Genomic DNA, 144179 nt, shown 5'->3' on the forward strand with positions numbered 1-144179 from the left:
TCCACAGCATCCAAACCCCTCTCTTTGAAGAATGAATAGCTACAATATAACAAGGGTTGGATTGGGTTTGGGTTGGTTCCACCCTGCTCATAAATAAAATCAGATATATCACATTTTTGCTTATCAGTTGCATTTCCATTAGGTCAGGGCCCAACTACAGTTTAAAAGTACGTTTTGAGTACTGATTTCTATCTCCATGAAAATGGCATAAATTCAAATCAAATATTTCTGAAGCAGGAAACTGCAGTCGCAGTCTTGCAAAGGGTAATTATTTTATACTCAAAACAGTCTTTGTTATGGAAAATGTGGCTTCCAACTTAGTACCTTAGTAATACTGGTGAAGGTTTATTGGATGCCAGGAAAATGTGATATAATTGACAAACAGTATGTCACTGCAAGATTATGTAAAGAATGTCCAGTTAGAATTAGCCATTAAGTAATTTTATAGTATAATATTATATATAAAAAATTGATTGCCCATTGGAAATAATGTCTGGCAGATCTGCATTAGTGTTCACCTGAGGTGCATTATCTCCCACATAAAAATGAATAATCATGTGTACATAATTAATTACTGAGCAGAGCATTTGAGGCAGGTTTCCATTTGAGCTTCTAATGAATGTTAAACCTACTGTGAGAGGAGCTGAGAACCTAAGCAGAGATGGTTTTATGTTTGGTCCCATTGAATTTCATCTTTAATACGTGCACTTTTGGAAGGCCATGTTTGTTATATCATAACCAAAACTTTCTTTGCAATGAGTTTATATAACATGTCATATTCTGTTTATGACCATACTGTTAAAGCATCTTACAAATTAGCTGTTGCCCTTAAAATATGTACACAACAGCACAGAGTGACAGGGCTTGGGGGTGTGCCCAACTACTCATGCCTAGTGTAGTGTAGTGATAGTGTGCTGAGTGCATTATGAGGTCTTCAGAGAGGTACTATGCATTGTATGCATTACATAATGTCTGACACGTATTGTATTATATTGAAGTAGTGAGCCATGCTGTAATTGTCTTAATATTTGAGATGCTTTTGATTGAATGATAAAACATTTTGCGCACGTTTTGGCCAATACAGTCAGAGTCTGCCAGAGACATAAATCAATTAACTGGCTGCTTGGGGCCATGCAGACATTTTTAAAGTGGAATATTATCAACCCAGTGGTCTCTTTGGAGGATTTAAAATCTTCACATTTCATTTGGAGTGTGTGCTTCAACAGTGTTGGTGATTAATGCATTTTGTGTGTGTCATACCTGCAGTTTATTGGGACATATGTCTAAGATAACAGCACCCAGGTCAACACATGATTTACATGCAACCTTCAACTTGTTTTATGTTGTGCTGAATGATGAATTGACCATAAACTGTCACTAGCATCAATCAGAACTTGCATATGACAAAACTAGCAGTTCACAGCCCTCATATTGCTTCGGGAAAATAGTGCATGTCAGCCATCTGGCATACAGTATGTCCTGGATAGATAGTGAACAGAGGTGTGGAATTCTTTTCAAAAAAATCCCAGGTTCACTAAGACTCTGCAATGGCCTCATAATTATAACCTCTATTATTTTTTTAAATTCTTCAAGAAATTATTATTTCAGTACTAAATAGAGTTAAATATATACATTTGAGCCATGCACCAAGTTACAGAAGCGTATTGCTGCCACACCAGAAAAAAAATACAATTACAGGATAGTAGATCAACACAATGGGTTGTTTGTTAGAACAACAATCACACAACAAGGAGGATCCAGTTCCAGTCCATTTTATTACTCAAACTGGTTTGTATCTGGCAATAAGAACAAGGCAGGAAATCATGGGTCAAATGTATGCATAATAATAACTAACAATCAACCAAAGATATCAACCGAAGAGAAAAACCATTACTCAAACTAAAGAGGTAGAAATAATCTTCCATTACATTTATCATAATTACTAAACAGATTCATCATATGGAAAGAAAGGGACTTACATCAAATACACAGCTTAAAGGTTGAATATGTAGAATATTTATTAAAAGCTATATATTTTTTTTAAATAATACAGCCACGGGGCGTTTTGAGGGGTACAGAATGAAAGTATTGCTTTTCCATAAAAAAAACATATTTAGTCTGAATTAATATTTTCACAATTTTTTGACGTTCTGTGTACATTGTACCAGCCAATTAGCGGCCGGAATTGCGGGTTGCCAGGGTTGTCTGTTGTTCCGGTGCAGCTACTGTAGGCTGGCACTGGGTGAAATGGAGTTGTAAACAAACACCACCATGTTGGACTCACTAAAACCAATGTTTTTTGCTCTCAAGTACAACTTTTCATCACAAAACTTCGAAGGTAAGACAGAATATCTGTTAGTCGCTGTAAATAAGTGGTTGTTTACCTTTGTATGCTGCTGGTTCACTGAGTTTTTAGCGCAATAATAGTGGTATTGTTGAACTCGCCAGGGTCTTAGCTTTCATATGAGATGCTATTTGTTTGTGTACCATGAAGTATCAGAGCGGTAGCAATGGAAATGTGTAGAGTGGGTTGACTTTCTGACGCTATTCGGATTTTGATATTTGATCATTAACCTCTTAACGCACGCTGTTCCGTTCACGGGACGGGACGGATGTTAGGAGGTAGCCACACGTTCTTCTGAATGTTTTAAACACCAACCCTTAAACATATATATTCATGCCGTACATTGTTGGAAAGCTTAGATTGTTCTGATTCATTCAAGACCACTCACGACTTATATGGTTGCTCACAGTCGTAATAGTATTAGCGGTTAGCTCGGCTAGCCACTCAGCTAAGTGAGAAAAGCTATAATGCTACATACCTTCAAAGTCTTCTCTTTATCCACAACGATCATCTTATGACTCAGGACTTTCTGTACAGCTCGCCAAGTATCCATTCTTGTGAAATATGAAATCCGTTTCCATAAAACCGGAATACGTTCCTCAATATGTCAACATGTATTTAGTCCAACACGTAATGTAATAACACAAATAACAAACCATATACGGTCCGTTTACGTTTACGTCCATCTCAGAGTACACGTGACTAGATGTTCACGACAGTGAGCCTCTTCTGCTTCTGACGACACCACTCACCAGCCAATCGGTGTTTAGGATTAGGCAGTACATGCAGAGACATTGCTGTTACCATAGGCTGCTACTCCCACTGGCGTTACAATGTAATGTACTCGGTGGTTTCAAGCAAGTCAGTTACAGCGAGGGTATGTTCGCTTCCTGTTTTCAAAATAAAAGCACCAACTCTATCGTTATGGTTTTCTTAATAATAAAAGGCAACGGGTGTTTTATTTTGTGAAAATGACCGGAAGTGCGTTACTCGCTACGGCTAACTTGAGTGGCTCCGAATTCGCAGGAGCAAAACTTTAAGCAGATGTTATTTGGACAAATTAGCGTCACATTGTGGATCTAAAGGGCTACTTTCTCGCCTAAAAAGGTTAGACATGTGGATAAAGTGGTATATTTACAGAGTTAGAGCTAAAATAAAATCCGGCACCGGACCTGGCAACCCGACTGCTGGAATTACTTTTTGGTTGTTGCGACTACGATCTCGAGACATTAGATGGCGTTGTTCTGCTCATTCTACATATTCTACCTTTAAACTATTGTGTAGGTAGGGAGGTAGGTGAGCCAGCTCCTTTGTTCTCCAGAGAGGGAAAACGGCTGACACAGGTGAGCTGGCTGCCTAAATAGTCTCTGGGGGCAGAGCTGGAGTGAAATGTGGTGGAAGGAGGTGGGGAGTTTCTACAGTAACTAAACTACTCTATTAACTATGCAACCTGAAAAAAGAATGTAAAATGAGCTTGATAATAGGAGTGAACTTGGCAACCTTGTGTGTGGTCAGTGGTAGACGTCAGCTCTTCTTCCTTTAGAGACACGCTGAAACAGCAGGACCAGTTGAAGGACGGCATACAACTGGAGGATTTGTTGGTTGCTCATTTGATGAGAACAGACATGGATATGGAGCTATGGGGGATATGTTATATGGTTAATTAACTCTGTTACTTTGTGTTGGCTCGTCAGCTAAAGTCAGTATTCATGTATTGAATACTTAACACTAGCATTGGTGGACCAGTTTAGCCTGCTAGCTGGTTGCTGTGCTACTGTGCTACTTTTTGTGACCAGGTCTTTGGTTGCAGAAGAGAACATTTTGGATATAAGATCCTCCAGAATGTTCTCTTGAAGAAATTGTACCACACCATTTCATTGCACTACATTCAGGTGCTCAGTATTCTCTAAGAAAACCCGAATCAGTGTAATGCCTTACCTGATGACATGAGGAGCTGCACTTCCATCAGCACATTTAAAACCAAATTGCCTGCTAAAAGCTTCTCAGCTCTCTAACCACTGACTCTATATTGTATGTGATGTACTATAGTGTGTAGTTTTGCAGTTTGTGCCCTGTAATTGTTCTGCTTTGTACTGCTTGCTGTTGTGTTTTTTTATGTTTTAATATTGACCTATGGAACTGCAGATGAAAATTAGCTATAAGCCAACTCTGGTACAATAGAAACAATTGTAACATTCATGGTCCCAATGACCAAATGGTCATGTTCCCAATAAACAAATTATTATTACAAATGTTCTCTTCAATGCCTTCTGAGATTTTTTTTAAAAATGCAAACATTCTATTTAAAAAAAATATTTACTGAGACCAAGCATTTTAACGAAAGTTGTTGTGCACATTGTATGTGTTGGAACTACTGTAAGCAATTACCTTTTGCCTCAGTGTTGGCAAACATAATAAAGATGCTGTTGTTTAAAAGCATCTGTTATTTCATGTTTTGTATTTCATTTTGCATTTTTGTATTTTAAATACTCTAAATACTCTAAAGTAAAGTATATTTGGGAATTTCCAGAGAATCATTTCTGTTTTGAAATTGTTATCAAGCTTTTTTTTTAAGTAAATGTTACTCAAATAATGAAAAATGACAAACTTGGTCCAGCCAGTTAAAAGGAGTGTATGTTATAAATTACAAGGTGTTATTGTATGACCTAACCCACCGATGGATGACCGATACTGACAACCCTTCTAAAGCACTAGGACATCAGCAAGTAATGAACTCAATTATTCAGCATGGACATATATATTTTTGGACATTTTCTAGTAATCTCAAGGATGAAAAAAAATTATTATACAAAAACAAACTCCTCATAAATTAAAATCAGACACTTTCTGTACCATTGTATTGTATCTTTTGGTTTGTTTGTTTGTAGTACTTTATTTTGCTGCAGGTCTGTATATGAGCGCTTCTGTAGATCAACTGTTATTAAAAAAAAAGACATGTACTGTGCATGAACTGGTATTCCAGAAAAAAAGAGACCCATTTACCTGCCAACAGGTCTGGTCAGATTGTATCTAGCACACATTCAACAAGTCATATATTATGAGAGCTGACTGTCAATACAACAGCTGCAAGTGTTCAACTGAGTGTGTCAAAAATCAAATGAACAAATGTTTTTCAGTGTGCATGTGATGTTCGCATGTTCATGTTATGGCAGAGAACAATAAATCTTTCCTCTTAGGCAAAAGCAAAACTGACCTCCAATTTTGAGGTTGAATGAAACTGGAAATATATTGTACTGTAGGTTCATTGAAATCACTGAAAACAAACTACAGATTGCAGATCTTCCAGTCGATATTTCATCAATGGCTACTTTGCATATTTAATTTTTTTCTTCAGAGCACAATTGTGGTCAGTTAATTGTGGAAATGGAATGAAAAACGATTATGTTAAATGGGATATCAGTTAAATAAATAAATAAAGCTTCATTCCAAAACATTTCAAGATATTGGAGATCCAACATTTAAACAAAATGACAACCACAGCTCACAATTTGACCACTGCATGAAAGTAAAGTACAGCTGTTTTTTGTCATTTTAATAATCTTTTCCTTCAGTGTATCACTTGAATGAGAATATAGTACAGTTTTATTTGGACACAAACAACAAATACTAGATCATTCACATCAGCCACTGAGCATGTTTGGTGGATTTATTGACTCACTACGCTGGCACACTTAGGCTTTTCTTTGGAGAAAAAAACGTCTTGTATTTGCACTGAAGGATCATAGGGATTTTTTCTCCCTTTGAGACAAACAAGGGATCACTTCAAATAATGTAGACCGACTCCGAACTGCACAACGAGATAGAATTGCCGAAATGTTTTTAAAAGCCATTGCACTCCACAAAGTCAAACCTATAAAGTCAATCCAGGAGAAACAGTGAAAAGACTTAGAAACTTAGAGTGTATCATGCAGTCTGTTCATACTTAACCCAGACAGTTTCTTTCAAAGAGAAACAAGATGGGGGAGGGAGTTAGTGACATTGATAGGATACATACAGTATAGCTTCAGCAAACCAGACATCGAACTGGGCGTAGCGGGGAATAAGGACTGTGGTGCTCTGAGGTCCTTAAACAACTGTGCAGTCGTTCTAAAGGTAAGCTTGATATGATTATATATTTGTGAAGTTGAAGTTTTGATAGTTCCAATTGTTTAAATATGCAGTGAATCAGAGTTTTCAATAAAAGTGTTTTATTACATTTTGTTCCTCTGCAGATGGGGACCTTGACTTTTGGATCATTCATTCATTTAACCTGAGGGCAACTCACCCGACCAACTCAAACGGAGTAAACTTTCAGTAAATTACAACTTTACAATGGATAACAGTCTTGAATCTGGATTCCTGATGTGACAGCTGGCTGCGCCAAAGTGGCGCCTTTGCGCACGATGGAGGACCTTTTACGCGAGCAGGATAGCTGTGCGCAGAATGTGTCATGGGGCAACTCAAGTCGTGGGAATGTGAGCCATTTGGGGAACACCACAGTAAATCCTTTGAAACGGAATGAAGAAGTAGCCAAAGTGGAAGTGACCGTCCTTGTCCTGGTGATGCTGCTTGCTCTGACCGGCAACCTGTGCGTCCTGTGGGCTATCCACACCACCAAGAACAGCCATTCTCGGATGTATTACTTCATGAAGCACCTGAGCATCGCAGATCTCGTCGTTGCAATCTTTCAGGTCTTGCCGCAACTCATTTGGGATATCACGTTTCGCTTCTACGGGCCAGATGTGTTGTGCAGGTTGGTCAAATACGTGCAGGTCGTTGGCATGTTTGCATCTACCTACATGCTCGTCTTGATGTCCATCGACAGGTGCTTGGCGATTTGCCTACCACTTCGATCTGTGCACAAGAGAAAGGACCGTTTCTGTGTGATCGCCTCCTGGGTGCTTAGTCTGATATTCAGCACTCCTCAAATGTACATATTTTCTCTTAAGGAGGTCGGGAACGGTGTGTATGACTGTTGGGGTGACTTTGTGCAGCCATGGGGCGCCAAAGCATACATCACATGGATGAGCCTCAGCATTTACATTTTCCCAGTTGCAATTTTAAGCATCTGCTATGGCCTGATATGTTTTAAAATATGGCAAAACGTCAATTTAAAAACCAGAAGAGAGCACTTTCTGTCTCTCTCTCCACGGGCCTCCAAAGGCGCTCATCCCCTCTCTCGTGTGAGCAGCGTGAGGCTCATTTCAAAAGCAAAAATCCGCACAGTGAAAATGACATTTGTGGTGGTCCTTGCCTACATCGTATGCTGGACTCCCTTTTTCTTTGTCCAGATGTGGTCAGCTTGGGATCCTGCTGCACCAAGAGAAGGTAAAGACACACCTTTCTTTTTAAATGTATAGTTAAAATGTTAAATGTATATATAGTGCAATTTGAGTTACAATCTTGTTATAAATATCTCCTGTATTCACCAAAAGCAGTTATTACATTGTTAAAAAACATTCTTGATTGATGATAATGTTTATTGCTTTATGAGGACATCGCCTAGTGTGCCAAGTGCTCAGAGGTGACGAGAAGAGGATCATCTTTGTGTAAGATTTATACTGGTGAATTTATTGCCCATAAACCTTGTGATGTGAGAAAAAAAAAACAAATTCTACAAGAGTAACGCAATAAATGTCTCACACATACAAAGGTTATATCTCTGGGAATCCATAAGCAATTCACTTCACTTCCAAGGCAACACAATGGTATTTAACTTCAGACTTCCCCAGAGGAACACAGATGAATGGGAGTGTCATTTACAGTGGTTATCAGTTCTGAGAGGGTCCTCTGGGTCACTGGCAGAGTAAATGTACCAGTACATCAAAGAGTTTCTTTCCCTCTCTTTTCCCGGCAGTGATTTATATAATTTCTATTTAACTGCGTATTTGTACTGTTTTGTTTTGTCATATCTTTTGAGTCTGCCCTTTAAAGGAGACAAGGGCAGTGTCAAATTGCGTAACCTTTCAAGTTCTGTTATATTGTAAATTTGCATGAGTGTTCATATAGAGTGTCCCTTTTCCTGCTCCAGTCATCTTCCAGGATTCAGTCTGTAATAAATGAAAAACACACAAATGCATGGTTTGGATTGATGGATTCAAGTATTCTGCAGGTGATTTCTTACTGGCATTTAGCATTACTAAACATTATTTGTGACTATTTCAATATGTATTTGAAAAAGTAATGAAAAAGACACCATTAGCATGTCTTTATTAATGAGGGAATGATTCATAGTAATGTAACAGAACTGAGATAATAAAACTAAACTGTGAAATGCTGTATGAGGGCAAGCTAAATTGTGACTATTCTGTGGAAACCATAGATCTCCAAAATATCAACTTTCCTTGGAAAAAGAAAGACAGCCTTGTTTTCAGCTTGGGGATGCATTTTTCAGATATCCCAGTGGTTTATTTGGCTGAAGAAGTACACTAAATCTCCAGTGTATCAGAAAATGGGAAATCACCAAATTTGGAGATACATGGTCTTCATTGAACAGTGACAGTATGATAAATGATTTACAAGACACTTTTTACAGCTGTGAATGATTACACATAAATCCATAAAATGCCTATGAACCAAGGAAGAAGGAACAGATAAGCTTTGTTATGTATGTGGGAGAAAGAAGAAGAGAGAGTAGACGGAAAGATGCAACACTGTAAAATAGTTCAATACGCTGTTTGGGATGTGGAGCAGTTTCATGAAAGGTGAACTGGTACATTCAATATGTTATTCAGCAATGATGGATGTAATTTGTATTCGTTTCAAAGGAAAACTTCAGTCCATCCCTGAGTGAAAATGAATTCAGATTTTGCTAACTTTATTGCTTTCTCTTTGAAGTAAATATCATTCAAGTTAAGAGTCTATGCAGGTGAGTTTCCTATCGCTCAGTTCAATCACTTTGTGGAACCATGAACACTCTCTTCCAGAGCCTGAACCTTGGTCATATCATCACATTGCACTATCTGCAGAGGATCCAAAGATGAAGATAATCTGACTCTATGTGCTAGTGCCATGTTTGCTTAACTTTTTATCCTCAGAATTGCCTTTGATATAGTGCACGTTCTTAATCGAATAAGTAATGACAGTATCATCAAAGTCCTCCTTTTGATTTCACTATCACCTCCTTTCCACTTTTCCAAGGTCAGTCTCTTCAAAAGGAGATATTACAGAAAAGGAGCCAAGACTAATATTTTTCTTTTCATTTCTCACAACACAAGACAATGGTGAATGTACTGCAAGTCAAAGTGAATTGTACCAGGGTGGAAAAAAAGAGTTTTAAGTTCGTCATTCTGTCATTTTTCCCTTAAAACGGGATTCCTGTGCGACTGAGATCTTAAAGCACCAAATTATCTCTAGACAGGGTGTTTGACTTCTCTGTTATCATAATTTTGACAGGCTGTATGGTTGACACTACGCACAGCACACGTTTTATAATAAAACAAAAGACTATAGGGAATCACAGCACCATGAACAAAAAAGGTCAGCATTTTCACTTGAAGAGAGAAGACGACAATGCTCACTAATTCTCTTTTATTCTGTTGAGGATTTTAAAAAACACTTTGAAGTCTTTCACTTTCCACTGTTCAAATGGTATGTGCTCAGTGCCTCTGATGATTGGAAATGAATCAATTAAATGAATGAGAAAAAAAGATTTCTTGTTTCAACCCAGTTCAGCCTCTTTTGATTGAAAGCATTTATCCCATTTGTTCTATAAATGTGTCAAGCAGCTTAAAATCCTATTTTATGGCATCTATTAACCTCCTATTTTTGTCTTAGCTGTAATCCCCAAGTGTTTCTGTGATTGCAATGGTTCAGCTTCTTATTTAATGTATTTCTCTTGAAATGATGTGTAACAGAAGCACAGCTTGTTTCAGCAGGGACGAAACCATATAACGCAAATAATCAAATGTAGAGTGGTTTTAATGTGAATACGTTTCAAAAACCAAAAGTAAAAGTGCAACTAAGAGAGCAAAAAAGTATGCACAACAGCACACACACAATGAGTTTGGACTACATCCCACAATCAAGTGATTGCATCTTACTGGAATGGAGATAAACTTGCCACTTAAGAGGAGAACCACTTTTCCTGTTCAGGGTAGCAGGGGGATAGAGCCTGTACTGCATGCATAGGCATTAGGTGAGATGCAGGGCTCACCCTGGGCAGGATGCCAGGGTTTTTTAAAGGGTAAAGCAAGCAATATTCTGTATTTTTGTCATTGGCAACGAACCTCATTAAAAATACCAAAACAAACAGATGTGTTAGTTTGTCTAATAATACTTTCTAACTTCCCTGTTTTTACTGAACACTAATTCTTTAAAAAAAAAACAGCTCACATATATAAAGTTTCACTTTTGTTAGCAATAGTTCGTCAAACAGGGGCTAATAGTGTATTTGTTGGTAGATTATGAAGTTGCAGAGTGGTGTACAGGGGATTGAAAATAAACAGTTCCCACGTTCCTTGTAAAGAGAGACATTTTATTGAGTGCAATAGATTTTTAAACAGAGGAGTTTACGGTGCACAGAAATAAGCTATTGTAGGCTCTGGGTTCCTCTATGTAGAATCAAATTATCTTTGGTTTTCTTTTTGACATTGAGTAAAATATATAAAATGACTTGACTTATCCTTCAAGATTCTTCTTCTTTTTTCTTCTATTTTTTTATATGAATAATTTGTTCTTCTCTGTGTCTTTTCTTATAGACATGGCCTTTATCATTGCCATGTTGTTGGCCAGTCTCAACAGCTGCTGCAACCCTTGGATCTACATGTTTTTTGCTGGTCACCTGTTCCGCGACCTGATGCAGTGCTTCTTCTGCTGCTGTAGACAGTACCTGACAGCCTCCTCCTGCAGCTGTGATCAACAGTGCAGGCACAAGAGCAACTCCTCCACGTATGCCATCAATAACACCAGCAGCCAGAGGAGCCTCACACACATATCCAGCACAGGCAGACCTGGCCAATGAAAAGCCAGCTGAAAGCCATCCAGACTTCTTGCAGTCGAGTAATCTGGCAATCACACAATTCCTGCTTTCAAGCTTTTAATTATCTTCAACAGCACTGCAGAGGACATTGCAAACATATTTGTTCTTACATGTTTTAAATTGAGCTTAATAGGCTATGTAAACCTTGTGTCCAGACATTACCCTGTGATAACAGAAAACGGAACAATATGTGAACAAAATGTGATGTATTGTGACGCTTTGTCACTTGATTGTGTGAACTTTTAAAAATCACATATATTATTATTATGGGCTTCAGCGTTTCAAAATTAAGCTTGAAAGCCTTTGTGTTTCAGCAATTGTGAGCATTTTAAAATGTCTTTGTATGCCTCCATCTTTTAACCTTGAATCTTAAAAACGTGTTGCATCAGTTATTTTCCCCATTTAATAGAATTTCTCTATGAGAAAGTAAAGCCAAATACATAACTGCATTTTAAGATATTTGGCAGATTATACAATATTATAAATTCTTGAATTGGAAAAGGTGGTTGCGTTTCAACAATGGGATTCTCAATGGAGTGCTAAACCCCAAATCCAGTGAACACATTCCAAAACAATATGAAAAGGTAGCATATCGGAAATTTACAAGCCAAGGAGGACATTTACCCTGCTGATTTGGCTCACTTCACAATAGAAAAATGGTTTCGGCACAGAGCCTTCTTCGGAGTATTTGAAGCACACAAGTTCAATTCGATAATATACACAAAGGCAGAGTTAATACACAGCTGGAAGTTGGACCCAACAATTTAGAAACCAATCACTGTCCTTATCCCATGGTTCTAGACACAGGGACCAGTCACAACTATATAGTTGTATTTGATACAATATGAAGCCTCACAAAACACTGTTTCATTGATTCATTAAGATCAAACACAAAATGGCAATTAAGTAATTTACAGTATATCCTTTTACGAACAGTTCTAACTTAAAATGCATTTTAAGCTATAGTCATCATTAAGTCCATTTGATGTCATACAATTGTATGTATATCCAAAACATTGATCTTTGGGCTAGTTTCTTCAGAACATCACCACCTCTAGAAGGCATTGTGATTTTCTTAATCTCAATTTTAATGAAGAGGGTGAACCATGATTTGCTTCAGCATAATGTTTTCCAATTGCATAAACCATATTGATAATACAGATTGCAGTTTTGAGCTCCAATATTTGTTGTTTAAGGGGTTGTTTGGTTTGTCCAATGTATACTAGACGTCCTGATGTGAGCCAAATAAACAAGTGAAATATTATTATTTTGTCCTCCTTGATACCTTTTCATATTTTTTGCTTTTCTTACTCTGCGCAAATGTGCGCTAATGCAGACTGTTACATGTGAGGAATATGTAAAGCCATGTAAATAATTTGTACAAACATTCCATATGATATTCACATATTATTCTTTTTCTTATTATAAAAATCTTAATGTGCATTTATTACACTGAGGGTATTATGATCACATCATATCATATCATAACAAAATATCAAAATCCATCAACCAAAACAGAATCCATACGAACACTTTCTAGCTCAAGGAGGCTGGTTTCAGTGTTTTCAGAGATCAAACTGTGCTTCTCTGTGATGATGTAATATAAAATTCACTTTGTAAATTGTTTCCACTGCTCCACATCTCATCTGTGCCTCATGATCATCTTTTTCAACCATATCGCTTCTTTTTAAAGTTGTTGACATTTTATTGCCACTGTGTATTAATATGTGAACTTTGGAGCAAAGTAACTTCCTTTTTATCAATTTGGAATCAACCCCAAATTATGGTTCCCCCTTGTTGCCACATTGATTACTCAACCAAATAACCATTTCTTTTTTTTTATTATTTCTGCTCTGTTTCTTTTGCTGTAGGATTCAAGGCAAAGTGCCAGCTGTTCATACTCAACATATGGAGAAGCTCAGCATCAGGATCAGATAATGTACATTCTAGACGTACTCAATTTGTTTGAAATTTTCTTTTACTTTATGTAACCTGGCAAAATGACAAAGAAAACTTTGTATTTACGGCACCATCCACAGGGAGCAGTTTTAAGGTGAAATAGGGGAACTTACATTCACATGTATTTTCAATAGTGTGTCATTAGACTGTTATATTTGACAAAACCACAAAATTTAATCCATCCTTGCAGTTTTATATCTAGGATGTGGGGGGAAGTAATACTGTTTTATTAGAATTAAACTATTGTTTCTGTATTTACAACATTTTCTGACTCTGCTGTATCATTATGTATAAAAAACAATATAAGATCTATTACTGTAATTTATAGGCAGTAAATCAGCTTTAAGTGGACAAACAAACAACAATGACAACTACTAAGCTTGCACTTTTTGTTGTTTGTGGCCTGATGTCCATCAATGTCATAAAAGTCAGAGAAATGTCCTGGTCTCCATGCTGGAATAAAGTAGCCGTACTGAATTTACACCTCCTTGTGTAGAATCACTCTGACGCCGCTGTATATCTTCCCCAGTGCCTTGAAGAGCAGCTCAAAGAATGTGTGTATGATCAGCAGGTAGATTTGACTCACACATTGGCCTTCAATGAGACAGCTCGTAATGCAGGGCACAACAGCCCAAATGTGGCAGAATGACAAACAAGCAAACAACAGAATGACACTTAAGATGCAGTAACACCAGTATCTTCAAAGTTGACCTGACACATACAAACAAGATCATTTTTAACTGTATTTGATCATGTGAGCTTAAAGTATCAGTTCACACAAATCACAAAATAAAAATATTTTCCCCCAGGCAGTATGTTATGTACTACACATACACAAAACTCACCATGAGAACAATTTCTATTCAAGTACATAATGTGATAATTCTGTTTCTGAAAACAGTCTGAACAGCTGAGTTTTATAAATGTTGTTTTCAATGCTTTTCATGTGACTTATGAAATCCTATTCATCTCCCGACATTAATATAGTGAAAATATGTTGTTTTGTGATTTGGGTGAACTGACCCTTTATGGGTTGACTTAAAGCTTTAAACTGACCCTTTAAGCTTCTCAGATAACAAGATTATCTCATGAATCTAAAATGAATCAACCCATGAAGTGCTCTGAAAGCCAAAGGCAATGGTATGGACCTGGTTTCTTACTGAAGGAGCAGGCTGAAGCTGAGTCTGAGATAATGAAGCAAGAGAAGTGGCTGCAATCAGAGCCATAGAGGGCAGGGAGTGGCAGTGTATAAACAAGGCTCTGCTCAGTGTTATTACAATCCAGAAATGCCAGCAGACAGCTGCCAGCAAACTGTGTTTTGCTGCCTTAAACTGTCACAGAAACAGTGCCTATTACTGACTTACCACATCAAGTGCAGGGACACACACACATGCATACACTGAACTCAAATCTTTAGTACAAATGTGACAACTCACATTGGGACTTTAAGCAATTCTTAAGCAGGGAAGTCGACTCATATTGCATTGTACACTACGTAGGTGCCATACTGTACACTAAGTTACAGTACCTGTTTGAATCCTTTCTCTGCATGTGTATGGGTGCCATACACATATAAATCTACAGTATGTTTGATTTACGTAAAGAATGACATGTCTCAATAAGTTCATGACCTAGGGTGAGATCATGAAGACATTTATATCCACACCCAAAAAGTGACAGAAAATCAAGTGTTTGCATACATTCTCTTTTGTATATAACACTATAGTTATTAAATACTCAACTTAGTCAGTTTATTTTCAATGTATGAATGAATAAATATAGGAAGGCCATTGCATTCTAAAACCTACAAATCAGTATGTGCGGCATATTGGATTTTTATTTTTCTAATGATGACTGGCCCTTCATATTATCATTGTCGTAGGACATATGATAAAGAATGATTCAAATATCTGTTTCGATAACATTAATGAGTCTAAAGTGGGGGAGGAGTGAGTTACTGAGGCTGTATAGTGCTATATAGTTCTTTGGAAGCAGATCTTGTCTTCTAATTTACATACAGTATGTAAATGTGTGTAGAATACTGGCAGAGTGAAAGGTCTAAAGCACACCATATACCTGTTTGAAAATGGCACACATTTTGTGTTATCATTAAAAACCATCGACAGATACTGTCGACCGTGTCTTATCTGTGGTAAACATGTTATTATGAACATTTTATTTGAAAGAAATATCAAATAACCAAATATCAATGCCCACCTGTGCTCAGTCCACTAAAAACACATGTGCACATAATTAACAATCCCAGTGTGACTGTGCTTCTGTGTGAGTCTCATTCTTCGGCCAGATGAACGCTGAAGCCTCCACAGCATTTCCCCGCACTCATGAAGAGGGGACGCCCAATGATGTCCATCACAATGTTCCACAGGCTCTGTAGCCAGCGTGTACCAATAAACATACACCGGACACAGGGACTAACCATCCTGTCATAGAAAGAAACACAAATTAAAATCTAGAACTAAATTTTCATTTAAAAAAAACAAAACAGTTCACGAAGTTCACATAATGTTCCTTTATGATATCAATGTTTTGGTATATATTTTATTCTTATCATGCTGGTTAGCTTTAGTTTAGTTACTGTAGATATGTACAAGTTATTAGATTTCTGTCTTCTAATACAATGTCAAAAGGCAACCAGTGGTTCTTTCACTTCCCTGAAACCACAATGTTATTGTACTTATTTCTTTTACTAACTATAGCTTGGTACGTCCCAATATTTCCTCACCATGTGTCTGCTAGGCCTTGTTGGCCCTTTCCATCCGTTTCATAGTTCCCCTTTTCCACAGCACATAACACATCCACAGTATTCCCTCTAACTGAGTTACATTTCAACATACTACTTAATATAATAGAATCAGTATTTCATTACAGTTAAATCAACATTGCATTTGTTTTAAATCAAGAGGTAATTTTCCAAAATTACTCATTTAGCCTACTCAGCATTTTTCCATTACTATTTTTCTTCAGTATTTGTCCTGTTTATTTCATAATGGCATTTACTTCACAGTGTCTTTTTTCATGACAGTGGGCTCAATAGTGCCCACCCTTTTCAGCCATTCCATGTAGCTACCTTTTGCCTCAAAGCAGCAAGCAATCTCCATTTGGCCACAACAAAGAGAAAGGTTTGTGGGTCTTTCATTGAGAATATCTTCAGAATGCAGCCTGGCTACCTATGTGTAGCCTAAATAAAACGGGAGGTTAGGTACATTTTCACTGTGCAATGAGTTTTTATTTACATCAGCAGCCTCTAAATACCTCAGTCAAAATTACTTGGGCATTGTTGTGGCTCTTGCTAACAAGAGCTAGCTGAATAGATTGGTGAGCTTTAAGAGACACAAGGGCCCATGTGAATGGCTGGCAGGTTTCGGTTGGCGGAAACAACTCCATTCATTTAAAGTGACATTATAGTGTTTTGTTTTTTTTGGGGGGGGGGGGGACAACAAAAAAAATTATACTTTTTAAAAAAGGGTTAGTCAAATGTTAACAAATCAATAGTGAGATCAATTAAAAGAAACATTTCAGTGAGTCAGATCTTCATAATACATCTGTCATAATTTCATATTTTTTGTTTATTCATATACTTTATGATATTCTTTCAAATAATTATTCATTTCACAAGGTCAATTTAGTTCTTCAATATTGCAAGCTCTGGGCCTCAATAACTCACAAACTAAATTCCCTTCATCCCTATTTTATTTGTGTGGAAGCAGAAAATCAGAAATAGCTAAATTAATCCAGACTATCCGTGCAGAAAATTATGAAAATATGTTGTTCCCCTAATATGTGGAGGAAGGCAGAATGATCTAAACCTACCAGATGTGGAAACAGCTGAGGATTGCAAAGAGTAGACCAGAGATGATTGAAATGGGAATAGCCAGAAGCACTGTGACTATCCTGTAGATCCAAACCCTGCACACTTCAAACAAAGCATTGCTCCAAATCCAGATTCTGTCCCCACTGCGCACAGACACTGGCTCAGCAATCACATCCTCAAACGTCACCTGGAGACAAAGACAAAGTGCCGCTGATGCTACCAAGACAAACTATTATGTCAGGTTCCTGCAGGGCTGGATTCACTTTGGACAAATAAATGATATCCACTGGAGGGCAGTGCAGTCATCCAGCTATGTACTATGGTTTTGTACCAGTGGTTTTGTGTGATTTGCATAACTGCTTGCGACAAATGCACAAAATGTCCATAAACAAAGTTGCTACTACCCAAGAATACAATACCTTGAGGCAGTCATTGATACCACGGGGGTCTCTGACATTGAGCAGAGGCTTTGTGTCACTGATTTCCACTAACGTAGACGTGTGAATGTTTTCCTCTTCTTCCAGAGCAGGAGGGGCCCTCCACAGCGTCTGAGGTTCCTCCCCATTATCAAATTCATCATGTTCACTGGAGTCCCCCAGATCGATCTCTACCTCCTCTGAATCTTCCCCTTTCATCATAATGTCGATCCAAACATGTGAAGAAAAAACAATCCAAAGAGCAGAGTGGGTGCCTATCACTTCCCCGAACAGCTCAGACCAAGGCCACTAACCAGACCCCTCAGCTGGCTGTGTGCGTGAGGTTATATTGGGAACGTTACAGTGCCCTGAATGGTATTTGCAGATGGTCTTCCAAGTGAAGATCACTTTCCTGTGCTGTGGGATTGAGGGATATAAATACTGTGAGCAGAGAGATAGGTCTATACACACTGATACACCCTACTGGGAATGCACCACACATACAATATGAGATAGATCTACCAGCAGGATAGAGTAAATAAAGGAACAAATGAGTGCACATCATGTAAATTCATATTAGAATATCAGGTGCCATATTGATGTTATAGTTAATATGATAGTGTTTACTTAAAGCCTGTGATAGAGTATTTTTACTTCTGTAAAAGTACCAGTGACATTGTAAAGTATAAAAGGAGTATATATATTGTGAAATTAAATTGTTAATACTAATGCTCAATTCATAATTTTAGGGTTTTAGCTCTGCTGATTGAAGAGGAGGTGGACCTGCTAACAATTCATAAACACCAGATGCCAAGGAGCCCCAACTACAAACAGAAGGCACAAGGTTCTTTGGCAGGTTGGCTGTTCCTCCATTTTGGAGAACTTGCCACAGTTCGTCTGTGGTTGTCTCAGTTGCTTCTGTCTCTTCGTGCAATCCCAGACTGACTTCATAATGTTGATATCAGGGCTCTGTGTGTGCATTTAGTTACTTTCCATGACTGCTTATGGCTTAGTAGGACAAAATAATTGTTATTTGAGTCATGGTATTTGTTGATCTGAGAGACGATACTGCCTCCCACTGGACAATAATGAAAATTAAATTTCTTTCTGAAATTACCTCTCTCCATATATATAATCTGGTGTGCATGTGTACCCCATTCTTTGGCTTAACATTTAATGAAAATGATTCACACATGCTTGTCTAAACTGTTACAGTATCACAACTAACTTAGGAAATTCTATACTATGAGAGAGGATGCTTTACAACAAGCAACACATTCAGCTGTGAGGGTGCATTACTGCATTAGGCCTCTTTCCAGTTCATCAATAGCTACAATGTGGAAGCGCCAATAAATATATACTACATGCTATTTCAGCCTCCTCAACTAGGCCCAGACAGCATGAGGGCATTCTCAGGTCTCTGCACTCTCTCAGGTGTAAAACATGTTTTGCAACATGCTTTTAAGGAAAAAGCCCTTTCACCTCTTTCAACCTTTGGACCCATTAGCCAGTCATCCTCACAGCTATGAATAGGTCAGCTATGAATCCAGTCAGTTAGACCTTATCAGACTCTTCTACGCTACCTGTCAGACCTTTGTCTCATAGACATGTCATGTTGTTCATCATCATCTTCATCAAATAATGTACCAGTGCAGCATGTGGCGATGTGATCATCTGATAAAATAATGTAAATGTACTATGTACATCTTTCAGAGATGTCATACTTTTTCCTCACGGTTGTTCAGTCCATTTGCAGAACTCAAATATTCTGCAATGTAAAAATGAAGGTGATTGATCAAACATTAAGTGTTGTTGTGTGTGGTCAATGGAGCCAGGCCCAAAAAGAATGCAATTACAATTATTTTAAGAGATATACAGACACATTTTTTGACCCATACACTTTCCCATTTCAAAAAAATGACTGTGCTTAAATAACAAACTACTTTACCAAGTACATAACAAACTGTACAGCTCTTCAGAGTTGAGTTATATGAGTTATATGACCAGTGAACAGTCTCCATGGTAATGATCATTTCTGCCTGCTGGATGAAAACAGAGAGAGAACACAATGTATTGATGACAGAAAGTTTCCTGTGTCGGTGCAGGAGACGACGGTATGCTAATGGGCTGCACACCTCGCCAGATGGGGTTTGTTTGTGTCCATGGCTGCACAGGTAGAGTCAGCAGAGAATGTGAGTGAGTGTGTGAGTAAGAGACAATGTTGTATGTTACAGCTCATTGAACCAAGACATCACATGAATTTGGAGTCTGTTGGGTGAATTTTAAGACAGCTGAATTGTTTTTTCTTTTTCTTTGTTTCTTCTTTTTTTTGAAGGGGGGGGGGGGTCTGCTGAACTGTCCTTTTAAAAATGTCACATTTGTACAAAACAAAAGCTTATGTATTTTCATCTTGCATAATTGTGACTTCTAGCATGATGAAAAATGAACGGACAAGACAAGAAATAATGAACCTTTGTATGTTTTGGACATGGTGTTAAAACTCATATAGCTTTTTTAATTCATCACCAATTTTAGTAGTCACAACTGAACAATCAACATCAAAATTACAGTGAAAAAAAACATCCTCAGGTATAATTTATATTAATTTATATTTAATTTAGCACTCAAAAACTGATCTTATATCTTTCAGCAGGACCGGCTGTCATTTGATGATATTTGATTTAAAGTAGCCTCGTATAGTAGTGTCAAATACAGATCTTCTTAATAGTCTGTTAAACAGTCATCACTTGTTAAGATCTTAATCATATTCATATCTGTAAGTGTAGGAAATATGTGTATTTTATTAACCAGTGCATTCGTTAAGCTTTCTTGCTTGAATCTGGTTGAAAAAGCTGTCATGTTATATGTGTACATGCAGTTCTGAGGAAACACATACTGCTACAAACCGGTTGAGGGAAGGTTTGATGAAATAATGTGGTTCACTCTGTCAGACAGCGCCATCAATCACACCTTTTCCCTTTGATTCTTCAGGAATGGCTTTCTCATTATCGCTGCCTGTGCGACAACAGAGAAGCTCATCAAGTTTACAAGTAAACAGACAGCGGAAGGTACAGCGGAGCATGTAGAAGAAGAGCATTAGGTCTTTTGAATAGATTTACCATTAAGTACAGCCAAATAACAAACCGCACTTGAATGAGCTCAAGGTACGAATTCTCATTTTCTATAGAGAGTGGGCTTGTGTTTGATCTACAATGAATGTGCTTTGCAACAGACGAGGACAGTTGATGTGATTGTTTTGATTTAATAAAGCCGCCACTGAGGTGGGAGGTCCTTCACTTTAATTAGCAACTTATGAAGACTGCTGAGGCTCAAATATTCATCAAACTGAATCATACACTTTGGAGACGGAGTGATGAAACAGTTAGCCAGCTCTTTGAACTGTATTTTCATTATCCCTATTCCCCATTTTTAATGAAATTGTATTTTTTATACAGTATGTCATCTTCAAGCTGTCTGGAACTTGAGGTTCAGTGTTTTGTATATTCAGCCTCCTGGGTGGATATTTGACATTCACCTCAGTTTTCCATAATGGGACCTCAAAGCACAATATTTGCATTACAGTACACAGTGTTCCTACTTTTTCCTATTTTTTTCCCCCTTAAGTAGTTTCATTGTAGATATTTGATATTTGCATTCAGGAAAATATTCATACCTACATCATAATTTTATAGACATTTCCCTAAAATTTGCTCTCCACTAAAGTTCTGTGGGTTTAAATAATCATGTTTGCCTGCACAGCATGAGCTTGTAACGATTGAATACATCTAATGAATACAGTCAATTACAGTATCATTAATTACTTTCTAGACAGCATTTAAGAGTGGACTAAACAGTGAAGCTGTGGCCTTTAACCTGTATGAGAAAATCAGCACATAACAATTTACCTCAAAATATTCCTTTTAAAACAATACAGTTTAGATTATTGTGATGATGATGACGATGCATATCAGTGTATGTATGTGACTATTTGAGTGTGTGGGTGTAATTGTACAGAATCTGTTTGCAGCAAAACTCTAATCAGGTGTTATATCATATTTGTACGCTGAAATAAAAAAGGTACATTTACCCATGTAACAGGAGACAGGGTGTGTCTGTGCATGTTGATATTCGCAATAAATCACTGCTTGTACTTGGCTATATTTTATTATATTGGCTTTGCTGTACATTATGAATGTTGTATTGGCACTTTGCAGCAGTTACATGAATGTGTTTACAGCTTGAGATCCATAAAATGGCACATTGTTATCTTGCTTTTAACAAATCTGACTCAGTGTCTATAAATGAATTGTGCTTTTTCGGAGATCTGTGTGTAGGTGACTTTCACCCTGCCTGTCAGTACACTGTCTTGAACATTTGTCACGCCTCCCAATTGTTATATCTCAGTGACAAGCAGTGTTAATGGTACATGACAGCAAAGCAGGGTTTATTTTTACACCTTTATTTATTTGTTTACTGATTTATGTTTAGCTCAGCATGTGTTTTCCTTGTTTTTCAGTCATAAGCGTATCTATTTGATGTTATCCCTTCAGCCTAATCTGTGTGCCAGAGCTACACGTTCTCAAAATGTTCACCACAGAAATTCCAACATTTTATCATCAAATTCACTTCATTGACTGACAAATGTGGAGTATTATATGATTCACTTGATTTGGTAAGAATACATTGCATAACCCACAATTTATATCTACAGTATTTGACAGGTAGGTCATATTCACAGATAACTGTATACAAATTATTTAACATTTATCTGCCAGTGGTTTAACTGCCAATGTACACGTATTAAGAGGGTATTAGAGACAACCACTTTAGCAGTTATGAAATGGCATTTGTCCTTATATAACCATGTGCTAACTGGGCTCAGTATTAGGCTTTTTAATAAATAGATATGGAGGTCAGTACCCAGAGACTGGGATAAAATGTCAAAAATGGAGGAAAAAGCACAGACAAAAAGTACAAATGCATGTCACAAATTACTGCTGACAGAGATGAAAATTTCACTTTTAATTTTAAAATTACAAAATATGTAGCTGGCACACTTACCCAAAGCAACTTGCAGTGAGCGAGCCCAACCAGGGTGTGTGATGAACTTTTAATGGGGAGTCTGGCTGTTGAGCTCATGGTACATGTAACAGGATAGTCTGATCACCCTTCAGTTTTAGAGGATGTCCCTTTAAAATTAAGTAAAAGTATTGTAAAAAGAGTTGTACATAATTCCCTACTTTTAGAAAATAAGACATTGATGACACTTTAGAATGGCCAATCTGTCATTTTTAACTTCCCTGACCAGAGGATATATTAAATCTATTTAGTATCCATCTATTTAATGGTATTAAGTTTGCGTACATACAGTTTGGCTTGCTTGTGATGAACAGGACAGCAGAACTCAGTGCTTACTAACTACGATTTACATACACGACCAAAAAAGGATCTGTGTTTATTTGCACAATTAAAGCAATAGGAAACAACAAATTCTGGACAAAAAGTGATGTGTCTCTTTTTTGAGTACAATAAATTAAGTCACTGCAACATAAATATGACTTGACAACATTGAATTGTGTGATAATTACTCATACAAAGGCTGTTGTATTAATGCATCATATAAAACAATAGTCTCCAGAACTTACAGATATTGTAAGAATTAAACCTCATTATCACTATCAGTGGATTATAAATTCATTTTCGCTGAGATATTCAGATGTGTTTACCAGCTGTCATGATTTACTATTCAAGTAAAAATCTATTGTATGTTCATTCCTTTTTAATAAAACAGATGTACCATGATGCATTAGTCGCCATGAAGTGTTCTTTTTGAGATTAGTATCTGTATCACAGCTAGTTTTGCCACAAATAAAGTAACAACAATCTAACTCCATTAGTACTCTGTTCAAGTAGATAACTGAGAGTAATCTTTCAACTAAAGGAAAGATGTGTGTCAAGTTTCAAAGACAAAAACTAAGTCTTTATTTCCTGATGCGATTTCTTAGCTTTTACTGTATGCAAATACAGTTTACAGACATATTGCAGACATTAAGTACTGTTAACCCCTGAAGATCACTTATTGCTGCAAAATCCTGCAAGCTATTAATCCAGTGGCACAACAGTGAGGTATATCTAACTGAACTCTTCTGGGATCTGTCCTGGTATCCTGAAACAAGTCTGCCCAGTTTGATCCAGAGTGCTTCTGGGACTAGATGTAGCAAAGCTTGCGCGTGTCTCTACTGTGCAGCTGGTCCTATGGAGGAACTGCAGGAAGTTCTCGTGGCCTGAGCCCTCATGGCTGGAGACAGCTAGCTCCACTGGCCGAGCTGAGTAGCAGCGTCTGAGTTTACAAAGCTCCTCCCTGATCTGCCGATTAAGAAGCCCATAGAAAAATGGGTTCATAGCGAAGGAGGAATATGCCAGCCAGGTGACTGTTTCCTCCAAGTCATCAGGAATGTTGGGTGTGGCATCTACTATCAGATGAAGGTGGAAGGCAAAGTAAGGCAGCCAGCAGATTAGAAACTGGCCAACAATAACCACCAAGGTGAGTGCGGCTTTGCCTCCTCCAAAAGGCCGGTCACGCGCAATCCTGCGTGGGGCATTGCGGGTTGTAATGATAGTAGTCTGGCTGTTTATTGAGTCAGAGCGGTGCTTCAGTTGGCTGTTTGTCCAAGAGGGCAGAGGTCCATGCTGTCGGGCGGCCACACGAGCCACCTTGTACACATTACAGTAGACAGCAAAGATCACAACTGCAGGCAGGCAGAAACAGGTGACACTAAAGAAGATGGAGAAGACTCGTCTGTGGCCACTGTGGCTCCAATGCAGTGAGCAGTGAGCAGCACTGATGGAGCTCAGGCTGCCGTATGATGGCCACCCAAATACAGTGGACAGCCCCAGCACAGAGGAGGCCACCCATACTGTCACCATGACAGTTGCAGTCAGCTTCAGCGTCATTTTCACCTCATAGCGCATAGGGTGGACGATGTAGTAGTAACGCTCCACACTGATGGCTGTGATGGTGAAGATAGAGGCAGCAATGAGAATTACATTGAGAAAGACGTAGACCTGGCACTCCAGCACTGTGAACACCACACCAGCAAAGTATGGGGAGCTGGACACAATCCCGAGAGGCATGAGCAAGATGGCACATAACAGGTCCACCGCACACAGGTGGCACACAAACGCAAATTTCCTGAGATGAGGAGCTTTTATTACAACAACCAGAACGGCAGTGTTGGCTAAAAGTGCCAGAACATTCAGGGTCACCATGAAAAATAACCCCGTCAGGTCCTTGAAACGTGTCTGCGGGTTGGGAAGGTTGCCCAGCTGTCTGCTGGGAGCTGTGGGCATCGGTGCCCAAATGGAGGTGCTGTCATTGTACACAGGGGTCAGAGAAGAACTGTTTTCCTCCATTATTCATAGTCAAGGTTTCAAAGTGAACATCTGTATTCCAAACTCCACAATTGTTCAATAATCAGCAGAAGGATCAGTCAGACATCAGAAAAAAATATTTGTGACTCCTGTGAGGGAGAAGATAAAATAGATTAAACAGTATATGTAACATTGATAACTTAAGTTATAATTAGTAGTCTGATTTCATTTATGTAGTATTGCACTTCTATGAAGTTGAGCAACTGATTAGAGACACATTTTTAAAAATATGCAGCAGAGTCCGAGATATCCTGACTTTTAGTCCCTATATGGGTCAAGCTTCAAGATCCTACATTTCCCATAATGCAACTATACTAATATCATATTTTCCTTCCTTCCTTCCCCTACATCTTTCAAACTTCACTACCCAAGTTTATAAAGCAGTTTCATTGCCCAAAGCTGACCCCACTATATTATGGTTATAGTCTCTTAACAAAGCTCTCCCACAGCCACAGTAGACATTACAAACTGCTGGTCTGATTGTCCAGTCCAGTTTAATGGTTATTACAAAGGCATATAATACTCACTATGTAACAAAACATACATTTGAATTGATTACATGAATACCTAATTCATGCAGGACTCTTGTTATCCTTCATTATTCACTCCACCGATAGTGGCTGATATGAAATGTGTATACGTATAAATATAGAGCTTCATACAGAGTCATAACCTCCAAACATGTACTTTATAGTATTGGAAAGTTAATCAATAACTGCCAACATATGTAGGAATATTTCAGAAGAGATGTTCTCTCTCCATCTTAGTGAGGAAGGTACATGCTCAATATGAATAATTTATGGAGGACACCCTGTCTCTCCTCCATCCGTCCCCATCCTTTTGAAATGAAAGATAATGAGTGTGCTTGTTTTAGCCCAGCTGCAGGGAACTGGCTGCATTGATTAGTATGTGTTTAGTGTCACCCTGCACTGCACCATCAAAGAGGAAACCACTTACCAGGAGAGGTTTGACCCTTGATCGCTGGGTAGTTTTTTACAGACTGGCAAGCACTGACAGAATATATATTTTTGTATATATTTATATATACATTTTTATTAAATAAATAGTGGCAAATATCAGTAGTTGAATGCAAAATTTTTACTTAAAACGTCTTTATTTCAGTGGCTCTCAATACACTATTTCCTCCTCTCTGTGTTGCCTTGAAATGTGCCTCTGCATACATGCATCTACCCATCTCTTGCTCATAATCATAATCAGGTTTAAAATGTATGACTGTGGAGGATGCTGTGCCCTAAATACATGTGCTTGTTCATTGCCAGCGATCCACTGATGCTCTCCCCTGCTGTAATCTTCTCTGGTGGACAGCTATTGGTATGCCACGTTTGCAACGAGATTTATCCCCAGGAAGGACTAGTGCATGTACATTCTGCATAGGTATTATGTAAGGGTGTCCTTAATTTCATCATGTTCCAGTAGCACAGCATATGCTGCATCCTTGAAGTCCACGTTTTACTTCTGAAAAGGGATGGTCATTTTCAGCCAGTAATCATTGTGGTTACTTGAATTCTCTAAAAGCTTAATTTATTGGGAAAACATGCAATGCATTTTTAAATTAGCCTCTGTTGTAGTTCCCATCTGTTGGTATTTTTCAAATGGAAAGAAGTCATGAACAACAAATCATTTTCTACATTATCACAAAGAAAAGGGAATTGTGCCAGTCTTCTAATCCCTCATAAAACTGTGTTACAGTAAATTGTATCTCATACAGGGAAACCTCTTAATCCCATCCTTTGTGGTGACCTCATTTTTTATTGGTAATAACTAAGCTCATGTTGATATACATAGCCTTTCATTTTCTATCAGATGAAAAAAGTAGTCGGCATTAACGATTTGATGCATTTCAGTTGCTAAATATGCAATTGTGATGTAAATGAAACATTGATACAGAAGATAAAATATTTTGCAATGTGAAATGAATTAATTGAGATACTGATTAGCCACAATTAAACTGAATTGTTTAAAAAGGCATACTGGATGAATTGAAGTATATTTCCATTATTTTATACACCAACATTTAAATGACAATATGCTGGCATTGTGCAGGAGTACTGGAGTGGAGTGTGATGATACCAGACCCAATACTGTCCAAGTCCAGCATCAAGTTAGGCTGCAAATATGTCAGATATGTCAAATATGAAATAGAAAGCTTTTTGTCTGGTCCGTTATCCTACCAAACCAGACAAGAAAAATAAAACTCTATAGCCAGATCATGCCAGGACTTCAAACAAACTTTGTAATGGAAAATTGATCTTCCGGGTCACTTCTATGCATTCTTATTACAGGAAGCCTGACTACAATGTTTTTAGAGATTAAATAAATGTATGTTGTTTTTTTTCATTTGCTTCTGTCATTCTGATTGTGTGCACCAGGGTTTATGACTCTGACCTTAAAGTTATTGACTCAAACATCCTGCCTCAGTCCTTCCCACATTCCCAAATCCAGGTACCTCAGTATTTTGTTAATAATTCTCATGCCTCTAATTCATTTACTGTCATTCTTGAAAATAGGTGTGTGTAGATGAACAACATCTATATTCCTTTGTATATGATCTCCACTGACCGCCATCAGAGCTGGATATAGACACAGAAAATCTGCCTTTTTACTGCATAACCACTTATTTAACCCCAGGTATCCAATAATAATTATAAAAAAAAGCTTACCAAGCAACTCTTTTCATTTTGAAAATTGGTTGTGGTTTCTCCAAAAAGGTTCTCTTCTGAGTCTTCTTGGGTATGGTACTTCCAGAGCATGTTGATGACTGAATCCTTGAAAAGCATCAAACTCAGTGCTCAGGTGTTGTTTCCAGATTTAGTAAGATTTCTAGTCCAAGTCTGATGGCTTTGGCAGAAACTATGCTGCCATGCTGCAAACTGTAGATTTCTAAGACACATGGACAAGGCTGGGAAGAGGACCCCAGGGAGGACTGAAACTAACAGAGAGAGGTGATGTGCTGCGAGTCCACTGAGACAGCACAGCTGGCTTGAGGGAGAGGAGGGGGAGGAGCCGGCAATTGCTGATAGTTCAAATAACATCTTTCAAGAGAAAATGACTTTATCAAACTGCCACCCAGTGACATTAACCATGTCACACAAACACATACTCTTTCTTCAGTCAGTATATGGCAGTGACTGTCACACACTGTCCACTATGCCTCTGCCTTTACAAATGCTCCTCTATTCTTTCCTCCAGACACTGATGTATGGGTTGGATTTGCTCAATTCAATCACAATTTCACACAGTTTTTCTTTGATTGGAGTTGCTTTATTTCATGATTTACAAAAACTGTTAGTCAGTCCTTGCAGACAAGCATGAAATAGAGCTCAGTGCTGACATCTGTTGGATATTGGGAAAACAAAACTGTATTCTCATGAGCGCAGATATTGTAATTTATTGTGATGATGTAAGAGAGGGTCCAAGTAAAGAAAACAGAGGGATATCAGTTCCTTAAGTTTATTGACCCTTACGTAGTGAAGCACAACAAAGAAGTGATGTAAGACATGTTGTGAAAGCAGGAAGATTGATTCTCACACATTTTGAGAATGGGGAAAAAAAACAATTCTAGAAGAGACACAGTGTCACCTGATGTAGTACACAGATTGTCATGAACAAAAAATGACATCCCTATATTTCAAACATTTTCAATTGTTCTACTTTCACATATATACATACGTAGAGGCCAGTTGATTGAATGCTTAACAGAGAACAACTTCACAAACCTGTGAGCTTAAACATACTACCCCAAATACAGTAATTCAACTTAACAAAGCATACCTGACTGTTTTTACCATTGCTGATTAAATACGTGACATTTTCTAGTCACCAGGTTAAACCACCTTTCTTATAAATAATACACAATGGGACCGGTAAAAAAAAAAAAAAAAAGTAAAGTCCTAAAAAATATTAAACATCACCTGAATTCAAGCACTAGATTCTAACATTGATCAAACTAAACATGGATTTAAAAAAGGCAACTTGTCATGTAATACTGGTGATCAGATGAAGGCCGAAATGAAAAAAGTCTCAAAAGTCTACACTCTGAGACTGAGAATTTTCTGGAAGGAGTGAAACATCTTGGCACAAGTTTTGATCAAGGATCGATTTGTTTTCAGTTTTAACCAATCCCAGTCTCTTCTTCAATAATTTGTCCTCATTATTTAACTTCGTCCGGATTGCAGTTTTTATTTGACTACCATCTACGCCAAACTTGACAGACACATGATCTGAAGGAAAAAACAGAAGTAAGTTGTTATCTCCATTTTGCATGATAAAATTCTGAAGTCATGAGCTGTAACAAAGAAGGTCTGTGTGCTTAAGAATGTTATAATGTTAACGTTGTTCTCTATATCTTACCAATAATACTTCTCAAGATATCTGGTGGGAGTTGAGGCTTGTGGCAATCTTCTCCGCTAAAACTGTTCTTTCGGCCCTGCAGAGAGTGTGTGGCTAAAGTTTCTCTGTCAAAAAGCATCATCAACAGTGCAGAGGTGTACTTCTTGTAGTCTGAAATTTCTGCGATGCGCTCATAAAGATTTTTTGGTACTCGGAGGTTCTCAGCGAGATACAGGTAGCTGATATCATCCTGTGGGCAAAAAAGAAATATGTTGACACCAGATGTTTTAAGATGCATCAGTGTGTAAATCTGTCTATTATAGTGTCTATCTATATAGAGTGTATCTGAGCCTAAAAACAAGCTTGAAAGAGGAGCACTGACAAAAAACTCCTAGGATAACAAAATGTTATTGTGTGGTTACTAGAAGACACGTAGTATACGAGTCCTGACCTCCGGGATATTATGAACTGCTCTCATCTCTGCATCAGACTCTGACAGGAAAGAGATTGCTTCATCTTGAGAGTTCTGCGGTGCAACCACTGGGTCACCTCCTTGGAGAACGTGATCCAGAGTGACTCGAAGTTCATGTGCTGTGTGCCTCATCTGCATCATGAGAGTGTTCATCTCTGTACAAACAGTCAAGTAACTTTAGAAATGCTGAAGCAGGAGCAGGTTTATTCATTAAATGTTTAAGATGATTAAACAGCATGTTTACAGCCAATAGGCTCAGGGTTGCAGCTAGGATTTCAGAAAAACTGAGCTCATGACTCCAAAAATCCCCCAGCACACCCCTGTCCCTCCATCGTTGCACATTACCCTTATTGTTATTTAATTTTGGTGTTGAACACCAAATCCCTTTTTCTTTAGTTTCGAAACACTTTTTTCCCTGAATCTGTATTTTGCTAATACTTTCCTTTGAGGTTTCCTTTGAAAAAACTAAATAAATGTGCTTAGTTATAGGGAATGTCATTAGAAGAAAAACTACATTAAATATCAGGTAAACATTCATTCATTATTCATTAGGAATGTGAATTTAAATATGCCACTGGAGACAAATGTCACATGTATGCATGATCAGCTGACCTGCTGTGTACTGGGTAAAAGACTAGTCTAGGTTACGTTAGCAATTACTGTAAGTAATATTATTTAACTGGAATTTAACATGGTCTCTTTTTTCCCTACATTAGTACCAATTAACATAGTTCTTTCCAGTAGGCCTCTTGGACATTATTCAGAAAATTACAGACGTGACAGAAACCATTACCTTTATTATCATTTTGTTGTCTAAAATCAGTTAGAGGATATTTTACTCTAAAAAAAATTGTCAACCTTAAAAAACAATTACGTGTAATATTTGTTTAATCCTACAGTGTAACTTCTCTTTAGTTTCATTAACTGCCCACATTAAGTTACAGAAGTACAGAAATGTGTCAGAGGAAGTGACCTCAGTGGTAGCTACAGCCATCAAGGCTCAGCTAAAAATAAGTCATAGCTAACAGACTGAGTGGTCAGGTATTTTCTTGAAGCAGATCAATTAATAAATGAGTCATATTTATTTTCCACCCACCTTTCAGCTCCCTCAGTTCTCTCTCAGCCAATATTCTGCATCTGCGTTCATATTTGAGTTGTGCCTGCAGTTGCTCTATTTTCATGAGGAGACTGATGGTGTCTGTCCTGATGCCTGGACTTGCAACATTTTCTTCATCAAAATCAATAGTATCATGCTGCCAAGTAAGAGGATATCAGGTAAACCATTGGCACGTGGAATTAACGTTTTGTTTTTGTTTTATTGCACACTTAGTAAAATCTCTCACCTCGTTTTTGGGATAAGGTGAGTAACTGGACTCGTCAGCCAACCTGTACTTGTCATCCGATGGATCACCGCCAAACTCCTCCTCTGTGTCTGTGCCGATCTTCATCATCTTCGCTGGAGGCTGGGATGGAGACGCTCCTGTCCCTTTCTTTGGTGGCATATGGGTACACAATACACTAATCTGGGGAGTGCAGATTGGATTGTTAGTCCTCACATCAAGTCTGGCTTTTTCTTCACAGGATGGAAGTTAAACTTTCAGTGAAACTTTTTGTTCAGTCGCTTACTTCATTGTTGATGTGAGCCCAAAATGAAAAGTTGCAGTTCTCCCCCTGCCTCCCCCTCCACCCCTCTTGCCAGCCTCCAGCTGGAGCCCCTGAGTGACACTAACTGTCGTTCAACACATTCAATGACACCATCATGATATTTAATATTTGAAGGGTTAGATGAGCCTCACCTGGACGTTCAGCTCGACTTCAGGGATGAACTGTTACGACTCTCACTGAGGACAAAGACAGCGCAGTAAATGGAAATACTGCGTAGTAGAGGAAGTAGTAGTACTACTGCAGTAGTGCAGTACATGGATCCTGACACAATTACGGCTCACTTTTGTCAGTAGCGCAAGACGTTTGCTGTTAAATACATGTGAAATACAGGTCCCATATTTATCTCTTGCCGTGTATGGTACACACGGGTAAAAGATTATTGTGTGGTTTGATTTACATTTTTTACAATTATATGCGGAACAAAGGTGCGAAAACTCCTTCCCCGAGGGAAGTATTTTGGCCCAGTACAGTTTCCTGCGCATCAAAATCCTTAGTTTGACCAATAGAAATTCAGGGTTTAAACAGAAGGCGGGACTTATTGGTGTAATTGTGAATATCCACCAATCAGTGCCTGGGTTCCCAACCTCGTTCAACTTCCTAGTTCGGTTGCAGAGCACCCATGTGGGTACAGTGTTGACTGAGAAAGTTGAAGCTGAATTTCAAACTACGGTCACCGTTTACTTTGAAACGTGGTGTCGTCGCATTTCACCATGTCGTCTTTTTTCATAAAGTCAAAAGAAAAGGGAAAAAATACAGCTGTGGCAAAACGAAAGGTAAGTGAGCTGGACTGTTAGTTACCACGTTAGCTAGCCAGCAGGTTGGCTAACACGACTCACTGGTGTGTTAACTGGGGTGGTGACAACATCCACTAATATAATAAAGCATTACATTCTGTTAGAGTGCATGCTCAGTATAGTTTATGCTCACTGGGTCCAGTTTGTTTCACATTATGTTGATTAATGGTGTCCCATGTCATGCTGCTGGCCCTGTGAGCACTCAGTCTACACAACATTTAGTCATTAACTCTACTTTTAGTGTGTACTCCATGACAAAACAGTTCAATTGGTTGAATATGGACCACTTTATGACTGAGGATAACGATAAAAAAAATCCCACAATTGATTATAGCTGCACTACCAAGTATTGCAAGTGCATGCTTCTTTCTGAGCCAAGTTTAACTTATGTATAGTGTTGATAATGAACAGATATATCAACTAAAATTGATAAGGCTTTTAGGAGGAAACCTAAAAGCCCACTCGTTAAACCCAACCCCTGCCAGTTTTTTTCTTTTTGAAACTAAAGGAAAATAACTATGTCTTGACTAACCCCTTTCCCCCCTCCTGCTGCAGCATGATGGGGACAAAATGCGAGCTAAGAAACCAAATTCCAAATACAACGAAGAGATTTCCAGTGACTCAGAGACAGAGAGGTAATTTTTTAATATAATGTTGAGTTAAGCATTGACTGCCTGGTGTTATAAGCTCAGAAGTAATCCATTACTGTGACTAAAATGTTTGTGGTTGTTGTTGTTCAGTCCTATACAGGCCAAGAAGAGGCAGTCCAATCAAGATGTTGAATATGAGGAGACTCCACAAGAGAAGAAACTCAGATTAGCAAAACTTTACCTTGAACAGCTAAAAGAAGATGGTAAGTATCTACTACCCACCTGGCATCGAGGTTTAACATTACCCTGCTTGTTTATATTCATTGAACAATCTTTTGTCAATCAGAGGAAAATAAAGCTGAAGAAGAATCCTTTGAAACAGACCTGGTTGCTGGAAGACTCCAAGAAGAAGTGGTAAGTAATTGTTCTCTCCAAAAAAATGAATAAATTAATGAAACAACGCATTTTTTCTATATTTTAGGTGGGCACAATTGCCAGTTTTGGGGTCAGTTTTATGTCAGGTTACATCAAGGCTCTCCTACTCTGCATTTAGTGGAGATAATTTTTTGTATAATTTGACTTTAACTTAAAGACTTAATTGTCTCATATAATGTCTAAGATGAACCTTGCACACTCTACACAGGTCTATGTTATTGATCTTTCTGTATATGTGATTCCCCTTAGCTTGAACAGAAGGGAAAACTTCAGCGACTTATTGCCAAAGATGTAAGTATGAGAATTTTCATCTCTTAAATCTCCACTGTGTGCCAAGTGTCTTTCTAAACAAATTGGCTTTAATTTGATTTTCTTTTATCTGTCTTTTAGATCATTCCGCCAGATCCTTCAGAGATCAGGCTGTTAAGAGGACACAAACTTCCAATTACTTGTCTGGTGATTAGTTCTGATGAGAAGTTCATCTTTTCTGCTGCTAAAGACTGCTCCATCATTAAATGTAAGTATACAATGACGTCCCATAAAGTCACCACATTTATCAAGGTCCGAAAAATACGTCTTAAAATGTACTTGTAGTCAGTTGTCTCCATTCATTTTTTTCTTAAATCTTCAGGGGATGTTGAGAGTGGAAAGAAACTACACACGATACCTGGAGGAAGGAAAGGTACGGAGGATCGCCATGTTGGACATACAGCCCACATCCTGTGTATGGCCATATCATCAGATGGAAAATACTTGGTCAGTATTCCTCGTCCACAAAACCCTCATTGTCTACATTTACATGTGAACCAGACTTGCCTTGCATCAACTTTCTTATCATCTTTTTAGGCCACTGGAGACATGAACAATCTGATCATGATTTGGGAAGCACAAACATGTAAACATCTGTATAAATTCACAGGACACAAAGGGCCTGTGTCGGTACGTTCTCAGTCTCCACATGACACAATAACATCTGTCCTCTTTATCTTAACAGTTGTGTAGAGAGTAGGCTTGATGTCTTCTTGTGAGTAATATCATATATTTTTTCCATCTCAGGGTCTCTCATTCAGGAAGGGAACCCATGATCTTTACAGTGCCTCTCATGATCGCTCAGTGAAGGTGTGGAATGTGGATGAGAATGCATATGTGGAAACTCTGTAAGTTACTTAACCAAACTAAGATGTATCTCACTCCCCAAAACTCGGTTTTTCCTCACGTGTAAATATAAAACAAATCTGCACAGCTTTGGGCATCAGGATGCCATCACAGGACTGGACAGCCTGAGCCGTGAGTGCTGTGTGACTGCAGGAGGACGGGACCGCACTGTAAGGGTGTGGAAGATAGCAGAGGAGTCTCAGCTAGTGTTCCACGGCCACGAGTGAGTCTTTGTCTGATTCTGTGTCTTGTTTGTTGGAGCAGAGAGTTCAGATATGTTGGTTTACTGTCAGGTCAAAATGTTAGCACACTGTTTTTTTCCTTTGTGTTTGAGTTAGAAGTGAAGGTTATAAGAATGATAAACATGTAATGAGGTGATAATGTAAAGAAAAAAAGTGAAAGTCTATTGACTGTAATGTAACCAGGGATTGATATGCTCACTGATTAGTGGTCCAGGTTCAGGTGATCTTTAAATTTCAGAGCTATGCTAATTACTTGAAGGCAAAAATAAAAAAAATACCTTTTCGAAGCATGTACAAAAAATACTAATACAACTCAAAGTACAAAAAATATTTTAGGTGACTTGTACTGTACTCCCTGACAGAAGGAAGTAAAAAGTTGCTGCTGTGGGATTTTTTGCTCCACGTCTAAATGTGGCTACTTTTTAGTTTTTGCATGTCAAAACGCTTTAAACATGATTTCCCCAGGTGGTTGAAGATTTATAATGGAGCATATCATTTTTGGAAGTAAGAGTAGTTTTGAGTAATGAATATTTGTTCTGCTGTGAATGTAGACTCAATTGATATCTGGTCCTAATATTCATATACAATGTATATGTCCTACTGCTCCTGTTAGCTTACAGAAAGAAAAACAATATGTTCTTTACTCGTCATTTTGTTTTCCTCTAGGGGTTCAATTGATTGTATCCAACTCATAAATGAGGAGCACATGATAACAGGAGCTGATGATGGGTGAGGCATCAGTGGCATTTTTTTCAAGTAATATTTTCCATTATCTTGCTGTGCACAGCTTCATTCATGTTTCTCCTTTGTGCCCTCTCTCTCACAATTTTCTGACCAACCTCAGCTCTGTGTCCCTTTGGAGTGTCAACAAGAAGAAGCCTCTCAGTACAGTGAAGCAGGCTCATGGTTGTCATGGCGATGCAGGGCTAGAGCAGCCTCACTGGGTAGCTTCGGTAGCGGCGCTTCAGAACTCCGATGCTGTAGCCTCAGGTGCCTCTGGCTGTGAGAGTCCTCTTAACCAGATTTTTATGAAGACACACACACACTTATTATGTGCAGGATACGTAAATTAAACCTTTTTGGTGTATAAACACAAATGTGTTTCAGTATAATTAACACACTTCTTTATTTCTACAGACACACACACACAGACACACAGTGGATTTATGTTTATCTGTAAATAGGATGTTTTTTGGTGTGTAATTATATAAAGTAATAACTCTGCTCTATAGGTTCCCACAACTCTCAGGTGCAACTGTGGAAGTGTGGGCAGAATTACCGTGGGCTGCAGCCTCTGTTCAGTGTACCAGTGGTAAGCTCTTAGTCATCTTTGGTTTATAATACATCATATTTGATTAGGTCTAATTAGGTAGAATGAGTTAATGGCAGCTAACAGTTGCTTCCTCCACTTTCTTCTTTCTTTTTCTCCACTGCTGTCGCTGCCAGTCCGGGTTTGTCAACAGCCTGAAGTTTTCGAGCTCTGGTCAGTTCTTGGTGGCTGGAGTTGGACAGGAGCACAGGTAACTGAACTAATGGTCACGTTTCCATAGAAACTGTCTGTGGATTTCCTGTTAAGTAAAGTTATCTCCCTTGCATTAAGTGTCCACTAGATGGCAGTGTTAGTCCATCTCAGGTTTAGTGCAGTCTCAGCTTTCACTTTTTTAAGTGATAGTCTTTTGAAATTAGGTGGCCCATGAGTGAGAAAATGAGGAAGCTCAAAAAATTGGGAATGTAATGTGCATTAGGTGTTAGACAATCTTATTTTGTCAGATTTATTCATTTATCGAAATAAAAGAAAAATGACTCATAAAGAGGGATGTTTATTTATTACGTTATGCAGCAGATACTCCAATCTGCTGCATACCAGAAAAATTAATTAAAACTTTGCCACCTGATACACCATGTTTAATTTTTTTTTCACTCTGGTAATTTTTAAAGAAATTAAGTGCAGCAAACAAATCTGAACATAACCTGAGGGCTAAAGTGACTAATATTTCCAGGAGCAGAGAAGGAGTTGCAGTCCTGGCTGGAGTTGCATCCAAATTTGACAGATCGATGTGTTCTGTTTTGGATTTGTGATCGTGCACAATATTTAAAATAGCAGGATGATATTAGTCCCTATTTGATTTCCAGTACTTCACTTTTTGTCAGATGACGGGGAAACAAATGTTTGAGGCACCGCTGTAATTTTGATAACTAGTATGATTTAGTTTTCTGACATTTGTTAACATGTAGTTTGAAAGTTTCAATCAGTTTGAAACATAATTTCAGCCGGAAGCGGCAACAGAGTCGGTTACTTGTCTCTTCTATTTTAGATAATGTTTGAATTCTATGTGTAATGATTATCTGTTTCTATCCATCCTCTGATTCTTTGTTCATGTAGGTTGGGTCGCTGGTGGAGACTAAAAGAGGCCAAGAATGGGATCTACATTATTCCTCTTAAAAGGAAACCACCTACTCCAGAAGAAACCAAAATTACCAAATAGTGAACTGTTAAGTTTCTTTTTGTTTTTTTTGTAAATTTAAAGGTTTAAAAACATCCTGAGTATTATGTTGTTGTTTATCCATCAGCATATTTGTAATAAAAAAATAATTTAAAAAACACACTTGCAGAGTGATTTGATCAGGAATCGGTTTCTGTTTTTTTAGAAGAGGTTGTCTTGTAGAAGTGTCTACATCCTGACCAAGACTGCTCTCTTACACTTATGCTTTTTTTTTTTTTTTTTTTTTTTAATAATTCTGCTGAAAGTGTATGAAGGGAAAAGTTAGTGTCACTTTTGTTTAAATCACCAGAGGCAGTCTAAGAAGCAAAAGTTTGGGTTTAACCCTGGCCTTCGTTGTCATGGTAACTGCTTCTTCGCAGGTCATTGTCAGCCTCTCAGAGCCAAATGTAAAATTAAACTCAACGGGGGAATCATTTATCTCTGTTGGTAGAGAACTTTAATTAATGTTTTTTTTTAAGTCTGAATAGCAACTGTTCTATTCAAGACTTGTACTACTAAACTTATTTAAACACTTCTTTGTGAGGTGAACATGTTTTGAGGAACACATCCACCGTTTTCCAAATCCTTTATTTTGTCATAGAAGAAGTGTTTATACTGTTGCAAGGTTTTTAGAGGCGTAAAGATGCCTTGATCAACTATCAAGAAGTTCACATTACTGTGAGATGACTGTAGGTGTCGGTGGGTGGAATTTACAGAAGCAGTGTGTGCTGAAATCCTTTAATTACCTTGAAAATAGTGATTTGTTAGAATAACCCGAGGAACACAATCTTATTAAAATATAACTGAGGCAACAATTAACTTGCTGTGGAAACGTTTCAGTGATAAGCCTGCTCAGTGTTGCATTTGCACTATCTTCAATTTCCCTGCAGGTGTCCCCTTAGGCTTCAGCGTCAGAAGTGTTACTGTCCTCTTCAGTGCTTCATATTTGTGTTGGAAACTCACTTTTATTTGATAGTTTGTACATAACAAATGCTATTTTCCACTTTCACAGTTAAACATATTGACAATTAAATTTCCATTAAGTGTTCATTTCTGCAAGTTTACTTGATGCACATTTAACCATTAAAACAGACCAGGCAGACATTAGGTAGTTTGTGTATATATATGGGCAATACAATTTAATATCAGGAAACGCCAATCAGTATAAAAAAATCAAAAAGTCCAAGTAGGATGAATATTATTTTAGGCATTGTACATGTATATATTATCACATACTAAACTAGTTATAGCAGTTGTTACAGCTCAGAGATTGGAGCACCAATATCAAGTCTTGGTATTAGAACAGACTCAAAATTAAATAAAACTATACATCATCTACTGTAGTCCCTTTAAAACTGGAAAAATGTCAAGGAGGCAGTCCATTAAATTGATGTAACTAAATTAAACAGAAATTGCTTGAAGTGCTTAAATTGGTTTCTGAAAATAAACGATGAGCTAAAAATCCAATAAAGCAAATCAAAAAGATCATTGTCATTGCCTTTGAATAGCTGCTCTCACTTTGAATAGTGTCAAATATTGCAATTGCGAACCCAAACACAGAGCCATTTAATTTTTTAATATTACAAAAAACATTTTATTTACATAAATTACAGGAAATCACACACTGTTATACCAGTCTACATGAACACATTGTCCTTTATATTGTCTAGCCGCCTAGTTTTTAACACGTTCACTATGATTAGTCACATATTTTGTTTAACAGAAGGGCTAAATTTATTTAATTTTGTCAAAGTCTAAAACATTTGGATATATTCACAGCACTGTAAGGACAAGATAAGAACAGCCTTTTGTATAACACTATTGCTTCACGACCACCCATTTGACAACAAGACTTCTTAGGACAAGGCACGGTGCATTTAATCACATCTATCTGTAAACCAAGGAGATCACAGCATATTAAATCTATACAAAAAAGGCTTTACATTTGATACATACTGCTTGTTGGAACGTCATTTAGCTTTCACAGTTGGAGTTACCCTTGCCACTGTCAGTCAGTCTACCCAGACAGAGTTATCTCTCTGCAGCATGTTGGATGACATGGGGGCACCGTCACACTCTCTCTTTGATGAAGGGATGACTGATAATGGGATGGTCTCTTGTGCTCTTGGGCTCTCTTAGCGGAGCCTTTTTTTCACAAAGAGGACGTTGTAGAGTCCACCACCTCACGGCCGTTACAAACCGCTGGCACATAGTTGGAAGCTGATCCTGAGAGAGCAAAAACAGCAATGTTAACCAGGCAAGGGTCATTCACTGTCAGGACACAAAACTGTAAACAAAAAATAAAGGCTATGAGCACAATTGTGGAAACAGACAGCCATGGGCTCTACCAGTCTGTGTGTGTGCTGCTTCGGGTGAATTTCTTCCACAGTTGCAAAACATTTTAAACTTTTAATATTATTTTAAACTTCTACTTCAGTCCATGTCAAAGGGACAGTAGCCTACAATTTACATACAAACATATAGTATGTTATATATAATATAAAAATGAGCTTCAGCTAAACCAGCTAGTTAAACATTAATGTATCAATCACAGTCACAGGAGTCATTTAGTTTTATATTTTACACTGTTGTATTGTTTCTTTTACTTAAGTAAAAGTCCTTACATCAAACGTTCATTTCAGACAGGTAGAATCTCTTCAGTCCAAGTAAAGACAACAGCTAATAAAAAAAGAAAACCTACACTCTGCTATACTGCAGAGTATTAAGATGAATGTGTATTGAAGTTTGTGATGTGAATTAATAGTTTAGATAAGGCTTGCTCTTATAATCCAACATGAAAAGAAAAGTAATGGTTGGATTTTTATTGCTTGGCCACACTGATGCAGACACAAGGAGAAATAAACTCTCACCAATGTCTAGTTTTCATTCTCGGACGTCTGTACATATACTTTTGCATATTTCATCACATAATGTGTAAAAAACTAAAACACTACTACTTTGTAGATTGCAACATGTTTCAGGTGTCACCTGGTAAACTGCTGCTAGAAATAAGGCTGCAAATAAAATATGCAATTTTTTTAAAATCTCATTAACATAAAGTCAAAATTTATGATTTACCAATCAGAGCATTCATTAAAGTGTATATCATGTCTGTAGTGCATACTGAACAAGGCAACATTTTTACCTTTAGAGTAGCTGGAGCTAGGAGCAGAGGCTGAAGCAGACACTGTCGCACTGAAGCGGTTGGCTGTGACTCTGAGTGTGGCCACATTTTTCTGGGGCTGGAACAGGATGATGTGGACCTTAGGAGCAAAGAGGCAGCCGAGAACCACCGAACCACTCAGACTGACAGAGATACACATGGTGGTAGTCTGCACCTGTGAGGGCAGAGAGAGTGTGTGAGGGTAAACACACACCTGCACTCTCATTTTCTCTTTTTGTGTTCAAAGGACTAAAGAAGTTTTTTGAAAGGCCAGATGGCCATGACACACATGCACATACACACCTGTTACTTCTGTTAAAGCTTTGATCTAATCAGTTAACTCACAATTTTATTCATTTCCTGCTCTGGTTACTCCCAAACCTTTTTATCCAATCAGTGCAATTCTCTCTTGCTGCTTGTCTGGTAATCCCAAAATCATTTAAGAAATCAGTTAATTTCCTTCTGTTTCAGAATTCAAATTAACACAATATACACTGTGTGTTCTTTAACATATCTTTGTCTTTCAGCTCACAGAACATTTCTTCTCATCCTTCCCAACTCGCCTGTCACTGTCACAGATAATCTTCCTGTCCATCTTTCCTATCTCCTCCTAGTCACTCAATTATAAAACATAATACATAAGTGAATAACCAATTTCTCGTTAGTCTCTCCTGGCTTTAATATTGCAGAGATATGTCTAAACTGCAACTTCAGTTTCTTGTTTTTATGTGTATAAAATTCAATCAAAACACATTTCGGACCTTTGAGGACATCAATCAAATATTTTGATGTAGTTCTATAATAAGACAATTACACGTCAGATCATGTATTTTAACTGTATTCAGCCTCTTCTAAAATTCAGATTAATACTTCTGCTGCACTCTTCAGTCACACCAAAGATGAAACCCAGAAATGTCTTATGTCCTTTTATGTGTCATGTAGTTATTATTCCAGCTTTAATGGCCACATTTCCATTTTCAATTATGTGTGTTCAAGTTTTCAATTATGAATGTTAGCAATTCTAATTGTGTATCTGCATGGGTGTGAATATGAGGGCAAGAAGAAAAATGTTGGATAATAAGCACAGCTGGCTGTCCTGGAAAGTCAGGGCCTTGTTAGTCATATTTCAGCTGCTAATGTGAGCTGACTGCTGGGGTCATCTTCCTGAGCACCATCTCTTCCCACCCCACTGGTTACCCCTGCAGTCCAGGAACTTCTATTTGCAGAACCACAGCATGAAGTGAAATCCCTCCTAAACATACTGCACAACAACACTGCAGAAATATGAAGAGTCCTCACACATTCAAACTTGAGACTGCAAAAATAACTGCGGGTGATATCACTGAACTTGTCTTTTGTCTGAAACTGCTTTATCTCTTTCTACCAATTATGTATTTCTGACAGCTATTTACATTAAATAACTTTTTACAAGTATTTTAAAGCACCAACAGGACATGCTACACCACTGTAAACCCCACTGCCAGGAGAATTACATCTCCACTTATGTTTACTTTTATTAATGCTTTTATAGTGCTTTATTTTGTTTAACAAATATCTTGGCAGTGTTATGTGGACTTTTTAACAGGATATATCTGCACATTATCAATTATTTTCACTCTTTGCTGCTTTTTTATCATTCATTATTTCATACTGCAATTTATCTTTGAAGAAATCTACTGCAGAAATTGATCATTACTGTATTTATAATGTTGAGTTTTTACAAAATAAAAGTAAAATGAGACCATATAGGAGAAGTAGGTTTCCAAATATATGATAATATCTGTATCCCTCTGTGAAACCTTGGGCTCATCATGATTCACTGGGCAACAAGGCTAGTCTCTCATTAGAATATTTCTGTGCTATCCAACACTAATTTGAAATGTTGCGACTGAACCCACAGCCATTATTATTGGTGTCACGCAGAACCAAAGCATCAAGGTCTCTGTTGCAGTGCCAGACCTCTTATTCTTTCAATTACTCTGTTTGCTGCCACTCCAGTACGAGGCCTAATATTCTACAACGTTGAGCGGGTCTCACAAATCCCACTGGGGATCAGGAAGGGTAAAGGTTTTCAGTTCACGGCGTGGGTGCCAGGAAGGATGATCACTGCAGACATGAAAAGCCTGGGGTACCTCATGATGATACAAAGCTTGTGTGATCCTAGACCTCCCCCCATCTGTTTTCACAACAAAGTCCTTGTTGCACACCCTGACCAAATGCTGTGGCAGTAGCCTTGAGTCCGCCTAAGGCACCAGTACTCATAACTTACATGGTCTGTCAGATTTATGCCTGCTGTTTTGTCTTATTTGTTTTACTTTACACTGCATGCAAAATAGATTAGTTTGTCCTTGCAGCGATACATTTTATAACTTTGGCAAAATAAAGTGTTTTTTCTAATTTGTTTGGGGCGGCTGCAGCGTTACAAACAAGTCTAGTGATAGTTATGCATATTCAGTCCATTTATTCATTGTCATTTTTGAGATGCAGGTTAAATTTAGCCTTTAGCATTTTTTGTGTAAAGGCTAAAAGCCACAAAACTGTATCCTCATGTGACAACTCTGCAGCAGGGAGACAGTGCCACTAAACAAGCAGGCACTCTGATTACAATTATTTTTAGCACAGGTCATGATACTGTGAGGTGAGTTCACTATAAAAAAGGTCACTTGTGATTCTGTCTCAGCATCTAATAACATAATCTCTGTATTCAATCTCTTGAATGTATTCCTTGCACCTGAAATGTGCCATGAAGCATTTAGTACTGACACGATTTAATGAATCAGTTTGACTGTCATTAATTATTTCTACCTGTGTATTCATGTCTGATCTGTCTCTAGAGTCTTTGTGATAAAATGGAATGTGAAAGTGACACCTTCATCTTTAGGAATGGTAACACATAAAGGATAGTCATTTCTAGACTGTTTACATTATTCTGCAACAGTGAGCATGAGAGGTTTCTAGAAATATAAATTGTAATTGCTCAATTGGCCTTTTAAAAAACACTTTTTCAGATAGTCAGATAGTTACCCTGTAGTCACTAGCAGTGACATAGAAGATAGGCTGGAAGGCAAGCCAGATGATGCAGGTGGTGTACATGGTGAACCCAATGAACTTGGCCTCATTGAAGTTTTCAGGGCACTTTCGGGTCTTGAAGGCGTAGACAGTGCAGAGTATAATGAGGATGCAGTTATAAGTGAGTGATATGAGCATGCTGGAGTCCCTGCTGTTGCACTTGAGGGTGACCACATCTCTCCTCTCTGGGCTTACTTCCTTCCTGACCCCTGGCACCTCCACCACCAGCCAGATAACAGCCACTAGAAGTTGGCAGGAGATAAGAATGCCACAGATTGCAACTTGCGAGGCTGGGCTGATGAAGCGAGGCCGCTGGGCTCCATCCTTCACCCCACTGAAGATACGAGCGATTCTGTTAGTCTTGGTAAGCAGAGCTGAGTAACACACGGCGAATGAAGTGCCCAGGCCTAGTCGACGTAGGGTGCAAACGGCAGTGGAAGGCTTAGCAATGTAAATGAAAGTCATGCTGTAGCACATTAACACACCCAGCAAAAGGATGTAGGAGAGTTCGCGTCCACTCGCTTTAACCACAGGTGTCTCATTGTTCTTGAAGAACACACCCACTACTGACAGAGTACACAGTATACCTAAGCAGGATATGGTAACAGGCCCAATGGCCCAGGCATCTTCCCAGCGAATGTACTCTTCAGGCAGATCATAGCAGCCTGTCAGGTTAGCCAGGGGCCACTCCCCAAAGCTACAATCAGCACATGTGAACTCATCCTGCAGGTACTGGTAGGGCTGACAGGGGATACAGATCCAACAGCATACATCCCCAGGTTGCATACTCTTCACCTCGTTCTTCTTGCAAGGGTCGCTACACTGAGAGGTGGGTGGTACATGGCCACGCCAGTTTACCCCGGTAGTGTTCAGAATCAGGTTCTGGTCCCAGTAGCCAACCTTCTTGTAAACAAACTTCCCTTCTTCTTTGTGGTAATGAAAGATGTTGTAGCGGCTGATGCTGTCGCCAACAGAGTCAAAGCGCACCATGTTCTCTGTGTCTGCAGGTCTGAATGGAGCTGGTAGGAAGCAGAAATACCAAAATGTTGAACAGCCTAAATTATTTATTAATTGTTCTTTGGAATAAATCATAGTCATATCATTATCTATATGAGTTGTATGCATTAGTGTATATACTACTACATACCATATATATATATATATATATATATATATAATTGAATAATTATTCAAAAGTAAATACATAACATAAAATAATAATTATAATAATGATAACAACAATAATAATAATATGCCATTTTCAGTGCTACAGAGGAAATCATTTGAAGTCTAAATTCAGTACCATGCTTGTTTACAACCCTCATTTATGTTTTACACAGTTAACCAACATTCAATAAATGTAATCCCATTCTAAAATATATAGAACTATCTAACAGGAAAAGCCATAACATAAGCATGTAGGCTACATCTGAAACATTTTGTGTCTGTGTTTGCTTTGATTGCTTTGCTGACCTTCAAACTTGGTCTTCAGGATGAACTCCTTGTAGAACCTTTTGCCATTACCTGGTTTCATGGCATCACAGACTTTGGATGTGTTGGAACACACTGCTTGCCTCATGTTGTGTAGAGCGTATGCCATTGCATAGACTGCATTCACTACAAACATGATCTTGGACTCCTGCTCAAAAATTCTATCTCTTAAGCTGTGGTTGCTGCACCCGGCTTCCTCAAGGCTGCAGCCAAACCGGTGCTCCCAGAACTCTTTGAACCATGGGTTCCTTGTGTTGGTGTAAGGGTTCAGCTTGGTGAAGTAGTCTTCAAACTCTCTGATTGGGTAGGAGGCCAACTCAATGGTAAATGCTCCCTCTGCTGCCACCTCACTGCCCCTCACCACACTCTCCTGTGCCCCCCAGCCATCACTGGCCACCCAAATAAAGGTGACGTTCATGCGAGCAGCAGCAACCAGTAGCTCACGGGCATCTTCACTGCGGGTGAACAGGATGACCACTTTGGCATTGGACTTCTGCTGTAGGGAACGGATCACATTGTCATAGCTCTGGCGGTTCATGGAGCGGCTCACCTTGGCTGAAGTGGCAATGCAGATTTGGTGAGTACGGGCCTCCTGCTGGAAAGCGTCAATGCCAGTCTCACCATAGTCGCCCTCTGATGCTACTGTTGACACGTAGGTCCAGTTGAAATAACGCAGGATCTCAGCCATGGCCTTGGCCTGGTAGAAGTCGGCAGGCACGGTGCGAGCGAAGTAGTCATAGCGAGTTTTATCACTGAGCTTTGCGCTGGTGGAGGCATAGCTGATCTGAGGAATCTGGAACAGCCGCAGTAAATTGGCCACCTGGGAAAAGACAGAGAAAATTCTTTATTAGGTTTATTGTGGCATTTTATCTCATGGCCTTTATTGATGTCATTTTTCAAAGATTAGCATAAAGTATGCTAATCTTAGCATAGGAGTATTTTGACTTTATTGAATATGGTTTCACAGTTGAGTGTCCATGACCATGGGAGGAGTATGACATGCTATGCTACCAAGCACTTTGTTGTTATGCATTTTAGACCACAGCTCACCAGAATGCCCCTGGAAAATTGATGAGCTACTGTAAGTGTTCAGATCTTGTTCACTAGCAAATATAGTTACTTTAGTTTAGTCATTGTAGTTGGTTAATTATAACTAAATTATTATTTAAAACTAAATAATTAAGAACATTTTTTGTAAAAGCAAACATATAATAAAATACTTCAATCCCATTGGTTCTTTAAAGGGGCTAAATGCGATTTCAATTTCACCGCTAGACGTCGTAGCTCTGGACTGCATAACCCAAACGAAACTGGCTCAGGGGTACACCCCCCCCCCCTTTCCGCTCCTCCCCCTCTACCTGCCTGTTTTCAGTGAAGCACTTTCCATCCACTGAGGAAACAGCTGACTGAGGATATGTAAATATCTAATTCTGTACCTGTTTTGATGTCAAGTAACGAAGTAAGTAATGCAAGCGAGTAACTTATTTCTAATGTAGTGTAATAGTTGTTACTAGCTTTCCCATGCTAACGTTAGCTAACTGCTAGCCAAGCTAACAACTACACTGATCATTTCTGTTGGATTTTATGAGAACTGCTGGCAAACGGCTGTGACATTTGGGTTTGTGCGCAAATGTAAAAATATTGACAAAACGTGTGTTGCTAGTGTAATGTAGCCAGAGTCTGGTTCATCAACTGTCTGAGTTAGCTAATGCTAAGTTTGTTCCTTATAAAATTATAACGTTATATTATAATTGTTGCTGCTATATATATATATATATATATATATATATATATATATATATATATATGTGTGTGTGTGTGTGTGTGTGTGTGTGTATATGTATAACCCATGTCCAATATTGTTGTTGTCTATAATGTGCATGTTGTGTTATGTGTTTTAACCAACCTGTGAGGCTGAAGGTAAATTTCCACATTTGTTGACAACAACAACAACAACAATAATAATAATAATAATAATAATAATAATAATGATGATAATGTCACTAACTTTACCTGTCTGCCACTTGGTGCTGGGCTGGTAGTGAACAGTGGGTGCACTGCCTGATGTAGCCAAAAACAACAATAGAGCAGTGAAACTAAAAAAGTTTAGGGTTACTGCACAGTCAGTTATCTGCCACTACAAGCGAACCCTGACAGTAATTTCATAGTAACAGCTGCAAATGCTTCTCAATGCGGCATAAAAAAGATGCTCCAATAAACAATATTCTTGTGTTTAAATGGCACCAATGAATTACAGGTATCAATTAAACAGTAGTATTTGATTGTGATAACTGGTCGATTTTGGGGGGACATAAGATCCCTTTTTGCCATAAAAGTCTCAATAGTGACTTTTTTAATCAAAATTTTGCAGTGCTCCCTTTCAAATCTTTCATTTTTTAAAAAATGTCTTTTTGCTTTTGAACTTGTAGATATCTATCTGCTCTCTATGTGAAGTGTAGCTATTCAACTGCAGAGCTGCTGTCTGATGTGCTTCAGCTCTGTGGCAGGGACTGGCGGCAGAAACATCGACAATTCAGTGTTCCTCTATCTCAAACTGTTTACTCTATCAGGCATTCACATCACCAGCTGCTAGTTCCACAGTCCCTTAACAGATTCTGCCAGATAACAATGGCACAATGAATTTTATCAACTTGTTTTTCTGTTTTTTCTAGTTAAAGTCATTCTGTCAAGTTATTTAAGTCTCATGACAGATTCTGCCAGAAGTTATGATGCTTACCTAACCCAGACAATATATTGATTTCCTTGGGGATAGCTAATGGTATCAAGTTGAATCGGGGTGCATGATGATCTTTGACTGAAAACTCAGCGAGGTATCCATGTTGGACTCAAGCCTGCTGAAATGATTGTGTCAGAGATGTAACATGAAATCACTGCAATTATTTTCCCACACAGCATTACAGAGCTAACTGTGACACAGAGCTGGTGAAAACTTGTCATTTTTCAGGATCCTCATGAGACACTGTGGTGATTAGTGAATCCCCAAGAGCTTCAATATGACTACCTCCTCCCTCTGGCATCATTGTATGCCTGGAGGCTTCCCAAACAATGGCATCCCCATGGATATAACTGGAATCTTCCTCTCACAGTAAGGCCTATTAAAAGTATTGTTTTCACTTACAGCTCACTCAGTCCAACCCACAAGAACTTAAACAGAGAACATCCATTCAGAAGGTTGTAAGTCGGAGTTGTTAGCAGTGCAGCAGTGTTTTTTTAAATTGACACAAATTAGACCACAGATCCCTATTTTGAAGATTTTTGCTTTTAGATGTTTTATTACACAGTGTGAATGAAACCTATAATTAGTCATACATTCTGTCACTGTGTTACTTATGGACAGTATTATAGCGACAATTTATTTTTCCCCTTTTTGCTAGGGGCCTCCTAGAGCCCCCTTCAAGGACCCCTGGGGTTCCCCAGAGCCTGCTTTGAGAGCCATTGATATACAATTCTGTATGTTAACTTTCTGCATGTGGTGGATGCCCCAAACATGTTATTCAACAATCTTTTTTTAGCAACGCTAGCAGCACTGTTCTAGGGATGGAAATGTCGGTCTGCTGGTTGGTCCACCACTTAGGTTCAGACTAGAATATCTTTAAAAAGTATTGGATGGATTGTAGTACGTACATGTCAGGTGAATTTTGATCACTTTTGACAATTGGCAATTCCCCAGACTTTTTATCTTGTGTGGTAACTGGTCAAAATCTTTATTTGTCAAGTATCTCGGCCTCAGTTGTACTTGTGTAAGGCTGCATTAATATCAAATACAGCAATATGGCACTATGATGCAGGGGGGCTACAATAGTGTGTGTGTGTGTGTTGTTTGAGATACCGGCAATATTCGGCATTCACGTTACAAAGTAAACTGTTGGCAATGTGCGCTTGCTTATATTTGATTGCTGTGACGTCCAGTTTCAGCAAAAGTTGAGTCTGCTACATCTTCTCGCTGGATGGCTGCTGCATTTCTTTCTGAGATCTATTTGTTGCCCTCTGTTACAGCATAAATGCACTACCCCAATTCAAATGAATGGGAGCACTGCTGTTTATCACACATTATCACGCTAAATTGAATCTTGAAAAGAGCTAAGGTGCACATAACTAACATGCACAACTTTTTTTTTTACCACTCGTATCTTTGGTAAATTGGTAAACATGTAGCAAACAAATACAAGGTTTTTTGGTTATATGATATACACAGCAGAATCTAACAAGACAAATCTAAAGTTATTCAAGCAACTGAATATTATTAATTATAAAGTAATAAATGAATGAAACTTGGTCATTGCTTGCACGCTAAACTAAGATTCTGAAACACATTATATCTGCTGAACATCAGCATGTTAGCATCATCATTATAATACGGTGGCACTGAAGGGCAAATGACAACAACAAAGAGAAAACACAACAACATTAACAAAATCACAACGACAGGTTAGGTACCTGCTATGACAAGGATCATTGCTGATTGGACAAAAGCCGTCTGTCTTTTTAACAGGTGGGAAAGGCTGCTTTACGCCTCATATACGCCCCGCATCAAAATCCCCATTCACGTGTTTCTTTCTTCACAGCAGCATGCCCTTGTTTGGATGTTAACGTGTTAGATGAAGAAGCTCTAATACTGAGAGGAGCTTTCTGTGCAGACTGCTGGGTCCCAAAGTTCAGCACTGAGCAGCGTGGAGCCCTCACCATCCACAGATGATCTGTGTTTCACTGTTTTCAGTGGTTATTATATGGATTACTTACACATTCAGTCAGTCTGTTATTGTCTGTCAGGCTTTTTCTCTCAGTTTAATTACGTTTCTCTTTGAAAATAAAGCTATGTTTCACTTCCTCGTCAGTTTCCATTAGAAGCTGTTGCTCACTTGAAGTGTGCGCTGTGATCGATCGAGTGGTCTGTGTATGAAAGCCGTGAACACACACACTTGACATATTCGCATATCCTCATGCTGGATTGGTGAACATGCAACAGATCATGCCAGGATGCACTGATGAGACTTTCTCGAACCTCGCTTTTTCAGTTAACCTGGATTTTTTAATTCTGCTTTTGTGCAACAGCCCTCAGGTAGAGTGTAAAGCAGCCTTTCCCACCTGTTAAAAAGTTTTGTTTTTTGATTCATCATTGTCTGTTGCACTACTGAAGTTGTCCACTGGCCCAAATTAGCATACAAATATCAATGTATGCTAATTGCACTCTCCAGGAGGGTATTCCAGGTAGAAGGTTCAAGACGTGTGTGTGTGCATGTGCATGTGTGTGTGTGTGTGTGTATGTTTGTGTGGAGGGGGAGAAGGGCGGTGGACTGAGTGTCGGAGGGGAGGGTCTGGAGATATGCGGAAGACTCTCGTATCCCACCGGGACAGCGGGATAATATACGTCACTGTTTTCTTTTGTAGCCTACATCATATAATAATTTGGGTCTGGTGAGATCTATCACTTCTCAGCGTGAGAAATGTCAAATGTGACGTGTGAGCATGAGAGCAGCTTGAAATGCATGAGACTTGAGAGGTCTGAAATGTATTTGGTATCCATGGCAACCATAGACTTCTATGTCAAGATTTGATTTCCATCATATACCTAACAAACTGAAGGTTGTAAATTCAGATATTTTCAGGTTGTATGTATTTACTTATAGTCAGGGCTGTTGAAAAGGCTGTCTAGGGCTAACCATTAACCAGTAGAGGGCGCGCTGTAGCTGTCCTGCTTGGCAACAAAGCCAGTTTTGCTAGCAGCAAAGAAGAGAGCATTAGACATGCCTGAAGAAGCTTTCAGTTGGGTTTTTTGATGTTCCAGATCTAGTTATCCAGTTCAAGAGGATTGTGTGCGTCCATTTGTCCTGTAAGTAGGTTTCAGTTTGATATTGTGAAACATAATTAGTTTGAGTGAATAGAGAGTTAATGTGGTAAACCTTTAAGCTAAAGTAGTAAATAGAGAGTTAATGTGGTAAACCATTTTTTTAACTAATTACCCCTTTTTGTTGTATTATGAGGACATTTTACCTGAGTGTGGTCTTTTCTGTTATATATCATTGTACATTCCAGAAACCACACACCTCCAAGTCTCTGTAAGAACCCCCACCTCTGGCAGAAATGAAGAAGTCTCTTTGCACTCCACAGTCTGGTTATTGAGACCCACCAGAGCCTATACTCTCCACAGTGATTCGTACTCTCCCACCACCCATACCCCAATACTATTTTTCAAGGGTATATTGCGAAAATCTGTGAATAAATTCCTTACCAAGACATTTTTCACCAATGTGTTTGCAAAGGTGTCTAGTAACACATATTAAAAGATTTAAACTCAACTCCTGTGGCAAAATCCGTGACAGCTGCTGAAAGTTGGGGTACCTGAAACCTTATCGGTGAAAAATTGAAAAAACTGAAAATAAATTGAAAATGTTTACCTCTGCCTTAAATAGTTTGTGAGGGGTCAAACTAGGGTTTTTTCAGGACCCTGGGTTTTCCAGGTTCATGGTACCCTAAAATTTCTTGGTAAGGAATTTATTCCCAGATTGGCCACATATATGATAATATTCCCTGACTATTAACAAAGTTTTCAGCTGAAAACATTATCAATATATAACTGCTGCTGCAAAGATTCAAACCCGTGTTTCCTGCACTAATGACAGACATACTACCCATTACGCCGTCGCCACCGCTTCAGTCCTATGTCTTAATGTGACAGCCCAATATGTTTGCTAATACGGAAGATAAATATTGGTGGCAAATAATTTACTAACTTACAAACTGACAAACTGACGCTTGTATGCATTCACTGAGGAAAGATTATGAAAATATAATACAAATGTCTTTAGAACAAACATTAGAGATTAAACCTTTCTAAATTCACCCTTTTCTGCTCGTGTGGAAGATGAATGTCCGCCATGTTTTCACGTTTTTATACATCTAGGGTGCAAGTAGCTCAGCTGTGTGGCCGAGGCTATTTGTACCAGGGGTGCAAATAGACACTCCGTTTCTTTTTATTATGTGTCTGGGTAATACACAATTCACATAAATTCTCTCCTCCTGACATATTCACCTTTTCATTGCAATGACCAGCCAAGTAATACATTGGCAAACATACATCACTGGACTGAAGCCAACAGGAGCGACTACTTGACATTGTAATATAAAATGCAAACACGCTCAGTTTGCCTGACATTAACACTCATTTGCAAGCAGCCACGTGCTTAACCTCCTTTTAGCTAAAACACCCCGAAGACAAGAGCCAACAGAAAACACAGGCGCACTACAAGCTCTTGAGGGGATGAATGGAGTAAATATGATGTATTTAGACAAGCGCAATGCACCCGCGAGTAGTCCTCTCCAATGTTCCTGGTAGAATATAGGGCAGGGCAGGAGTCTCATCAAATTACCCACTGAGATGTGAATTCTTTTGTTAATTTAAGAATGAAGCCTGATTAGATTCCTGCATTTACTATTTCATTTATGTTGCCTCATATACATTATTCTGTACTGTATGCAGCAGGCTAATGTATGACTCAGTCACTCACACTTGCATGGTAATAAGGTAGTTTCTTCTTGCAGGGTTTCCAGACATGCAGTTGGCCTTCATCAATAGATTCTTGGAGAAGCTTGACAGCACACCTTTCAGGACAGCACTGGAGTGTGTGACAGTAACCGTCTGTTCACCCTCATGCAGTATTTCCCTGTCACTCTCTCTCTCCATTGACAAGTCAGATAAGAACTGCCAAAGTACCGGCTCATGTATATCATACTGTGAATGTGCCCACAGTGGATGAGACTTGAAAACTTCACACTTTGCTTAAAATTTGACTTAGTTATTTAAGACTTAACCATAGCAATACATGCAGTGCCAGTCAAAAGTTTGGACACACCATCCCATTCCCTTGAATGAGAAAGTGTGTCCAAAGTTTTGACTGGTATTGTACGTATGATTCTAACCTTTACTCTGACCTGAACCCATCTCTAATGAAAAAGCTCTAGTAATAATGCCCATTTGTTGTGTAGGGACAAGTATATCGGCAATGACTCACAGTATTTGCAAATGATTGTATTAATTAGATTAATTACCTCATTAGCATTGTAGGTTATATCTAATATATCATGCTGATTATGGCAGTACATTAGGCAGTTAAGGTCTTGTTTAGTTGTCATTATTTAGGGGGCTCATTAGTGCAGCATTCATTGTTTTCTGTGATATTTCCTCATAAGGAAGTAGTTTAGCATTCCTCTTTCCCTTCAGTGTTCCTTTAAGCTCAAACGGCCCAGTAGGAGTCTGTTTGCAGTGCAGCAGGCACTAATGGAGAAAATCAGAATCAGGTTTATTGCCAAGTATTGCTGTACATGCTTTATTATAAACACAGTGAAGTGATTGGGTCATTTTTTGCACAGAAATGGATACTACTGCATAGATGCCAGATGTTAAGAAAGTGTTATGCTGATTGCTTGTTTATGACCTAAAGTCCTTAAAACCCCAGATTAAAAACAAAAAACAGCTTCTATTGAAATGTTTACATAATTATGTGCAAAATAAATGTAATGTTATATATGGTATGTTTTATTTTAAAATAACACAAAAAAACTTGAGGTAGTAGTGGTTGTGCCAGTAGTGTCATTAGTGCAAAGGTAAAGGTATGTAATGTGCATAAGAAGACCAAATATTTTAATGTACATTTCACAGATGTGGTGCATCACATCCTTATCTAGGACCAGACCTCATATTCCTCGTTCCAAATATTCAGTTAGGTAGATTTTGACCAATTATTTGTATTTTTTTGTATACAGTACTAATTTAATGTCTGTTTCTAAATAATTAAAAACATGATTTAGTATATATAATGACTGTATATATTTAACCACTGCCTCTGTCTCTGTGTGTGCAGAGAATTTTTTTTCACATTTCAAATATATTTCATACTATATATTGCACCAACAAATAAATATATGAAAGGCTCCTATTTATAGGTCCCTATGCTTACTTCCTCTCTCTTAGCACCAGTTTTATGCTTTCTCTTTATGACACAAGACAAACAAATATATTGCATGACAAACATCCCATGAGCAATACAAAACATCTGTAGGTTCATGTTTACAGCTACTTAAAACTAAAGCACTCTCCTGTGAATCTCTATTGTAATATCTAAAGAATGACTACTATGGCTATTAAAGTAATTTAATATGTCAAAGAAGGCAAATGAAGTGAACACTGATATTTCAAGGACAAAGGTATTGTAATAGATTAAGCAAGGGAATGTGAGAGGATAGTCGTAATGGTGTTTCATTTTCTAGACTTTCACAAGCTCATAATAAACCCAGTTGGTTGGGTTAAGTTTAAACGTGTAAATAGCTGTTCAGTTAATACCATCATAATATAGTCAATCGATGAAAATTGCAGATAAAACCTCCAAACTTCTAAGATAATAACTATATCACTATCTTAAAATCCATAAGCTCAGCTGCGGCCAATAATGCTTGATTTGATGATGCATTGTGGGCAGGAAGACTATGAGATACCAGGCAAGAGTTCATATAAGACAGCAGAAGCACTGAGGAAAGATATGAGACAGCTGGAACATGGGCAGTCTCTTACTCATGTGTTTGTCATGATTTTTTCAACATGGAAAGTCCATCTGTATGTCCCCGAGGTCCCTGTCAAGCTGAGCCCGATACAGTAGATGACATGCAGAGTAAACTTCAGAATGTACAGTACACCAGTTCAACCACTTAACAGAGATCCAGAATTGCATCTTGTGCATAATAGATACAGCTGCTGAGTTTCCCATAATGTATATAAATAATGATAATAAAAAATATGGCAGCTGATTGTCACAATCTTTTATACAAACCTACATGTCCAGTGTGAATCATTTAGGTATTTCCATCATTTCAAGTATATCCAATGCTATACACATATAATGACAGGCAAGTAGGTTACACTGACTAAAGCTGCAGGGTTTCTATGTGTTTATTGATTATGTTAATTCTGTTAAAATCTGATATTAAAATGATATTAAAAACTGTACAAGAACACCAGGGGTTAAATTCTGGTGAAAATATATAGTTTAAAGACAGAATTGTTGCATATACATACTGCTCCCTCTCTTTATATTACTTTCAAAATACCATCTAATTACAAAAAGAAACACAGATCTTGTAGAAACAATAGCCATAATTATTCGTGCCAAACTTGTGTCAGCTCCAATTTGGGAATAATCTAGTTCAGTTTCTGCAGATGAGAAATTATTCTTGCAACAGGGGGATCACACATGAATGTTTACCAAACAATATCATAAAAAAAATCAAAATAATTCAGTCATTGGAATTTATCTAATGGCTAATGTAGCATGATATGAGGCAATGATTGTCAAAGGCAGTGACAGATGTGCATTATGTTAATGTATGCACATTGCACAATCTGAGCTTTGATCTAAACCTCCGCTGAGAGGGAAAAAAGTATTCAGGCTAAACTGTGCTATAGTCGATTATAACGAGAGGGCTGAAACAGCACACAACACAGGTTTGATTATATTGATTGTGTAATAACAAACAGACACACATGCACACACACACACACTAAACATGGTTTGCACTCATGCACTTGGATCTAAATTGGTGTCAAGTATGAGTTTGGTGTCGCTCTCCATCCAAGGTTTATTCTTCCAAATTGAAAGTTGGATCAACAATGTTAGTATGCTGCTCACCTCTGATGCATTTTGCATTTTGCTTGTTTGCATTTGTTTTTGCCAGCTATTCTTTCAGCTCCAAGTTCATCTCAGTATTTTCCTCTTACTGCCAGTGAAGGAAAACCATAGCAGTTGAAGTGTAGATTGTTAATTATCCTGTGCCATTTCAACATATGTCTGCTGGATCTGCTACCCATCTGTCCCACAGCTGATGAGGATGGGCTGCTACTAAAGGTGGTAATTTCATATAAATGATTTGTCTTTGGCTAACTCCAGTGCCAATGACAATCTCATGAGATTGACTACTGCTGTTTAAATCTGCATTGCATTCATATATTTACATGTAAGTATATTGGTATATCCAGTTAGTATTCAATGTACATGTTAATAACAACCACCGGTAGGAGACCCTGGGGAAGACCCAGGACACGCTGGAGAGACTGGACGAAGTGGCTGCGGAGAGGGAAGTCTGGGCTTCCCTGCTTAGGCTGCTGCCACCGCGACCCGACCCCAAATAAGCGCCAGAAGATGAATGGATGGATGGATGTTAATAACAAGAAGAATAGTCCAATATTTTGTGAAATATGCTTATTTTTTTTCTTTTCCTGCAATCAAATGACAGGTTTGGGATCACTCATGTCTGCATGTTAAAGGTTAATTCTGGTTTATTTCAAACAGGTACTGTATGTATCCCATAAATGTGGCCATTGTGGCTTTATCCTAATTTTGGGCTTGTCAGCTCTCTTATAGAGATTCATGGAAACAAGGGCTTGCGCAAAACAATGCATATCAGTTAAATCCCTGCACAAGGGATGCAGATCCCTGGGCAGTTACTACTTTAGACTCAGAGACAATATTGGCTTGCACCAATAAATACAGAGTTTCACTGAATCTTTATGGCAGCGCTGGCATCTCTATCTATCTATCTATCTATCTATCTATCTATCTATCTGTCTATCTATCTGTCTGTCTATCTATCTATCTATCTGTCTGTCTGTCTGTCTGTCTATCATCTATCTATCTATCTCTCTCTGTCTATCTATCTATCTGTCTATCTATCTATGTATCTATCTCTCTATCTCTATCTATCTGTCTATCTCTCTCTCTGTCTATCTATCTCACATGTTTCATCAAAAGTAAACTCAGTGTTCTTTATATTAAAATGCATGTGCAGACACCCACTCATCTATAAAAGTAAAGAACAATCATCCACTCCACAGACCTACACCACAGATACAGACATAGACACACACTTAAACAAACATACATACACATACATACAGTGAAGTCGTTAACAGCTGATACATATGTAAACATGTTTGCTACATTAGACTATGTACCCCAAGTATCTATATATGTTTATGAACCAGACTTAATATTAGTGCTTATACAGCTGGTAGTGTGGTGGCAGAAAAAAGGAACGTGCGTTGATCTGCTTGCATGTGCTATTTCAGGAAGAGGCATTCTTCACATTAATCTCACATCTATTATTTCCTCCCACCACCACAACAATGCTCACCAACACAACAGCGACCTTTCGAGCTGCTCTCAAGTACATGGATACATGTGAGAAAAATGCTGCTCTTTATCATCTGCTTGGCTTCATGCTTTAAACTATCACATCCAGCCTCTAGCATTTATGAAATAAACTTTATATGTCCAGTAATTCTTACTGTTATTGAGACTGGAATGCAGGGCTCCTGCATCATTTTAAACAGCAACCATGGGTTCTGAGAAATGACTGATAATTTATTATTCTGATAATGTGAACAAAGAGAGAAAACAGCAGCTCTAAGACAGACAAGATGAAGGGAGGTGCGTCTGGAAATCGATACACTAGCAATATTATTGAACCTGTCCTGACTCGAATCAACCTTCCAGTGATTACAGTGTTTCCCCTTACTTTGAATTGTGCTAATTAGGGAGCTCCCAATGTGCTAAAATTCTTAGTTGAAAAATAACAGTTTCAAGGAAGGGAGAGGAGAGGAGAGGAGAGGAGAGGAGAGGAGAGGAGAGGAGAGGAGAGGAGAGGAGAGGAGAGGAAGAGGTTGAAGGAAACAGCAGGGGGGCGGGGAGGGGGGGTCAGCTATAATATCACATGATAAACGAGACCCTTTTGAAGTTAACACCAAAGCAGGGTTTTTTTTTATCACCCGATGCACTATGTGAAGGCAGAAACACAATAAAGACAGAGCCCTCTACAGTTGCTCACATCAACAGAATTAATAAACCAACACAAACCAAAAATATTAAACTTCAATACACGGCAGAACAGATATAACCTCTTATAAACTTAATTTGCAAAGGACCAGCAGCTGCAGCAGTGGTAAGAGAGAGTTTGTCTAATGGTCTTAAAGGATTCAGTGGGTGTTTTGGGGGTGCACATGTTAGGATATTAAATTTTAAGGATACTAGATTCTGAGTAATGACTGACTGAAGGGTGAGAGGTTCATATTGCCATATCACATGTTTAATTTACTTGGACTGTCCTACAAGGATTTAATAATTCTGTGATTAATGCCACAAAAAGTACTTGATTTTTCTTCATTGTGTGCAAGTGTGTTCAATTATTTAAGTACGTGCGACATTTTCTGTGTTTTTGGGCTAAAACATATTTGCATAAAATATTGCCTCTCACCAATTTAAGCAAAGAGTAGTGACTTGTGAATTGAATGCAGATGTTTGTGTTTTCTTATATGTTTTTCTTTTTTGTGTGAAAAAAGATTGGAGATACTTCACAATGATCTCATTGTTCTTTTGTAAATGTTTTTTCTATGTGGTTGATGCTAAGTTAAATTTGTATCTGTAAAATGTGTAGGCAGCAGGACTGAATCATCATTCCATACAGCTAAAATCCCAGATGGCAATAAAAACTACTTTGAAAAATTTTACCAGCAAGAAGACATAACAAGGACAACAATATACACCATGATGATTAAGAAGGTGATGAAAGTCTCCTAAATATTGCAGGACTAATTATGAGAGAATCTTTTTGAGGCTGATGAGAAACTGGCTCCTTTCCATCTTTCCCACATCTCAACCTTGGCCTCTGTTGCCGGCAGCGTCGACCTCCTCTCCACACGCAGGTAAACATGTCCCTGCCAGCCAATGGAGATGCACCCCACAGATGGGAAAAGCAGTCCCTCTCAAGTTCCCTGGGATCGTCCCTGGCACTTGCCCTGCTCAGTTTTATAATGCCCCTTCATCCTCACAAAGTGCTGCACTGGGATAAATAGGGACAGAGTAAAGCAGCAACCGCTCAAAAAAATCCCACCATGGGCTTCACGCCACTCTCACGGCTCAATTCAATGTAGCTCTCAGGAAATGGAGGCGCCAACAAAGACACTGTTGAGCATAGTGACAGTAGAGGTATGTATTCCAATTCATACGAAAACACTCAAAAGCAGTGAGTTTTCTTTTTGAGTCTTTGGCGACTGTGTGGTCACTCAAGACTCATTCATAGGAGGACACACAGATAGTCCTTTTCATGGTTATTGAAACATGCTGTTCTTTTCTCAAAGCTATCATCAACATTACAGAGGAGGAAGATCTATATTATCCACTTCTTTCTAAGTGAAGAAGTGTTTAATGGGGGCTTTCCAATATATGCTTGTCATCCTCAGTCCAGTACTTTTTGTCTGTCTATGAATATAGTCCCATTCAGCATTCTGAATATTCATCATTCAGACTCCTGGCAAGAATGTATGTGAGCTTTGCTTTGTTTTAGAAGATATTAACATGGGGAATCACAGTCAACGAGGCTGTTGCTCTCAACTTATTCAAAGAATCAGTTTCTCATACAGTAAATTACTTACTGTGGAGGTACTGGGAATTATAAATGAATGAATCAAAAATAAATAAAATGTATATATTCCCAAACAAGGTTACTCTTTCTCAAATGCAAGGCACTAAGATGTATTATAAAGACATGTACAAACCACATTTAAAGTAAAAACATGTTTCATGTTTCTTTTAATACCTGAGAGGTTTTATACTAGATAGAAGCATATTTTGTGATCAAAAATGTGTGTTTTCACTTTTGTTTTGGTGACCTTATAAAGAAAAAATAAACCCACAGTAAATATGCTGTAAACTACCTGTGATGCAGGGAATGACGGGATAAGGAGTATCTTGATAAGGAGGAATCTTCTTGCTGTGTGTGTACACTCTTTGCAAAATGATTTACGTCATTGCATAATTTGAACAATGTGGCATGGTACCAAACAGCAGCAAAAAATGTATTGTCAAAGTGAAGACATCGAAAAGGACAACAAAAATATCACACAGACTTGGAAGATGACTTTTCACAGCAGTAGTAAATCAATTTCAGGAGTTTGTGTGCAATGATGAGAATGCATCAGCAGTTAAACTCCTCAAACTCTTGAGGTAAAGAAAATTGAAGACCATGTTCCCTAATATGGACATTGCTCTACACCTTTTCCTCATCATTCAAGTCATCAATGCAAGTGGAGAGCTAAACTTTGCTTTTTGTATTAAGTATTATGTATAACTACATGAAATTCTTTGGGCCATGGATTTTTAAGACACTAACAAGGAGTTTGTGGCAAAAAGGCCAGAAGAGAGGGCTTCTGAAGATAAGACAATATGCTCTTTTTATACCAGTTCTTTGCTTGTGATGTTTGCAGGTTTGTAATTGAAAAGACTGATATTCTTACTGTATGTTGCCGCTGTGCACACACACAGGCTTATTTGGCTGTGTAAACTAGCTTTGCCTTGACTTATTGGTGATGTATTGTCTCATTATGGTGAGTTTTATATTCTGTTTTCTGATTATTAGGGCACTCCAATCACTATCCATTGATGCAGGGTGCTGAATTAATGCTTTTGAAGTGGGGGAGGTGTGGGAGATGTTGTGTAAAATAATGTTTAAGTAATGCCCTGGGCCGCAAATACAATTTCAACCTGTGGGAAACACTGAAATCAGTTCATTTACATCATTACATCTTCACTGCCAACCCTGTCAATATAAACCATAATACTGAGAAATCTAACATGCATTCATTGTAGCTATGCTTCTGGTTTACAGTACCATTTACATATGGTAGCATACACACTGATTAGAATGCATAAACTCTGAAGCACATTTATAAACAGTGAATTAGTCATCAGCAGTTTTTTTCAGGTGTAGTATCAAATATTCATGTTATGCATGAGTCATACAGTATGTGTGATTGCTACATGCAGCACCTGTTTATAGCTATACTCTCTTGCAATGCAAAAATGTGTTAAAGTGTGTAACTTAAAGTTACAGGAAACAAGCATAACACCAAGCGTGACTGAAAGTTACAGGAAAGGAGTAGTTAAAGGAGTAGTTAAATTATTTATGTCATATAAATGCTGTTACAGAATGATGACACAAATGAATGGAATATGTCAGGGGGCAGCGCCAATGATATTGCCAACCAATCACAATAAACAAAGTCTCATTAGAGTCGCGTTTGTTTGGAAAGACAACATTTTTTGTAAGAATGAAAAATCTTTTGTGAAGAGGGGGGCTGTCTGTGTATCTGTATTTTTATTTATTTTATTTTATTTATTTATTTTTTTTTTTCTTTCTTTGTATTTTGCATTTCACATTTTATATCTGTTTTTTTCATCTATTATGTTATAAGAAAAGAAAAAAAAAGTGCACCTGTACTCTATGCACACAGATGTGTGTATACTGTAAACGTGTAACTGTATTTCAACGTGCTTAATAAAAAACACTTGAAACTGAAAAACCAGTCTCTCATTTCTTTGAAGTTGCAAATGCTTTGGTACATCCATCCAAATGATTATGTACAATTCTCTGCTCTTTCCTACATTATCAATTGCTTATGTCATGTTGATCAAAATGTATTATAATGGGTCTCTGTTGAATAGTCTCACCCCCCACAACAGTTAGGCATTAGTTCTTTTTCTGAAATAGCTCAAATGTGTAGTATAGTATATATATAGCTGGAGCACAACAAAATGTTACAATGTCTGACAATGGAAGGACAAGGAATTGGACGGGGTCAACAGCGAAAGAGAAGAAGAAGAGGAAGAGGAGTGAGGCTGCATGGTGGAGGAGTTGGGAGGCAAAACAGAGGAAGAGGCAGAAGAGGCCGAGGACATATGTGCGTTCCTGATGAGATAAGAGCCACACTTGTAGACCATGTTCTCAATCATGGGCTTACAATGGCCGAGGCTGGTCAAAGGGTGCAGCCAAATGTTGGGAGAACAACTGTCCTCCTCAATCATTAAGACTTGTCATGATTCTTTCCACGCTGCATCGCAGGAGAAGATATTCGTTGTGATGTGATGTGAATTTGTGGCCCAACAGACATGAACGTCAGGAGGTGTAGGAAGACTGCACTGTAAATCCTACAGCACTGCATGTACAGTTTTCCCTAAGGAGATTGTCCTATGCTCACATATCTACTTTTGTTTTTTTCTTTGTGCTATGCAGTGCTGTCTTTTCTTTTCTGTATCGCAATGACATGGTCTGTCAACAAATTACAGTACAAACAGTAAAAGTGTAAATGTGAATCTTGTCCAGTCTCTTGAAATCAATCTCCCACATACACTAAGGTGTAACTTACAATTTATAATAATTGTCTTCAAAACTTTAGCCATAGTTTACATCAGAACATCCCTCCAGAGTACACTGTTATTGACAACATGACTGTCTTATCCATACACAATGAGACACAGACTTGTCATTCTGATGTCACTGACATGTTCATTGACACAGATATTCACTTTTGAGAGATGAACTGAAGGATTTTGAGCAAGAGACTGGCTTTTGCAGGTAATCCATGGTGTTTTGCTATTTGTAATTGTTTTGAGAAATGCATTTACTGTTTTGCAAAAGTCGAGGATGATTCGAGAAATGTACCGAAGCAACTGAGAAAAACTTTAATAGACTGACTAAGTCAAATTTGTCAGCATGACTGAAACACTTTAAGAATGATAAAAATGACATAGTTTAATCTCTGTGTGTATGTTCATATGTGTATAATAAATGTGTTATTAACAGAGTTAATGGAAAGTGTAACCAAAGTATACATACACACTTTGTCTCGCTAATTCTCAGTGCATCATGGTAATTATGGTGTGTGCGGGCAATCAGAATGAATTAATTATGCTTAGATGCATTGCCTCTGGCAACCTTTCATACGTGTGTGAAAGGTCAGTTTTCTTTGCAAGGCGGAAATTAAGTCGCTGACAAAGTGATGGATGTCTCTGTGAATGCTGATGCTTCAAACGCAATCCTCCCAGGTGGATGCTTATCCAAGCCAAAGCTAAATCTACTTCCATTGAAGGCTCAGTCCTCTGGCTCACTAAGACATTTTTGGTAATATCTAAATTTGTGTGTGAGTGTGTGTATACAGATTCAAGTATACAGATTTATCCATAACAGAAAATGACACCCAAATGATTTCATCTATTACATGTGAGTTTACTGTGAAGTATAAAATAGCCACTATATAAAAAATCCTTAAAATTTAAATCCTTGAAATATTTACAGGAATTACTTCAATTTACCAGATTACTGACAAAACAGCAACATTACTGCTGTAATCAAACCAAGAAATCCCAACCCCCATTTCTTGACAAGAACATCAGTATTAGATGACTCTGCACCTCAGATTATGTCCAATGGCAAAAATTTTCTGCAATATCTACACATGGCAACTATGGTATGGTAGATTAGGAAAGGTCATCGTTACAGCAAATAAAATATGATTGATTTAGGGTTAGGATTAGGCATCTAAAATAATTGTTTAAAGGTGAGAAATTATTAGGGTTAAAGCTAAAGCACTTAAAAGTTAAGGCTATGGAAAGCAAACATTAATGACAAGTCTGTAATGGGATATGAACTCTGGTGTCTTGCATTAAAGTCAGACATGCTACATACCTATCCAGCACCCTGACCTTCACCCTGACTTTCCATCCAACTAAATAAAGAACATACTATTTTCAGAATTGATACTGAGGCATTAGACAAAAATCGTGAGCTGCATCCCATATGGTCATCATGTGCAGAGATACTGGACTGAGAAATAATCCATCAGCATGACTTTCACAAAATCAGAGGTCACAAAGTCTGTGATGGTTGCAAAACTTGTATTCTGAACTCCAAACATAATCAAACTTCCAAAACTTGAGGTGAGAATATGTAAAAATGCTCCCTGCAAGTTAAAAGTCCAGGCTTCAGATTTTTCTCTTAAAGAGACAGGAGCTAAAACAGCCTATTTCAGACTAAGGGGCTACATAAAGGGACAAAATAAGATTATGAGTTGTTTTTCATTCAAATATATACTAGTAAAGCCTCACAATATAAATATAGAATTAGAAATGTGCATGATAGGTTCCCTTTAACTTACTACTTACTTATGTATACAGTGGGGTGTGGGTGAGATTTTTGCATTACATGACTATGGTAATGTTGCAGTGCTGAATGTTTATGTGTATAATAAAAATGATAAATTAAATGGTACATTTACCTGAATGGAAACATCACTGTAGGATCCTCCAATGACCCCTGAGATAGCCAGGGGAACGTCATTTTGGATGGGTCTGGAGCCGTCTGGGCAGATGAAGCCTGGATCATGCACCTTGGTAAGGGAGGCCCTGACAAAATCTAGGGACTGTTCCAGAGCATAGGTGTCCTTCGAGCAGGTGTCCAAGATGTGGGCCCCTAGCGTGAGTCCAGGAAGGATGCGATCACTGGAGTTGATCTCGTCAAGCGCCAGCAGCATGGCCTCCAGTCTCTGGATCCCTCTCTCCGCATTGATCTTACCACAATCCTCCATCCCCTCACCTTTATGGTGCACTGGGAACAGACCTCCAATCACCAAGTCTCCATCCATGATGATCTCACGTTTTGCTGCAGGAGGTAATCTGGAGATGCTGGGCAGGACTCCTGGAATCAGCAGATCCAGCAGGAGCATTTGGAGAAGCCAGTAATGGGCAGAATTGGCCAACAATCTGGGGCATAATGCTGCACTCAGCATGGCAGGATCAGGTAGCAGGGTTCAGCTGGTTGAAGTAGGGAGAAGCAAAGGTTCACAGGGTCGGGAGGCAGATGACTTTCAAGTCCTCTCTCAGTGAGTGCAACATGTTTGATATTTCCTGAGAGAATGAAAACATGATTTAATCTATATATCTGAATCCATGTGCAGAAAATGCTATTTAACTTATGAGGAATGAAACAGAGCAGAGTAATAACTTGACCATATGTCTCCAAAATGTGCATTGATGACCTCAACTGACAACTTACATTTTTGCTACCTTTCTTTCAACTTTTTGCCCACAGTTTTTTTTAAAACACAAAACAGTCAAAGCTACAGTATAAACTGTATAAAGGCAGCCAGCTTATATCAAAACTTTCTCTTGCAAGTGGTTCTCCAGAGATTTCTTATCGCTTCTTAGTTGAACTACATGATTTTTTTCTGAGCTTATTGTGATCAATAGAAATCTATCAGACAAATAATGCTATTATTGGACAGTCAAAATCTGACACTGTTTGTCTGACAGCTGAAAATGAATCTTATGAATCTAGTTACTTTTTGAAATGAAAAAGAAGTAGTATTTAGAAGAGTGATTCCATTGTGAAATACAAGCTGAGACACAAACTCATAGCTAATGCTGCTGAGTGACCATATCAAACATGTACAGATATTCAAGGCAAGACTCTCAAGTGAAGTGTAATTTCCAAGCTTTTGACAAGATATCAGATAGATTGTGGTTCTCCTCAATGACTGGGGTTGCCATGGAAACATGGTGGGTAAAAAAATAAGGGTTGGACTGCAGGGAAGTGGGCAGCGAGACATGTATGCTAATATAGATTCCTATCATGTCGAGGGTACAGGTTTAGATCTCACTAGGAGTTGTAATGATGTCTGATTAGGGAGGTGGGCAGGTTCAATCACAGCACTCTCAGAGAGGGCGAGCCAATCCTGTTTTCTTTCAAACGCAGCGGTTCATCACATTGATAAAATGCACAAACAAGTTCAGCAAACACACTCATTAAGCAGTCTCACATGATGAAAATGGACTTTATTATCTTTAACATGTATCAGCAGCAGCTCTGTAATGTCACAGGGATGCAACAAAGACATATCATATCAACAGGAATTGTCTGTGAGGCAATTTTAGATTTTTCTTTTTACACAAGTGTGATTTCAGAAGAGTCGCGCTGGTAAACCTATAGAGCATGGCTGCATTTTGGACTGCTGCCCTCTCCATTAATGAGCAAAGGAAAGCTTACGACTGACTTTCCCTATTCCATCACAGGATGTTGTTAATGAAAGCGTAATATTACATAACAACGTATCACTTTCAGACACATGTATTATGAGCTCTATGGTTGGCATTTCTCTCAACTGTCATTTTATTCAACCTGAATGTGTCCTGTTCCCAGTGCTCACAGAAGCAGAAACCCCTGACCGCAAACATCAGCTTCTGCAGCAACACTGGGATTAAGTTCAATTGGTGTGAGGGAGCTCTAGAGAATATTCTGTGACATCCCAACAGTGGTGTGAGCAATAAACAACAGAGAAAACAAGGTAGAAAAAGGTGTAATAAATTCAATTTTAATCCTTCTAGATAAATATTACATCAGGTTGTGTGCGGCAAACTGTATGGTGCATTGATGTATCTACGACTCTCTATCCAGTGAAAAGGAATGCATATAAACTGTGAACTCCAAATGTAAAATCTGTCTCGGTTCCACCATGTGTCCTGGACAGTGTTGGTGTTGTTTCACCACATTTGCCGTATTATTAGAATCAAGGTGAGAAAGTAACTTGAAGAGTTCAACATTAAGAGTCTAATTGCTCTTCTGTGCTGCCTGTTGGAGCAGATGGGGCTTTCTGGTTGCGAAGACTAGGTCGCAGTGTGAATTAATGGTGCAATAAGGAACAGCCAATTAGGCAGGCCAATGCAAACTAGGCCAAAGTGAGGTTGGAGGTCCAGGACAGCCCCACCAATCTTTAAGAAGTGCAAATAAATGCTGCAGATTCTGAAGTGGACATGAAATACATCAAAACTGTATTTCCTACCAATTATTTGCAACACTTATTAAATAGGAGCAGTGTTATCATTAAATCTCATCCACTGCTTAGTTCTAAAGTGGCTTCTATCGAGCCTCGATCACATCATTAAAACTATCTTGATGTAAAAATGATCGTCACACTCAGCAGCCAAGAGAGACACTCGCTCCCCAGCTGTGTGCGCACAATATTCCCTCTGAAAGGCAAGTTCAAAAAGAAAAGGTAGTGTGCTTTACTCAGCCTTGAACCATCAGCTAATGCATTACTGCTCCCACCCAGCGCTGCACAGAAAGGATTTCTCCAACATTAACATAAAGATGCTCTGAGAACACCATTCCTTATTGTCTTATCCAAACATAGCGAATGTGTAATGTATGATTTATTGCAGAGTCACTGTTAGTAATAATGGTGGTCAGCATGCACAATCATATTGACATGTATCTGTGAATAAATACTATGATATTCATCTCTGGAAAAATTAGCTGAAGAGATGGTTTTAAAATTGACTGCAGGATAAAGACATTGAGAGGAACCACCTGTTTGTAATTGTTGTCAAGGTCCACCTTGACCGGGTATAATATAAAATAAATCTAGCCTGCTTGAAAGGTTATATTCTATAAAACTGTTACATAAATTGGTGATCATTGCGATAACATCACCTGGAGCATTTAGACTTTTCCATCAGGTTTGTCTGACTCATAGCCTGTGTGCGTGCTCTTTTGTTGAATACTTGAAAATACATGACATGACATTTAATTTAGTGTCTAATCCACTACACATGAATCATTAAGCTGGTTGAGCAATAACAGCCAAAACACAGCACTTGTCCCATGAGATGCATTTAAAATATTAGTTTGACATGTTTACGTGGCACACTGATAAGATGGTAATTTATGGTGGAGATTTTGTTCTCATTATGAAAAAATCCACAAGATGGATGATGGGCAAAGTGTCATCCCCTATCCCCAAGTGAAACCTTTTTTTTAAAAATGTAACATTACACAGGAGAACAATAAATGTTCCTCATTATTCTATTCATTCAGTACACACAAGACAGATTATATTTATAAAGGTCAACCATTAACTTGTCTTAATATATTATGACCTTTGATGATCCTCATCTAAAGTTAACTAGCTGTTCAAGGCAATAGACTATAATTTACAACTAATGAAATACAAAAAACAACATTCATCATAACACCACTAATGATCTCCGTCCTTAAATCATCTCCAATGGGGACACAGTTTATCCCTCCACCTGGACTTGTCAGCTGAAGGAATTAGGATGCCTCTATGGTGGCCAGCAGTCAGCTAATTGTGATTTCTTTTCATAGATCAGAGCATCATTTCATCAAAACAGCATGTGTAGCTCTCCAACACTTCACACCATTTTATTATGCTATTCTCAAAAGAAAACTTAATGTGTCTAAATAACATCTCAATAACGCCTCAATTCATATGTTGCATATACAAAAACACCAGTGAGACTGTAAAAGACAAAAAGGGAAGGTGACACCTCTCAAAAACATGATGGTGGTGTTCCAGTAGCCTATATAATCTATCACTGTCACCCTCTCACGTTTGAGAGGAATCCTGCTTGTTAAATGACAATCTGTCTAATCTGCTGACAACATTATGATGCATGCGCCGATTATTTTCTTCAATACCAAATCTTTTTCTTCTTCTTCTTTTTCATTGCACCTGACCTGTGCAATGATCTTTTGTGTGTGTGTTTTATATTCTTCCCTGAGAAAATACCACGAAAACAGCTCAGTTACTTTAACAGCAGGTCGCTGTTGGGGCGCTGCCTGAAAACAAACGGTCGGTTTTAAAGGAGCAGATGCTAGATACTAGATTATGCAATTTTAAGTTGAGAGACTTGTGATAGTACTGGATATTCTCTCGGGTCATAGGAACAACTTTATACATTTATCCCTAATTGTGCCAGCGTGCAGTCACACTCATGTGTTGGATGGTTTAACGATAAAGTATAGCTACATTTAACTGTTCAAGTTCAGCAGCTGCACATGCTTGGAGACAAATTTACTTGAAATGTACATCGAATAAAGAGAAACGCTAAGAAAGGGTTGCATGAGGTGCTTTTATCAGCTTGTCATTATAATGCATTCAGTGGCAGTTAAGTTGAGGTTGAAACACTTAGAAAATGCAAAGGGACGTTTGACACGAAAATGCACAAAGTGGTGACAGATTTCTTTGGGAAAACATCATTATTTGGTTGCAAGGAAACTTATTAAACCATCATCTCTTACCTTATGGTAGCTGTGGCTCTGTCTCGCTGAATATATCTGTAGGTATCTTTTCCAACAGCCGTGCGACAACAGACGGGCAACGTGAGGAGCTTCATGTGACGAGCGGAGTCCAGATGTTGTTCACTTTGTGCATGTTTGTCAGGCAGCGGCTTGGATCTGTCCTTGGTTCTGAAGTGTAGCTCACATTGGCAAGTCAGACAAACTCCTTGGTGCTCTCCAACTTGTGCCTGCCAGCCACCCTGTGTGTGAGTCTACAGTCCGGAGCAATATAACAACCGACCGCCCAAGTGCTCATATGTCCACAAAATCGGCAGACATGCTGCACGAATGCACTAGACTGAGAAAATAATCTAAATTAAATTATATATATTTATTATATTTAATTTACGCGCCGGAAAGTTCATCACATCAACTTCAAAACAAGATCTGGTGCGAAATCCTCCTGCTGCTGATCAAACACATGCACACATAAACACACACACACGCACACTCACACACACATGCAGCCGCTCTGCAGCCCCGCAGCTATAGTCAGTGCAACGAGTCGACGCTGTGGTCTCGCCTCTTCAGCAACCTGACTGTGCTTCATATGGCGTTTATTTGCGAGGCAGCGAAGTCACAGACCTAAAATGGGGAGTGACTCAAAAATAACGGAACGTAACTCAGAGAACAATAATACGTATGCAGAATTCATCAGAATAAAAACAATGGCAATATGCGCATAACATTAAAAATCCCACATTCCGGTTGCCAACTTCTCACACAGCGTCTCTAGCATCCCCAGTGGAGCTGCCTGTAAGGTGTCAATCTAACTTTTAATGATAAACATGGGGGGACATCTGTCCAAATATATCACACAAGACGCTGCCTCTCTCTGGCTAAATTTAGTAAGATGAGAAAAGAGAAATGAGCATCAACTTTTTTTTTCTTCTATGGCCAGCTCCTCATTCACCTCTCTCTCATTAAAACTGAATCACACTCGAGTTGAGTGGCGTGGCACTTCAAAAGCTCAAGTGGCACGTTGCACAGTTTGTTTTTCACTGAAAAGGCTACGACAACACACACACACACACACACACACACACACACACACACACAAAGCAGAAGAATTCAATTCATTTAATCTGCAGTTCAGACTGAGGGCCCACTTGAGCTCAAGGCTGAATCAAATGCAGAAAATACATAAATCCACCTCATGTGTTCTGTTTCAAAAATAACTGCATCAACACAACATATAAAGATGGTTTTGACATCCTCTGGTCAAAAGAAAGCCATTTAAAGGCCTTAAGGGCTATTTAAAGGCAGTGTAGCTAGCAGTAAAAAAAACTTCGAAGTCTCAGTGATAATTGAGGGTTAACTGACTATAGTCTACTATATGCTGTTCTGTAGCAAAGCATTCTGCAGACATTATGTCCTGCTGCAAACTGCACTATTTTTTTCTCCTCTTCCCCAAACAATATTACATCAACAACATTCCTGCTGCATAATTAGTGAGACTTTGTGTGAGTTCACAAGATGTCTGCTGCCCCCATTTACTTTTTGGTTGCTGCACAATTACAATTAAATCTGGTAATAGTCATGAAGCAGATCATTCTTTGTGAATCTAACCTCATTGCTTTCCCATTTTGGTCACCTCCACCTCTAACCATTACCACCAACCACCCTTCCCTCACCCACACATACAACACACACGTCTCACCTCTTGTTTTCAAATGTTTCATTTCCGGACTACCAATAGCTACTTTACAGTGAGGGGTTGGGAAAAGGAGAACTTTTCCTGTGTACAGTGGCAATTAAAATGACGAGCGGGTCCTGCTTGTTGCATAATTCCCTCAGCTAACACAAAGGGACCAATTTCCTCCTGAAATAGAATTGTAGTTTCCATTACAATAGTTGAGGGCATGTGGGTGGAATGCAGAGTTTAGATAGGAACATGCCAATTAATGTCGAGTGAAATTATAGAGGATAGAAACAAGTGTTCCTGGCCAGTTGTCAGTGTGCGTCTGACTGACTGCTGCTTTCCTTGTGGTTTTCTGATAATTCAGCATTAACAAATGATTAGAAAACAATCATTTAAAAAACACTTCATAGGGTTTCTCTTTTTTTGCTATTTAGAGATATATAAACATCCAGAAACAATAACTTTACCTAAAGAGAGGAAGTGGACAAGCTTATTGTGACCTGAGTGAGTCATAACTTCTCACGGCTTGACCTTTACATTTCCTGCTCAGTATATGTCAGCAGAGAAGTTCATCCTCAGAATTAACTATTAAAAGATCAGTTCACTCAAATCGGGTTATGAGATTTCCACTGCCAATCAAATTCGGTGGCTGCATTTGTAAAATTAAAAGCATTTGAAAATAAATAATTTCACACTTCCTCTAGATCATTTTTTTCTCTCACCTAATTTAAACTATAATGTTTTCCAACAAAGACACAGGGAAACTGCCCAAACCGACAGATTTGGATTATCTTCACTAAACTGAACAATGGTTTTCAAATTTAGTTTTTTCAAGGATTTTAACAGCTCAAACTTATTCACCCTAAAAATCAAACTATCTGCATGGCTACACAATGCTTCAACTTCTTCCCTCAGGAAAAAGATTGAGATCCATAAAAACCTGCACTAGCACAAACAGCTTCTTTCAAAAAACGGTTTCTTAATAAATAGCTGACATCTTTTAATTCCTGCACTGGCCACTTTCATATATTTCATCAAACTGAACTTATTTAATGCAAATGTAATTTTTAACTACATAATTTCTTCGTCTACATTTCTTTTGTACAGTCTTTGTAAACATCACAGCTTTTCAAGTTAGACAGGAAAAGAAACAAGAGGTATAAACACATAATCAAAACCACTTTTTATCAAAGTAAAATTGAAAGTGAAAGCAACTGAAATATCATTAATAATAAAAACTATCTGCAGGCTAAATATTGAGAAGGTAGGAGAGTTAAATGATGAACCAGGACATGATGTGATGGATTTTTAAAACTGACAGTTTGAGTTATAAGCTTTTCTAAATTGGGGCTTTGTTTTAAATCTGTATGAATGTCTGACTGCTCACTTTGTCAGACTTTGTGAAGTTGCCAAATCCCCAGATCTCAGAAAGTACTTTAGCGAGTGTCTAGTTACAGATAAGAACAGTGGTCTGAAACTACAAAAACTTCTTTAAAAAGTTATAATAATCAGAAATGACGCTTTACAGTAAATGTCTTTGATTTAACATGGTATTCCTAGAGGCTCTGAAGGCTCAGCCAGTCTGGATTTTTTACCCAATGATACTCAGAGATCATTAGTGTCACACCAATGATGCCATATTACGGTCAAATTAATGCTACTTTCCCAATGTGCTATCTGTGTGTATAATAAACAACATGGATAGAGTGGAGTACACCCACTGCTCCCCAAGATGTTTTATAATTATACATCTCAGGACTTCTCTTACACTCTTAAGGCTCATCGATCTCGCTTATCTTTATCCTCTGGGAACTTAACCCCATCTTTCAGGTAAACAGTATTCAGATTAAAATGGTAAGCACCCGCAATATTTCATCTTATTTGTAGAAAATTTGTCAGTTAAAAGCTCAGCATTCTTCCAATTAAGTCTCAGAGGCAACTCCAATTTAGAGTAAATAAATCAATGAGTGACACCGTAAGAGACTTGGTTTGTTAGTGGTTTCATGTTTACAGGGTTCCTCAGGACTAAGTATATACAGTACTTTATGGTGTGATAATTAACAAATTCCATCTAATAAACATTTAGATAGATTTAGAACTCAATTAATCATGCGTAATAATGTTCTCTGGAGACCACGAAGGGTCTTTGCCAAGCTGTGAGGCTGTATTTGTACATAGTGATACTTTAAGCCAAATGCTAACAGTATGTTAACATGCTAATGTTTAGCAAGTATTGTTTCCTGAGGAAGCCACTTTACTGAAATGTTGGTCTTCATTTGAAATAAATGCATCAGAGTTATGAGTGTGCAGCTTTAGCTTTTTTTAAGAAAAATCAAAGTATTGGACAAAGATGATGACACGATATGAAAAGTTAAAGAATCATCAAAGTTATTGGTATTACATTTATAGTCTGTTCTAAAAACTACTGTAGGTTTATCCAGTTATCTGAATAACTTGCTACTAGAATAATCTGCTACTTAGAACAAGTCCCTGTGTGTGTATTGTAAAGCTGTATGAATTGAGTGTCTGGATTTGGTATTATGTATTTATGTATGATTGTGTATTTATAATGGTTTTTAAGATAGGTTCGCAGCTTTTTAACCTATGCTTTATTAAAACATTGTCTTCACATTTGAAGTAAATGGCCTGCTGTAGGTTTTTACTGGGCTTAAACACAGTCCGATGGGGCAATCGTGTAGCCATTGCAGGATGACTTACATTAAAAAGTGGCAAACTGGATTTATCTGACACTGTAATACCACAAGCCCTACTGGTACAGTTTTTAGTCATATCAAACACAAAACAGTGAAGCTAATAAGCCAGACAAAATGAATTTTCCACAGCTTACTCTTTCCTTTTAAAGTGAAAATGGTGGTCTGGAGAATCCAAGGTTGTGTTTCTTACTTCATTACTCACATGCATATCTGTGTCTGCACCCTAAAAGTGAGCACATCTTGCTGTGAGAAGCTTGTGTGATCTCTGGTTTGTTGTAAAATAAAAGATACGGACATGACTGGACATACATTACAGGCTCCGGGTCAGCAGGTGGTCTTTCATGCTGCAGTTGTCATATTTATTTCAGATAGAAAGAGAGAAAAGGGAAGAAAAAGGCACGCAGAAATTAGCCCGTGCAAAGAGACGGCAGATGGGAGTGAGGTTGAGATAGTAAAATAACAGAATGTGATGGCTAAACAGAAAATGAAGGTGTGAGAAAAATTTGAGTGGTTTTATGGTTGAGGTGAGATGTAGACTGAAAATAAATACAGGGCTTTGCTTTGAGTCATAGCGGAATTAATATTCAGTCAGCCCACTTGTCTTGTCATCTTGCTTCTTGACTGATCATGGCATCAGGATACACACTCACCATAATCATGTCATCGGGCTGTATCGCTCACCATGATCATGTCCTTAATCTCAGAGGTGGTCAGGAGGACCAAGAAGAAGGTAATTAACATGCATTCATTCACACCTGTCTTTTTGGAAATAAAGTAGTTTTTATATTCAGACTTGTGCATCACTAACAGACCTATAGGAACACAGTGCTTTGTGAAAATGTGCATTATAACACTTATAACAAGGTTCACAAATATTTAAACATGAGAAATTTTTAAAACAGTACCCATAGTTATGGGAGGTCTGCAGTATGTGCTTTTAGTCACTTTCAAGTTGTTTTTATTAATGAATGAAATTAAAGGCCCTGGAAACAAGTATGTTTGAAATAAACAGAATTCCCTATTTGTGTTACAATAATAATAATTAACAGTACAATCAATTTGAAATGGATTAATAAAATTACTAACAGTGAAAGACATTCAAGTGAAAGCTTTGGCTAAACAATGTCATCTTATATCATTTTGAAAGCAATACATGTAAAAATGTTTCAAGTAACTCAGGCTACCTGAATAAGCTCTGCAAATCTTAAGTGATTTTTTCAGTCAAAATCTATCTATCTAACACTTTCTGTTTAAAATGTGCATTTAAAACATTAAAGGGTAGGTTCAGATGTTATGGTGATATTCTTATTGTCAACAAACCCCATGAAAAGAATAAATGTAACATTGAATTGATCCTCACATACAGCCATAATCCTCTATTGTTTCCTTAAAAAAAACATATAAACATCTGTTGTACTGAGCGAAATGTTCCTTTATTACCAAAAACATGGCACTGTGGTTTATTTTGAGCTAACTCCGTATTGCTGAAAATATCCACTAGAGCACCAAATGTGTATTCATCAGAAAAATAATTCCCCAACAAATGCCATATTTACTCCTGTTTGTTATGTTTGCTAAAAACCACAGAGCCCAGCTATTTTAGGACATTACTTATCTTTAAAAAAAAACAAAAAACCTTAAACTTTATATTCATTTTTTTTAAAAGATTTATATGTTCAGTAGGAAGAATGGGCTTGTGGTTGAGAGCTACAGACAAAATAGGGAGGGCAGAAAGGGTTGAAAGACGGACTGACACAGTTGGCTTTGATCTTTTTATGGGATTTGTTGATGGAAGGAGACTGACTGGACTTTCATTCCTCGCCTCCAACAACACCCAACAACTCCTGAGGTGGAGCCTCCGCACTCTTCTGGTTCGAGTCTCCATGAAGTTGCTCTTGCCTCTCGTCCTGTCGTTCATCAGTCTGTTCCCAGTCCAGCTCTATTAAAGAGGTTCCCCCGAAGCTTCTCTCTCTGTACTCTCTGTCCCCTTGATCATGGATAGAAGTAGAGTGGACAGAGGACGCTGCCAGGGATGTCTCTCTGCTGTCTGACAGGAGAACCCCACTCCCTGAGCTGTATTCACTGTTTGACTCTGCACCTAGAGCAGTGATAAAAACAAAGGGAGGGGATGAACAGATGGTGAGAGGACTTTTATAAACAAACAAACACCACATGAGAAAAGTCAGGCCGTCCAAAAATCCAGGGCTGAGATTCAACCACAATCTGCGTGTGTGTATTTAAGATAAGCCAGTGTCTCTGCAATAAATGTTCCTTTCATTTACCTCAAACCCTTAAATCATGTAGAAAATTATTAAATTATTTTAAGTAGAAATACATCTTCAAATAAAATATCAGGTTAGAAAATATTAAAAACTATGATGAAAAAGGCATTGAATGATTTCTTAAAGGAATAGTTTGTCATTTTGGGAAATGTGCTTATTCTTGTACAAATCAAACAAATAAGCTATAAGATGCTTATTAGTAAGGTTCAGAGGTGCTGGTACAGTAGATTGTTACCTTTTCGACAGAGCTGGCAGCTGTGTCCAGGCTTTACGCTATACTAAGCTAAGCTAAACAACTTCATCTTCATCATCAGTCTGCTCAGCTAACTCCTGGCAAGAAAGCAACTGATCATATTTCCCAAAATGTTGAATTATTGCTTTGAGCAATTATAAAAACAAAATCAGTAACAGAAACAAAATAACCAACATATTAAAAAGTTCTAGTTACTATCAGGTCTTAACTTCTGCTACATTTGTTACTTAAGTTTTATTTCAATTTATTGGACTGTATTTCTGATTGTAAGTTCAAGAGCTACCCTCCTGTAGATTTTTTTTTTTTTACTGGTGCAAGCATCTGATAAAATCCCCCAGGAGGCCTGCTAACACCACAATCCAGACATGGACACATACCACAAAATAAAGGAAGCCATTTTTATTAATCCTTGCGTGTCTTGCCCTGTATTTCATTAAGATCCAAAAGTGTAGATACTTTTTATTTATTTGCATTTTTGACAAGACACCGACAATGTAGTATATTCTGCACGTCACACGTTTTACTGATTGTTAATGAGCAATAGGATACCAGCAGCAACACCTTGTGCTGTGATTTAAAGTCAGAGCTCAAAATAGGTACTGAAATGTTAATTAGAAACTCATGTCACATGTTCTTCTAGATAGATAAGGTGTTCTTCCATTTATTGGTGCAGGTTCATATAGGCACTCAAACCACTTGACTCCATGTGTTTCTGCAGGTTAATAGGATCAATTTCATACCTGTGCGTGTCAGTCAGTTGACCTTTTGCCTTTGTGTGGCAGTGATAGTTTCCACACAACACTCTTCTCAAATCAATATCTCCAGAGACTAAGACAGCCTGTCATTATCAGCAGACCTGATGATGATGATGATGACAATGATACACACACGGCAAGGACTAACCTTTTATATGAAACCGTGGAAAGAAGCCAGAGGGAGGCTAATGGTGATGTCACAGGTGATACACAGGAGTGAATTCTCAGAGGTCACTGTGGTTCAACAAGTTAACAGAGTGACAAGTTGAAAAACTGTAAATCTACTCACTGCAGTGCATTTCAAGTGAGGCAGATGATTCAAACTGAGACTTAAGTCACAAGTTATCTGTCATCCAGGGCTGCTACTAACCATTAACTGCTACTTTCATTATCAATTAATCTCATGATTATTTTTCTTAATTAATCGATGCATCACTTTGTCTATAAAATGTGAGAAAATTGTGAGAATGCCTGTTAAAAATTCCCATCTGAGAAACTAAAAGCAGCAAATCTTTTGGTATATTTGCTTAAAAAATGATAATGATTATCTGATAATCCAATTACATGTAGATTCATTTTCTGTCCATTAACTAATCGACTAATTGTTACAGCTCTACCTGTAAAGCCTGCTGCTACATCATGTTTTGTCATGTTTTGTCATTGGTGTTGCACTTAGTAAAAACATTAAAGACCTAAAGGTTCATATTGTTGTCTCACATATTTTCAAAATATGATATTAGCAAAGAGTAGGAGACAGATATTGCTGAGGAAATAACTTCATATTGACAGAGAATACGAGAGTGGAGCCACACTCGAGCACACACTGAAGTTTGAACAATGCGTAGACTAAGAATTCAAACTAATTGCATATAAGCTGCATAGTTGATTGCATCATAAATTATGCATTTCTGACAATGACATTGCATACAATGGAGTAAAACTATTCTTTTACCTGGTTGAACACACGTTGGCTACATAAGAAAATGTGCATTACAGCATTAGCAGCTTTAAACACAGTGTACATTATAGAATGAAGCTTCTATTCATCATTATAAAAATGCATTCAAAATTCAAATAACAAATGATCACATTTATATCTCGCCAAGAGCTCTCACTGATTAATTTACACGCATCTCATGTGCATGTGATTGATGCAGGCGAGAGAAAAATTAAATAAAACATACAAAATATGCATGCTGTTCTCTGACAGAGAACAGAGGGTTTAGTCTCTTGTTGGTTTTCCACTGCTAGTTGAATGCCTAAAGAAAATCACAAAATTGAATCAGTAAATGGGGAGGAAAATCTCATTTGGATTGGAAAATACACATTAGGCATGATATCTTCATATTTTTTGAGTGAAAATTGTTTCTGCATTTGATTGGAAGGGTTTAGTGGTGGCTTCAGGCATCACTCTCTACATGCCTCTGAGTGACAGTTGATCCGTTATTGGAATGTGACGGAGAAATATGCTGCACAATTTGAGCGTGTCAAGATTTAATGTGCTTATTCAAACTTGGTTTACAGAAAGATTATGATTGCATTTCACCTCAAACCCTGTCAGGTCATAATTAGTGCAGACTAATCTGTTGTGAAAGGAATGACAGTCAGAGCAAAAACATCAAAGTTGAAAGTTATAAAGTTGTTTAATTTTGAGGGTTATTCAGGACTTGGTCTCAGCTATGTAAAAAAACAAAAAAACAAACAACAAAGCTTTTATGGAAAATGTTCAAGTGCTGTGTCATTTGCATTCAGTGACCTCGATGACTCGCATCTTGACTGAAATATTCCTTGAGGGGTCAGACATCTTTATTCAAAGTGTTTGTCAGATAATCAAAAAATGTCTGAAACTTCCTGCCGCCTCACTTTGCCAACATCTGAATTTGGGAAATTTCGAGAATACAGATACAGAATATCCAACGGTCATAAACAAGTAACCATTTGTGCGGAAATTAGAATGTAGAAATAGTCTGGAATTCTCTCAAAAGCTTTTTTTTGTCTTTTTCCCCACACAATTATGTCCCTTCTTGCTTCATTTACTTCTGTGTTAAGGGGTTATCCTGTACCTACACGCATGGTTTCCAAAAAGGATCCCCGTAGTGCCTCATAAATGTAACTGTCAGGGCTACAGCAGCTATGGTGATACCATGTGGAGACAAGAAGAACTATTATAACCAGCATGCGCTACTTGAGTCTTATCCTACGAGTTTTTAATGCTGGGAAGGATTATTAAAGACGACATGAAGCAAGTTGAAAAAACTTATCCTCTCCTTTTCAGCACTATCAAAGCTATTTACACAGCAAACCTTCTCCTCACTGTCTCTATCACAGTGAATCAAACAATGTAAATACAGCAACTGCACGACAGTAGTCTCATATCCAGTAATGAGACAGGTGAGCCTTCCTGCTGTCGCCATTATCATGAAGTGAATGAAAGAATATAAACACACTTACTGTGGGGAACATAATTAAAGCATGACACGGCCCCATCACATAAAATGCATCAATTAAGTGTCGCAGTGGTGCTATCAACGGGTGAAATCTGACTCTGAACTGTAAATCAAAACTTACGCTATGTGACAAGCTTCCTATTAGCCACTTGCATCGACTAAAATTCCAGCTATACAGTCTAGTTCGTTTCGAGCAATATACCACTCAGAACAAAGCCACTTGTGTAGCGGAGTAAACCGTGTTAGAGGGTGACAGGGTGATTTTCTACACTGCTGTCTAAGGAGCCATGTGTGGGAATGCTAGGGGTTGAGCCGGTCACTGAGACGGGATGGGTAGGGTGGAATGGTGGATAGAGGATGAGTGGGTGGATGGGTCAGTGGACCAAAGAAGCCTCCAGTCTCCCAAATGCTCCACTGACCTGGCTGAGTTGATCCCAGTGTGACAGGAGCACTGCTACCTGTCACATTATCATTCACAGTCATGGACCCAAATGTCACTTCCACTCTCCACTGCGCCCATGACACATAAAAAGCACTGGATTTGTCAACGCCTCTGAGAGTTTCACTGCACATTGTGGCAAAGTGTGGAGATCCACAACAGGAATTTTGAGGTGTGGATTTCTGTGATACAATTGGAAAGTTTGAGCTTGTGGGTAGAAGTGGAGGATAGATGTGTTGCTTGGTGTGAGGGTTGGAGAAAATCAAGACGGATACATCAAAATCAGGAGTGACAAATAATTACGTTATAACACTGGTTTCTTTCATATACTTCCATGTACAATCATTCATTTCCTCCCAAGGGGAAACATTGATGATGAGTTGAACTCAGTTTTAATCGATTTTTCATGCAAGAGGTGATGTAAAATGATTTTGTTTTACTAAGAAAAGATGGTTATTTTTGGAAAGCATCAGTGAATTGGAATGGGGCTGGTGAAGGATATCACGGTGTCCATGAAAGGCAAACGACAACGACAAAAGGGAAAACACAACAACAGTAACAAAAACACAAAAGCATTTTACTAATCATTTTGATAATTAATTATTAGATTTAGTATAGAAAATAGTGAAATAAGCCCATCATGTTCCCACAGCCCAATATGACATCTTCAGATTGCTTGTTTTGTCAGACCAATAGTCCAAAACCCAAAAGACATTTAATCTACCAGCAAATCTTCACTTTTGAGAAGCTGGAACCACAGAATATTTGGTATATTTTCACACAAATGATTTTTAAAATGCCCAAAATGGAAAAACAGCCAATTTATTTTCTCAAAAATAAATAAATTGCTGTGAATAAACTGCTTCCGCACAGATTATATTCTGATTTTGTGAACAACCAATGCTATCTGCTGTCAAAATCAAATATATGCTGTAACAGATGCTGACCCATATCTTTTGTCTTCTGTGGTTATTTTTTATTTTTTTCCTTTAAGTTAGGCTATATTTAGATTCAATATACACTCAGTTTGCATTGAATTGAACAATATGGCCTCTGCTTTAAAGCTGTGTCAATTAGGAGCTATGCGGTTATCATCAAATAGGCTTATTTTCACACTCCATGTCAACGCATGATTAGACTCGCTTCATCTCACTTCATCTAATACTGACTCCTGAAAATACTCCTTCACAAGCTTTCACATCTCATGAGGCAGTGGAATTGTGTTAAAGTGTGGTGCATCGTTTACAGTGAAAGCAATTTTTCCATATGGTGCCTGTTTAGCTGTGGACAGCCCCTTAGTGTGAGTGGCAGCACACTTCCACCAGAGGCTGTTGTGTCTGGTCTTTTCATTAACACCCAAGAAGGTGTCAATCACAGTTTGCCACTGCGAGGCTTCTCATAAACAAAACAGCTTTAGAAACAAGATACACTTCCCCTGTGTCCAGCCCTACCAGGTCCAGACCACCATGGTCAGTACACAGGTGCCTTAACATTAGGTTTTCTAATTGGCACAAGAAAATAGCTGAATGACTTGACCTGTCTAAGACACAGCATGGAGAGGCGCACACACCAAAAGAAAAAAAAAAAGATCGGTTTTCTATCGCTTATTTACATGTCAAGTCTTCTTTTTATAATGTCACCGAGGTTGAAAGTAACTAGCCTGTTTTGACAATGTAAGGAGTGCGAAATACAGATATTTGTGTTTAAATGTAAAAGTAAAAAGTTGGCAGAAAAATACTCAATACTCACTTTGCCACAACCATTGCAGCTCTAGTTGGTGGAAACCAAAAACAGAGCTAAAAGGAGAGTGAATTTTGAACTTTTATTCATCAGGTGTGCAGAAACACCCTTCCAAATGGATGCAGAAATGTTTCTGCAAAATTTGCTGTATAAAATACAAATGTATGAGGGTCAGCTTTAGGTTTACAGCTCATTCAGGTGAGCCCTACTTGACAAACATGAAAAAGACTGATACTGATTAAAACATAATTTGAAATAAATATACAGAAAGCTCTAAGATAGTGGCTTGTGTCTCAAATCCAAATTTCAAAATCCAAGGTTTTAAAACAGTAACCAGCGGGTGATGACAGAGGTTTTTATGTTTTCTATAGTCCTACCACACAGAAATAGATTATGTAGAAGCCTGACATAAATAATGATAATGGTCGTTCTTTCATGCTTGTCAGTATTGCTCTTCCTTATGTGATCAATAATTTGTTAAAAACAGGATTATGTCCGAAATAAGACACAATATCCATGACATCCATGAAATGTTACACTCTAGATATCCTTCTACACTGTATTTTAACAAGTGAAAGTGGCATTTGTTGGTCTGCTTCTGTACCATTTTTGAATGACAGGTTTGGTCTGGTGTACTGGAGCTTGAAATAAGGTTTGATTCCCACTAGGCTTACCTTTAAGTACCAAACACATCTATGTATTTATGAAGCACAGCATGAAGTACACATACCTGAGACATCTGTGTCACTGTACGATTCCTCTTCTTCTGGTCGCTTCTTTACTTTCTCATGTGCTTCAGGCACATAGAAATCTCCCTGTCGAGCCAAAGGGGCCATGAACTGGATCTGACCGTCTCTGTAGATCTCAACGATCGGGTATGCCCACAGCTTCCTTTTCTGGTAGAGATGTTTAAGTTGGTGAGAGTAAAACAAAAAGTTAATGACTTAAAAATCTGTAACATTTATATTGATGTTTCCTTTAAAACCATTCACTACTTTAGTACAGTACTTACAGATGCCCAATTTAAACTGATCTACATGTTGTCACCAACTATTGATTAAAAGTATGCTTTTTTTTTTTTTTTTTTAAAGATTTTGTTGGCATAGACGCCTTTATTTATCAGTAGATAGACAGGAAACATGGGAGAAATAGGGGGGTGTGACATGCAGCAAAGGACCTCCGATCGGGATTCGAACCGGGGTCGGCTGCGTATATGGTATGCGCTCCAACCACTCGACCACCTGCGCGCCCGATTAAAAGTATGCTTATAAAATGTGTGAATATAAAAATAATAATCAAATCTGAAGCTGGTAGATAGATAGATAGATAGATAGATAGACAGATAGACAGATAGACAGATAGACAGATAGACAGATAGACAGATAGATAGACAGATAGACAGATAGATAGAGTCATTGCGTATAAAAATACAACATTTGGTTTGCAGCATCAAAAATCTGCATAAAAGGGGGGCATAAGTAAAGGTTAAAAAATAATAAATAATGCATAGATAAGTAACACAATAATAAATAAATAATAAAAATAAAAGTAAAAATAATAAGAATAATGTTCTGATAATTTGCATTTGTCCATGTAATGCTGCAAATGTTAAAATGAGTCCCATCAGCACTTCTTAACATATGTGTTTACATACACACACACACATGTACATGGACATAAGAAACACAACAGACAAGACAAGAGTAGACATGCCAATGATCCTCCAAGTCTGTGTTACAGGCAACCATGAAAGGGAATGATTTTGTTTCATATGTGGGAATGTCATTGCTCCACCCGAGAGCCAACATGAAACCCTTTTTTCTTTCTCTTCACACCTTCACACATCTTAGATCCCCACAGTCTGTCTTTAAGATTGTGAACTTCCACACACCATGCCAACTCTGTTCAAACTGCTGTTTTTCTTATGTTACTTGTTTCGCTTCTCTAGAAAGTGGGAAGTCTCACATGACAGAGACCACTCCACTTCTCAATGCTCATTAACCTTTTATACATCAGTTTTTGTTATTCTGTTCATGCACAGCCGATGTCTGTTACTTTCACCCTTTTGGCATATGCTAAATGTCGAGCAATACTCTAAAACACATTGCAGCCACATTGCAGTATCTCAACATGGTCAATTATTCAAAGTAAAGTTGTTTTAATTTACCAAAATGTTTGTCGGGTTTCATTTGACCATTTGTTCACTTTACTGTTGCCACAGTTCAACAGATTTGGTGCAATTTGATGATTAAATAAACTATGTGTAAATCATTTTTTGATGTGATTTAGTCGCCTGTAGAATATCACAAGCAGTCATTTTCTTATGATGAAAAAGGATATGGATTGGGAATCAAAAAATAAGACTATTGCTTTTATTAAAGTTTGGTGTGGCATAGGTACATTAAATGAGAAGAGAATTAGGAAAATCTTATTGTAATCAGTGCTTCTTTTCCTTCTTCTCTGAACCTTAGGTTTTGTTGCAGACTATATTAGTTTGTGTGTTTGAGACCATAAATCATTTCTCACAATTTGGCAAATTCATGACATCTCTCCAAGCGCTGACATAGTTCAGATTATTATTTATTTTCTTGACAGATCCTGGGTGTACTGAGTCCCTGTACCCTTTGCTGACGTTCCAGTTTCAAGAAAAGGGGAAGTGGTGACAGGTGGGTTACTGTTTAGTGGAACAAAAATAATGTTACACACGTTGCCTGATAGCTTGCGGACTGAAAACACTCACAAATAAGATAGTTTCTGTAGGAGACAGCTGACTTCAAGCTCTATCCTATCATCTCTCTCACCATCTGTCTCTCAGCCCAATTATGACAGCAGTGACATTCCTCCCGCTGCTGTCTACAGGAACAACGTTGTCAGTTTCAGTGATTTCAGCTACATCAATTATTGGTGCATTTTTCCTTCAGAAACATCTGCGTATCCTCATTGGCTTGGCTCATCAACTGGAGTCAGTCATAGACTGCTGCATATTGAATATTGATGTGCACGCATGTAGACACACACGTTAAATTTTGCAGTTCAGACCCTATCAATAAATGATCAAATATAAAAATGAGGAATAGTGCAGACACACTGTTACTACAATAGCTATGTGGAGGGGCTCAGCATTAATATTTCACGGGTAAATTCGGATTTGTCAGGTTTATCTTTGCTTTAATTAGAAAAAAATGGAAGCCCAAGAAATTTGATTTGGCTGTTGGTGTTGAAAGCTACACAACAAGCACAGGGTAGAAGATGAGCTCACAAATACAGTACTTCAGGTAAGATAAGACTCAACAGTCTAATGGTACATTGAAAAGATCCAAGCACAAAAGTATTATACACTAAGGGAGTGAGTAAGTGTGGGCAATTTAAAGCATTGCATTTACCTCTTACCCCATATAGAAACACCTAACTAAAACTGAATATAAAGTACCCAACATAGAGGGGCACCCTTTGCTCTCTGAATAGCTTTAGTCCTTTAAAAAAAAAATCCTTGCTCGAGAACATGGAACGGTTTGTCAAGATGAACAGCCTCCAGTTCTTTGAGGGAAGAAGAAAGTGTTCTGTTTGCTTCACAGCTTTCTGTAAAGACTTAAAGACATAATGTTCTGATGATTCAGAATAAATTATACTGACATTCAAAACAACAATTTTGAAATTGTTTCGCAGTATTTATGGGGTCCTGACCGAGGTCTAATGTCATAGGTACATTATTATTTACATTGTCGGAAGTGGAAAAATTACGAGTAAAGCATTATTTGTAATGGAAATTAGGGGACATCAGGTCCTGTAAAGTAGCCCCTTAAACCTCAGCAATTATGTGAAAATGCAAAGCAATAATAGGACATAATGTGTCCTGCAAAACAGTAATAGACAGGTTTAAAACATAGTTTGACTTTCTCAAAATGTAAACAAAACCAGACAAAACAACTTCAGGGTTGTCTGCTTAGGCATCCTAGTAAGATGTTTTTTTTCCTTGCTGCTGTTGCTATGTGCTTGCTCATGGGGGAATGTTGGATCTCTTTAAATTAAATCAAAGAGTTCAGTCTAGACGTGCTCAATGTGAAAAGTGCCTTGAGATCATTTTTATTGTCATTTGGTACTATATAAATATAATTGAATGAACTGAATTGAATGTTTTAAGCTAATGTGCTCTAATGTGCAAGACTTGACTATAAGCAGTTTTGGAACGACATATTTACAGCTTTTTGTTAATTATACAGTGAGTGAGGAGGATGAGTCCTACTGACTTCGGTAATCTCTAGACATTTTCTTCAAGTTCCATGATGTTTACGTTTGTGGCTTTAAAGTTGAAGTATGTAACTCTGACACCAAGTGTTTAGAAATGGTACTGCGGCCCACGTTCAAAACACTGAAGTCACTCCTCGCCCCCTCCTGCCAGAGTTGACGTTCATGCGGGTTGCCAGTTGTTGGACGTGATCCTGCACACACGCGAGAGACGAGCGCAACATACACAATGCGGAGTGAGAACGCGACCCACAGTCAGACATCCCAACCTGCAGGGGGGGTTACACTAGGTGTCTGTCCGGGGGCGGGGGGTGTGTGGTCGGTCTAATCAGCAGCAACACAGAGTTATAGGGACGCTTTGCTCTCACACGCGCTGCATTTATAGTCACACAAACACACACACGCGCTGTCACTCTCTAGTGCATGCTCTTGCTCGTTCACTCCAGATTCCAGATGCGGGAGACTCCTGGAACTTCCGGGAGAGTTGGGATGTCTGCACAGTGTAAGTTGACCGGCTAATGTGTATGTTATTATTACTCATTGTTGAACGTAACCGCTGTGAAACAATCAGAAAATAACGTGTTATTGATCTGATTCACCGGCTTCTTACTGTCACAGCTCTCTCCCTCCTCATCCTCTCTATCTCACTCCACCACAGTTAACATCGTCTTGTAGCCGCTCGCTGACGGAGCAACTCTGTCCTCCATTCAGTGTTTTGAACTTTTATAAAGAACAGGGAGTCGGAATAAAGTTTAGTATCCCCGCATTGAACAGACTGCTTGAGAGCAGAGGAGAGCGTCACCGTCACATACACACACACACACACACACACACACACACACACACACACACACACACACACACACACACACACACACACAGTGAGTTAGCTGCTCCTCTCCTCCATATCAGCGGGTGCAGCTAAATGCTGTATGACAGAGACAGCTGTAGCCGTCTCCAGCCGTCTCCATGTTTCAAAGGCATCTCCTATACATACCCTTGTTTTGTTTCTCAAATTGTCACAACGTATTTGAGAGTCATAACGAGTTTTTTTTGGTTTTGTAACATTAGACATTATCTGCAATGTTCCTAGCTGCAGCTCTGTGCCACCTGGCAACCTGGATGCTGAAATGCTACTGGCTTGGTGATTGGTAGCTAGGTGGTGGGTGGCGCATCAGGCCAAAACACAGAATGACAACATAAACATTACTTGTGGGCTGCAACTGAGCTTTTCAAATGTGAATATTCTAGCTGGACTACTACTGTCAGTGATATCAGTGTTTGAAATTAACATGATTCCTTAAATGTCTGGTGACATGTTAGGGCCATTTTATGATTACTTGGAATATATTTCTTACATATGGCTACTTTAACTCAAATATCTCCACAATTATTGAATGCATTGTCAATTCCTGCCACTGTGTCAAATTACAACCTCACAGATAAACTAGCATGACTGTAGACTCAGTAGACTTTATATTGATGATTTTGGGACAGATGTGGTTTATAAGTCTTTATTTACTGACACTCTGTTGTCTATTTTTACCCTTTAGGCTCATATGCTTTTATAAAAGTATCAAGTTTCAGCTCAAAGCTGAATGAGTCATTTGTGCATCTGCCTTTGTAAGAGATTATGTCAAGGTTTTTCATGTTCTTTTCATTGTTTTGTTTGCCTAACCATTGAATATCTACTTAAAATAAATCACACCTAAAATGAATTCCTGGTAAAAGCAGAAGGCAAAAGTTGCATTAGGACATAAAAAATTTAACTGGTCTTTTCATTGATGAGAAAAAAAGCTCTCTGGCAAGAGGTGGAGGGGTCAGTGCTTCCGACTTTTTCAGACCAACAGTGATGGTCAGGCGAGTGAGTGGAGAAAAGAAGGAATGTTAAATGCTAATTCATTCTGAAGGGTTTAATATTCAGCATGATCCACTCTCCCTGTGTGTGCACTCAGTATAAATGTATCCTTTTATTGCTTCACAAGCTGGAAGTTCTCAAGGCACAAGATAAATATGTGTTCTACTAAATATGGCTACTTTCACTTAAAATATGAATAATGACATAACCAAGATATTTTTTTTAGAAATCAACAATTACCAAATCAGACCTGTTGAATGCCTAAAAATCATTGTTGAAACTTTTGATTTAATATTTTACACATTTAGCAAATAGTCCATAGCACTTCTAATAACATGTCTAAGCTGTACTAAAGAAAGGTAGATTAATTAAACTGTATGTGCATAATACATTGTCACCAGAGGGTAGCCCGGTAGCATGACAAGACTGTCTATTATGTTTGAAGTAGTTTAAAAAAGTGCCCAGCTGAAATGGAAGAATAGCAGATTTTGCCTAAATCTTGAGTCAATACCAAAGCACTTGATGTGCATAAGTACAACATTGATATTTTTTGCATATAATAAGTTGTGTTTTCATTGTAGACTGGTTAAGAGTGCTGATAAAAGGAACAATGTTTAGTTTATACTGCAAATATTTACTGTAGTGTTCTGACTTTGTGGCCCTGTTTGTGGAACTCAGCACCAAGCCCATTGGTTCCTACTGAAAATGGAAATCTTCATGTCACAAATATACACTTTAATTTCCACAAACAGCTGGTTACCATAGTTTTTAGTAAATACTACTCAAATAATAGCAAATACTGCATTTGACTTTCAGAAGGCAGAGTAATATGTCCTGTATGTGGAACTAACAGCCACGTTGAAGGAACATGTCCCAGTTAAATTCTGTGGCTCATTAATGTGCTTTTGATGTTTTCTGTAAAACAATGGCGCACAATGATACAGAAGAATAAGATCTAGCTTAAACAGGCTACACAGAAATTCTTCAGTAGGATCAATTTATTGTTGGTTTTGGTCTTTTTGGGGGATTTATTGACAATCAGGAAAATATAGAAAATCACCATCCTTTAGATGTAATCTTAAACTACATTTCACTATAATTAAGAACTCTTAAGGCTTTAAATGTTTCAGTGAGATTTTTTTTGTGATACCTGAGAACACCTTTATCATTTGCGCACCCAAAAATGGAGACTCTTACTTACAGTCTGTTCTGGGTGAGTTCAACAAAAACCTAACCCGGTGAGCCATAAGGTCAGCTTCTCTGTGTCTTATAAACAGAAGACCTGGGACAGAGTGTAGGCAAATAAATAGACCAGCTATGGAATCACTGAGACAAACTGTGCACGGTAGGCTTTAGTAATTGGGTAGGGGATTGTGGATGGTGTACTATTGATTTTTGTTTGATTTTCTCCATACTCTCAACCTGCTGTATCAGGACCACAGGGACGCAAGACAACACTTAAGGCAATACAGAGCATCAGGGTCATTGTAAGGTCTTTTTTTTTTAATATTCACCTCCTCTACAGCACAGATATGACAATATTGTTGGACTCCAAGATATCTGTTACTATGTTTCTCTGGCATGAAAACATTATTACATTATTACATTATTAAGGGAATAGACATGGGAAATTACACAGGCCAACAGAACATGACTTACTTCGATTAAATTCAGAAAAACTGAGGCAGAACTGGATATATCTATCTTTGCTTGATGTCTCTGCATGCTTGTTTTCTGGTCGTAGGAGGAATTACATGTCACTGAGGGTAACTCTTGCCAACCATAACTGTAAATGCAAATAAATTGCCATATGACTAAATAGATGATCCCAAACCATCAGCATCAATAACTTTAAAAAATGAGTCCAAATATTAAAGAGCAGCAATAACCCATCCTTATTTGAGCTTTTCAATTACACATCAGCCCATGCCAATGCTGTTTTGTGGGGAAACATGCAAAGGTACCATGGAAGAGAAATTAATGGGTTATAGAAAGCCTAATTATTGAGCTAATTTACATGTCACGGCTAAATGAACCTAGTAATTATAGTGCTTTGTTATACTGAAAAAAAAAACGAGAGGGTAAATCTGCATCAACACAGGATTAAAAACGAATGAATGAGTGTTGTGGGGATTACCAAAAACATCATGCATATGCGCGCACATGCACACGCACACACACAGAGTCCTTTAATCACCTCTCACACACTTTCTCATGCTAGCAATGTATTTCTGGCCATTCAGCAGCAAGTCCTGTGGGAACTGGCGAAGGATAGATAGTCTACGTGAAGAGAAGGATGCGCTAGTGTCTTGTATTTCCGGGTCCCTACCCTGGGGAACAACATCTGCATGAGGCCCTGGTGCAAATACATCACATGTGCCCTTGGATAAATAAATTAAGCTGTACAGAGTATTTTTAGAGCTCTAAACCAACATTTCTGGTCATCCCCCTGGTAAAACACATTTATACACTTAGCCTACATTCTGGCTTGATAAGTTACTTTTTTCCACCCTGGAAAGTTATGAAACAGTTCTTCACATAACACCACACATAAGAATAAATGTCACATTATTGACAAAGCACATAATACAACCTAATTCCTGACAAAAAGCAGATTCAGGTGGCAGTTCACGTCAAGGAAATAAGCACAAGCGCAAATCTCAGATAAGGTGTCTTTTAACTTGACTTTCTGTCAGTAAACTTGTGGTGTGATAGCTCAAACTACTGCACTGTAGTTTTTAGCAACAAGAATAAATAGTCCACTAGTTGGGAAGCTTTCACCTGCATATTGTGCGCATTATTAGACAGTGTATGTAGGATTAACATACAGGAATGAACAGTGCTGATGTTGATCGTAATGAAAGAACATGCCACCCAATGGATGCCATACACCACTGTTGTCTAAAATGTGATGTGTTTTTAATAGTTTTTAGACAACAATGGTGGTGTATGGCATTTGTGGTGGTGGTCTACTGTAGTGATGTGGTCTTTGTATGTTGATAATAAGAAAATGTGATAAGTGAATAGGAGTGGTGTTTTTTTTTGTCAAGGAGTGATTTTCAAAGCTGTATTGAACAAGCAATTATTTCTTTCCTGCATTTTCCCTTACAAGCAGTTCAATTTAATAACAAAAGAAGAAGAGAAAATTTCTCTCCAGTGTGGAGCTATAAGTGTTGGCGACGGAGACAACACCAAAGAGCTCCCTGTCGTGAAGAAGAAGAAATTTTACCAGCGCATCTGGGATAGCATAACAAATATGGTGAATACATTTGGGCACCAGAGGGGCGGTTTAAACAAGGAGAAAAGTGCTGGTACTGTGGAAGGAGAATAACCACTGTCATGCCTGATAAATAAAACCTGTGCACAAGCTACCAGTTGCGGCTCTGCAAAGGATCCATTAGCTCCCTGCACACAAAGAAATAAGACATGCTTTCCCCCCAGGTGGTATAGATGATTCACATCCACTACATTTTTTAATATTTCATGGCATTTCATTCAATATTTCTTTCAGTCTGAACCAAAGTAGTGGAGCGACCAACAGACTTTGCCAGCCCTAGAGCCACACCGCTAGCTATTCCCATCACTATTTCCCAGGGGCCAAACTCATGTCTTAAATTTGCTTGTTTTTTTCCAATTAACTGTCTAAAAACAAACATGCAAATTAAAAAGGAAAAGCAGACTGTCAAACAGAAAACACGCCTCGCTTGCCACAGAACCTTGCTCACAGATAATGGTGATCATCTGTCATGCTAAACAGGCTAGACGTGGTGTGCAGCGGTAACACACAGAGAAATGCTATCAGACTGCATAATGGAGGAAACACTGCTCATTTCTAAAGGTAGACTGACCAGTCTTTCAGATGGTCCAGATTCTGAAGATAGAAATTGACAAAGTTTTTTTTTTTTTTTTCAGATTGGGATTGGTATGATTTTTAGAAATATGTGTAAATGTGAACTAATGCAAAATGAATCATTTTCTTATTTAGTATGGAATAAAATAACCATATTTTTAGGATTGTATTTAGTTATGTGTTTTCTCAGTAACTCCACCGACACTACTGTCAGAAAAAGAAGAAATAGTTGAGGTTATATTAAACTGTCATCATGTAAAAAAATTCTGAATTTCCCTTTGTAAAGCAGAATTTGCAATAACCTCAATTTATCTCCAGTTGGGCTTCAGCTGTACAGGCATACAGGCATACATGTGGTGAGAATAATATGTTACAAAGTATCCTAAGGGAATAAATGAAAACTAATAAAATTTCCCAGCATTTGACTGTGTCTGAAAGAAGGAAAGAATGACTCCTTATCACAGGGGGCATTGCACCTACTGCACTTTAGAGGGAGTCAGACTAGATGAGACAAAGACAGTGAAAAACTGATGGAGAAATGTGAAAACCTACGGCCCGCAGGGAGAGAGAAAGACAAAACTGGGATTTTCTTCCCCCAATGGAAAACAACCAGCAAATGATCATTCTGAGCATTGAGACGGATGCAAACAAAAACCTCTTTCTCAACAATAGTCCCTCATCTCCCGAGGAGAAAGGCAAAAGGAAGTGAACACCACTGTCAGCAGTTAAGGACAGCTGATGGAACAAAGTGGTTGATAACTGCTCCCCACCATTGTACTGTTTTCGCAATACATTAAGTATAATTTACCATTTCCTGGTAGGTAAGAAAATAGCAGCACTTAACCCACCACTCAAGCCATTTCTATTCAGGTATTAGCAAAACACAATCTTAAAGAGTAAACAAAATAGACTAGTGACCCATAACATAGCCCAGCTTCAACCAAAGACCATAACAAACTGTTCAAAATGTGAATGAAAAAGCAGATGAGGAAAAATCTGCTTGTTATAAAGTTGGAAATTGATCTGAAATGCCACAAGCTTTCATCACAAAGGCTGTCAGCAGAATCTGTGAGTTGAAAGATTCATAAACATAAAAAGGTATGCTAATAATTATTATAAGAATAATGTAAGGACAATAATAGGGCAACTAATTAATACAATTTCTTCCTGCAGAAAATTCAACAGCAACTCTGTCAGAGAGTTTAAAATGTAAATGTGAGTATTACAGAGGGCCTGGTATCTGATATTCTTTAATAATTAGTAGGATAATGCAGTTACACTACATTGTTGTTAGGGTCTGATCTGTCATATTTGCTTCATTGTCTACTTTGGCCACATTCAAGACAACAAACTTGTCAGTATTGTCTTGTGCATTTTCCCAGGTGGTTAGGATGTATGTGCCCTCTTTTAACTGACACTGAATCACACCAAAAAAAAAACAGTCATCTAAAGGCAGGTTAGTGCGTGTTTTCTCTACTCTATATTATATGACTTTTGGATGTAGACATTGGTAGAATTCTTTATGAGCCCTACTTTACAAAAGACATCTGGTTTAATCTGTACTATGTTTTGCTTAAAAGTCAGAAAATCTTTATGGAAATCTACAAATCAAGGAAACATGTGTTGGCAAAGTCTAAAAACATGCATCGTTTCACAAATATACAACAAAGATTTAAATGACATAGATCCAAAAACTGTTCAATTCAAAAGGATTGAGGCTTGTATGGTAAACACACCGTACAGAAAATTAAATGTCTGCAATTATTACAACTATGTGTGTTACTGTCTGTCTGTAGTTTCAATGTTGATGATTCTAGCTACTGAGATACAGAATTGTACACATTTGTCTCATTTTACAGCCCAGTTGCCATTTCGGTATCTTTCTTGTCACATGTACTGAGGCATGTTCAAGCTTCAATCTTTGTGGTTCAGTGAATATGAAGACAACATATACAGCAGATTTTTGTCAGCAGAGGAGGAAATGTAGCAAATAAATACCACAGTAAAATAATCACACATCATTTGGTACACAATCAAGCTTTTGAGAATTAAGAGCCAAGATGTATTTTGGTGCTAAAGGCTGCAGGAACACTACCAACTATTGTAAGTAAGATGACTTCAAAGGGAGTCTCTAATATTCACCTGATGGTTGATAATGACAGCAAGCGGTCAGTGGCTTTCTTACAGATAGCATGACCACAGGACGGTACCTCCTGTTTGTATTGACATTGCCATTTTTCTGCACAGAGAAACTGAGATTTAAAAATGGGATTTCCACTCAGGTACGAAGAATTTTAGATGTCACATATATTGAAAAATCAACCTTTGCACTGAAATTGCCATTTGCCGCCTCTAAACCAGCTCTTTAAAAAAAAAAAAAAGAAGTCCATCTGTAAAAGTACTGCGAGGCAAAAGTAGCACTTAGCAGCAGCACAGAACGTGTAATTTAGGGGACAGTGACATTTGACCGTTTCCAGTAACCAGTGTGTTAATGACAGTAATCTGCAAGATTATGGAGGATACCACTCCATCAGATAACCCTCCCTGGCAGTTTACTTTCCCTTCATTTATTTTTCCTTGTTTCTTACTTCAATTAACTACTCAAATGAATGCTGAATTTCATCTCTTTCCTGTTTTGCTTTGTCAAATGTTCCTTTTGATAATCTAGACAGTTGAACTACAAATGGTGTGTCCTCAATAGTACAAAAGTAATTTCAGGCATTTTCTCACACTCTTATTCTCTCACTTAGAGGAAGAGGTGATGGAACATAGTAGCTCTACAGCCCTTCTATAGTCTATATTTCATTTAAAAGCCCTGAGGAAAAAAAGCCCTGGTTCAAAAGGGCTGAAGACATGAGTGCCAGTAGTCGCTGCCAGTATGAACAATCCAGGTGTCACTCAAGCAACAACACTCTTTACAAAGACTTATTCAGCCCTGACAAATGAACAAGGACTGTTTGAAAGTCACTGAGCTGAGTAAAGCAGTTGAGTCCTAAGCCTCTTTTTATCTTTCCCATTTTCTTTAGTCCCAAACCCCCTGCACCTTGGTTATGTGCCCCCACCCTGTTGTCGGACTCATACTTGAATGGTTCAAAATTGCCTCTTGGATTGCTTTGCAGAAAATCCCTCAAGAGGACACTAGAGCAAATTCATTTAATTTACATGTCTAGCTCAACAAAGAGACGACCAAGTCATTGGAATATTTTAGCTGACATAAGAGAACGAGCGTGCGTGTGTTCTCGACTCCTTTGTAGGCAAACACACACATCACACATATAAAAGCGGACCAGGTGTTGGAAAGAGTTGTATGAATGCAATATATAGACCTAATAGAGAATAAATCTTCTACTATTTCTAGGAGACTACTGATTTTTGTTTTGCTAAATCATCCAATCACAAATATGTCAGGAGCAGGTTCAACTTTGCAGCATAATGTCAAAGTAGATTCAGGGTGTTTTGGATTGCAAGCAATACATTTGTATTTTTTGCAAACATCTGAACATTTGATCTCCATTCCTGAGGGATTTGGGTTATTGCAATCCTCCTGTAGCCAGCAGCTGATAAGATCTAATATACAGGCCATGAAAGCTTTGTATCTCATTTTTAGAGAGTTTAGTAAAGTCACTACAGAGCTGCATCCATATTTTTAAATATACTATATATAGTGAAATTTCATTTTAAGTTATACAGGACAGAGGAGCAAATTTAACAATGCACAATCACAGACTAATAAGATCAAAGCAGACCGCACACATCTTTTGAGCATTTCCTCAGTCTTCACATCTTAAGTGATTGATACTGTAAGATGGCCACTGGCACAAAACTATTTGTCCCGTATCTAAAAATAACTACCCTTCTTAAATTGTAATCACACCCAACTGCCTGATCTTGATTCAGAGTGACAGTGTAACCGAGAATAAAGTTTAAATCAGATCAATCATATGTAGATGTGACATTTAACACCAACGGTAGATTCCCAGCAGCTGGGAGATGAAAGTTATGTTTGAACATTCGACGGGAAAAACTCCACAGAGCTTTCTGTGGGAAGAGTTATCTCGCATTGGTCATGATGCAACATTCTTCATAAAAGAGGCACAATGAGTTTGTACATTAATATAATTAAATGGTTAAAGATCAAATTATGTGCAAGGGATATTGATTTGATTACATTTCATGAAAACCATATTTTTCTCATCATCAAACACCTGCTAATAGAATTCATGGGATGAGCTTAGCAAATTCATTAAAACATGTTTCACCCCCATTTTCATTGCATAAACAAGAATTAAGTATTTATTCTCAATTTTAAAACTTCATAGAATTACAAGACATCAGGAGGGAGTGGGAAGAAAAGGATTACGAAGGATAATTGGGATATTTAAAAAGGTGTGATACCTGATAAATGATTCACAGGGCAGAGAAATTATAGATGGACAAACAAGATTACAAATGCGTTTACCTGGTTGGAGATGACATTAAAGAGACAATGATAAATAAACAAAAACAAAAAAACTGGATATCCAATCAATCTCGACCTTTGATTGGGTTGATTGAGTTAAACTGGGATCAAAGAATATATTGTTACATTATATTGTTTTTGCAGTTACTTGGTATCTGTGTAATTAATTGCTGGCTTCTGTGTGCTCAAATAAAGACAAAATGTGGTCAATTAAAGAATGATGCAGGTGTCTAACATAAAGTGTTTGTGACTACTGTACATGAAGAATACATTTTCAGGTTGGACATTTTAGGAGTTCTTCTAAGAAAGCAGCTCATGAAGATTGTAATTTTGTGGATGGAGATGTAAGACTTTACAAAAACCTTCAAAATACTTCAGTACAACTCTTCACTTCTCTCCTATATTAAGCCTAACCATACCAACAGGAATATGTTTAATACTCCTTCTTGATTACAATACTAAATAAAAACACAATAAGAATTGTATGTTTAATCAGATTAAAACAACAGATTCAGGACTCCCATGTAAATCTTCCTGCATATGACATCCATGCCTCCATTACTTTGTCCGGCATAGAAAGCCCATGACCTTTTCTGACCTTTCTAAATGAACGTCAGTTAGCTAAAAGTCTGCATGTCTAATAGGCCCTGCGGACTAGCATCTGTGCACGGCTCTGCATCACTCTCTCCCATGTAGACGACACTAATAAGAATTGCGAGAGGCATCACCTTTTGAGACTTCATTCTCTGTCCTGCTGAGGAAGACTTCATGATCACTTTACCATGTGTGTCAGTTGCTAAAAAAGGACATTTCTAAGGAACAAAGGGAAACTTGCTTTATATTCAGACCAGAACCTCTGTGCTGGCAAGAAACTTCACTGCCCTCAAGCAAACAAATGTTCCATCGTCTGCCTTTCACAAACCTTTAGATCTCTGTGAATGTCAGCAATATTATCCTCACACCCTGGTCCCCAATCCAGTCTGAAGGCCTGGCCACTGTGCTCGAATCAAATCTCAAGATGCCAAGGCGTCTGTAATGTAGCCCACCGCCAAAAAGCCAAGGCACAGAAGAAAAACACTGCGGCCAATCGATGGTCTGAGTAGGCAAATATCAGGCTCGACCATGGGGCAGAAACTCAAAGTGTCTGACAGACAGAAATCATTTTGCCATGACAAGCCAGGTCTGCTAAATGCTGATGAGCTTGTTTGAAAAGGTCTCACCACTTGGGATATTCAAAGTGTCAGCCATCAACAGCATGCTTTATTCACAAAAAGAAACCCATTTAGAGCTGGCTGACTGACTGACTGTGCTGTTAGGCTGCTTCTGTTTAATGTGACCAAAATTTTCATTTAAATGTTACCTTTGAATTGCATACACTGAACTATTTATAAGGACGTCAAATGTTGTAGCATTTTATAATTAGTCTATAATGTTTGATGGGAATTTGGCTTACAAGTAGGCGACTGACCAACTAAGGCTCCTGCTCCTTTCAGCAATTTTACTGTAAATGACTCTTCCACTGCCTTCAACTGTCCTTTTCAAAAACACTTCAAATTCCACTGAAACCCAAACTCATTTCAGTTCTTCAGTCAAGCAAAACCTAAACTTTCCTGATTACATTTCAACTTAACTAAAACTTCAAGTCTTGCGACATTTCCAAGGCTGCAAAACTTGATATGTTAAGGCTTTTTAAGTGATCCAAATGTTTCGACTGCATTTTTTTTTAGGTGGAAGCATGTCAATTTTCTTTAGGAAATACTTTTACTAGTTTTTACATAGTTTTGCATTCTTATTTCAATTACAGTGTTGATTAGTTTTGAGTGTGGGATCTAGTTAGGTAGTTGGGAAAAGTATTGGGAGCATGAAATGCTTGTTCAGGTAATATATGTGGCTGTTTGAGATGCTGAACAATCTAAAAATGCTCATTTGGTTTAGTCTGTTGGATCGGTAGGAAAGGTCTAGATTTGCTTGACAGTATATTTTGTTTGCCACTCTTTAAATGTTGATGTGTATTCAGTAATATTATTAGGATTTATATCTTTGCCTTCATAAGGGAATAACGCTTCCCAGAGAATCAGATTATCAGTATAAAGGTTCAGTGTGGGTGAATATTGTGATCAATGTGAATTTTCCCGGCAAAATTGACTCAAATGTTGTTTGAGACCACATGGGATTAACAACATCCACGTTGTGCTAATATTGGAGCTGTATATAAATAACTACATTTCTCTTTTTTAATTATACCACAGTGAAATAGGGGAAGGGAAACAGCTGAAAATTCCACCTACACTGAACAACTGTCCAGCCTCAAGGTACACCAAGACATGTCATTCATGTTACTTAAATTTAAATACAATGGATTTCCTGGATGCCTAAACATAATGACAGGATGTGGAATCAATTCTCTCTGTGTGAGTTTGATGGATATAAATAAAATGTGTTGTCTGAGGGCAGAAGTCTAAGATCCAACACTCCAAAATTCTACATTGTCCAAGGCCTATATTTATTCACTCATTTTCACATAAATTAATTTACATTTCAGAGGTACAATTTAGAGTTAATATTTGTGTTTGAGGTTAATGATTTACACATTAGAGCAGTGCATGTCTTACTGAGCTTCACAACAACAACTGTTCAGACTCGAAAGAACACAGTAAATTATATACAGCAAGTGTAGAAACAAACATCAAAATATGATTTAATATTGTTGATAGAGAAGACTGAGGTGCAGTTTGATGACTGTGGAAGTTGACCTCTCAGACAAGCTAAGTGCCACTGGAGCAGAGCCAGGTTTAAACAGTGTCCAAGCAGATGGTAGAGCCGGCCAGACAGCAGAGTGATTGAGACAACCTGTGGTGTTGCCACCTGTTTTAGCACACCGCATAATTAAACCATATCCACAAAACTCTCTGCGCATCACAATGACTCACTTTCCCAGCATTCCCCGAGTAGCAAGATCATTCATCATAATAGTGCTAAAAGAAGCTTGGATTGTTCTCCTTCTTTCTTCTTTTTTGTCTTCCAGTACACTCTATCTCCTTTCCAACAATAAACGTCTTCCTGCTGTACAACCTAACACACCTCCCATCCCTCCAGGGGGTGCCACGAAGAAGGCATACGGAAGTGTAAAGAAAAGACTTGTCATGCTCTGCTTTTCACAAAATACATTTCAACTTTGATACTGCCTGAAAGCACACAATATGACTCAGACATGCATGTGATGATCATGGGGTTAGATATTGATCATTTACTTGCCTCTGCTTGACGTAACCCCACCTTAGACTTAGCAATGATTCATTCTATCACACATACAGGCTTGCACTTTTTCATTCCTGTTTCCTTACCACTAAAATAAGGCTGTGGCTCATAACGTGTACTTATTTCACCTTGTCTCATTTCCAATGGGTAATATATATATATATATATATATATATATGGGACTTCTATGTGATGTGATGAGCTTAAGGCTTAAGGCTGAAAAAATATTGTACAGTATACAGTATGCTTCACTGTCATGCACAGTGATTCATTCTTTTTTCCTTTACCCATACATTTAGTTAACATAGGGATAAAGCCACCCCCCATTTCAGGTTTCTCATTAGTGCTTAGTTTAAATTGTTTTTTGTACAGTCATGAATTATGTGCATTGCCATTAAAACTGATGGTGATTGATAAAAGATAGAAAAGAGCCCAAAATGTCTAGTACCTTCATGTATTCGGTTAGTCGTGGGTAGACTCTGTATAATGCCAGGAAGATAGAGCCAAACGTCCTGTAGGGGAATGAGGTAGTGACCACGTGAGTGGCTTCAGGAAAGGAAAAAACTTTAAAGCCAGATGTCTCATAGCGCTTTAGAAGCTCCTCATTGGCCTTGTCTTCTCCCTCACTCAGAATACTGCCAACAGCATAGCGGCGCTCTGGTCCAGGCACCTAGAAAAGGATCAAATGAAAAAAATACTAAGATAAAGAATGGATGTGACAGACAGACATAATGTTCACACAAAAACACAACATTGTTCCTAATTTTATCTTATGCCACTCAAACTGCCAGAAAAATAAAATAAAATCTTGAAATGTCACCTACCATCTATATTTCTAAAATCCCTGTCTCCAAAGACTAGTGAGTCAAATACATTTGGATGTGTAATGTAAGGTAATTTTATCAGTACTGCATAGCATACATTAAAAAACCAAAAACCCCACCAAAAAAACAATGGTATGTTTTCATATAACTTAGACTCCTATGATGTCAGCCAGGGGCCAAAGTTAAAGGGAATATATTCTCATTAATCGAAGCTGTAATTGGAGCATTTGGCAGCACGGCAATTATTGGTTCTTCCTCCATTCTGAGCACTGTGGTACCCATTAAAAAAAGAGAGAAAAAAGGAGACGCAACACAAATTAATACTCCTGGGACATCCAAGACTTTCTCCTCACTGTGCTGAGCTGAGCACCACTGAAGGCTTGTGTATAAGCTGGAATGGTACAGTTTGCTCATAAACCTATCAATGCTATGCTTCAAACACAGACTGTGTCTGAGAGAGCCTATTCTCTTCTCTCTTCCAACATGCAAGTCCAGTGAAGAGTAGAAGTGTTGTGTCCACTGCGCACTGGAGACAAGGAAATTTTCAAACACACATATAAAGTTTTCAATACACATCACAAAAATACAGAACAGTTTTCAGCTCTATTCTCAGGTAGAGTATATCCAAGTATATCCGAGTCGAGAGAGAAATAAACACTTAATTTATTCTGACTTTCAAGCATATCACATCCATGAATGTTACATCTTTTGCTGTTATCTTCCCTTGATTCATTTGAGAATGTTTGCATAAACGATTACTTTTTGGATGTCGACCTTCCTCCCATGTGATGACATTGCTGTAAAGCCTGTAGCAATAAATATACTACCACTGAAACTGTGATCAGCCCTTGCTTTTCTCCAGTAAAATTTAAGATGATGAGTGTAGATTATTAAGGACAGATTATTAAGGACAGATGGAGCTTGAGCTGCACAGAAAGAGAGGGGATCTCCATCAAATGTTCACAATGCCAAAATAAAAATCTTCTCACTGCACAAAATCAATAATAGTAATTTATTGTCACGAGTCAAAAGAAAAGTCAGGTTTTCAGTGGAGATGGCAAAACGAAAAATAATTTGTCAAACCTTTTCTTAAATACTAAAAACAGGGTTATTAATGCTGTTTTTTAAATACCCTGATACAATTTGGCAATATTTACACATCAAGGGATATTATTGACACTTTGGATTTTTGAGGGGTTTACAGAGAGAAGCCAAGTGGATTTATTAATCATCACAGGGCTCCATGTAGAGGAATCCAGAACAAAAAAACACTGCCAAAAGCACATCCCTCTGTCCACAATCTTTATTTTGCCTCTCTGCACTCATCAAAACACAAGGATGCTATCTTCTGTTTCTTCAATACACTGTCAGTACATCTTAAGCAAAAAAAATGGATATTTAACTCAAGGAACCACATTTTCGCAATTTGTCTGAATCGGCTTTGGTACGGCAACCAGCATACAAAATAATTTCCCTCCATGCTCAAATTCAGTAAGGATTATATTTTAAATGTTTCACTGTGACTTTCTGAAAGGGCAAATATTAAAGAGATTTTCTACTATTTCATCACTCTCCACAAAGACTAGCAATCAAACTAATACACACTCTCTGACTGACCCCTCCTCCAGCTGCCATTCACATAGCTTTCATCATGTAGTGACCCAAACATGGGTCCCTGAAGATGGACAGACATGTGTGTCATTGCACCACCAATCCACTTGTCATCCAGCTTTTTATTTAGACAAACTGTGTCTCAAGGACCACAAACCCTGACCCAGATTGCCTACTGGGAATATAGATGGGATATGAGTATGTACTATATGATCCCGCCCCATTACCTTCCTCTGACTGTTGTCAAACGTTGGAAATAGATGGGGGAGAGGAGGAAAAGAGAGCTGCAGAGTAGAGGTGAAGTGGGCACACTGGGTCAGAGAACCCCTCCTGGCTTTGAAACTGTGAAGAGGCTTGTGCAGGAAAAGGGTTTAGTGAGTGGGTCCCAGTATCCCAGTATATGTGTTAGCCGTTTGAAGGAACAGATAGTGCTGCTCCAGCCCTGTATCCATGGCAACCATCTCTGGACCAACTCAAGTCCTTGTTGAGGTCTTTTGTTTCTCCAGAGGAAGTGATTAAAGGAGGTAAAAGTGAGAAAACCAAGAATAAAGAATGAGACTAGCCATGCTGACACTTATCCTCTGTCAGCTGCACTTTTGGAAAATCCTTCTCACTGCAAATATCAATGGACAGTGTCTCACTATTTAGACACCGAATACCAGTTCCCCTATTTGAGAGCGTTCTCTGGCGCTCTGGGCGTGGGGACATAATGGCATCCTGAGGCTTGGACGCTAATGAGCTGAGATCATTACGCCAATTATTTTAACTTAGATCAGGACTTGGCTGTGACTGCGCAAAGGAACTAGGACCCACTGCTAGCTTAATTGCCGGCTTGGGAAAAAAAAGAGGATGAGCATAACAAAAGGCTTTTGAAGCAGTGCTGGGAGGAGTCCATCACTAAACTCTGGTTACATTCCATCAAGTTGTTGTGCACAGGCTATGGTAGGTTTAAGAGGTGCCACTTAAGTCAATACTGTTGAAAGCCAGCTCTGATTATGTTAGACAACAGAACATTTCAGAGACTGAGAATTATTGCAAACTGCAATATTAGAGCTGACACGGTTAGATACCCAATGTCCCTGTTCTCTACAGACTTCAGCCCTGTTAGGTCACTGGCTGAATGCAATGCAAGATAGTCTTGTCTCAAGTAGATGCAGATATATTTATTTCTTGTTAGTAAGACTATTGCAAGGCACTCCTCACTGGACTATGGACAGACAACAGTTAATCCAAAATGCAGCTGCCAGAATCTTAACCAGTAGGAACAAATTCGATCATATCACACCTGTTCTCTCCATTGGCTACCTCTACCTGTTAGTTTCAGAATTTATTACAACATTTTACACCATGTCTACAATACTCTAAATGACCTTGCTCCATAGTGCAGTCTCTGATCATATACAAACCTACCAGAACTCTTCTGGCTCGGGTCTTTTAGTTGTTCCAAGTGTTAAAACAAAAATTGGTGAAGCAGCTTTTGGTTCCAGTGGTCCCAGCTGGTGAAACACGTTGCCAGATTGTATTAGATGTGCCAATATCAACAGTGTTTAGCAGATTGAAAACCTTCTTGTTTTTCTGTGAATTTGATTTTATTAGAAGTGTCAGATTGTTCTACTTTGCTGAGTTTGCATGTATGTGTGTATGATGTACATAGGCTTTTTTAGTGTGTGTCTTTATGTGTTCTCGATTTTTAATGTGAAGCACACTGTATTTCCATCGGAATGAAATGTGCTTTGTAAATTTAATTTTGCTTTGCTATCACAATATTATTGACTCATTACCTCAGTATTGATCATTTGAAAAAGTTTGGTTCTGAGTGCAGTTACTTCATATGCAATATGTCTATAATAGGCATGTTTAAGGTGGAAAGAAAGAATTAATGGCCAAGCAAGATACTGGTGGTTCATTTCACTCTAATTGGTAGACTTTCTGGGCAACACCTGGTCTGATTAAAAGAGACGGCACACATCCCACGTTGGATGGAGCAGCTCTCATATCCAGAAATCTGGCTGAGTTTATTAGTACAACAAAACCATGACAACCCAGAGTTGAGACCAAGGGGCAGAGTTGCAGTACTAAATGCCTCTCTGCACTTCCATTAGAACAATTACCCACCAAAAAACACACAGAAAGTGTGTCTCCCCAACCATTTCAATCAGTTAAATTAAAAGTAATCAGGGGAGTTATACATAAAACTCAAATAAGAATAAACACCACCATGGACTCTTAAACATTAAGGTCCAGCTTCTCAGAGAGAGATTAAGACTAGTCCTAGACTAAAGACATGATTCTGTGAAAATGTTGGCCCTAAATCTCATCTAAAGATGTATCAATGATCTTATCTCAGATTATCATATTGACTTGTCTAAATGTCTATTATTTCCTAATACAACAGAGGACTCCCATTCTACCTTTAGTCCACAATCATCTTGTTGATAGAGCTGCAGGCTCACTGTGAATTACACAAAACTCTACTGACCCTTTAAAAACAAATAAAACAAGGCACAGGTGAAGTTATAAATAACTTCTTAACTGCATTGGATAAATTATTTCTCTCTGTACTTTTCTTGCTACATCTTGGTGCTGCATTTGAAACCGTTGACCATCACATCCTATAAGGGCGCACTCACACTAGGCAATTGTACCGTGCCCAAGCACATTTGCCCCCTAAAATCCGTATTATTTGGCTAGTGTGAGTGCAAGTGTACCGTGCTTGAGTACAATACATTTTTTTTTTTTTTTTTTTTGAATGCGACCTCAATCTGAACAGTCAGGTCGCATTTATTGCGACTTTGACGTTATTCTGGAGCAAACCTAGGAAAAGATCATATTTCTCAAATATAGCTTCTCTGCACTGCTTCCCATTAAAATCCTTCTCCTCACCAACAAACCCCTTAATGGTCAGGCACTATCATACCTCATGGTATCCTATTTCACCTCTGGAACACTGCAGTTCCACAATGCAGGCTTAATTGTGATTCCTACAGTCAAATGGGAGGCAGAGCCTTCAACTATCAGGCTCCTCTCGCGTGGAACCATCTTTCAGATTAGGTCCAGGAGGCAGTTGCCCTCTCTACATTTAAGAGAAGGCTTAAAACTTTCCTTTTTGATAAAGCTCATTGTTAGGGCCAGCTCCACCAGGCTTGCCTTGGTCCGTCCCCTAGTTATGCTGCTATAGACCTAGACTGCCGGGGGACTTCCCATGATGCACTGAGCTCCTCTCCCTCTTCATCTGTACAAATTAATGTCCTATTAATGCATGTTACTAACTCTGTATCTTTTCTCTTCCCTGTAGCTTTCTGTTTTAGTGTCTCTCTCCTCTGTCGTCCCATAGCTTTCTGCAGGTATTTCTACCTCTGGAGCAGTAGAATCTGGATCTGTGCTTGCAAGCCACCCACTGTCCACTGTCATCAAATATTATCACCATTAATATTACTATACATCGCTATGTAGAACTTGCATGATGCTATATGCTCTCGTTCCTCCTGCTCTTTCTTTTTCTCCCTCTCAGCCCTCTCTTTCTCAATCCAACCGGTCAAGGCAGATGGCCGCCCACCAAGAGTCCGGTTTTGGCTTTTTTTCCATTAAAAGAGAGTTTTTCTTTGCCAATGCTACTAATCTGGTCTTGTTGGGTATTGTGTAAATAATATTGTAAAGATCATGGTGTAGACCTGCTTTATATGTAAAATGCCCTGAGATAACTGAAAACTGACTTAACTAATACAGTTTTCTTACTTTATCTAATTATTATGGTATAATAATAACAGAAAGCCTCAGCCAATATCTCATGTTTGAGCTCTACACTTTATTTTATCATACTAGTGTGTCATTATGTTTCTCAGACATGTAGCCAGGAGGTCAGTAATGTACACACACAATAGTAGCTCACTCTCTGGTAGACACACATTTCTAAAGATCAAACCTCTTAGGCCTGTTTTCCACTCTTGTTTTCTGAGCCTCCTGACCCTCTGCAGTGCAACAACTGTATTGCTTAACCATTTCAAGGTGCTACTCCTTGTTTCATTCTCTCTTGTTCTGTTTGGGTATGGCCTATTGAAAAAACAAGTCATGCTGGACCAGCTTTAAAACATATGAACTAGCTCCATGTGAGTATGGAGAGCCCAGAGACTGGCAGGATTAGGTATCAGAAAAACAGATGCAACAGATATTATTTCATGCTGCTTGCAAGTGCAGAGATTTGGGAATGGATGAGTTCACACAAAGGACAGTCAGGAATGTAGAAAAACATCTCACCGTGAGATCCAACTGACTAATTGTTTTGTGAGCAATATTGTGTGGCAACAAAGGAGCCCATAACAGCTCCAAGCGTGTTCACTTAAGTGTTAGAAGCTTTCACATATTGACCCTTGATCTGACCTCCTAAACAACCAATAATTAATGAAATTAATAACAACATACAAATCAAAAATGACAGATTGCATCTCCTCATTCTTAAATTGTAATTCTTACAATAATAAGTTTGGAGTTCGTTTTTTAAACAGTATTTTTTAAATTCAAAAAGTGTCTTATACTGGTATTTTTAAGTCATACTTGTATAGTAGTGTCATGTTAGTTGTATCCTGTCAGCAAACACAGTGTCACAGTAATTAGAACCAATCAGATGTTGCTACAATGCTACCTCCAACTTTGATGCCAAATATAACATAACCAATAACATAACCAGCTTTGTGATTGATTGATTGACTGATTTATTCATGACCAGTTATTTGATTATTAAAACACACTATAACTCAGCACAGCAGTAGTTACAGTCATAAAGCACAAAAAGCACTAATGAAGCTCATTTCCACTGTGTCCAATAAAACAATTCCAACAAAACACAAAACCATAACACCTATCAAACACACATGCACAAAGGTATTACATCAGCAGTATTACATCAAAACTCCCTTAATTAAGCTACTGATCATCATAATGAGGATGAAGATGTTTTGGCTAAAGCCTTAAAAGGATTAATTTCCACAATGCACTTTGAAAACCAAAAAAAAAGAAACTAATATGATTTAAGCTCTCATTGTATGTTTTAACCACGTATTTAGTTATTTATTCTAATCAATACATGAGCACTGTTTATTGCTTTGATTCAACTTGCTCAAAACAATTTATTCCATAATGTATTAAGTCAAATATTAAATATTGAGCAGTTTAGAATTCCATAGTCCATACATTAAGCACTGGTTTAGCAGTATGCTTAAAAGCACTTAAATAGGATTTCATGACATCTGAATCCACACACATACACGTACTTATTATTTATTGTTCTTTATTCTTTTTCTTATATTCTATTATTGTCCACGTGCTGCTGTGACAATGCAAATGTCCCCATTGTGGGACTAATAAAGGAATAGCCTATATTATGTGATCTTATCTTATACCACACCCTGTCCAGATGTGCTATGATATTGCTCAAGGGAAAACACAAAAAAACAGTCAGTGCCCAAAAGAACTTCCAGTATGGTGACTAAAAATAGAGAAGATGAAATTAAACTCAACTGAAAAGAGAAACACTAACTTAATTCATGAAATGAGTCTAAACTGTGTTTAACCCTAACCCTGCTAAGAGATTGATCTTCAACGGCTTTACTTGTTTTGAGAAATGCATTGTCGCCATCTAGCGGCCGACTAGCCACATAACCTAGTTTACGTTGTAAAATGTGCCTGAATACACTAAATTATTGCGTGGAATGCTTAAAAACACCACCAAATCAAACCTTTGTTCTACTGAGAGTGTTGTGTCGTGGTTGTTTACCTTATCAGGCTTGTCATAATATATCCCGATGCATGGAAGCTTTGGTCCAATACCACTAGACTCCCTAAAAAGTTGTCCGCGGTGTCTGTATGGTCCTTCTTTGAATTTGTAAGCGAATGTGATCTTCTTTATAGGAGGAGAGCCACTAAATATGGTGATGTCAGACAGGAGTCCCGAATACAACAAGTAACAAGCTAAAGGCAGGCCAATGACCGCACACAAAGTGACCCAGTCCGGCATGGTAGCTGAGTGGCAGGCGGCTCAGGTACCGTTAGTTGGTTATTTAGCTGCTTCCTAACACTAAATCCGGTTTAATTTTCTGCCACCGTCCAGCATTTTTTAAGAGACACTTTTGCGGTTTTCAGATGGCATCAATCCGGACGGAACATTGAACTGTTTCACTGAACAAACGAAACAAAAATCAAATATACACATTGTACGAGACTTCCTGGAAAGTACCATTTAAGCCGGCGAAGGGGGTGTTTTTATTTACAGGTAAATATAATGATATCCGTGTTCTTTAAGTATCATTATTTGCATCAGATTACATTATTTTAAGCATATCTTGCACCGATTGTTTGTAATTATTTCTCAATGGAGGGGAAAAATCTGTTGATTTAGCGTAAACTATTGTAAAGTCAAAAGTGTCATAGGCCAATACGAAGCACTAACACTAGTCATAGATCAGTAATAGTAGTTAGCATTAAATAAAAACAAATAAAAAAATAGAAGTTCGCAAACTTTTTTACTAAAGTTTATGTTGTCCCAGGGTCCCCTGTTTATGTTGCCCCCCCCCCCCCCCCCCCCCCCCCCCCCCACCCCCCCCCCAAGGACCCCTTGGGATTAGGGACTCCACTTTTTTTCTTTTTTTTTAAATATAACTTTGTTTACACCCGATTACCACTTTGAGAACCACTGTCGTATAAAAGCGAGCTACTTCATTGTTTTATTAACTGCAATAATGACATTTTTTCTTTTGTGATTGAATCTAGTGAAACACAAAGTTTAAAAGTTAAAAATATACATATTAAGTTGCTAAGTATTCGATCATGATAAGGGTTAGGGTCCTACCCATAAATGAAGTGAGGGCTGGACTTTAACTTGTTTGACGCACCGCCTGAGAAGTTACGCACTTTGTCTACAATTAAATTGTTCATCATCCTGTTGGGAATTTGCAAGAATGGCTGCGAGAAGGTTTTACGACCTGACAGCTAAGCTTATATCTGGAGAAACATTGAGGTTTTCTGACCTGAAGGGGAAAGTTGTTCTTATTGAAAATGTAGCGTCTCTCTGAGGAACAACTGTCAGGGACTACACTCAGATGAACGAGCTTCACTCTCGGTACTCTGCCGGGGGACTCTTTATCCTGGGTGTACCCTGCAATCAGTTTGGGTATCAGGTAGGCCATGAATTCAAAAAATATCCAAAATATGATTAAACATGTTTAGATAGCCTAGAAGAAACATTGTTTAGCCTACTATCATTAAAAAGATATCCTGCATTCAAAGTATTATTAGCAATGTTTTCTTAAAGTAAGTAAACATATGCAGCAGATATTAGACTTTTTCAAGTAGCCTACTATACAGAAATATGCTGTATTATTATTACCATATGCATTAATGTAGCAGTGCTTAATGTTGTAGCTGGTAGGCTATGTAGTTAAATTTATAACAGTGCCTCTAATTTTATGATTTGACCATAATTAGCCTATGTAGGCTATGTGGATGTAGGTACCTCCACCCTGTTTACAATCCAGTGCTGGAGCAAAAGTACTTATATTTTCTATCCATCACTTTACTTATTTTGTGTTTTTAATCAACCCAATGACTGTCTTCTCTGTAATTTATTTGCTTTTTTTAAATCACAGGAGAATGACAACAATGATGAAATCCTAAAATCTCTTAAGTATGTTCGTCCAGGGAATGGCTTTGAACCAAATTTCCAGCTTCTCGAGAAGATGGATGTGAATGGAAAGGACGCCCACCCCTTGTTTGTATACTTAAAGGAAAAGCTCCCATCCCCCAGTGACGATGCCGTGGCTCTCATGAATGATCCAAAGTTCATCGTTTGGAGTCCTGTCACTCGGAACGACATCTCCTGGAACTTTGAGAAGTTCCTGATCAGTTCTGATGGGGAACCCTACAAGCGCTACAGCAGGCATTTCCTCACCATTGACATTGAGGCAGATATTAAAAAGCTACTAAAGAGGGTCAAGTAAAGTGTGTCATGACATCCAGGGTGGTGGAACAGATAGGTTATCACTTATGACCAGCCTGACCAAAAAGAGTCATAGTCATACATGTGTTTTGAGTATTTTATCTTATCATGGTTTCACAGATAAAGCAGCACTCCAATGTGACATTTCTTGTGCAGTACACTGTGGTTGTTCAGCCTATTTACTCAATGATGACACTCCTTGAAAACGTTTTTTGTAAGGGGAGTTTCTGATAAATATGTAAAAGCCTGACCCTACCACTGTGTAGGCAGTAACTCATATCACACTGGAAAGACTTAAATTGGAGAGAATAAACCATTTGTGTCAGAAGAAGTGGTACTGTCATGTATATACAATGCATACATACACACATAAACATGCCTTCAAAATATTAGGCATCTGGAAAATGTATTGACTGTTGAAATATAGTTTGTTGAGGTGAATGAACTCTGAGTAAAAGCAAAGTCCTTCTAAGGCTTTTATTATAATGTCTCTGGTAAAAGTCATATCTGTGGCAAATTTAACGTTGCTAGGCAACCGTCATAACGGTAGTTTTGACAGCCTTGCAAGGACTGGTTAGAAATGTAGAAAACTGGTGAGTGTTTTAAGTTAACTGTCTTCATTTTCACGTCCCACGGCGACGTTAACAACTCATAAGGGTAGTCCAATTAATTGTTTCTACTGCGAAAACACAGTAAACTTTCGTGGCCGCTCATAAACCTTAAAATGTTTTTAGTCACAATAACTTAACAGTAATTTTGTTAACTGTAATTATTTAACATTAACGTGTAATTTATATGCAAACATGTACTAAAGGTTGCTTGAAATGGGTTTGTTTCCCCCATTACTCAGATATAGAGCAGTTCCATCAGCATTTCCCCGTCTATGGTTTCCTGGTTGAACGCAGGGGTAGACTTAGTTGAACGCTAGCGTTACGCCTAGCTGCGACTCATCCAACATGGCTGGCCAGGAAGATCCAGTGCAAAGAGAGATTCACCAAGACTGGGCGAATCGAGAGTATATTGAAGTCATTACGAGCAGCATCAAAAAAATCGCCGACTTTCTTAACTCCTTTGGTAAGGATCAGCTTTTGACGATACTAATGTGGATAATGATATAGATAGAAAGATCAAGGTGTCCCGATGAGCTAAGCTAGCTATCCTGCTGTTTGCCAGCATTGGTGTTGTTGTTTTCTATGGCCGCTCCCAGTTAGCAGTTATCTTTAGCTGAATTGTGTTATTGCCTTGTGGAAATATGACATGTTCGGTGTCTAGCTACCATACGGGTTGTACTGCTTGTCAACTAACGTTGTGTCCCCAATAAGTGCCAAAATTCAGATTTTAATCGTAGTTATTTCGTTAGTTTGTTTAGAAAGGTAATGGCCGCTAGACTACCGCAACTGCTAATGCTAACTTCACTCTTCCGTCAATAACGTTACACTTGCAGTTACACTGGCATCATCATATTTCATTGAAATGTTCTCTCAGCAGTGGTCATCCATAATAATGATGTTAATATCCGTGTAGTATCGTCGACACATAGTATAAAATGTCATGACTGTCCACGGTTAGCCTACACACTAAATTCAATTTGTCACCCTCAGATATGTCATGTCGGTCCCGTTTGGCCACTCTGAATGAGAAGCTGACGGCGTTGGAGAGGAGGATTGAATATATTGAAGCAAGAGTAAGTATATTGCATTGTAATGTAAATAATCGATTCACTTTTCTTCTTTTGAATATTCAAAAGTCATGTAACAATCACATAATAATGTTATGTATCTGACATTACAGGTGACAAAAGGAGAGACCTTGACCTAGGACTCATGGAAAGTCAAAGCATCCTAGAGCTACCTGCCCATCTCCCACCCTGAAATTTTGGAATTAGTGTGATGGATTCCACCCTCCTTTTTACGGGAACATGTGGATCAGTTTTATATTATATGACCTGGTTTTGTGTTGTTTTATTTCATGCCACATTTGTAAAGAATATATTGGTCTGTCTTGGGTGTCAGTGACTCAAGCAACATCAATGTTACAAAACAAAAATAACCTCCATAAGTATTAGTTTTAAAAAACATATTATGGAGTTTGGTTCTGGTGTCAGCACAACTTGTCGGACCATCTGTGTTGTACACAGTGTCATTACCACAGCAGAGCTTTTATGAAGGGAACATCCTTGTGTGCCAAGTTGAACAAGTAATTGTGTAGTCATCTTTATTGAGAACCTAATTGTACAGTGAACTGTTTGGTGATGTTTCAGGATTTAAATACTGTAATAAATGATTAACATTGACCATGTTTTGTGTTGTTGTTATTGTATATACAGAGCTTTGGTACACATAGTGCAAGGCTTCATTAAATTAATGCTGAAATAAAATATAGGCCATAACATGTTATACTTTAGATGGTTTATGTCCATAATGTACACTGATTGAAGACTTAATGACACATTATGTGCATGGTATTGTGTAATACATGCAGGCTGATGCTATGCAATAATACTTGCTAATAAAAATAGTCAAATTATGAATAAATAAAATATTGCCATAAACTACAATTAAGACCAACTGAAACAGCTATAAACTGTAAAATGGCGGAAAAAATACCATGGGGATGTTTGCCCTTAGTTTGGTCTTTCAGGCAGCACTGTTAGCTCTACTGAGGAAGCACGTCTCCTTAAGCTTCGGGAGGCAGATAGCTGTAACCTCCTCTGCGGTCACAACCTAACTCTCAACCATCTATAATGTCAATCTAAACGCAGATAATTATCAGAACCCGTGAAACACAACCAATGAAAGAGCAGGTGTCGCCTGTGAGGCAAAATGTGGGGCTAACACTTCTCACTCCCAAAATGCACCGGGTTGTAGAGTACAGCGATGCATCCTGGGATAAAGAAGGTGCCATAGTAGTGTTGTGAAGTCCTTGAACGTGAGATGAATTTTCTAACCCACAACTTTGCAAATACCGTTTTGGAAAGTGCTAGTGGCTTTTAACACTACTAAAAACCTGCACTGGTGAGTTGCTGTACATTAAGATTGGAAACTGAAACCGTTTATAGCTTGTCATTGGCGTCGTTGAGTTTGAGTTAAGTTCTATGTGTTTGTTAACGGTGGACCCAGTCCGTGTAATGGTTTACTCTCATTTTATTGTACTCAGTTTTAAAATTGCCAGCTCAACTGTACGGGTGCTGTTTTGTCCCTGAGATTGATATTAAACATGGAGCTTTATGAATAGCTGAACTCCTGTGTTTTTTGTTTTGCAGAGGTCGTGTGTGGACGGAAGCATTTGGGAGAAATGGGAACTGATAAAAGGTGAGTAAGCGCCAGCGCCGTTCGCCATGGTAGGTGTGGTTAGCTAAAATAGCAGCTGTTCCTTCCTCAAAGACAGCGACAACCTGTTTTTACGATTTAGACATCTATCCATTATTTATAAATCCATAATCCATAAAAAAAAGTAATGTTCATAAAGATTCTGTATTCCCAAAACCAGGTTAGTTTCAGTGTAACCCTTGTAGAGGTGTAACATAGTGTTGCCAATTTGACAACTTTTTATAGCCAAATATGAATAACCTTGGATTTGCTGTAAAATACCCTCATCGTGGTCTCAAAAATGGTCACATTAAAGGAAAATTATTTTCCGTCCTAATTTCATACTTCTACTAGAGTTGCTATTTCATGGAAAAATCTGAATATTAAAGCAACATTAAAATCAATCTGCAATAAAAATGATGTGGGGAATGTTGAAAAATAGTAACAAAATAACTATGGTGAGTAACTTCTTCAGCAGAGCAACGCATCGTGCTTTCCAATCTGTTGGAAAATTGGATGTCAGAGCTGTAACCACCTGACATGAGACAATGTCCACTGGCCAACTGTTTGTGTTACTTTGTCACACAGCTTCTCTTTTATTATGTATTGATAAATTCTTTCTGTTTGAAATATTGTACTTTGACTCCATTAGATGTTTAAAAGAATAGTTAGCAGTACAAAATGTATGATGAGTTTGTGAAATAGTTTTTGCATTGTCGTATTAGTATTGTACTTATGTAAACAATCAGAGTACTTCTTCCACCACTGGCTACCATAATAATTAGGCGAGTTCACCAACAGGAATTCATGATGACTCAATAATATGATTGATTGAATCATATTTTGAGAAATATCATGCAGCAGTGTTTTATTCTTCTTTGAAATGTCTTGCTGAATAGGATTAGCCGGACCGAACGTAGCGGGAGATATGGCTCCGACCAGTCCCGTGATGAATCAGAATGGCGCGACAGACGAGACAGAGACCAAGAGCGCGATCACAACATGCGCCGCTGGGGAGAAGAGAGACGTAGTGACCGTTATGAAGGAGATCGTCGAGGATCGCGAGACAGTCCAGAGGTATTTATTTCAATATTCGGTGACTTTTCATGTATTTTAATGTTTGAGTACAAATATAGGTGTTTGGTGACCTCCACATTTAACTGATACACTGATTCATTTGAATTCAAGCAAAGAGAGCGGAAAAGACGTAATAGTGATAGATCAGAAGATGGTTATCACTCTGATGGCGATTACCCAGAGCAGGATTACAGACGGGAACCTGGAGAGGAGAAGAAGAGCAAGACTATCATGCTCTGGGGTCTGTCTCCTCATGTCACTGAGGAAGATGTAAGTCTTTTTATCTTGTTTACAGTTTGTCAGCCTCTTGTGTATTAAGTATAGTTCAATCTGTGTGCACCACTTACCCTTTAAGATGAATGGGGCCAGTCACATTGTCAACGTACTGTCTGTATGTTGTTTTTTCAGATTTGTTTTGCCATAGACCAACTGGAGGGACCCCAGCCAGTAGATGTCAGGCTGATGAAAAAGAAGACAGGTGAGAAGCAGATATACGACGGGCTCCGATCTCCCCCCAGTCTTTGACCATAGGGCCAATCTGCTTCCTTTCAGACCCATTTTCCCATAGCAGCTAGGAGAGATTTGTATCAGGTTACTTTAAAAATGAATTAAAATGTTGATTAAAGACTTACCATTTCAGTTCATTGTAAATCTTTTTAAGGTAAGTAAAAACAGCAATAACAGTTTTAAGAAAGTACATTGGCAGACACGCTCTTTGTTTTGAGAGTGGTGTAAACAATGGTATTCAACAGGATTTTTTGCTATGGTAAAACTCCTATGGAGTGGCCTATTGTTAACCAAACAGGGCCTGGGTCGTGAAGCAGTTTGTGGAACAGTTTGAATAATATGCCCATGGACTCTTAACTAACACGCCTCCCGTCTATATTTGAATGCTGTCTCTAGGTATAAGCCGTGGTTTCGCCTTCGTGGACTTTTATCACTTGCAAGATGCTACCCGATGGATGGAGACCAATCAGGTTGCTTCACAATCGCCAAGTCTAGTTTTAATCTTGGGGATCTTGAAAAATAACCAAAATGGCAACCACAATGCATTGATTAAGTAGTGTGGAAACTGTACAGATCTGTTTGAAAAATCCATGGATTGAAAGCCAGAGGGCATAAAGATTAGTATATCAAGAGATGATTAATTTCATGATACATAACTAATGTTTTAACAAGTTTTTCTGGTTAGTTTATTGTAATGGCAGTAACATCAAACCTACAGATTTAACTAGTATTGTGAGGTCATCTCCTTAATTAATATGTTAGATAATGATCACACTATCTTTACCTTGCTGTTAGCAGCATTATCCATGAGATTTCAGAGTTTAATGTAAACTCTAACTATTCTTTTTTTAAAGTCGAACCCTTACTAGACGGGGCATTTTAAAAATGTTTTTCTTTTTTGTTTTAGAAAGTCATTTTCTCCTTTTACCATTTTTGTGGGAAGAGATTTTGTGGGAATCTCTGGTTTTACAGAAAGCAGCCAAAGTTGTCTGTTAGTGTCACATTATACACTTTGCTCCAGCTCAGCCTGGGCACTCGGGTCCCAAACACTTAAAGAACCCTCTACACATCATGCTCACATATACATCATGTGCCTGTCTTTAACACAAAGGCTATGTGTGGGGGTCCCTCTCCCCGTTCGCTCCCTTCCAACACTGCTTGCTCTGTTGATGAGATCGATGCTTGCCACGAATATTTGAGTGATACTTGTCCTCCTCTTTCAGAAACGTCTGACCATCCAAGGCAAAAGCGTGGACATGCACTACAGTCACCCCAGAAACAAGTATGAAGACTGGCTCTGCAATACAGTAAGTTCATGATTTTTCTTGATTTCATGACCACATTATCAAAACTACAACACCCCCACACACATATACATTTGGCATATGAGTTAAAGTTTTTTGCAGTCCTGTTACCTTATTTCGTGGTTCACCTACATTTGGATGAATAGTAACGGTTAGGTTGTTTCTCAGGTAAGCATGGTATGCTGCACAAATATAGATTGCGTGTTCTGAGGCAGCACTGTTCAGGGCTTTAGTAGGTGTATAATAAAAATGATGTGAACGGTTACTTGCAGTGTGGCCTGTACAATTTCCGGAGGAGGCTGAAGTGCTTCAGGTGTGGAGCAGCCAAAGCTGGTAAGTAGCTAAATCAACAAGAGGCTACTGACTCCGACATCCAGGCCCTGAGGCAACAGTGCTGGGATGCAGCACAAACTTTGTGCTTTTGGAGTTGTAGAAGCCTAGTAAACCAAATTCTATGGATTATATGGTGGTGTTTCACATCTAGAAAATGTCCATAGGTGGGGAAATAGCATGCATTTCTGTCCTTGTCAACTGAGGACAATACAAAATGGGTACAAAACATAATCCTTATGAAATAGTCTCTATGATGTTGTAAATACTCACTGCCTCTTAGCACACATTTATAATACTTTGACATCATACCTCATTTCCAGTTCTTTGATTACACAGTTCTGAAGGTTATGTTAATGCATTTCTTACTTCTCTCATTCTCTCAACAGAAAGTGAGACCAGCAATAATAATGGAGCCACAGAAACTCAACCCAGTGGAGATTTCTATGGCGACAGTAAGGACTTGCTGTAATTCATGAAATATATCACTTTTTTTGGAACAAAAATGTCACTAGCTGTTGTAGATTGGTTTTTAATATAGACTTTTGTCTCGTACAGCAATCATCCTGAGAAATATTGCACCTCTAACCACCGTGGAAGCCATCATGACAGCCCTGGCACCATACGCTAATCTTTCATCGAATAACATTCGCCTCATCAAGGACAAGCAGACGGGCCAGAACAGGGGCTTTGCTTTTGTTCAGCTGTCTTCTCCTCTGGTAAGTGATTCTTGAACATCTAACACTTTAACTGTTCTTCGGTGTCATAATTTACTTTCATACCACAACCAACCATTGATCAATGGTTTCCAAATGGCTTTGCTACAGATACAATACTTCTTAGTTGTCCTAAAAGCATGTCACTGATGAAATGGCCACTTCACATGTCTGCATACTACTTAAAATGTGTTATGACCTTTTTTTTTTTTTTTTTTTACAGGAGGCCTCCCAGCTGCTGACTATCTTACAGGGACTGCAGCCTCCTCTAAAGCTGGATGGGAAAACAATTGGAGTGGATTATGCTAAGAGTGCTAGAAAGTAAGTAAAGCTCAAGTGTATAGTGTACCTCTTTCTTTGGCAAAATTTCCTCAAGTTACCTGTTTTGTCTACAATAAAGATGGGAGAGACACAGCAATACTCCAATTAAAGGTGGGAATACCCTTTTTTACCTTTTTAGGGACCTTTTGCTACCTGACGGGAATCGTGTCAGTGCCTTTTCTGTTGCTAGCACTGCCATTGCTGCAGCCCAGTGGTCCTCAAGTCAGGTAGGTTCATTTTCTCTCAACATCATCCTATTCATTATCTCCAAGTATGAATATAACACTCATAGTTATGATTTGCAATTTCAGCCACAGCAGACCTCAGATGGAATGTCAGAGTACAGCTATTTGCAAGAAGGCTATCATCCAATGTCACAGGTTAGTAGTGCAAAAGAAGTAAACACTGTAACTATTAGCCTGAAGGAAGACCATGTTTTGGTGGCTTTTAGTTTCTTGAAGGTTGCATGCAGTAAAATATGGTGCTATGGTAACATTGAGTAGCTGCTGACATTGACAGTATGTGTCTTTAGAAAAATCATATTTCTCTAAATTCTAAAGTGATTAACACATTTTAAACTTATAGTAGAATCCTGATAATAGCGTTTAAGATATGAGATGCAAGGCTGTACCTGTTAATCATGATAATGTTTGAAATATTGACCCAGTGGTAGAAATTTTATGTATCTGTATCCTTTGAGTACTAACTGGTGTCAGTTGGGTAATAGCTCAAGCTAGTAATATAGCTCAAGCTAGTATTAAAAGCTTGAGTTAGCATGTGTCGCACTGAAAAATGAATCTATGTGTTTCAATGAATCATTTTTTTCCCAATAGGACTACCAAGCATACTACCACCAAGCAGCGGGAGCCAGCACCTCTCAGGGAAATGGTATTCTAGGAGGTACAAAATGCTAAAAATCCTTATTGCGATGCTGGGGCAGTTCTGGCCATGCTTTGTATAATTTTTTAATTATAAAAAACATTAACATTGTAGTAAACATATTGTAGTTAGGACTTCCTTTTATACCTACTAACTACTATCAGTGCATTTATAAAGCAAAATTGTAAGATGTTTTAATATTTATTTACAATAAGGCTGTAAGACCATTACCTGACAGTATTAGTAAAACCCATCATTTGAAAACAACAGAGACAAAATATCTCTTGTATTCCATATACAGCAGATGTGTATATGCAATATATAAATGCTGTATTTTAAACAGCATAGTTATTTGACCTTGTTTGCACAGATACGTTGAGTAATTGAGAAATTCACAGAGCTTTACTTTTTTCATTTTAGCAGCGCCAGGTGTAAAGATTGTTCCAACTGCAGCTGGAGTAGTTATCTCACAGAGTGCACAAGTCTACCCAGCCCATTTAATCACTCAGCCCGCTGTTCAGGTAACGTACATATTCTGATTGGTTCTGTACTAACACTGAAGTGCCATTATTTAAAAATAATCAGGGTGTAACAATTACATTAATTGCAGGCTTTGCCACTCTCCCAGCCATTGGAGGCAAAACCCCAAACGGGAAATCTTTCAGGTGTTGAAGCTTTGTCTATGCCTGTTGCTACTCTTGCTGCTGCCACTGTAACAGCTACCAGTACCTTAACAGCCTCTGGACAGACAGCAGACACCAGCACTGGTATGAACACACAAGATCGCTTAAAACATGTTCTGTTGAAGTCTTGCACACATAAAGAGAACATTTTCATCTTCTGATCACTACAATGTACTTTGGGACATTGTAGTATGAGAACATTATGCAATTCCTAAATATGTACTGAGAGGAATACAAATTGAGATGCAAACCAACGCAAATCTCTAAATTTGCAAACAACACACCCAAGAGTTTTTAACTGTACCTGAGGTGACTTGATGGTGGAGAATTCTCCACACACTCTTGTTTTGTCCCGGTAGTACTGTATTTTTACTCTGGATTTGCATTTTGAAAGATGATGTAACTTCCAAGTGTTCTTCGGTAGTTTTAGTGAAGTTATGTTTTATGATTTCTAGTTCCTGATACATCTTCATATCAGTATGATGAGTCCTCTGGCTACTATTACGATCCTCAAACTGGTCTCTACTATGACCCAAACACACATGTAAGTAATGCCCAACCACCTCATGAGTCACTGGGTTTTCTGTCATATTGGTAAGAGTCATGGGAGTTTACATTGTTTTGATTATATACATTGGCGTCTATCTCCTTTCAGTATTACTACAACTCTCAGACTCAGCAGTATCTGTACTGGGACAGTGAAAAACAGACATATGTCCCTGCCTCAGTCGACGCAAATAACACAGCGAGTGGCTCTGCAGCAATGGGCAACAAAGAATCTAAAGAAGGCAAGGAGAAAAAGGAGAAGCCCAAGAGCAAGACTGCTCAGCAGGTATTATTAAAAATCCAACATCATAACATATGGCGTGTTTTGTGCTATTGCAGAAGTTCTTGTTATTTTCCATATTTGAGTTCATTGGACTTTTTTTTTTTTTCATGATCCAATCTTTTTGGTTCTTTCAGATCGCTAAGGACATGGAGCGGTGGGCTAAAAGTCTCAACAAGCAGAAGGAGAATTTCAGGAGTAGCTTTCAACCTATTAGTCAAGAAGAGAGGAAGGAGGCAGCAGCTGCTGATGCTGGCTTCACTTTGTTTGAAAAGAAGGTACAACAGTAGAATTCTGCTGAGTTTTGTTGGGACTAAATACAATTTGAACTTTGTCCTGAATGGAATGATTTGATTTCTCAGCAGGCCGGGGGGCTAGACAGATTCATGCCAGAGGTGTTAAATAGCCCTGAAGAGGAGGCACCGACGAGCTCAGTCAACTCCTCCAAGGTAAGTGGTTTGTACATCCCTGGATTTTGGGAGGCTGAACCTTTCTTTTTCAGTTAGGAGTGATTGTGAAACCCAAATTAAAATGCAATCATGGACACTTGTATTCTGGCCTTACTTTAACAATATTTTAACCTGCCTTTGTCTATCTATGGTGGTGTTAGTGTGGCCTTGTGGCAGCCTACAGTGGAGACAGTGACCCTGAAGAGGGAGGAGCAGAGCCTGATGGTGGTGACAAATTCCAGGACAAGATGACAGACTGGAAAAAGATGGCCTGCTTGCTGTGTAGGAGACAGTTCCCCAATAAAGAGGGACTAATTAGACATCAGCAACTCTCAGACCTCCACAAGGTAACATTATGCAATTACTTTCTCAATGAACGAATATGAAATGTTCACTCACTGGTCAAGGAAACCATAAGATCATTTATTCACTGAAGAATCATCTGTCTGTCTGTCGGATCTATCCTAGAAAAACCTGGAGGTTCACCGCAGAGCCCAAATGAGTGAAGCAGAGCTGGAGGAGTTGGAGAGAAAAGAGACTGAGGTATGTATGACTGAACAAAGAATAACTCAATAGCTAGTGAGTCATATTGTTCCCCTGTTAAAGTGACTGCTTTAATACTTTTCGATGTGTCTTCACTCTTCTAGTTGAAATATAGAGACAGAGCAGCAGAGAGGAGAGAAAAATATGGCATCCCTGAACCCCCAGCACCCAAAAAGAAGAAATTTAGCCAACCAACACCAGTTGTGTAAGCAATTTTGTTATTTAAATAACTGATATAATATTTTTCTAGTTCTTGCACAGCCCAAATTGTTTTAATCTTGTGTGTTTTCATTAGTTTTAATATTCCTTTTCTCCTGTATAGTAACTATGAGCAGCCCACCAAAGACGGCCTTAACAGTGACAACATTGGAAACAAAATGCTGCAGGCAATGGGCTGGAAGGAGGGTAAAGGTCTTGGTCGCAACCAGCAGGGCATCACTGCACCAATTGAGGTATTTAAACCTTTAAAATTAAGGGTGCAACCAGTACCCAAAGTAAATATTTGGGGATGATTTAAAAACAATACTTTTGGTTTTCCTCCTCAGGCACAGTTAAGAACAAAGGGAGCTGGTCTCGGTGTTAAAGGCACCAACTACACCCTCTCTGCGTCAGACACATACAAAGACGCAGTCCGTAAAGCCATGTATGCTCGCTTCACTGAACTGGAGTGATCTGCTGGCGAAATGTTGCTTTTTGGGTGGACTCATTGTCGGATGGTGAGGGGGAGCTTCAACAATGAATCAACAATGTTTGTGAAAAGGATTTGGACTCCTGTATTGATTTGTACTCCATGTATGATCTATGATTATTTTGCCTCTTGCCATAATGGTTAAACCAGACAATAGAAATAATCTGTAATGGAGGCGTATGAAGATGGTGAATAATATAATTTATAAATTGTACATATGCACAGTAAATTTCCTTCCCTTGTTTACATATCTGTTTTATATTTCTTCTGTGGTAATGGTTTCTTTTTTCCCAGCATGTTAAAAAAAATTGTACAGTTTTACAAAAAATGTCTACAGAAAATAAATGACATAAGTGATGTATTATGGTCTTTATTATATTTTATCACCTGAGCAGAAATGTTTTTTTTTTTAACAATTTAATTATTTAATTAACCTTTTTATCAAATGAAATTCTAATCTAATTGTACCAAAACATTTGATCTGCACAGGACATTGAGTTTAAATTCTAGTAGCACACACTCAGGTAAAGCCTATTTAAACATTCCTTAATCATTAATATTACTGCTGTCAACGTTAACATGATAATAATGTTATTCATGTAACATCAGTGCTCTGTGCCTCCTAAAAGTCTCATGTCAACAGCTCCGCAATCAGAAAATTCACATTTTACCCATTTAAAATTTGCCAAGAAATGAACGCAACACAAACCATTTGGCAGTGAAGTTGGTTCTTTTGGTTATGTGGCGCCATCTGGTGGTCAAATCAGTGACTCAGTTCAATTTTAGAAGATATCTAAAACAAGACAACATCAATGACAGGACTATGGCTGTGCGAAATATAAATGCAGAAATGTGTATGCCTGTGTGAGAGAAAAAGAGAGGTTTATAAGTCATTCCTCTGTAGTAGTTTGTGGCTAACAGCTAATTTGTCCAAAGAAAAAGTAGACCTGACAAGAGACACTCAAGTAGTATTTATAAAAAAAAAGAAGGTAAATTATGGAAGAGAGTCATGACCAATATTTAAATTAAACCTTGACGCCCATAAATTACATCCAATCTTCCGGAATCTGCATAAGTTTTATATGATACAACATTTGTCTGTAACACAGTTGACAAATAATGAAACAAATGTTTATTTGCATTAAAATATTAAAAACTCATTTGAGTTTAAGCTTGCCAATTAATGAATTTAGCACATTAAGGACATGTAGTCGTGAAAAAATTAGGACACCCTATGAAAGCCTATGTGTTTAACATATTTGGACATATGGATAGAGATGTAACCATCTTATTCCATACTTTAAAAAAAAAAAAAAAAAAAAAGGTGACAAGAGGTTTGAATATAACCAGGATCATGATGCTCACAGCTGTTTGAGGTATAGTTGCAAGGGTTCAGTCTCTTGGAAGAAGTGTGAACAGTCCACTGACAGGGTCTCTTGAGCCTTCTTTGAGGTCTGAGATGTCCTGTTAGCCACAGGCTAAAGTGAAGGATGACATATTTTAAAATACATTATTGATTCCTTCACATTCAGAAAGGAAAAGAACATTTTCAGCATAGTGTGGCATTGCCTTATCTAATCCTTACAGTCTAGTGATACACCTACCCTTTGGAGATGAGCTGGGAAACAGAAGACAGAAGGAATAGCTCTATCTCTGATCCTGACTGTCTGACCTCAATCAGATGTTTAAAATGAGCACAGGGGAACAATTAAAATTGTCCCGTCACCTGTGATTCACCTGACCAGATACATCATCAAATGATCCACATAATCAGATACATGACATTACAGGTGCTACAGTGCATTCTCCAGGTTGATTTTCACATATTCAGAACAATTTATAGGAATTTATAGTGAGACTTTCCTTCCTTCTTGTGCCTCAAAGTTGCACTGACGTTGTTAAAGGACAAACATGTCTACATCAGAAAACTGCTATAAAAATATTATATATTTTCCACTTTCACTGAGTTAAGTCTTTAAACCAACATCAGTCCCTACCAAATATTCATTCATTTTCAGTCTTGTAATCCTTTAAATGCCCGTTTTTGGCAGAGAGGGGTGGGGGCTCATTACTTGATAACGTCTATCTCTTGCACCAACATACACATGCAGTAGTCCATACACACATCCATATCAACACACATCATTTTAGTAGCATACAATTGCGCCATTGGTCTGCAGTACTCCATAATATAGAAATAATTCCCCTAGTGGAAACCAGAAAAATAGCATGTATTTTCCCCATAGGGCAAACATCAGAAAATGGCTCAATCGCAGTGGGAAATAGTAGAAACCACATTTTTGAAGCCAGGGCTCTGGATTGGAAAGTCTCGTATAATGGAGTGTATGGTTGTATGCTGTAATGGTTGTAGGATCAAAAACTGTGAGTTGAAATAGGGCAATTTCTGTCCATTAGGATCTGGGTGTCTTTATTTTGACTACACAGTTTATTATATGCTTATAGGAGCCAAGGTTGAAATTCCAAAATTTGAAAAAAATAGATAAATAAATCCACACACTTGTCACAAAAATGGGAGATTTCACTGATCTTGCAGCAAAAACATTTACAGTTCAACTCCACATCTCTCCATTTAATAGCCACGTAGAGCTTCTCCTTCTCAATTAAGCCATTTTCCACATACACTGCAACAACATTTTCTGGACATTATCCTGAGAAGCTGAATGTGTGAATACAAATGTCTGAATCAGTCAGACCAGACGTTAAATCCCACTAGCTCCCTAATACAAAGCCCATGAAATGTCCAATTGAGCCCATGTGTGAATACACAGTGAATGAGTGGGCTAAACTGAAACTTAAGTACAGGATCACTGACTTCCAGCAGTCAACCCTTGTCTTACGCAAAGCCACTATTTTACACATGTGGCTGGTGCTGGATAAATGCAGTAGGCTAATTAAACTGCATTGTTTTGACTGGGGTTGAATGCTCCACTGTGAAGTTGATGCTAGTGGCAGAGAGGACTACTGTGATGTCTCGCAAAATGAAACCTTTATTTCAGATGAAAATACAGCTTAGTACTGAATTACAAATGCAACACCCTTGCCAAAAATCAAACAGCTATTCTTGCCAAAAATCAAACAGCTATTCCCAGTAGGTGAGAATGTGTCTGATACAGACAATTTCATGTTGTGTGCTACATGTATGAAAAGGCAACTCTGGAAAATGTCCGGACTTGATTCTCTGAACATTGTCCAGAGTTCATGTGAAATAGGCTTTAAAGACAAAGGTAGAAAAGTAGCTAGATAGATATATCTATGTAATTCATCTTGACACATCAGTTTCCAGTAAATAAGAAAGCACAGTGTGTGATTTCTTACAGTGCTGAAAATGTCTATTGAGCAACAAGCCAAACTGTTTGGCCTCTTATAAATGCAGCATCAGTCTGTGATATCATCACACTAATGAATGGAAAATGTAACTGAGTATTTTGTGTCTGTTTTTAGACATGGTTATTGATGATTAATGATCATAGTGCTAAATGTGAGATCAGTTTCTTTTCTTATACTTGCATGTGGGTCCAGCAAGGGGCGCTGTTGATCACAATTTAAAGGCCTATTTTCCCCCCACTGGCAGACTCTTGCCTGAGTTGTCTAATATCTACCAAAATAAACATTAAATGTGCTTTAAATGTTGCCAAGGTTACATAATTATTGTGAAGCAAAGCTTTTCTGATGAAGCTGCAATACGCAACATTAATATAACTTTGACGTAATGGAGGCTTAATGTTCTCTGTGATGGATTACATTATTCTAGCAAGTTTAAAGAGTCTGCTGAGGGACTTTCATGTTGTACAGAAATGGATGTGGACTAATAGCTGCCTGGAACAAAAGACAAAAAACAATACGCTCAAAAATGTTAACTACGCCAGCATGATTTGCTAAATGAAATGTAATTAGAAAACCATCATCAACCAACCATCTTTGGTACTTTAAATCACATTTAATTTCATCTTATAATTAAACAATTACTTGTTTGATTGGTCAGTTGGCAAACACTTGACATTTGAGTTTGTGTTTGTTTACTTTCAAGTAATCTGTAAGGGAAAATATTTAAAATATTTGCTGCTTTTGTCTGTTTTACATAATTGTGAATGCAAGAGTTTTAGACTCTGGATGAATCAAACCAAGACTTTTGACTACATCAAATTGGCTTCTGGGAAGTTATTGTTAAAAGAAAAAGAAAAAGGAAAATATTTGATGATAAATGAATCTCTTAATCCCCAAAATTTAATTATACTGATAATATAATAGTACCAGGTCTAATTTTCTTTGCAGCAAGAACTGGTCAAACATTGCAAAAGTAATAGATGGAGTATGATTATATCTTTTATTAAAACATCCCGTAAAAGAAATCTAACATAAACCTGAAGATAATAACAAACAGGTTATATTGCACTTGAATGAAAATGAAAAAAAAACCCAAAACAGATCAAAGTGTTTAGTGAAAGTGTACAGTACCAATTGACCAGCACCAATTAATTATGCTGTCTATAAATAACGATTAATATGACAAACACTGTACACATCATGTCACATAGTTCAGAAGACAGATGGACTCACTACAATGACACAACACTCCTTCACACCAAAACAGTAAAATCACTTCAGTCCTCACCTGGACAACTCTAAACTAGCTAACTGTATATAAAGTTGTTCAAACTAGCTTCACCTCCAACATGCTGCTTACACACTGATGCTTCAGAATTGATCCAATTAATTACACTCCTATATTAGTGACCGATTTTCTGCAAACTAACTTTGACTTTTAATACTTTTAAAGTAAATTCAGATGCTGTATTATAAATCCTGTAAATGTACAGTTGTAGTCCACAGTGATTATTTTTGAGTAATCTGGTGTCAAGTCCCTTGACTTGAGCCTTTTCATCCAACTTTGATGTAGAATTAAAAAAAACATTCTTACATAAATAGTCCATGAGCCTAACATTTCTGGACTGAGTCCTTCTCAGACTACTTGCTCAAATACTATCAACTGCTCTTACTGTGTATTTTTTGAGTAATCTATTGTCATAAATCATCCTTTTCATCTAACTTTCACAACTTTCAAAAGCAGTTGATAGTATTTGAGCAAGCAGCCTAAGAAGTAGGCCACTGAGTTCAGCGGTATAAGTGTACAACTTATGGGAGAAACTATTTTTATCCCACATCAATTTTATACAAAAAGGGTGATTTTTTAATGTTTCTTTTCAAAATTAGGCCCTATGTTCCCACATTTCTAACTTTCTTTTCAATATTAGGCCCTATGTTCCCACAGGGTTAGGGTTAGGATTATATTCTACAATTGCATCCATTGCATTCACCCCCCAAAATTTTCCCCACACTCGTCCGGGTCTACGGCACCCAGTGTCACACGTGAATCTTTTCGGCCCAAGTGGGAAACAAACCCCAGTCTGCACCATGATAGTCAGGCATCAGCAGATTGGATAGAACTTCAACATTTAAATGTTTTAAATTTGTGAAATTTGAAAATTCGGCTCCATAAGGTTACGCCAATGCTCAAAGCCCATGTGCCGTGCCGTATCAGATGGATTGGTCAACCCAATGAGGAGAAAAGCCTGGTCTACCTGATCTTACGAGCACGAAAAGACAGCCCAATCAGGACAGCGTTGTGCCCACCCCCAGTGCTTAATTTGTAAATTATGCTAATGATGGACTTTCACTCGTAGGCTTACAGAGGTACCAGGACAACACACGTCTGTGGGACGGAGGGCTGTGGGAACATAGAGCTGTGGGAGCATAGGGCCTAAATTTGAATAATTTCTTAGAAACGTGGGAACATAGGGCTGTGGGAACATAGAGCTGTGGGAACTTAGACACGCTCCCCAAATGTGCGCACGGAATACTAATTTGTGGCCATAAAATAGGTATAGCATGTGCACGAAACGAAATGAAATATGAAATCACTTGCAAATCAAAGTGGAATGATTTTTATTGATCAGATATTATCTGTGGTAATAAAGGACTGCACAACTTTCTGATCTTCTATTAGCTGTAATATAGTAGTGTAAAACAGACTTCAGCAAATCAGGACTAAGCATAAAAACATCATCAAAGTGTTAACATAATGGTTTAAAGGAATTATAGCACATTTCATCTGCAGGTAAACGTCAGACTGATCAATAATATAGTGAACTTAGTTAATAATATTTGTGCATGTAGTTTAATAAGTACTGAATCCACAATTATAAGTTTCATTAACTACTTATGGAAGATAGTAAAAGCAGTCACACAGCAGTATGTGTGCATGCAGTCTTACATTTAAGCCCAGCAGAATAATTTAGAATAATAATTATTAATTATTCCAAAATTATTGTTCTAAGTATTAATTAGTAACAGTTGAAGTAAAGATCTAGGCGTGCTGAATTGCGACGTTACACCTGTACCGTAACAACATTATAAAACACACATCACTTGACCATAGTGGGATTGGTTCAGGTGTGCTGGTGTAACACAGTGCATGTGAGTATGGGCAGAGGAAGGAAAAGCTTTTGTTGCATCATGGTAATAATAGCAATTTTATATATTTAATGTCTATTGTAATGCCCACTACCAATTATGAGACAAATGTGTATCTGACACTAACTCCATATTGATTTTTTTAAATTTACGCACCACTCGCATCTTGCTCGTATTCCAAAGCCATTTATGCGCAAATCCTCAATGCCAGATATATGAGTAACCAGTTTGACTGCCACCTGTGATTTCCTATCATTTCTCTCTCTAACTAGACTAGACCAGCGAACTGTTATTACAGGTGCGTTTTTTCCAATCAAAGCACATTTTCAGCTGCTGACTTGAAGAAGTCGTCTTAAGTGCGTAAATGCCCACGAATGTAACTAAATACTGTCTCCCTCACTGAGAAAAAGCAAGAAAATAGGAAGAGATTCATCTAATTATTCCCACTCATCAGAGGAATTAACCTGAACGCTTTGTGGCACCATTTGGTAAGACTGAACAAATCTGCTATATTTCTTAACATAAAGTTTGACATGTTACTGTCATTGCATTTGAGAGTGTTTTTCAGATGTTTCCTAGTTTCAGTTGATATGTGTGGGATTTTGTTTGAATCACTCAAATTTAACTAATCGTTATTTCTGACACCCAATTCTTGGTATATCATTTCCAAAAATCCCTATTATATGTAACTCCTACAGTTCATTCAGCCCACAGGTTTAAATGTTCCCTTCCCCAGTTATCTCCATAAGTCTCTCTCACACACACACACACACACAAACACACACATTTTTGCAACAGCATCCACCATTGTTACAATGATGTGATACAGTGTCTGTCACCCTTGATCACCATCAGCACCTCTCGTGATGTTCTCTTGTAAACACATTTTGTGTTGCTGACAACAAAAAGAAACCCATGTGCACACATACATGGACTTGTCACATTCCACATTGTTTTCAATGTAATTTACAATCATTGCAAACATCTGTTCATTTTTAAATGTAACATATTGATGCTTAAGCACAGACCTGTGCTCAAATGTAAGAGCTGCCAGACATGCCCACAGATAAATGGACACTTGGTTACCAAATTATTACTCAGAAACTTGCCCAGCAGCTTGTCAACAGACTTGTAACTGATGATAGTTAACGGATTCCTCATGGACAGTAACAAATGAGGTTGTATTTTTAGCCAACAAGCACTGGTTCAAACATGGATACTTAAGATCCTCTTACTGTTGAGTGCTCTTTGCCGTCAGTTTTTTCTCCTTCTTTTTAGTAATAGGATTAAGACAATATTCATATATTGTAGTTGCCATTGTGACACTGAAACACATTTTTAGCTTAGCTATACTTAGATGTTACTTACTTGGTTATTTTCAGTAAATGTTACCTCTTGGGAATTTAAGGCAGATTGATGTTGCTCTGCAAATGGTCATTAAAATGACAGCCAAGCTCAATATTCTCTGCTACATCCTTGTCTAAACACAGAACATATTGGCTACTAGTAAAACAACATATTAAATCATTACTTGGGCCCCTGGTTGTGCCTCAGTAGTGCTGCTTCCTTTAAATTTTGTCAGTGTGTGTGTGACAGGAGTGTGAGAAGGAGTTAGAAGAGCAGATTATATTTTTGAAACAGCAGAGTAGTCAGAATTTTAAAGCAATACAGAAATGATGAATGAATGTGCTCAAACGTAAGGGGAAACATTCCTCACTTAGAAAACATCCTCTCATAGATCTGAGTAAAACTAGAAGAATATTTCAGGTTTGGCTTACTCTCAAATTCTATTTGATTTACAGATTGTAGAGAGTGATGCTTGATGCTGCAGTCAGTGAAAGCTGTTTATGTTACACAGGCAGCTGCTAAAACCTGATACACCACTATAATTCCAAGTTACAATCTCAGGGATTTTTTTGTGGCTTAATCATTCAGTTCATGGTTTCTAATAATTAACTTTTTCTAGAGATTTAGATTACAGTAGCATGCTTTTATTAATATCTTTTGTCTTTTTTGTGCCTTGAGAATCAGTTGCTTGTGTTATTGTGCTTCACCTTGCTTGGAGTCCAAAATGGGATGTGATGCAGAAAGCTCCTTTTTGCAACGTTACTTATATTGACATGTATATTCTTTGAAAACTTGCATTTTAAATAAATTAAATAAAAGGATCTCAATTGGCATGCTTCAGCAATGGTATACTCAGTGGAGTGCTAAACCCAATTAGATGTTAATGTCTGATAGCTTTAACAAAATAACATACACATGTATGCTACACAAAAATAGGTGTGTTCTGTTGCGCAATCGACCTGAGCTGTTGGAACAATAAATAAAAGATAAATAATAAATAAAAATTAAAATGATAAAACTTATAAATAGAGCACACTTATAAATCAATATTACCCTCCAGCAGTGTCAACCAAGAATAAAGTCTAAACCAGTTCATCTTGGTGCTGTATAGACTGGTTTTATATTATTCTTAATGATTTCACACACAACCCAGAAAAAATACAACAATTTGTCTGTGACACCATATATTTAGAGTATAAAGTGTGGTTTATTTTTGTAGTTACGAGTTTGACTTTTTCCATCATTAGGCTACCATACAACTGTGAGATCTGAGCAGGTAGAAGCTGATAGTTCACTAACTATAACCAGGGAGCACACTGCAACAAGGTTAATGATCCACGCAGTGACATTATATCATTGATATGACGCGCAAAAGCGATAGAAAACCGATTGCTTTTTATGCGCGTGCATATGGGCGCACGCGCTTCGTGCCGATCTTGGCAGGATGCCGCACACACTTTCTAGTTTTATGTAGTGTGAACTGCTCCTACACTTTAGAAGATTTCGGGTGGACCATTTTCTCTGCCGATACCGGCTCTGCTCAGCTGTGTCTGAACTGCTCCACGAGTAATGCAGTAATCGCACCACACAACGAATCGATAATGAAATTCGTTGCCAACACTTTTAATAATCGATTTTTATGGATTTTATAGATTTGTTGTTGCAGCCCTACTGTGTAGATGCAGTACTATACTTGTGTAAGACTCTAAAAGACTCTAGTAAAAGCAGACGTACGGATTCAACTCTTTACTCCAGTAAAAGTAAGACTTAGTTTAATGATTTAGAAGTCGCCAAATGACTTACTTACAAATTTCGTTAGTTTATATAATGCAGATTTGTAAAATATTACTTTTATGAGGGTCACAGTCACAGACAATAAACTTACCATTTCATAATTGTGGTAGAAGCTGTGCAGCAGATGTAATGAAGTCCACGCAGCACGCTGGAGGCAAAGTAGCCTATATCCTATTCGTTATAATGTCGATGGACATAAATTTAGTTCTTTTGCCTTAATAATGATAAAATAATAGACCAAAAATGATCGGATTGGGAACCCATATATGCATAATGTCTCCGTGTTGCATTTAGTGTTGCTTTAAATGACCAGGGTTCAGCTAGTGTTGCCTTTTAAAAATCGTTGATTTTCTGGGATTCCCGGGAATATTGGCTTCTTTACCCGGGATTTAAAATGTCTTATTTTAGGGAAAAATATGAATCCCTAGTGCGCACCGGTGACCAAGTGTACCGTGCTCAAGCACACCTCTTCCAAACGTACTGTGCCAGGGTAGTGTACCGTACTCAAGCACGGTACACTTGCACTCACACTAGCCAAATATCGCCAAGTATCCATTCTTGTGAAATATGAAGTCCATTTCCTTCTAACCGAAATACTGTCCATGTATTTAGTCCAACATGTAACGTAACACAAGCGGAACAAACCATATACGGTCCCTTTTACGTCATTTCCTGACCTGCACGTTGATCTGAGAGGGACACGTGAGTGTTTTGTTTACGTCCGTGAGCTCCTCCTGTTTCATACAACACCACTCACCGTCAGTCATTGTGCTACATGATGCTCTCACAGACAAGTTAAATTCTTGCATCCTCCGATAAATTGTCCTTCTTGAAACACAGACATTTAGCAATGCAGGTAACTGGCAGATGTGAGGGTTGGACTCCGCCAGGGCTGCCCTTTGTCACCGATCCTGTTCATAATCTACATGGATAGGATTTCTAGGCGCAGTCAGGGCGTTGAGGGGGTCCGGTTTGGTAACCTCAGGATTGGGTCACTGCTTTTTGCGGATGATGTGGTCCTGTTGGTTTCATCAGACCGTGACCTCCAACTCTCGCTGGATCGGTTCGCAGCCGAGTGTGAAGCGGCTGGGATGAGAATCACCACCTCCAAATCCGAGTCCATGGTCCTCAACCGGAAAAGGGTCTGGTGCACTCTCCGGGTCAGGGATGAGACCTTGCCCCAAGTGGAGGAGTTCAAGTACCTCGGGGTCTTGTTCACGAGTGAGGGAAGGATGGAGCGTGAGATCGACAGGTGGATCGGTGCGGCGTCTGCAGTAATGCGGACTCTGCAAAGATCTGTCGTCGTGAAGAGATATACCAGTCGATCTTCGTTCCTACCCTCACCTATGGTCATGAGCTTTGGGTAGTGACCGAAAGGACAAGATCGCGGGTAAAAGCGGCTGAAATGAGCTTCCTCTGTAGGGTGGCTGGGCTCTCCCTTAGAGATAGGGTGAGAGCTAAAAATGCCGGGTTTGATTCTTGTGTGGGACAGCTCATGACTTTTACAGCGACAACTCTTCTGACCAATCAGTGGCCGGCAGTCTATTGAGGTCACATTTAGTATCGGCTCAGCTTGCTTGGAACCTTGTCAGAGCAGGTACTAAAAAAGCACCAGGTACCAGGTACTATCCCTAGTGGAAACGCAAAAAAACTGAGTCGAGTCGAGCCGAGTCGAGTCATGCTGGAACTGTGTAGTGGAAAATCGCTGATAATGTAAAAACAGCTTGTGGTTCCCAGAGTAGCTAGAGGAACTGTCCTGGGCTGGCCACATAAGGAAGCATACAACCTTAGTGCGTATCAGTCGCTGTTTTCACTGTTTACATTAATATCTTGCTATTTTTTGTAGAAGCTGCCCTCACTGCCAGGTTCCTTGTCTGTGTTCCCCTCCAGCCGCTTCCAGTCATTAGCAACCTCTTTGAAGACCTGAACATGGACAATGCTGGTTATTAGAGATTATTCAGCAAGACACCCAAAAGTGTTCCCCATATAGTCAGTCAAAACCAAGGCCATTGCATTTTGCTATCTCTTTTTTTTCAAAGATGAGCTTTCACAAGGAAATAATGACTGATCAAGATACAAAACGATGTAAAAAACTGCTTAAGGATGCATACCAAGTGCTTGGCATCAGAGGACTGAGGACAACATTTGCTTATTAGGAAGTTCCATAAGCATCCACAAGCCTTTCACCATTTGAATTGCTTTTTGGTCATAAGGTAAGAAGACCACTAACTCAAAAGACGCTAAAAGAAATCTTGGGGTGACAAATGTAACAAGGAACCTGTTAATGTTATCTCTTCTGTCCTCCAGATGAGGAAGAAGTTGGACAAAATGACCATGTTGGCCCAGGAGCACATAGTGGCCTGTCAACAACATCAGGAAACCTGGTATGATCGAGTTGCCTGGGAGAGGGAGTTTGTTCCTAGCCCAGAGAGTACTGGTGATGCTGCCCACAGACAGGAGCTAGTTTTTGGCTAAGTGGCAAGGACCATATGACGTAACTCAGAAGTTAGGCCCTATCACTAAAACATTTCTACTCCAGATCAGAGCCATACCACCTGGGTTCTTCGCATCAACTTGAGTGGGTCCCAAGACTAGAGGAGAAATCACCTGTGTTACGTATAATAACGATATGTTCCCCTACCATTAACCTCTGCTTTCAACTCAGACCACTTTTCTGAACAACAGCAGTTGCAAGTGAAAGCCCTCTGTACATCTGATGTGTTCAAGGAAATCCCTAGCTATGCCAGTCTGATAGTGCATGATATTGACTCGAAAGAAAATGCTGTTGTCAAATGTGCAGATGGGTGATAAATTAAAGGGAATGCCAACATAGTGTTAGTAAGTTGTTGGGCCACCACTTCCTGCAAGAACAGCTTCAATGCCCATTGGCATTTATTCTACAAGTCCGTTAAAGTCTTCTGGAGGGATGAACACCATTATTCCAAAAGATATTCCTTCATTCCATTCAGACCTGTACCTGTTTTTCCTTTAATGTGTCACCCATCTGTGTCACCTACAGTATACGTTTCCTGAGCACCTCCATGGACCCCTTAAAAAGGAAATTAAGCTAATGCTCTCCCTGGGTATCACTGAAACCTCCCAGAATCAGTGGTGAAACCCCATTGTTCTGGTTCCAAAGAAGGATGGTACATTCAGGTTTTGCATAGACTGTTATCTGAATTCAAAATCATCTTGGGGATTCTACCAGTTCATGACAATGCCTTTTGGGTTGCATGGAGGTCCAGCTACATTCCAGAAGCTCATGGATAAGGTAGCAAAGGGCCTGTCACATTTTGCATCTGCTTATATGGATGACATTGTAGCAATTGTTGGTCTTTAAGTGACTACAGGTCTCAATCAACCCAGCCAAGTGTAACTTCACCTAAAGGGAGACGAGTACCTTGTTTATGTCATCGGCAACAGGGTCATCAAGCCTCAGGTGCGAAAAGTCCATGCCATTCGATCGTGCTTCCTGCCCCAGACTAGAATCCAATTCAAATCCTTCTTGGGGATGGCAGGATGGTACCACAGATTCATCCATAATTTTTCTGCCAAAGCTGCTTACAGATATTACCTCTCTCAAGGGGCCCAACCAGCGTCTGTGGTCAGGAAAGAACAAGAACGAGGACATCCAGTAGGCTTTGAGTGAACATCCTGTGTTGTACTGCCCTGACTCTCAACAGCTCTTCATTTTGTAAACTGATACCTCAAATGGGTGCAGTGCGAGCTGCCTGGGTTAACTCCCAGAAGCTGCCAAGGACCTGCAAAAGATCACCATTCCTTCGCATTCATATGTCAGAAGCTCTACCCCAGTGAGACCTGCTATTCTACAGTGTACAAGGAATGGCTGGCTGTCAAATGGGCCTTGGAATGCCTAAGATACTACCTATTGAGAAGACGAAGTTCATCCAGGAAACGTACCATGAGGCCTTGGTGGCAGGAAAGGATGAAGCACACGGTAGAATAACCTGCTGGTACCTTACTTTGGAGCCCTTCAAGTTTGAGGTTCATAACAACCTGGGAAAATAGAAGTCCAATATTTACTACCTTTTCTGCTGTCCCAGCTAGTGTCCAGAAAAGGAGGTGTGTGTGGCATTAGCAGCTGTCCATCAGTGTAAGTATTTCTGTATTTGGTCACATTTTATCCTTAAATATTTAAAAAAAAATGGCACTACACATAGTCTTTTGTGTTGACATAACACATTATTCAATTTACGACAGTTTGTTTTCTAATTTGGGTGCACACAATTTAATCAACACGGTTCTTTAATTTGCAAGTAACACTTTTATTTTTGATCTTACTGAGCTCTTCTGGCAAACGTCCTGAAGGTTGGGAGAGATGGCCTTTAAGTTCAGCCCACAGAAAATGGAAGAAGCCAACAGGGAGATGGAAGAGGGGGGGCTTGAATTAAGAATCCTCAAATAAATATCTTTTTGTATGGATTTGTTATCATTTGCTGGATGGTAATTATTTCCTTGTAGATCATTTCTTTTGATAGTTTGTATATTTTTGGATATCTTTAAGTGTGTTAGATGTTTAATGTTGTTGTTGGTCAAGGTTCCCCTTGTGTATGTGAAGGGCTAGTCCATGCGTGTATATAGCCTCCTTGTATGACATTTTGATTTAGTTAGGTTGAAGCAGAAGTTTCTTTATTGCTTAGTTCATTTTGAGTTTGGGTCTCTTTTTTTTTCAAACTAGCCAAAAAGAGTCTCTTTCAATTTGGATAATGGAAGTTACTTATTCAGAATTGAACACCTTTTCCAACGGGAAAACTAATGACCTCAGAGATGATGGTGTGCCAATGAAGACATCACCAGATGATGATGAGTGAGTATTCTCCCTTTATTCCATATAAGATGAATGGGTGCCCTTTGTTGCTTAAATACCGGTAATTGAATTTTATTACAGCATGTTTCAAGTTCTTTTAGCTTTCTGTATTAGCTATACTTGTGTGAAGTATGCAAACACAAGTGCAAAACAACAACAAAAACAAAAAACAAAAAACAAAAATCCTTTAGACTTGACCCTGATGGAGTGTTGGAGTGTGAGGAATTTTTGGCCAGTGGCGATGGAAAGAAACCTATCCAATTTACAGATGTAAGTGAGAAAACCCACTTTTTTTTCTTTTTTAGACATACAGCAGGAGTAACAGCATACTGTTGTTTAATTTGTAAATTGAATGTATGCTTTTGTTGGTTTGTGCATTTTCTTCCCTTTAGTTTGAAGGAAAGACCTCTTTTGGCATGTCTGTCTTCAACCTGGGTAATGCTATTATGGGGAGTGGAATCCTGGGATTGGCATATGCCATGGCCAACACTGGCATACTCCTCTTTGTGTGAGTAAATAAGTACACTTATGGAAAAAAGGGTCCATTTCCAAAATATAAACCAGTATCTACCCACTTATCAAACACAGGCAAAGCAACTGATGATGGTTGCAGTGCATATATATATAATATATAATATATAATATATATATTAGCCTATATTTTGAGTAAAAAACTGGAAAAAAGGGAAGATAATACTGTTTGTAGCCTTTCGAGCCTTTAGAGCTGGCAAAAATCAGAGACAGCTTCTGAGAGTTAACCTATTAGAACAGAATGGGTTCATCAGGAGGGTGTCCTTACAGAAACAAGCTAAAACAGCAGAGGCTGAGCTAAGGGGATCTATAAAGAACCACTATAAAATAAATGAGGAGTTTTTGGACTGCAAATCATGCAAAGATATTCCAATAGAGTCCCAGAATAAAAATATAGACCTGGAAATGTGCATTTTATGTCCTGTTTAAACTTTAGTTGTACTACTGAAGTGTAAAAATGGAGTATGGCAGATGCGCTTGAAAGTGTGGTAAAACAGAAACAACAGAAACATGTTGTCAAACCACTATGGAGTCCTGAGAGTCTCTAATGTACTTTCTGAGGGATTGTAGCTAAAGAGCAGGCTGCTTTGGTAGTGCTATCAAGATCTTTTTAAAGTGATCGAGTATCTGCCATGACATCTAGTAACAGACCGTGTCCCTTAATATTCATATCCTTTTTCTCAGGCTCTCATCCCTGCCCTTGTTACCACATGCCAGCACCAGAAAGGCCACAGCCCAGAATAACCAAACCTCCAGACCCTGTGTAAGGTGTCTGGATTACTCATTTACTTCCTTCTGCTCCATGCAGACTGCTGCTCTCAGACCATGACCTTGCTGTTGTTCATGTAGTCTGTGTTTGTGTAGCTAAAGAGAGCAAGTAGCAGGACTGGAATAGATGATGGCTTCAACTTTGAACACCTGAACTGTGGAAACAAGTAGTCAGATCAATACTAGGTCTTTCAAGATTTTAAAGTCACTCCAATGCAATTCCTGTTGTTGCTAATTGGGTGATATTTATTCCTTATGTAATTGAGTTGCAATAAATCTGCTCATACTTAACAAAGTCGTCTTGCGATTTCTAAATGCAAGGTAAATGCTTGAACAGCAGTGAATACAGCTGCTATCAAGTTTATGCCCCTTGCATTTTGCCAAGGAAATACCTTACCGGAGATTAGGCTCTACATTCATTCCCCTCTTTAGTAAACTGTGTGACACTGGCCCAATATATTAGGCAGCACTGAAGACTTTGGATTGGTTCTGCAAAGCAGTTCTTCTTCAGAAATAATTGTTTCCACCAAATTTTAACAACAAAAGCTGGGAGATTGTCCTCAGTCTCTAGTTAGCAGTGAAGCATTTAGAGACTATATTGATAACTGTTTCACCAAGTCACAGAAAACCTGCTACTAGTGCTACCAGTGTAGTTACACTTTTCAGACTAAATGAAGACTGTTGTGCTTCTAAAAAGATACACAAAACATAAAATACACAACTTAAAGCAAATGGGTAAATGTAATAACTAAGGAAATGGATACCACGATTATAATCATTGAGTGAATGTAGAGTGTGGATTATAACATGTAGGTATGATTTTCCCTTTTGCATTGTGTCACAGGTTTCTTCTGACTACAGTAGCAAGCATGTCATCTTTTTCCATTCATCTAATGCTCAAATCCTCTGGCATTGTGGGTAAGCCTGTCCATGACTCAACCTGTTGTACAGAAATAATAAATATCATACAGTACAGTCACCAAAATAATATTGGGACTTGATTGAAATCTGAAAGGTCTGTTATTTCTGGATATCTTATTATATAAAAGTGAAAAAATCTCTTGTCTCCTGGTTTACTTAGCTTCTCTTATGGCTCAGAAAGATTATAGGAAGGAAAATTAATGAATTCTATAAATGGGTCTTTTTCATATTTTTACTTGAATCCGAGGGTCATCTCAGCAAACGTAACTGACTGAATGTTATTGTTTGTAATCTACTTTCAGGAATTCGTGCTTATGAGCAGCTGGGGTACAGGGCCTTTGGCACCCCAGGAAAAATGGCTGCTGCTATAGCAATCGCCCTGCAGAATATTGGAGGTGAGGAGCTACTGTGAAGTAACAGCAAATATTATACACCAATACACAGCTTAGAATTTATATCCCCTTTTACCCATCCAAACAATGTCTAGGCTTGTTTTACTTCATTGCTTTGGCTTTTGCTCTTGGGTATACGTCTCTATGTATGCATGGAACATTTTTAAGAGCAAAGACCAGAAGATCTGATGCCAAACGCATAGACTAGCTGTTTCACTGGCTGGCTGCAATCAAGTCCCCTTAACACAATTTAAAATACTTTAAATTAGAATTAGTTTTTTAGAAAAAAAGGTTTTTATCTATATATTCATAGCCCTCTCCACACAATCAGACCAACAACTTCGCTTTGTTTTGGTTTTTTTTGGCCTAAAAGTAGTCACAGGTCAAGGGATGACCCAGTGATTTAATATTGAACTTTCATACAGTTCAGGGAAAATCAAAGCAGCAGTGACCAAGATTACTTTTAGTCTCTTGTATGGTTAAAGCTCCAGAATCATTGGAAACCTACATTTCCAATAATGCAGCTCCTCAGAATCTTATTTTAAATGCCTACTCCACAAGACACATTATACTGTTTACACAGGCTGACTAGTACTCCTCATGACAAATCAACTGAACTTAATGTGTAAAATCACTGGAGTGCCCCTTTAAATATCTAGAAGCTAGAGTATTAAAATGTCACTCATCTTAAAATATAACTCACCCAGTGTACTAAAGGTTACAAATTCTTAGAGAAATTATAGAGGACTTGACCCCAGTGTGCTTACTAGTAGCTGCTATCACTCACACAAACACAGAGTGATGAGTGTTATTGTGACATGACTTTCCTTGTGTTTATTTGTTCTATATGCCAGCCACACATTTTCATATCTTCTATGTCTCATCTTTTACAGCTATGTCCAGCTACCTGTTCATTGTGAAATCTGAGTTCCCTCTCGTCATCCAAGCTTTCATGAAGGCGAATCACGACTCTGAGTATTTATGTTTTATTTATTTGTATCATCAACATCTCTGTGCTGTTAGCTGTTGGTCCAGACTATAGACACTGTGTGCAGGGTTGAGGGGCCTGTGAAAGACTGGGGGCAGCAAATATTCTGTTTGCACCATTCAGTGTAGAGGTGTGATGAGAATGGCATGGAATATAATTGGCTGAGCAATGAGGGTGGCATGGTTTGGTATCAATTATGTATACACCCAACATAAATCCTCAGTGCTGCCAGCTTGTGCAGGCAAGCTGCATTACTTCAAAAACAGTCATGCCACAGACAGACACTCTGCATAAGGCCATGGGAGGACCTGAGTAGATCCCATTTACCGGTGCAAATCTTAAAAATCCTGTCCTGAAAAGGGAGCTGTAGCCTCAGCCATAGAGTTTCCTACTCTGGTCTGTCAGGTCTGCAAGATTAATAGACCACTCGCAGCACTTTTGTTTAGAAATATCAGCAACTCATTGCTCATCACTTCATTGTTTCAGACAGTCATTTCAGTCATGCAATTTTATACTGAATACACAGCACAATTTGTGTTAAACACAAAACACAATTTGTGGATGAGATATCCATCTAAGCATATGGTTTAACCTGTTTTTCTTGTTGTAGCTTGTTGTGTTAATGTTGTTGTTTAGTGATTCTTGCCATCTTGTGACAGCACTTACATGTGGGACTAAGGCCTCTGAAGAGCATGTCATTACCCTTTATCATTGATTCATTTTGGACTGGGGTAGGCTTTCTAATACCTGTGTTTTTGTATTTATGTTAGGGTCAAAGCTTTAGCTTCATTAGAAATTGATGCACCGAGTATTATGATTCTCGCTCTCCATTTGTGTTTACACACAAATGACAGCAGCAGGTGGCGTGACTTGAATGCAAAATTATGAGGCCGAGCATAAGGACAGCTCATGGTCTGGACAACCGAGACACACACTGCATGGGTGGCAGGGCTTGTACTTTATTTATGACCTGTTGCTCTTAAAATAGAGAGCCATGACATGTGGCTGACAGACATACTGGTAACTTTCACTTAAGATATCCTGGCTGGAGGAACATGAAAATTGTTTATAGCAATAAATGAAGATTTACTGCATATGTATGAATATAATCAGGTCAATTATACGGTTTATAAATAGCATTGTTACACAAAGAGAGGGTCAGATGTTCAGCCCTTGAGCCAGACTTACGTTGCATAAATGAGAACTTGAGACTTAACTTATACTTGTCTGCTGTGAGAGTTGACCTCTGCCAGAGCTATACCTGAATTTTGAGGCCAATGTCAGCATTTTTTTTAAATTTATGTCCAGTACAAGCACAGAGAAACAAAATGAACAGAAAATATGTCATTGGTTTGTGTGTGCAACCCCCTTTTTTGTGCTTTGGACACACCAGCTCCCCTCTCATTTTGATTAAGCCTAACCCAAAATATTTTACTTCTACTTTCCAATATTAAAATAGGAATATTGATAATTGCTGCTCCAAGTATTAGGCCTAAAAGACATCTCAGCTATGTAAAAAGAACCACAAATCACTTTGAAAGTTAAATGCTCTCAGTGACTTGAAACTTGGCTGAAGACACATTTAAGACTCAAGACTTGACTCTGGTTCAAGACATGGATTTGCCCCTCAAATGACTTCAGATTTACTGACCCCAATAGATCTAAAAAACAGCTCTTAAATTACCAAAGCCACATTTGACCTCACATGTGAAAACCAATTATCCAAAATAACCCACTAACCAAAAAGATTACATGAGTTGTGATTGGTTGAATTTCCTTGTTTTAAGGCGCACGCGCACACACACACACACACACACACACACACACACACACACACACACACACACACACACACACACACACACACACACACACACACACACACACACACACACACACACACACACACACACACACACACACACACACTGCTTGTCTCTTAGATCACTGTACACAGCTGTAACATCTATGGTAGACAGCTGATCCCTGTAGTTGTGTTTCATTCAAAGGGTTAAGAATATCAGCTTAAATAGAGCCCTTTCTCAGGATTTGGGAGATAGTGGTCTTTAATGGTTTGAAAGCTCCTCTCAGGTCTGCAACCACTAATATTTGTGATTAACCATCATTGTCAGTTGAGTTATTCCTGAGCATGTCAAGCCAAGAGACTTTCCCCCCGACTCTATTAAGTAAACCTGTGGCCATCCATATCAAGAACTTAAGGAAGTCTATTCGCATATGTTGTGATTAGGCTGTTAAACAACACAGAATTGGTTTACTATAAATACTACATGTAAGCACAAGATGAACCAAGCAGTGCTAAGATTAGATATGCCACTCCAGTCTCACGTTTTGTGGCCTTGATCCAAAACCTTTTAAGCATTGCCCTCAAGAAGGAAACTATTTTTAGAGTGGCTGAGTGTGTGTGGGATGAGATGTTAGAAAATAAAGTGAGTGACTGCAATGGCAACAAGCTGATATTTATAACATTTACTGACTTTGTCAAATCTGTGTGCCCTCTTTTTCTGCAACTGTCACACAAATGGTCTGTTGTGTTATGAGTTTTTTCCAATACAACCTACTGGAGTAACATAATCAAACACTTTTTTGCAACCTTGTGGCCAAGAATGTTCCCAACAGGTTGCTGTCAGTCTGGCAACACATCAACTACTTGGTGCAGTAGATTTTTAACAACCTGATGTTTGAAGTTCTGAAGTTCCCTGCTTAGACTATTTTGTGACATGACAGTTATACTACAAGACCCAAATGCATAAACCAATTTCTGACCATATTACATTTTCCACTCTATTTTTGTCAGTGTCTCTCTGTGTACTGTGTTTCCACGCCAATGATTGAAATATTGAGCTCACCAAAGTAAACTAGATTTTTTTTTTCTCCAAACAGTCTGTGGTACTTGGATGGAAACTACCTGGTCCTCATGGTCTCTGCCTGTATCATCCTGCCCCTGGCTTTAATGAAGCACCTTGGTGAGTGAAACTATTAAAGCAGTGAAGTTTCTCTGAGACATTTTATGCCTTTGTTATAAACTATGTATTTGAGTCAGACATTTGTCATGTATTCAGGCTGTATGTAGAGGATACATTTGTGGTCCTGTTCACTGAAGCAACTTTTCCAAGAATCTTTGTAGGACCAAGTTGTCTTGCATTTTGACCACATGGACCTGGTTCCAGTTTTTGGTCTGGGTTGTAATTCCTGTATCCCAAATATTAGATAGTGAGGTCCTTGCACTGCTGTGGCTCTTTGGAACATTTGCCATTTACTCAATAGCTTTACACACATTTTAGATCTGTATGTATTATTACATTAATTGTACCTACCTCTTTTTTACAGTAGTTTAAATATTTTAACATTTTAGTCAAGCACATTTATCTAACGTGTTTTCAAGTTGCTTTTCAAGTAATACTTTTCCACCTTTAGGACCTATTAAGGTGTTTTAATTTGACTTTGAGCCAATTTACATGACATTTTGATGGAGTATTTACCTTAAAGTCAAGTAATTAGTGTGTGTTTTCTTCCCATCACTGGCAGTCGAAGCAGCTCAATTAGAGATTTCCCAGAGACAAGATCCTAAGCTATTCATTACTTCAAGAAATAACCACTGTTTCTTCTCTAAAAGTGCCATAAGCTCATTCAAATTGGGTATTTTGGGGAGTGTTAACTTTGTAGAAGCCTATTTGTGTAACTAATAGAGTTTGCAGTTATCTCAAACAACATGAGAACCAAAAGGAAAAGTTCAGTTTAAGGGGCTGTAACAAAACTCTTTTTCTTTTCAGGTTACCTTGGCTCCACCAGTGGTTTTTCGCTTAGTTGCATGGTGTTCTTTCTCATCGCTGTAAGTTTTCATTTGTTCTGGAATGCCACTTTGGCACATATATTATGTAGTTTCCCACCTTCATCTGTATTTTCAGTGGAATGTGGCTTAGTTTGATAAGGCAAATATGAGAGCAACTTAGTGACATCAAAGGTTGGGAATATGTACTTAGAAGCTGAGTCACCTTAATCTGATGAGAAATGGCCTTTTTTTCCCAGCTTGCCATCGATTGCTCATGTTAGCTGATTCTGACATGTCCTATCATCCTTTCACATTTTCTTTGATTAAACCCATGCTTTTCTCATCCCTTTCATGTCTCTCTGCAGGTTATCTATAAGAAGTTTCAGATTCCCTGCCCCTTTGAGGATTTCTCAGTCAACAGCACCTCTGCGCTCCACAGCCTGAACATCTCAAGCCACAGCCTTGAGCACAACAGTGCCCTAGTTCACGAGGACGAAGATTCCTACTGTGATGCCCGTTTGTTCACCATCAACTCAAAGGTAGACCTACACAGCTGAGCTGAACATACAGTGAACTCTTCCTGGGCGTCTCAGTTGCACTGTTAATCACAGAAAGTTGTGTGTTTCTTCAGACAGTATACACCATCCCCATCATGGCTTTTGCCTTTTCTTGCCACCCTGAGGTCCTGCCTATCTACACTGAGCTCAGAAAGTGAGTCAACCATCTGTAACCTGCAATATTTGATAACATGTCAGTGCAGAATGTGACATTCACATAACCCTCAACTGTCTGATTTCAGTCCAACAAAGAAGAGGATGCAGCAGGTGTCCAACATCTCCATCTTGGTCATGTACACTATGTACCTTCTGGCAGCTCTCTTTGGCTACCTGACCTTTTACGGTGAGAGATACACAAGAGGTAAAGGCAGGGAAGGCTATTGAACAAAATAAAAAAGTTTAAGTGATTCTTAATAAAAAAATTTAATTTTTCTGCTTTCTGCATTTCTTTCTTGCAAATATGCATCAAGTAAATTAGAGATCTAAATTATAAATGTAGGTGGTATCTGTTTGAAAGACCTAATTATTCAGAAAGCTGTGTTTTCTAATAGTGGCATGTTTGATCAGAGTAAATTTTGAACCATTTTTCACTTCCTGTGCGCATATCAGATAAAAATCTATGGGGTTTCTTTTCTTATGCCACTGTAATTTGTGATTTTGGCTGATAAGATTTTGATAATTTTGCATAGAAATCTTGCCTAACACAACTGATAAAAAATTAGATAAAATATCCAATCACTAACTGCAGAAGACAGAGTCAACTCAGATTTATCAGTCATTTGCTGATCAGTTGTTGACTAATTATATGTTTTACTTGGGGAATTGCAGAAAAGCAAATGACTGACCCAGGTGATTCACTCTTTTTTACAAAAGCT

General features: G+C 38.3%; 11 protein-coding genes across 13 annotated transcripts in view; 6 read left to right on the plus strand and 5 right to left on the minus strand.

Moving 5' to 3' along the window:
* Positions 1–6747: 6747 nt before the first annotated feature.
* On the plus strand, positions 6748–11306 carry oxtrb (oxytocin receptor b). Its single transcript, XM_053315391.1, has 2 exons — positions 6748–7672; positions 11044–11306. The coding sequence occupies exons 1-2, from the start codon at positions 6748–6750 to the stop codon at positions 11304–11306; spliced, it is 1188 nt and encodes a 395-aa protein (XP_053171366.1).
* Positions 11307–15488: 4182 nt separating this feature from the next.
* cav4a (caveolin 4a) lies at positions 15489–17853 on the minus strand. Its single transcript, XM_053316157.1, has 3 exons — positions 17535–17853; positions 17115–17302; positions 15489–15724 (listed from the first exon to the last, which is right to left on the minus strand). The coding sequence occupies exons 1-3, from the start codon at positions 17751–17753 to the stop codon at positions 15574–15576; spliced, it is 558 nt and encodes a 185-aa protein (XP_053172132.1). The 5' UTR covers positions 17754–17853; the 3' UTR covers positions 15489–15573.
* A 5810-nt stretch (positions 17854–23663) lies between these two features.
* Positions 23664–24944, minus strand: si:ch211-213o11.11 (probable G-protein coupled receptor). Its single transcript, XM_053316332.1, has one exon. It carries the CDS (start codon positions 24942–24944, stop codon positions 23664–23666), a length of 1281 nt encoding a protein of 426 aa, XP_053172307.1.
* A 3287-nt stretch (positions 24945–28231) lies between these two features.
* On the minus strand, positions 28232–31810 carry LOC128355834 (uncharacterized). Its single transcript, XM_053316198.1, has 6 exons — positions 31581–31810; positions 31128–31307; positions 30881–31037; positions 29764–29939; positions 29334–29562; positions 28232–29203 (listed from the first exon to the last, which is right to left on the minus strand). Exons 2-6 carry the CDS (start codon positions 31284–31286, stop codon positions 29004–29006), a joined length of 921 nt encoding a protein of 306 aa, XP_053172173.1. The 5' UTR covers positions 31287–31307; positions 31581–31810; the 3' UTR covers positions 28232–29003.
* Positions 31811–32062: 252 nt separating this feature from the next.
* rrp9 (ribosomal RNA processing 9, U3 small nucleolar RNA binding protein) lies at positions 32063–37249 on the plus strand. Of its 2 annotated transcripts, none has more exons than XM_053316095.1 (15): positions 32063–32222; positions 32799–32878; positions 32984–33096; positions 33180–33247; positions 33518–33559; positions 33659–33785; positions 33900–34024; positions 34115–34207; positions 34325–34425; positions 34512–34646; positions 35332–35394; positions 35510–35667; positions 35898–35977; positions 36112–36185; positions 37049–37249. In XM_053316095.1, the coding sequence occupies exons 1-15, from the start codon at positions 32160–32162 to the stop codon at positions 37149–37151; spliced, it is 1425 nt and encodes a 474-aa protein (XP_053172070.1). In that variant the 5' UTR covers positions 32063–32159; the 3' UTR covers positions 37152–37249. The 2 variants fall into 2 exon arrangements, with proteins under 2 accessions (XP_053172070.1, XP_053172071.1); XM_053316096.1 differs by having other exon boundaries at positions 35510–35655.
* Positions 37250–39300: 2051 nt separating this feature from the next.
* On the minus strand, positions 39301–64552 carry grm2b (glutamate receptor, metabotropic 2b). The gene is made up of 5 exons (XM_053315309.1): positions 64043–64552; positions 44854–45691; positions 43336–44399; positions 40294–40486; positions 39301–39374 (listed from the first exon to the last, which is right to left on the minus strand). The coding sequence occupies exons 1-5, from the start codon at positions 64550–64552 to the stop codon at positions 39301–39303; spliced, it is 2679 nt and encodes an 892-aa protein (XP_053171284.1).
* A 9637-nt stretch (positions 64553–74189) lies between these two features.
* On the minus strand, positions 74190–107467 carry LOC128356036 (testis-expressed protein 264). The gene is made up of 4 exons (XM_053316464.1): positions 107049–107467; positions 99292–99513; positions 81904–82069; positions 74190–75355 (listed from the first exon to the last, which is right to left on the minus strand). Exons 1-4 carry the CDS (start codon positions 107286–107288, stop codon positions 75069–75071), a joined length of 915 nt encoding a protein of 304 aa, XP_053172439.1. The 5' UTR covers positions 107289–107467; the 3' UTR covers positions 74190–75068.
* Positions 107468–108178: 711 nt separating this feature from the next.
* gpx1a (glutathione peroxidase 1a) lies at positions 108179–109590 on the plus strand. The gene is made up of 2 exons (XM_053316465.1): positions 108179–108447; positions 108916–109590. The coding sequence occupies exons 1-2, from the start codon at positions 108229–108231 to the stop codon at positions 109264–109266; spliced, it is 570 nt and encodes a 189-aa protein (XP_053172440.1). The 5' UTR covers positions 108179–108228; the 3' UTR covers positions 109267–109590.
* A 585-nt stretch (positions 109591–110175) lies between these two features.
* On the plus strand, positions 110176–111558 carry brk1 (BRICK1 subunit of SCAR/WAVE actin nucleating complex). Its single transcript, XM_053316467.1, has 3 exons — positions 110176–110339; positions 110867–110949; positions 111057–111558. Exons 1-3 carry the CDS (start codon positions 110222–110224, stop codon positions 111081–111083), a joined length of 228 nt encoding a protein of 75 aa, XP_053172442.1. The 5' UTR covers positions 110176–110221; the 3' UTR covers positions 111084–111558.
* A 596-nt stretch (positions 111559–112154) lies between these two features.
* rbm5 (RNA binding motif protein 5) lies at positions 112155–121253 on the plus strand. 2 transcript variants are annotated; one of them, XM_053316460.1, is made up of 25 exons: positions 112155–112279; positions 112528–112576; positions 113473–113650; positions 113762–113920; positions 114059–114128; positions 114554–114627; positions 115381–115464; positions 115734–115794; positions 116181–116246; positions 116350–116510; positions 116731–116828; positions 116968–117055; positions 117140–117208; positions 117662–117728; positions 118128–118228; positions 118318–118474; positions 118846–118934; positions 119046–119222; positions 119354–119494; positions 119579–119665; positions 119827–120012; positions 120134–120208; positions 120313–120413; positions 120531–120660; positions 120754–121253. In XM_053316460.1, the coding sequence occupies exons 2-25, from the start codon at positions 112560–112562 to the stop codon at positions 120877–120879; spliced, it is 2562 nt and encodes an 853-aa protein (XP_053172435.1). In that variant the 5' UTR covers positions 112155–112279; positions 112528–112559; the 3' UTR covers positions 120880–121253. The 2 variants fall into 2 exon arrangements, with proteins under 2 accessions (XP_053172435.1, XP_053172436.1); XM_053316461.1 differs by having other exon boundaries at positions 118336–118474.
* Positions 121254–135219: 13966 nt separating this feature from the next.
* LOC128356035 (sodium-coupled neutral amino acid transporter 3-like) overlaps positions 135220–144179 on the plus strand; it is an 11815-nt gene continuing 2855 nt past the window's right edge. Inside the window, exons 1-11 of the mRNA XM_053316463.1 lie at positions 135220–135357; positions 135549–135627; positions 135750–135865; positions 137501–137574; positions 137880–137972; positions 138863–138944; positions 141859–141941; positions 142749–142807; positions 143113–143286; positions 143379–143458; positions 143547–143647. Of these exons, the coding sequence (XP_053172438.1) occupies positions 135257–135357; positions 135549–135627; positions 135750–135865; positions 137501–137574; positions 137880–137972; positions 138863–138944; positions 141859–141941; positions 142749–142807; positions 143113–143286; positions 143379–143458; positions 143547–143647 (1042 nt within the window). The 5' untranslated portion in view covers positions 135220–135256. The remainder of the gene's footprint in view (positions 135358–135548; positions 135628–135749; positions 135866–137500; positions 137575–137879; positions 137973–138862; positions 138945–141858; positions 141942–142748; positions 142808–143112; positions 143287–143378; positions 143459–143546; positions 143648–144179) is intronic.

This window comes from Scomber japonicus, chromosome 3 (genome assembly GCF_027409825.1).
Source record: "Scomber japonicus isolate fScoJap1 chromosome 3, fScoJap1.pri, whole genome shotgun sequence".
In the NCBI taxonomy this organism is placed as follows: Eukaryota; Metazoa; Chordata; class Actinopteri; order Scombriformes; family Scombridae; genus Scomber; species Scomber japonicus.

Excerpts from the sequence above, each read along its gene's own strand:
- brk1 (XM_053316467.1), top strand. The coding sequence starts at position 110,222 with ATGGCTGGCCAGGAAGATCCAGTGCAAAGAGAGATTCACCAAGACTGG. Across the intron at positions 110,340-110,866 it reads CGACTTTCTTAACTCCTTTG|ATATGTCATGTCGGTCCCGT; the intron begins GTAAGGATCAGC and ends TGTCACCCTCAG. Across the intron at positions 110,950-111,056 it reads TTGAATATATTGAAGCAAGA|GTGACAAAAGGAGAGACCTT; the intron begins GTAAGTATATTG and ends CTGACATTACAG.
- oxtrb (XM_053315391.1), top strand. The coding sequence starts at position 6,748 with ATGGAGGACCTTTTACGCGAGCAGGATAGCTGTGCGCAGAATGTGTCA. Across the intron at positions 7,673-11,043 it reads TCCTGCTGCACCAAGAGAAG|ACATGGCCTTTATCATTGCC; the intron begins GTAAAGACACAC and ends CTTTTCTTATAG.
- grm2b (XM_053315309.1), bottom strand. The coding sequence starts at position 64,552 with ATGCTGAGTGCAGCATTATGCCCCAGATTGTTGGCCAATTCTGCCCAT. Across the intron at positions 45,692-64,042 it reads ACAGTGATGTTTCCATTCAG|GTGGCCAATTTACTGCGGCT; the intron begins GTAAATGTACCA and ends GTCTTTTCCCAG. Across the intron at positions 44,400-44,853 it reads CCTGAAGACCAAGTTTGAAG|CTCCATTCAGACCTGCAGAC; the intron begins GTCAGCAAAGCA and ends GCTTCCTACCAG.
- rbm5 (XM_053316460.1), top strand. Across the intron at positions 113,651-113,761 it reads GATCGCGAGACAGTCCAGAG|CAAAGAGAGCGGAAAAGACG; the intron begins GTATTTATTTCA and ends TTTGAATTCAAG. Across the intron at positions 115,465-115,733 it reads AAGACTGGCTCTGCAATACA|TGTGGCCTGTACAATTTCCG; the intron begins GTAAGTTCATGA and ends GGTTACTTGCAG.
- cav4a (XM_053316157.1), bottom strand. The coding sequence starts at position 17,753 with ATGATGAAAGGGGAAGATTCAGAGGAGGTAGAGATCGATCTGGGGGAC. Across the intron at positions 17,303-17,534 it reads GTATCAATGACTGCCTCAAG|GTGACGTTTGAGGATGTGAT; the intron begins GTATTGTATTCT and ends CTTTGTCTCCAG. Across the intron at positions 15,725-17,114 it reads CTCAGCTGTTTCCACATCTG|GATGGTTAGTCCCTGTGTCC; the intron begins GTAGGTTTAGAT and ends TTTCTATGACAG.
- LOC128356036 (XM_053316464.1), bottom strand. The coding sequence starts at position 107,288 with ATGCCGGACTGGGTCACTTTGTGTGCGGTCATTGGCCTGCCTTTAGCT. Across the intron at positions 99,514-107,048 it reads ATTATGACAAGCCTGATAAG|GTGCCTGGACCAGAGCGCCG; the intron begins GTAAACAACCAC and ends ATCCTTTTCTAG. Across the intron at positions 82,070-99,291 it reads GACTAACCGAATACATGAAG|AAAAGGAAGCTGTGGGCATA; the intron begins GTACTAGACATT and ends CATCTCTACCAG.
- rrp9 (XM_053316095.1), top strand. The coding sequence starts at position 32,160 with ATGTCGTCTTTTTTCATAAAGTCAAAAGAAAAGGGAAAAAATACAGCT. Across the intron at positions 32,879-32,983 it reads AGTGACTCAGAGACAGAGAG|TCCTATACAGGCCAAGAAGA; the intron begins GTAATTTTTTAA and ends GTTGTTGTTCAG. Across the intron at positions 36,186-37,048 it reads GGAGTTGGACAGGAGCACAG|GTTGGGTCGCTGGTGGAGAC; the intron begins GTAACTGAACTA and ends TTGTTCATGTAG.
- si:ch211-213o11.11 (XM_053316332.1), bottom strand. The coding sequence starts at position 24,944 with ATGGAGGAAAACAGTTCTTCTCTGACCCCTGTGTACAATGACAGCACC.
- LOC128355834 (XM_053316198.1), bottom strand. The coding sequence starts at position 31,286 with ATGCCACCAAAGAAAGGGACAGGAGCGTCTCCATCCCAGCCTCCAGCG. Across the intron at positions 31,038-31,127 it reads CACCTTATCCCAAAAACGAG|CATGATACTATTGATTTTGA; the intron begins GTGAGAGATTTT and ends CTTACTTGGCAG. Across the intron at positions 29,563-29,763 it reads CAGTTCATAATATCCCGGAG|GATGATATCAGCTACCTGTA; the intron begins GTCAGGACTCGT and ends TTTTGCCCACAG.